The 141,708-nt window shown below is 40.7% G+C and overlaps 11 protein-coding genes and 1 long non-coding RNA gene across 14 annotated transcripts; 9 read left to right on the forward strand and 3 right to left on the reverse strand.

Moving 5' to 3' along the window:
- The first annotated feature begins 827 nt into the window (after window positions 1-827).
- Window positions 828-13,319, forward strand: rorca (RAR-related orphan receptor C a). Its single transcript, XM_063466053.1, has 10 exons — window positions 828-1,102; window positions 6,364-6,449; window positions 6,574-6,715; window positions 6,833-7,273; window positions 7,401-7,522; window positions 8,191-8,323; window positions 8,896-9,003; window positions 9,174-9,284; window positions 10,018-10,130; window positions 10,253-13,319. Exons 1-10 carry the CDS (start codon window positions 1,096-1,098, stop codon window positions 10,412-10,414), a joined length of 1,425 nt encoding a protein of 474 aa, XP_063322123.1. The 5' UTR covers window positions 828-1,095; the 3' UTR covers window positions 10,415-13,319.
- A 2,048-nt stretch (window positions 13,320-15,367) lies between these two features.
- sh3gl1b (SH3-domain GRB2-like 1b) lies at window positions 15,368-29,051 on the forward strand. The gene is made up of 9 exons (XM_063466851.1): window positions 15,368-15,716; window positions 20,840-20,908; window positions 22,565-22,637; window positions 22,722-22,865; window positions 23,110-23,243; window positions 23,475-23,633; window positions 24,237-24,340; window positions 24,436-24,569; window positions 26,652-29,051. The coding sequence occupies exons 1-9, from the start codon at window positions 15,672-15,674 to the stop codon at window positions 26,843-26,845; spliced, it is 1,056 nt and encodes a 351-aa protein (XP_063322921.1). The 5' UTR covers window positions 15,368-15,671; the 3' UTR covers window positions 26,846-29,051.
- A 1,095-nt stretch (window positions 29,052-30,146) lies between these two features.
- mpnd (MPN domain containing) lies at window positions 30,147-39,646 on the reverse strand. 2 transcript variants are annotated; one of them, XM_063465757.1, is made up of 13 exons: window positions 39,464-39,646; window positions 38,897-39,099; window positions 38,576-38,797; window positions 35,748-35,847; window positions 35,565-35,643; window positions 35,387-35,483; window positions 35,230-35,302; window positions 35,061-35,137; window positions 32,720-32,888; window positions 31,815-31,885; window positions 31,339-31,428; window positions 31,152-31,244; window positions 30,147-31,081 (listed from the first exon to the last, which is right to left on the reverse strand). In XM_063465757.1, the coding sequence occupies exons 1-13, from the start codon at window positions 39,465-39,467 to the stop codon at window positions 30,995-30,997; spliced, it is 1,365 nt and encodes a 454-aa protein (XP_063321827.1). In that variant the 5' UTR covers window positions 39,468-39,646; the 3' UTR covers window positions 30,147-30,994. The 2 variants fall into 2 exon arrangements, with proteins under 2 accessions (XP_063321827.1, XP_063321826.1); XM_063465756.1 differs by lacking the exon at window positions 39,464-39,646 and adding an exon at window positions 39,219-39,360.
- On the forward strand, window positions 39,466-53,958 carry LOC134621256 (trypsin-3-like). Its single transcript, XM_063467685.1, has 6 exons — window positions 39,466-39,499; window positions 39,547-39,801; window positions 52,247-52,397; window positions 52,495-52,627; window positions 53,437-53,694; window positions 53,791-53,958. Exons 1-6 carry the CDS (start codon window positions 39,466-39,468, stop codon window positions 53,956-53,958), a joined length of 999 nt encoding a protein of 332 aa, XP_063323755.1.
- Window positions 40,515-49,436, reverse strand: LOC134619950 (galectin-3-binding protein B-like). Of its 2 annotated transcripts, XM_063465755.1 has the most exons (7): window positions 48,568-48,601; window positions 48,200-48,272; window positions 46,297-46,387; window positions 44,039-44,230; window positions 43,822-43,953; window positions 42,953-43,223; window positions 40,516-42,880 (listed from the first exon to the last, which is right to left on the reverse strand). In XM_063465755.1, the coding sequence occupies exons 5-7, from the start codon at window positions 43,934-43,936 to the stop codon at window positions 41,857-41,859; spliced, it is 1,410 nt and encodes a 469-aa protein (XP_063321825.1). In that variant the 5' UTR covers window positions 43,937-43,953; window positions 44,039-44,230; window positions 46,297-46,387; window positions 48,200-48,272; window positions 48,568-48,601; the 3' UTR covers window positions 40,516-41,856. The 2 variants fall into 2 exon arrangements, with proteins under 2 accessions (XP_063321824.1, XP_063321825.1); XM_063465754.1 differs by lacking the exon at window positions 46,297-46,387 and having other exon boundaries at window positions 40,515-42,880; window positions 48,568-49,436.
- LOC134619953 (uncharacterized) lies at window positions 44,140-46,620 on the forward strand. The gene is made up of 3 exons (XR_010092060.1): window positions 44,140-44,640; window positions 45,475-45,755; window positions 46,155-46,620. It is a non-coding gene; the product is annotated as an uncharacterized LOC134619953 (long non-coding RNA).
- A 16,416-nt stretch (window positions 53,959-70,374) lies between the features above and the next one.
- Window positions 70,375-71,861, forward strand: LOC134620698 (duodenase-1-like). The gene is made up of 5 exons (XM_063466962.1): window positions 70,375-70,650; window positions 70,735-70,885; window positions 70,983-71,115; window positions 71,244-71,501; window positions 71,599-71,861. The coding sequence occupies exons 1-5, from the start codon at window positions 70,593-70,595 to the stop codon at window positions 71,764-71,766; spliced, it is 768 nt and encodes a 255-aa protein (XP_063323032.1). The 5' UTR covers window positions 70,375-70,592; the 3' UTR covers window positions 71,767-71,861.
- A 19,209-nt stretch (window positions 71,862-91,070) lies between these two features.
- LOC134620701 (granzyme K-like) lies at window positions 91,071-93,622 on the reverse strand. The gene is made up of 5 exons (XM_063466967.1): window positions 93,534-93,622; window positions 93,257-93,398; window positions 92,355-92,493; window positions 91,808-92,077; window positions 91,071-91,695 (listed from the first exon to the last, which is right to left on the reverse strand). Exons 1-5 carry the CDS (start codon window positions 93,595-93,597, stop codon window positions 91,546-91,548), a joined length of 765 nt encoding a protein of 254 aa, XP_063323037.1. The 5' UTR covers window positions 93,598-93,622; the 3' UTR covers window positions 91,071-91,545.
- Window positions 93,623-96,171: 2,549 nt separating this feature from the next.
- LOC134621258 (granzyme-like protein 1) lies at window positions 96,172-97,353 on the forward strand. Its single transcript, XM_063467686.1, has 5 exons — window positions 96,172-96,237; window positions 96,327-96,477; window positions 96,577-96,709; window positions 96,834-97,088; window positions 97,195-97,353. The coding sequence occupies exons 1-5, from the start codon at window positions 96,180-96,182 to the stop codon at window positions 97,351-97,353; spliced, it is 756 nt and encodes a 251-aa protein (XP_063323756.1). The 5' UTR covers window positions 96,172-96,179.
- Window positions 97,354-111,091: 13,738 nt separating this feature from the next.
- Window positions 111,092-112,240, forward strand: LOC134621259 (mast cell protease 4-like). The gene is made up of 5 exons (XM_063467687.1): window positions 111,092-111,149; window positions 111,227-111,374; window positions 111,467-111,596; window positions 111,713-111,967; window positions 112,064-112,240. The coding sequence occupies exons 1-5, from the start codon at window positions 111,092-111,094 to the stop codon at window positions 112,238-112,240; spliced, it is 768 nt and encodes a 255-aa protein (XP_063323757.1).
- Window positions 112,241-124,944: 12,704 nt separating this feature from the next.
- Window positions 124,945-126,433, forward strand: LOC134621260 (granzyme B(G,H)-like). The gene is made up of 5 exons (XM_063467688.1): window positions 124,945-125,049; window positions 125,138-125,288; window positions 125,378-125,510; window positions 125,914-126,168; window positions 126,275-126,433. The coding sequence occupies exons 1-5, from the start codon at window positions 124,992-124,994 to the stop codon at window positions 126,431-126,433; spliced, it is 756 nt and encodes a 251-aa protein (XP_063323758.1). The 5' UTR covers window positions 124,945-124,991.
- A 9,483-nt stretch (window positions 126,434-135,916) lies between these two features.
- LOC134621261 (chymotrypsin-like elastase family member 2A) lies at window positions 135,917-137,063 on the forward strand. Its single transcript, XM_063467690.1, has 5 exons — window positions 135,917-135,974; window positions 136,063-136,213; window positions 136,311-136,443; window positions 136,544-136,798; window positions 136,905-137,063. Exons 1-5 carry the CDS (start codon window positions 135,917-135,919, stop codon window positions 137,061-137,063), a joined length of 756 nt encoding a protein of 251 aa, XP_063323760.1.
- The last annotated feature ends 4,645 nt before the right edge of the window (window positions 137,064-141,708 follow it).

Consider the following 141,708-nt stretch of genomic DNA (forward strand, 5'->3'; position numbering starts at 1 on the left):
CTGCTACTCCTCCCCATCCAAATGAGCCAGCTGAGGTCATATGGGAATCTAAATGGAAAGGGACTGGTTCTTATCTAGTGCTTTCCTCAGAGCTTTATGCAACATGCCTCCTTCATAAAGGCACTTGGACTGGAACAAACGACCAACCTTCCAATTAGTGGATGACTGACTCTGCCTCCTGGGTTACAGCCATCTGACCAGGATCACCCCTGGACACCTCCCAGGAGAAGTGTTTGGGTCATGTCCTTCCAGGAAGAGGCCCCAGGACAGACCCAGGATTACATCGCTCCAGCATATCCTGCATGGATGGCTGGTTATGCTGCTTTACTTTAAATTACGACTGAAAACTATATTAAAAAATAAAATCCACAGTCAAAGGATGGCAAATAAGCTGACAAATAATGATGTGAATGACACAAAAAATTGTATTAAAGATTTTCATTTAGCAATATATATATATATATGTGTGTGTGTGTGTGTGTGTGTGTGTGTGTGTGTGTGTGTGTGTGTGTGTGTGTCATTATTTATATACCTAATAAAGCTGTGATAATAAAGTTTTTATATTTGCTGTTCTCTGAGTGTTCTCACACTCAATGATGGGGGGTCTGGGGGGTCTCGGGGCCTCCCTGGCAGTCTGCGCGTGCCGCAGGTCTGCAGGAGGAGAGTAAACAGTTCCCACGCTGGTCTGCTGCCGGTCTGAAGTGACACACTGCCACACTTTCCCACGCACGCGAGAGCCTCCTTAAAGCGCGAGGGGGAGGGGGAGCGCGCGTCAGCTCTCTGGGCACGAGGCGGGCGGGCCGCGGGATGAGGATCATGTGTAGTCCACGCGCCGAAACTAGGTTAGAGCGAACCGCGCAGCAGAGAGGAGCAGAGCGCAGAGCAGGCCTGGAGTTTCCCGCAAACAGAACGCACATAGCGGAGGCGTGCTGTCACACACTTGCCGGTTACGGATCCATATGAGGAGTCGTTGTTGTGACGGTTTCCAGCGGCTCCGGTGTGGAGCGAGTAAGTGCGCGTTGCTGTCACAGTTCCTTGGCTTCATTTCCACACGGACATTTATGACCCCAACAGTCGGTTAGACCCACGGCAGACATGAGAGGTGAGGTTTCTTTTCTTACTGTAAAAAAACGTGACTTTTGGGTGTATTTGCGTGTTTGTTCGTGCGCCGGCGGCCGCAGAAAGTTTCCGACTACGCGCAGCTGATCGGATGTGAAGTTACCAGCTGTCACTTCAAAGACTTCCAGGCTCGTTTGTACACTTTTGACACAAAGAGTGAAGAATATAATTTTAAAAAGAGGGTCGTGTTAAACATAGATTATGGCCGTGAGCGCGGATCCGAGCAGGGATTCGTGCCCGTGATTAGAGGAAATCTAATCGGCGAGCGGCTTCGGTTATGTAAGAGGCAGGGAGGAGGAGGAGAGCGGAGTGATTCGTGGCTGCACGAAAACCTGCAGCCAGGATTGTTTACGTTATTTCCAGCGTCAGCTCTCAGTGATTATTAACCTTCCTACTGTTTATACTTACAGACACGCTTTAGAAGTAGTTTTACTGTTGACAGCTTAGAGCTGCCTGCTGTGTGATACATCTCTGGTTTACTAAAAATAATAATAATAATGATAATAATATGGAGGTTGTTTGAGTTTCTCTTTTGTCCCGGTGTTTCTTGTAATTCATAAATCAGAGAGTTTTGTGTTTTCAGACTCGGTTTTTCTGTGAAAGAGAGAGAGGAGGTGCTCCATTGACCTAGTTCTGTCATTGAGGATTACGGCGCGTGCGTGAGTGCGCGTGCGTGTACACCGATACCGTTGTCAGACTGATAAAACAGTCGATCATTTCCTTCAGGGATGTTTTCATCGGGTGGGAGCTGAGCTGGGACAGCCTACTGTCTTTAAAGCTTCAGTTTTCTTCAAAGTTGTGCTGCAGATAAAATAATGGGACACAAACGTGTCTCCTCCTCTCATGTGCATGTTGTGTTTGGAGTTGACTTTGCCAGTTTTAAATGGCTTTTGTGATGCTGGACCATCATGCACACCGCTGTGACAGGCAGGATATGGGCACAGCAGGGTTACAAGACACAGCCACTCACAACACAAATGTAAGCTAGATCTTAAAGTGCACTTGAATTTGGCCTTTTCCAGAGTCATGAGTGTAACTGAGTTTGAGGCGGGTGGGTGCAGAGAGTTGCATACTCGGTGCCACTGCATTTGAGCTCAGTTACCCACCCCCCGCCCCCCAATCAAAGGCACGGTGGCAGTAAAGAGGGACGCCGTCTCTGCTGTCCAAGGACACTGCTGTGCTGAGCTCAGCATCAAAGCCACTATCTGTGGGCTGTGCAGCCTTGGGGAAGTTCACAGCAAGTTACTGTATGTGTCAAGGTGCCCTTTGTGTCTGACAACTGCATGCTAAGATTCCAGTCCTCTTATCTAAAGCTTTAACTCTTCGTGTAACCTGCAGGCTGCTGTGTGAGCACAGTGTGACAGCTCTGTGTGTGTTATGACTGCACTTCATTCTGCAGTCATTGTGTTAAAAATATCATTTTGTTCTCTTTAACATTTGTTTAGAGTAAGAAGTATCATAATCCATTGTCATTTGATAGGTGTGCTAACACACGATAAGCATTTCTGTGAAAGCAGATAGCAGACATGCGAACAGACGTAAAGAGATTTTAATTCAAGGTGACTGTGATTGTTTCTGCACAGTCCTGAATTTGTTCCTGCTGTTTGCAGCAGCACGCACGATTACATGCTGGGAAGTGAATTCCTCAGTCCGTCTTTGCTTGTGTTGCAGAGGCCCACTTGGGTTTGAGCTTGGAGTAGCGCACACACACACACACACACAGCCAGCTGAATGCACTTTATCTTTTCTGATCAATGGTGCGGGATTACAGAGGCCCGCTTTCTCGGCAGACGCAGCACTGTGCTCAGCATATAATTATTTAATACAAGGCAAACAAAAAAGTAGAATGAAGGCGTGCAAATATTTATACTAAGGCAATCACTTTAAATTTTTAATTGTTAGCAGTGTAATACAGCCAGTGTAAAAACGTGAAGAGAAACACCCTTTTAATCTGGCGAGGCTGACGTGTGCAGACAGGCTTGTGTACGGCACATTGTGTATATGCACTGACGTGGCTGGCTTCCAGTTATAGGCTGGTTATACTTCAAGCCAGATGTGTCTCATTGTATTTGTCTGAAAATCTGAGATAATTAGAAGAAAAAGTGTACTGTGGGAGTGTGATATCCTCTGTGTGCAATAACATGTTTCATTTCACCACAGATCAATCTATTACGCTTGCAGCACATTTTTAAAATGTTCGGGGTTAGTGTCAGGCCACGCTGGGCTGTCTGTGCTCTGTAGGTAGGTCAGTGGGAGGAGAAGAAGAGAAAAGGCAATCATTACTCCTCACCTACCGAAGCTGTACAGAAAACAGGTGGCCACTGGGGCCCTCAATGGGAAACCTGTAGAAAGTGGGTAATTGAATAACCTGGCTGCAGCAAGCTCTTCAATGGCAACCAGTCCTCATGCTATGTTCCACCATACCATATGCCGTGCTATACCACGCATGCCCCGGATACCCGTTCGATTATGGGTTAAGTATACAATATGTCAGGTAAATGTAAAGTCTAGGGCAAATAGGACCTTGGACAGTATTTGATTAGCTGGGATAAGAGGGCAAAGTCTGCCTCGCTCACTGTTTACAGCGCTGACAAAGAAAGAAGTGTTAAGTAACTGGCACAGAAGGGACGTTTACATGAAAACCTCTTTGAATCTGAAGGTTTCAAAGGCCGTAAACCTGATGGAAGAATAATTTTTTGAATTGGAGGTTCCAACAGGTAGCACAGCCACAGGTAGCACAGCCTGTGAGGTAGAAGTTTACATATTTGAGCTCGATCAAGCTTCAGTTATACAGCTGGTGTCAGCTAGTACTGAAGCCACTGATCACTGAGCTAATATTAGGTTCTAATTTGATTGTGTCTAAAAACACACAGATTTCTGGGCTTAAACATACAATCTGGCATTGAAACAAAGAGGAGTTTCTTTGTTTGGTCCTGGAACAAAAATGAATGCTCACAAATAAACAGGGCGAGAATAAAGACGCTCTTGTTCAGACCCGTCCTGCACAGCAACATGTTTACGAATCACAGCAGAGTGTGTTAGCCTTTAGGGCCCAACATGATTAATCTACAGGCTGGTATTTACACAAAATCAAGTGTACTTATGTGCAGCATTTTAGTTTATGCAACATTTATTGGTTTATTTGGCAAAGAGCCCATGAGAGCAGGGGAAATCTCTGCACAGCCACTCTGCACCAGGGTAAAAATAGATTTATGGCCAAGCTCAAAGTCAGATACGATTTCACTCAAACACCTGACATGCTGTAACAAGTTAAGACCTACTATTTGCTGCGTCTGCCTGCGTTTTACTGTACGACATGCTGCTGGTAATAAGTTGGATATTTGTGTCTTCAGTCTAGTCTCCTTCTATAATCAAATGTTACACCCTTGTCTTTCTAAACCAGAAGCAGGAATCCACCCCGCCTGTACTTAAAGACAGAGTCAGATCTGATTCCACCTTAAAACCTGCCAGAAGCAGGATTGTGTTCCTTGCAGGCTGCCAGCGCAGGCGCCTCCCCTCCACTGAATGGGAAACTGTGTCAGTGGAGCAGCTCCTGTTTGCTGAGCTTGGCTGTGCCGCTCAGCTGACTGGCAGGTGAGGCTGCGAGTCACAGGCGAGGCTTCTCCCTCAAAAGCCAATAGGAGCGCAGGAGGGTGTGGGACTTTCGTCACACTGTTGCCGGGACAACCACCTTTGAATGAGTTAGTTCGTGGAATGCGGCCAGATGCAGTTATATAACAGGCTGAAGGGCGGGGTAAGGCTCTGAGGGGGGAGCGATAAAGGGAGCAGTGGAGAATGGGACTTTTTTTTTTTCCATTGCCTTTTATTTATTTATATCCCACACTTACGTTTCAGTGTCTAGCTCGTTCTAGATCACCGAGATCCTTAAAGATATGTCACCTGTGCTGCACACAAAACTTCTCTATAAGGCGAAAATAAGGGGAAATTAATGAGGCCATAAGTCAAGATTTGCAGGATGTCAGTCACCGATCCGTCTAATTTAGCCTCAGTGTGTGACGCAGGTCTCTCCCCACGCAGAGTGACTCATGAAATTTATTGGTTGTGAGTGGTTTAAATCAGCCCCTTCAGAAAACAGCAATTTTCTCAAAAGCTCTGAAGACCAGTTAAATCCTTTTGTGTGATTTACTGGTTACCTAATGCCCCGTGTGACCCAGCAAAAGTGGTTTAGTGGATTGTTTGGTGCGGCTGAGAGCCCTAGAAAAATGAGATTTTGCACACAGCATACACGGCGACAGTCAGCGTGGCAGTAATAGCTGCTGTTAACCCGCTAACATTGTGTTCAACCTGGAGGAAAAGCTACAGAGCAAGAAAGAGCTGTGAAACTTTATAACCCAGGGCCTCAGCTAATGCAATTGACCTGCTATTCTGGGCTCGAAGGAGGCCCGGCTACTTAGATAAACAACATAATGAAAAGAACAGCCTGTTCCTCGGTAAGAAGGCTCAGGCTTTCAGTGAACTCCACGGGTGTACTGTGTACGTTTCTTTTGTGTTCTTTCTTCTCCTCCTAACATAATCACAAACGTGTCTCATCTTCATTCGCTGCATTTCAAATATCGTGCCGCAAAGATGATGTGATGCCAGTTTCTGTGAGGAAAAGTGCACCAAAAAGTCTCCTATGCACAGCCGCCACTCGATCTCAAAAAGCTGAGCGTTATGTCAGCCTGGAGTAAAGACCTGAGAATACCTGCATTCAGCATGACTGCCCTAAAAAGCAGACGCTGATGTTCCTGTAAGTGGAGCAGTGATACTGCAGAGTAACCGACTCTATAACTCCCTTATACAAACCTCTGTTCTGGGTTTTCTGCAGAGGATTTAATCCACTTTCAGTTTCACTGAAACTTACTGATATTTTTATTATAAATGTGACCAATTTGATTTTGCCAGTAAAATCATAAAGAAAAAAAATGCTTCTGACAGTTAAAAGCAGATATAAATAACTGATCAACTCTTGTTTTAATAAAAGGTCCAAAAAATATTGGGAGACGCCACGAGCAGAGCGACAGGTTTGCTGAAAACAAGTTAATGTTTCAGGCATCGCCCACGCTGAGAGATTTTAACGATGAACGAGTGATGGATTACGTCCTTTTAACGTTTTGTCTTTTATGTGTACTCTGTATAAATTGTATCATCTGTCTGTTATTGTCATATTTGTTCTGATGAATCTGTACCTGTGAATGTGGCTTTCATAGTTTCTCGTTTTTCTGCTCTCGTCTCTCTCTGCAGCTCAAATAGAAGTGATTCCCTGTAAAATCTGTGGGGACAAATCATCAGGGATTCACTATGGTGTCATCACCTGTGAAGGCTGCAAGGTGAGCAGCATTCATCAGCAGTTGGTTTAAAAACAGGAAGAGCTGATCTTTAGAAAGTGTCGATGCTCCTCGGCGTGAATAGTGTTTTGTCAGATGCGCTCATCACGTCTGCTTTTGCTTGCAGGGTTTCTTTCGGCGCAGCCAGCAGAACAATGCCATGTACTCGTGCTCGCGACAGAGGAACTGCCTAATCGACCGGACCAACCGTAACCGCTGTCAGCACTGCAGGCTGCAGAAGTGTCTCGCTCTCGGCATGAGCCGCGATGGTGAGTTCGCTTACAAGATCTGTATTTAATTAACTCCAGTTTTCGCCCATCACAGTGGTGAGACACTAACACTTGTTTTACCGAGACCTTTAAATGTTTTGTTTTTCCCCGCCCCAGCTGTAAAGTTTGGTCGAATGTCCAAAAAGCAGCGTGACAGCCTGTACGCAGAGGTCCAGAAGCACCAGCAGTCCCAGGAGTGCGGAGGGATCGGTGCCCGCGAGGAGAAGAGCGACACGGCTGACCATGGCCGTACCTACAGGAGAGGCTCCAGCGCCACGCTCAGCGATCTGGACGACATCACGACGCTGCCGGACGGGCTGCTTTTTGACCTGCCGCTGACCCCGGAGGATGGCGGAGGAGACTACTGTAACCTGGATATGATGGGAGGAAGTGCAGGCAGCGGCTCCTCCTCGCAGAGCTCCCCAGAGCAGACCAGCTTGGACTTTGGTGACGGAAACCACAGCATCAAGCATGAGTACCAGCTGCTGCATGACTCTGGACTCTTCTCACACGCCATCTTCAACCCGCTGCCTGACGGCTGCTCCCTGCTCGAGATAGGTCAGCATCAAACCCTCTAATAAGACGTTGTAATTGCTGATGATGTGCTTCATGAATATTAAAAACCTCTCGAATGCTCTTGCAAATCTAAAAACAGAAACTAAAGTAAGACTTTCTTTTGGTTCAGAGCGCGTTGGCCAGAATGTGGTCAAGTCCCACATCGAGACAAACCAGTACACCTCGGAGGAGCTCAAGAGAATGGCATGGACCTTGTACAGCCCAGAAGAGACCCGCTCATACCAGACCAAGGTAAACTTTAGACAGATTATTGCTGACAAATTTGCTTCTGACCTAAACGAGTGCAGAGTTGTTTTTGAGGGGTTTTTTTGTTGCTGCTGCGAGTCCAACTGTAAACTTGCAGAAGCAGAAGTTGGTGAAACTGTGAAACAGAGTAACACAACACAGCCAGTATCGTGCGCACCACTTCAGCTGCCGTTGTGCGTTTACATTGTTTTCCCTGGAAATCAGTCACACGTCCTCCATGCAAATTGTGAAAGTCAGCGAGCAACTGTTTGTTGAGAAACAGTGAGACTTCATGACTTTATAATTAGGTAATCAGATAAAGTGGGACAAAAATGTTGTGCAGTGTGATTCCAGCTTGTTAATCCTACTCTGTAAACTCACACTGTCCTTTACAAGGTTATCAAAGGAATGCTTTCAGTTTTTACAAAGCGCAGAAATCAGAGGTACGACTTGTTGGAATGTTCCTTTCTTCGTTGTCGCTTTAATCTGAACATTCGTACAGGAAGGCCACAGATGGAAGCCGCAGATTCACACGAGATGCGTGAAATACTTTTAAACACACTGTAGGACCGAAAAAAAAAAACCAAAAACTGGAACCATGCCAAACAACTTGTTTAATGTCTCATGTGTTGCGGTAATCTGATGGCCTTCCTGTGTTTGTCTTTCTCTTGCAGTCAGCTGAGGCGATGTGGCAACAGTGCGCCGTTCACATCACCAATGCAATCCAGTATGTGGTGGAGTTTGCTAAGCGCATCTCTGGCTTCATGGACCTCTGTCAGAATGATCAGATTATCCTCCTCAAAGCAGGTCAGTACATGACACACACACACACACACCCATTTCAAACTTATTTGTTTTCTATTCTTGATTTTATTTTTATTTTAGCTGTCTCAGATTAGAACATCGCAGCTCAAAGTGGTTTCATTGCATTATAAATCAATATAATTTATGTGTAGTTTTGTGTAAATCTAAATCTTCACCTTTGTGTGGTGTTGTTGTTGTTGTGTGGCAGCTGAAACAATAACTCACAGGTTTTGAGTTGCAGCCAAATGTACTTTGTGTCTTCATTTAAAGAGGTGTTGATAAAATGTTCACACCCCGCATAAAAGTTAGGAACGCTTTGCAGGCCCATAAAGGAGCTGTTAGTGCAGCGGAGGAGGCAAGACTGCATGTTTGAGAAATTAGTAGAGCATCTTTACTGGAATTGTTGTTGTTGTTGTTGTTGTTATTAATGTGTCAGTCACATGTGGGATTATTTGAAAAATGAAATAAACCAAACATGTAACCATGGTAACTGGTTTTATTGTCTTTGATCTCTGCTTCGATAACAGCTCAGTATGAATGTGTTTATCCTGAATGGCTTTTTTTTGTGTCAACAGGCTGCATGGACATCCTGCTCATCCGCATGTGTCGGGCCTACAACCCCATCAATAATACAATGCTCTTTGATGGAAAATTCTCCACTCCTCAGCTTTTCAAAGCTCTTGGTGAGTCCACACGTTTACGGTCCCTTCCTGGCTTGCTAGTTTTCTCTCCAAACAACTTTTATGAAGGGAAGAGCTGAGGATTTTAGGTCATTTTTAAATGGTTTACCATTCTCATCACAGCCACTAGATTTTTGTTCTGATGCCATTTTTTTCCCTCTCTGTCCCCGAAGGCTGTGACGACCTTGTGAATGCGGTGTTTGACTTGGCTAAAAGCCTGAGCCGTATACAGATGTCTGACGAGGAGATTGCTCTTTTCAGTGCTGCTGTGCTGCTCTCGCCAGGTGAGATGACAGGAAATCACCCACTCACACATGCTAAACTGGCGTAACTGATATTCTGTGCGTCCGAGTACCACCTTGATGCTCTGGTTTTGTTTTTCTAATGCACGTAGAAGGGTCATTACCGGTTTTCTGCCTGGGATCTGTAAACTTGTAAACCTTTTTATTGGGGATTGATTGCTTGATTGATTTGAAGCTTCCCTTTTTTTTACCTTAAAAATGAATGAACCTGTTCAGATGTCCTACAAGTGTAGCATAAGAAATGTCTGCATGCTGGTTTTGAACAGGTTTCAATGCAGTTCAAATTTACCTCACAGTACTAGCGCTCACAAGATATTTATAAACCCTATAATTTGCTAAATGTTCTGGCACAAGCTGAAAACTACTGTTGGCCTCTTACCAAAGCATACTATTGATGAAAGAATGATTCATCTTCACCCCTATCTTGCAGCCCGCCTACATCATCATTGCATCATAGTATAAAAGTGAAACTGAAACCATGGCGACTGTAGTTAAATTGTGGATGTTTAACAGTCAGTAAAAGCTCACATGTTTTGGAAAAAGGTGTGCAGTCCTGTAAAACACAAACAGTTATATATATACTTTTTTTTTTATAGCAAAACAATATAAAACTACTTATAAAAAACATCATGTTTTGTTTATATGTAGTTACACATTTAAAACTTACTGGGTTCAGATTCAAACAATGACCCGATGTGACTGCCTTCTCTTTCAGACCGACCCTGGCTGACGGATGTTCAGAAGATCCAGAAGTTGCAGGAGAAGGTTTACGTGGCTCTACAGCGCTGCTTACAGCGACAGGGAGCATCAGAGGAGAAACTGGCTAAGGTACAAAGCCTGCTGCAGCTCCTGTATCACCATTATTTTGGTTAAAAAACCCTAATATTTTAACATTTACTGGAAGTTGTGTCCACTTTAAATCTTTAATCTTTTCTACATTTCTCTTCTAGATGGTGTCTAAGCTTCCCACGATGAGGTCCATTTGCAACCTTCACATTGACAAACTGGAGTTTTTCCGTCTGGTTCACCCAGAGACGGCGTATACGTTCCCTCCTCTGTATAGGGAGGTTTTTGGCAGTGAAATCACCTTCCCAGACTCCACAGAGGGCTAGGGCTATTTAGCTAAGTGCTGTGAGTCAAATAGTGACACTGAGGTGCAGGGAGAGGAAGATTCAAATGTGGCAACCAGCTGAAGGAACACCAGCCAGCAGCTCAATGACAATCCTGCATGCTACGCTTTAGCGCACACTCCTCTCACCTCTGGCTCTCACTGCTCTGCGAGCCAGTCCTTTAAACCTAACACGACAGGAAGTGCTGCTGGGTAATCCGTGCACTTTACCTCCTTTTAGGGAGTTAAAGGAACTATTCAAAAGTAGCCTACGCTCTTTGTATTCTCAAAATTATTTTTCTATAAGACCTTAAACCTCTTGTTAGGTTGAGTTCTTTTCTAATAAATTGGACTCTCGCCGCTCTCACAGTTCCTGTAAGCTATTGTTGAATGTACCCCCCGTTCCCTGAACCATTCAGCACAGCCCTGCGCTTGATATAGAATGTACATACCTAAAATCCTCACCTACTTTGTGGAGATTTGCAGTAACGATGCCTGTTTCCGTTGTCAGTCTAGTAACTGTCAATTGTTTCTTTAAGTATTTTTGGTAGCACCCATATTTTTTCAGTTTTCTAACATATGAACAAACTGTTTAAAGGGACCATGATCAAACTCTCGAGCAGACAGAGTTTTTAAACTGTGTGGGTCATGGGCGGACATTTAGCGTTTCTGTTGCCAAGCACTTGGAAAGTCTTGCGCACAGAGCACAAAACTTAGCATTTACGCTGAAAATGTCGTAGGTATTTTTATGAGCACACCCTCAGACACTGACGTAAGTGATCTCTCTATTTTTTTAATCTAATCAGTGACCTCAGTCCTATTACCTTTTCCCTTTGCGAATGCCACTTAGAGAGACGCACACAGAGCTATTGTGGGTCTTTCAGAGAGAGACAGGCTGTTGCTGAGATGTAAAAATGTAAACTAGCACTTACGAGTCCTCCTTAGAATCAAAAAATGACCTCTGGGCACGAGATGTTATGGGTTCGCGCTCATGCTAAACCAGTGAGAAACACTAAATAAACCCTCCCGCTGTAGATGAGCTGTATCGCAAAGGTGCTCAGAGTCCAGCCCCCGAGAGGTTATCGTGCCCCCCGGAGGATTCCCTCCTTACTGTCGCCACCCACAGGTTCAAAAGACATGGGATTAAAGAAAGCTCTTGAATGTGACAATTAGTGCATCACCACCAGTATGGTTGGAGGAGGAGATAGGTGGATGGTGGTGTTAGAAGATTTCCTTTCTGCTCAGGTCCTCGCCGCTGAGGGGTCGGGCAGGTGTTCTGATCAGAGAATTCACCCTTTTGTTTCTTGTTCTCCACTCCTTTACTACCTCACCCTTTTCAAACACTACATGGCACAGCAAAGGGTTGACAGAGCCATCAGCTACCCCCCTGAGTTATTATTTCTGCTTCGTATTAGAAATCAGCAATTAGTGCTAAAATCTGAACACCAGTGCTAACTGTTTCAAAATGTACTGTGTTTTTGCTTAAAACTGGACAGGAAATGAGTGCAAATGACCTGCTGGATGTGCTTGCCCTGAGGACATCCTCTCCGATTGTCAGAGCAACTCATGCCTTTAGGTCGAGGAAGCCCGAGATAGATACAGATCTATCTTAAATCCTGGAGACGCACTCTGCAGACAGAGGGCGTGTCTTCATAGCTGGGGAATGTATTGGACTTGTGTAGAAACAAAGGAGTATCCATTCTGCCAATATCCTAAAAAGGCTGTGAAGAAATTGTAATTCTAAGTTCTATCTCGAGCATTTTTTAAGACAATCACACGACAGATGTTGGATGTCTGCTTTTGTGTAAAAATGTAACCCAGGTTTGCTCTGCACTGCTGGGACAGTGCTCTTCGCCATACACTATATTTTGTCAGATATTAGGAAGGGGGTGTTACTGTTGTCTTGGTACTTAAGACAGAGGCATTGTGGGATTGTGCAATGTTGTCTTTCCCATCGTTCTCAGTACATTGAGCTGTTTTTTGCCGTGTACTATAGCTAATATTTTCATAAGCACTTTGACTAAGTTGACCTTGCGGCACAACAAGTAACGCTATTTATAATGTAATGTACCAAATACACAGCCACCTTCTTTTCAGATCGGCTGAAAATGGCCGAATGGCATTTAGAGATTGTAACAAAGTGCAATACTTTGTGCGTCGAGCCTGAAAACGCTAGACGCGCTAACTTCATAAGATTGAGTATATTTTGTGAGCTTGCAGGCCTAAAGTCTGTCCGGGGGGGCAGTAGTTACGCTCTGCACTCGCTTTTCTGTTTAGAGTCACTCAGGGAGATAGCTGGGCTCTCTGTCCTACAGTGTCTGCAGTCAGTCTAGCTAGCAAGACACCTTGCACCAACATAGAAGACCTTTAAACCTTGATCACTGTGTACAGTACATGTTCTTGTGAATGTTTGATTACAGAAGTATCAAAGATTTTTACCCCTGTCTAATATCATTATTGCAAAACGTTTTTTTGAGTTTGTAGATTAAATAGGATATATATAAATATATATATATATATCTACATATAAATATAAAAGATGGATTATAATCTCGGATTCTTGTGTTGGTTTTGTTGTGATCTTTCATTTCTCAATTTTTATCCTTTTATGTACTTGTTTCTCATCGGTTTAGTGTCCTTTTGTCTTGGAGAGATGTAATTCTATTTTTTTTAAAGAGCGTTTTTAAACATGTCGCCCTAAACTTTCTCTTTTGTCATGATCCTTCTGTTTATTATATTTTCACTCTATTTTAAGATTATAACTATGAAATCAATATAGATTTTAATATGGAATAATTTATGACATGTCATGAATATAAAGCCCATTAGGGTTTAACACAGTGAAGTGTTATTGCACAATGGTGATACTATATGTGGATTTAAGAATGTAATAAAAGTGTTTTTGCAATTAAAAAGAAAGTTTGTTGTGGCTTTGTGTTTTGGTGACAAGTTGCTGGTAAGAAAATTGCTTCTTTGTTAGGTTTTTGGTTGGGTTGGTTGTTGGGTGGCTTAACAAACTAAACATTCTTCTGAAAATGCTCAGGTCCAAGGACTGGACTCAAAGTAGCCGATGTGGAAAGAGAAGCTTTGAAAGCCGTGCAGAGGGCTGGAGAACTACAGCTGAAGACCAGTTTAAAAACTTTTAAAAAAGAAAGTCAACCTCCTTGGAAGCAAAATATAAAGCAAAGTGCAATAATGTTTAAGAGGCATCTCCTCAGCTGTGTTTCATGAGCTGGAAGACACTGGAAAATACACTGTTCTGTATTTTGTAGAGTAGGTGATGGAAAATGATGAAAACGTGCACCACCAACAACTGATATAATGCAGAGCTTTAAATAATTGCCCAGGGTCTAATGTAGGCTGTAGCTCAGAGGGCACGACCAACACACCAAACGTGCAGCAGAGAAATCATTAACAATTCCAACTTTCCAGTTATCTGTGCTTATATTTTTGTCACATCTTAATTCATGTTACTCTCTGTCAGTCAAGCCTGTCCCGCCTGCAACTTGTCCGAAAGCTACAAGGCTCCTGACGGGTACCAGAGAGAGTATTACTCGGATACTTCCATCTTTACATTGGCTGCCAGTTAAGTACAGAGTCGATTTCAAGGTTCTGTTATTTGTTTTTAAAGCTCTCCAACGCTTGGCTCCGGGTTACATTTCAGATCTCTTAGCCCGCATTAACCACTCGAACTCTGCGGCCTTCCGGTCAGATGATTTTACTGGTCCCACGCTCCCAAATAAAATCTAAAGGTGACAGTTTCTTCGCCGCTGCTCCTCCGAGACTCTGGAACAGACTTACCTCTTTTACAAAGTCCTCCTCCTATTTGTAAATCTTTAAATCAAACCTCATTATTTTCACAGGGTTTCAGATCACTTTTGAAATCGGCTGCTGGTCTATTCTGTCCTAGATGGATTATGTATGCATGTGTATATGTATATATGTATTCATGTCTATGTGTGGTCCTGTGTGTGTGTGTGTGTGTGTGTGTGTGTGTGTGTGTGTGTGTGTGTGTGTGTGTGTGTGTGTGTGTGTGTGTGTACGGGTTCGTACTATCTTGGTGGGGACCAAAATCTGACTTTTACTATCCTGGTGGGGACTTTCTGCACCGTGGGGACCAAAATTCAGGTCCCCTCGGGGTTGAAAGCAATTTTCACACTCAAAATGCGGTTTTACTGTCAGGGTTACAATTAGGTTATGGTTAGGTTTAGGGTAAGGGTTAGGGTTAGGCATTCATTTTTAATGGTTAGGGTTAGGGTAAGGGGCTAGGGAAAGCATTATGTCAATGGGATGTCCCCACGATGATAGCAAACCAGACATGTGTGTGTGTGTGTGTGTGTGTGTGCACATATATGCATGAATAGATGTTGTAAAAAAAATTTTTTATCTCATTTATTTTAATTCTTTCTTTTATTTTGACTACATTGTCCCTCTGTTCAGCACTTTGGACAGCACTTAATGTCTTTTAAATGTGCTATACAAGTAAAGCTGACTTGAATAGAATGCATCCCGGTACAATCATGGAAATGTATAGCAAATCAGAAGTACTTGTGTTTGAATCATAAACAAATTTAAATGTTTTTGAGATTTGGTAGTAGCTTTGTAAACTTACTGCATGTTTTTTTAAACAGACACATTATTTTTCCTCATTTGGTTTTATAAATATTTTATATCCCACTGAATGTAAAATCCTTCAGAGCGTCTTTAGTACATTTTGAAACTCCTGGTTTATTTCCTAATCTCAGGTTCTACCTCGAGGAAATTGTAGTTTTTAGACATAAATATACAGAATTTACTTAAAATTGTGTGTAATGTATGTGATCAAATTACACCCGACCAGAGCACTAGCAGCCTGCGTTTTCCTGCTCCATCCAGCAGGGGGCAGTGTTCGCCAACAAAACATCCGCACTCTCGGAAACTGATTATTTCTTAGAAAAGGGGCTGTGCGGCTTTGGCGTTATGTGTAAGGCGGGCTGGTAGTATTGAGTCGTAACGTTTGTGGGTTTTCTCAGCTCGGAGAGTGCTGATCCCGCTGTCTGTGGCTCCGTGGGCCCCGTTATCTGCCGTGACAGCGCGAAGAGTCTCGACGTGGACGTGGTCAGTTGGCGTGTCCCGACTTGGAGTGACGGCTGAGCGGTCCTATGATTTTCCCGACACGCTCTTCGCATTGGCCCATTTTCTGAAAAACTATATCGCCAACTTCACGTATACCGCAACCTTTTTCACCTCGGTTGGAAGCTGAAGACAGGACGGGCTTCAAGATGTCTGTAGCGGGCTTGAAGAAGCAGTTTTACAAAGCCAGCCAGGTTTGCGAAACTTTTCTTGCCGTTAGCGGCTAGCCTCGTTAGCATGTGCTAACGGTGTGCGGTGAGCTAATGTTTGTAAGAGTTTGTTGTGTTAGTTTGTGGTGACAGCAGCAGACTGTCCGTGTCAGCGTGAACTGTTTCTGTGGGTTTAACACTTAGCTTGTGTCTGTCTACTTTTATTAAACCATCCTAACTAACTAACTAACTTTGGCCGATGTGAGGTTAATTGTAAGACCGCTTGCATGGTCCGCAGGTATCAGAGAGTCTCAGGGAGTCTGTCCTCTGTAGCTTCTGACTCGGTATCCTGTGGTAAACATTAGCTGTGCCGCAGGGACTCTCCGGGTGAGTCAGAGCTCTCACTTAAAACAAAAGTGTTGGAACTCAGTCCGAGTTTGCAGAATGCACTGAAACCACTTCATCTCCATCGGTGTAACCTGCAGGATGTCTGCTTTCAGCACAGCTGTCTCTTTTCCAGCGGTGATTTTTAGGCTGGGCTCGGATCGGTATTTAGGGCAGCTGAGGGGAGTAAAAAAACACACCACTACATACCACTGTGATAAAAAATGCCACTACTCGCACTAGAAATGTAAAAGTCATGATTCTGGCGTCTGAGCCTCGGTGTGAATGTTTTTAATTTAGGCCAGCTCTCAGTGATGGGAGGGGACGGTTTGAGAGGGTTTTTGGAGGCGCTTTTCTTCCTACCCTGCTGATCTAAGCAGGAAAGACATTTGGGTTCTGCCCCAGCTTCCTGTCAGGAACAGACTCAGATCCCTGTTGGTTTGCGTTTAACGGGGAAAATAAGATGATTTAGAAGCTTCGTGTCGAGGTTAGCAGCTCTTACTCTACTGAAAATCATCAGGAGAAGAGATTAAGTGGATTGGTGCATTAGCAAGTGACCCCAGAAATGAGGTGGAAAGAGGAAAGAGTGCGCTTTCCCTTTATTTGACTGCATTGCAGCTGCTCCTGTTGCCAAAACTCCATGAGAGTCAATAACAGTCACATAGCTCAGATTTTCTACACTGGAGGCATGCAGGAAGTTGGCTGTGGAAATGATATCTGTGCCTCGCTCCTCTCATCTGCTTGTTTTTCCTCTTTTAACGTCTCTCTTTCACTTGTACTCATTTTACGAGATAAAATCTTCAAGCCTGGGATGTTCTCGTACAAATTCTGGGCGGGACGAGTTTTTAGTACTGAATGAATACTTAGATACTTAGAAAGCAAAGTACTTTCATGTGAGAGTAACTCTGAATACATCATCACGTGATTTAATGGTTGACAAGAGGCAAATATCAGACACCTTTTGCATCGTTTATTTTGTTAGTTTAATAAAACAAAACTTGGCTGATTCTAGTGTGCAGTTAGGAGGTATTAATGAGTGAGTAGTCATAGGAGAAAGTCTTGATATGCAGTGCTTATTATTATCTGTCATCTTAAAAATGTTTCTATAAAAACATTTTGTTGGACCACAGCGCAGGCTTAGAAACATCAGCCAACGTTATTCGTTTTAGCTCATGATACTGGGTATTAAGACGCTGCATTCAGAAAAGGATTAGATTACTGGTGAAAGGAGATTACATTTTGATGCAGACTTCATCTGGGATTAAAACCATTTATAGGAGCGATATTTCATCTGCCGTATAATCCCAGAGCTGCTTTTTATCACTCAAAGTAAATTTTTGGTAAAGTGTGCCGGTAAAAGGATGCTGGCATTGGTGTTTAAATAAATAGACAGCGTCCTTTATTTTTGCCTGCATGTGCATGATGTTCTTACAGCTGAAAGGCACAGAAAAGACTCCCTTTTACAGCTAGTCCATCTGTGTATTATTATCATTAGATAAACCATAGTTTTAACAGCGAATGTCTTTGATGTGAAGTAACAGAAACAAACATTCGTATCCTTTGTATTCACTGGAGAAAACTTGAAAATGTGCATTTTTAAGGGTCATAATGGCATGTGGCATCTGGTGACTACTCGGGACATGTCATAGTGTATGACAAGGCCTCCCTTATACCTTCACTTTAATAGCAGGCTCATCTCTTAGCCATCATTTCATTCTGTGCCAAAATAAATTTCAAGTATAGTCGTACTTTAAACAAATTTAAGTCGTACGATTATCCAGGATAAGACAAAGATCCATGAGTATGTGAAACTTCAGGAAGATGGCCTCAAACAATCATGTGCTCTGCAGCCACATAAAGCTGTTTCAGACAGCCTGATGACTTCAGGGCAGCTGCTGCAGAGTCTGGCTGCTACTGTCTCACATAAGCGACTTCTAAGTCAGAAGACGTTTGTTGGATGATTGAAGGCGGTCACTGCTCAAATAAGGCCTCAGTAAGATCGGTAACCTGGCCATGTAGAGCTTCATATACAGCTGATGCATAAGAAAGCGGCTCCCTCTTTCACAGCAAGTAGATCTGTTTGTTTTTGATTTGGCAGTTTTACGCCGGATGCCCTTCCTGACGCAGGCCTCGAGAGATTTGTCTCCTTCTGAACTTGAACCTGGATTCTTTCTGCTTGCAGTTAGCCCATATGCAGCTGATTGTGATAACGTTTTAAAATCTGAAATTCTCTGGAAGCTAATTTAAGGAAGGAAGAGTGCCGTGCAGCTGCCAGCTAGCTTCTGTTAGAGAACGTAAGGGCTTCTGACCAAGCCTGTTACCATGAGTATTATATCCGTGTTACCCACCAGCAGAGCCAGCAGGCTGTTGTATGCATAAGGTGTGAAATTATTAACCAGGTATAACCTGGAGGGAACTGGAGTTTGAATTTTAAATAGAGGAGGATGTAAAAATAATTAAAAGCACAAACCTTAGAAGCTTTTTACTTAGAGTAAAAATGACGTAAGACTTCATCCGACTTCTAACTTTTAACTCCATAACAGTTCGTTGTGTCTGAGTTCCAACTTCCTGAGAATCATAGCTTTTTTTCCCACCAACTGTCTCTTTAACTGCAAACCAGACTTTTGGGATTTGCCATCTTGATGTAATCTGAAGCCAAACAAGAGCTTGAACCTTGTGATAATGTGCAGGTATTTAACTAACACCGAGTCATTGTGAAGAACACGATACGTGTCACAGGCTGATCCCTCAGTGTAGCACTGTGAGCTGTTTATACCAAAACTTAGCTGTGATAGGGTTTTTCTGTGGATGCTTTTTAGCTTCTTCTCTTTATGTTTGTGTGCATGTAAATAATAATGTTACACTCACAGGAAAGACGACGCTTAGATCAGGAGAAGAGCTGAGGTGTTATTTAATGGCCAATCAATGTCGCCAACAGAGCTGCAAAGGAATAAGATTTGGCGACGTAATAAAAATAGCCGAATTGGATTTAATTCTTTACCAAAGTGTGTAAAGCAGACAGAAGTACCCAGCATAAAGGAGGGCCGTGCAGTGCTGTGTAGGTCCTGAGTTGAGGCTGTATCTATACTTGTGACCTCAGAGTCCCCGGTCATGTGATCTCTGCATACAGAAGTAAAGCCTGAGGATACCAGACTGCTGTTAGAGCCACAGCTGAGATGCGGACGTGTTGCAGTGGTTATTCTGTTTGTGTTGAAACCTGATAACCTCAGTGAAACAGATGAAAGGCAAAGTTTGTCATAGACACGAGGAAGTTTCTGTGATTCCAGTTATCACATAAAGATCACAAACAGCAGTTTTGAGTCATGTAGGAAATGACTTCAAACAGCTGCTGATGGTTTCATGACCAGCTTAGGGAAGAGCAGGTTGCTGTGTGCAGGATTTCCAGCTAATGAGTGTTTTTCATCTATCCCCGCTAAAACCAGCCAGAGTGTTTCCAGCTGAGGCAGACTGTCTCCCGCTGGGTGCTACATGTGGGAGGGTCACTGTGGACAGTGTCCCGACCAGAGTTCATGTGCCAAAGAGGCTTAAGGTCAGGAACACTGTATGTCTCTGAGTAGATCACCGTGGGAAAAGGTTGACTGATCAGCCTTTAATGGATTGAGGGCTGTTTTAATAATATACATGGATAAATAGCATAGACTGGATCCACTGTGTGCATATGGGTCTTTAGCGTTATCATCTACTGTACCTCATCAAAAAGGTTTAAAAGATATTTCTGAAATGTCAGCAGACTGCACGGACGCCGGCTATGAAGGCCTCATGACTCATTAACTCATTACCTTAATTATGCTGCTGACCTTTTGTACTTAAGCCACTCCCTAAAAGGGTGCTCTGAGTTGGGGGGGGGGGCCTGAAAATGAGATCCAGGTCATACATGTGTAGCTAAAATCACGTATTCTTTGCTTCTGACGTTTCCTGTGTTTCATTAACTGTGCAGATGGTATAAATGTCTCCCTCTGTTATTACTGCATGGTGAAATATTTAACAATTAACAGAGAGCTTGTTGCAACTTTCCTCAGAACTTCAGCACACAAGAGCAAAGCAGATTCTTCACATCCAGGTTTTATTGCTCTCACAGTTTTATTGCTGTAGACTGGAATCATAGCAGAACCACAAACAGAGCACAAATTAGTCATTGTGACTGGCTTTCGTCTTTGCACAACAGGGCTTCCTGGTGATATTAGGCCTCGTTTTGCTCCCTGTTCTGCTTTGAAAAGCTTCAATATGGTATCATGTAGCCTGTGGGTTATTATCTTGAAGTCGCTCCAGCGCAGACTCATTAAAGAGACAGAATTAGCACTTTCATTGAATTCAGCCTCCTCAGAAATGTAGATTATTAGAAAACAGAATGTACAGCAGTACTTGCACAGTAACGTAGTTCCTTCATTTCTTAGCATGATCAGAGGCCACAGACAAAAATCCAAGTGAGCTCACTAAGATAGTTGTATGCTGTCAACATCAACAAGATCTACTTTGAAATAGCATAACATTGCATTTTTCATGCATTTTTGAGATTTCTGTGGTATTACTGCAAGCTTCTCTGTTGTTCTGAGTCACCTGAGGTTAAGGTTAGGACTGGGCATATAGCACACCATGCTAGCGGGCACCGACCCGTCTTCTTGGGTGTATGATCACAGAGCAGGCAGTGGTAAATTAAAGATGTGCTTCAGCTTGTTTATCTGCTCAAATCAAAACCTTATGAGCAACATTAATGAATTTGCGCTCTTGTTTTCTCAATCCCCTCCCTCCCTCCCTCCCTTTAGATGGTAAGTGAGAAAGTTGGAGGTGCAGAAGGAACCAAACTAGATGATGACTTCAGAGACTTGGAACGGGTAAGAGAGCCATCCTTGTGTAGTCTAACAGAGAAACATGCTGAAGCTGAAGGCCTGTGTGGTTTCACCGAGTACACAGGCATCATTATTGTGTTATTTTTGTTTGACTTGTATTTACATGCCATGGAAAGCGTTATGCGATCCTATCATACAGGATCAACAGTTTATCTGCTATATGTTGCACACGTCTCAGAAAAATGAAAAAGTAAATCTTTATAAACCGATCCTGATTGAGATCCGGTGCTGAAAAATGCCATTTGGACCCACTTTTGACACAAATGGCAAAGAAATGTCACTGGTGGAAGCTTCCCAGGTTTCCTGATGTCCTTGGGTTTCGAGCTGTTGTGCAGACAAAACAAGTGGAGGACGTCTCTTTGGGAATGTTTTTTAACCGTTATCTGAAATGTTTCAGGGCAAAACTTTCATCATGAATAAATCCAGTGGAAAGTGCATAGAGCAGCATGTGTAGATGCATCTCAGTACAATATAATATACCAATCAAACTTTTTCCAGTTCTGAGATACCTTTACTTGCAGTATCTGACAAACCCATCTCATACCAGTGCTAAATTAATAAAGTGTAACTGTGTGGAAGAGCCTGGGAGTCATTCTTTTATGCATGACCTTTAAACACAGTTTTCCTGTGAGTGTTTTAAACTAGCGTGACATGAACACACAGTAAAAGTTGTTGCTGTAGCTGGAGTGAATTTTTTTTTTTTTTTTTTTGCATATTTATCCCACTGACATGTTTCAGATCATCAAACAAATTTTAATATTAGACAAAAATAACTTGAGTAAATACAAAGTGCAGTTTTTAGATGATTATTTCCCTTTCTCATACAGGCCACCTGGACTTATTCAGTAATTTTGGCTGTAAAATTACAAAATAATTCAATTTTTTCTGAAACTGTTTGAATTTTGTCTGTAGCACAAACTGTAACTGAGTTATGTTATTTAAGGTTATCTAAAGAGGGCTTCTAAAATGGGCCTGTTGCAGGGCTAGTAATGTTTTTAAATGGTTAAGGGGAAAAAAACATCCAAAACACGTGGGAATAAAAATCATAAATTAACTTTGTTAACCACATTTCTCAATGCTAAATTTAATTTCACTGCCACACCCAGGCCTGATCACTGTCGGACCTGCTGAGTCACTTAAATAGAAGCTGTCTGACAAAGTGAAGTAGGCTAAAGGATCTAAAGAAACAGCCGAGAAACAAAGTCACTGACATCCATCAGTCTGGAAAAGTTTACAGAGACATTTCTGAGGCTCTGGGACTCCAGTGAACCACAGAGAGATCCATTATTCACACATGGAGAAACTGGGAAAGGTGCTGAACCTTTACAGGAGTGACCGGCCTACCAAAATTCACCCAGAAGGTCACAGAAGAACCAGAACAACTCGGGCAGCAGGACCATGACAAGTCCACCTCTGATTGGCTCAGAAAGGCTAAATAAATGTTTCAGAACAAAGTCTGGACTTAAATTCATTGGCTGTATATTGGATTTATGCGAACTTATAATATTTATCTTGTTACTGTGACCAAAGTCTGTTTAAACAGGAACAAATTAGCATACCTCCTTTTTCTCTCTGTGCTGTTTAAGTTCTCTGACCTGGGGCTCTGATGCAAATGTATGACGAGTGTGTGTGTTTCTGCAGAAAGTGGATGTGACCAGTAAAGCAGTGGTAGAGGTGATCTCCAAAACATCAGAGTACCTCCAGCCTAACCCAGGTGAGGAGAAGACCGGTTTCCCTGCAGCTGCTTAGAGTATTTAAACTCCGGTTAGTTTCACCTCCATTTCCTTTATTTTCACAGCATCACGAGCCAAACTGTCCATGCTGAACACCATGTCCAAGATTCGCGGTCAGGTGAACAACCCGGGCTATCCTCAGGCTGAAGGGCTGCTGGGAGAGTGCATGGCCAAGTACGGGCGGGAGCTTGGAGAGGACACTAACTTTGGTAAGATGTGTGTCTGTATTCTGGTTTAGTGTCATATTTTCATGTCAGAATAGCACTTCTGTGAGTCATTAGTGGCTTTGATGTGCGTGGTTGTGGTCCTTTTGGGTGTGATAAATTTAAGCGGACCCAAAGCTTACCCAGAGTGTGCTGAAACACTTTGATTTGTGTGCTTGGATCCAGCACGTCTCTGCAGTTCGGCTCTAAAATCACATCTCCGCTTTCAATGTCTCTGTGTGTGGTTAAGGTGGCGCTCTGGTCGATGTAGGAGAGGCCATGAAGAGGCTGGCCGAAGTCAAAGACTCTCTAGACATTGATGTCAAACAGAATTTTATTGATCCACTGCAAGGGCTTTGTGACAAGGACCTGAGAGAGATCCAGGTATCATACACTGGAAATAAACTGTAATGTATAATTACGCTGGTTAAGCTTCAATGTCTTTTATTAAATATCTCCTTCAAGTTTGAAGAAGCAGCACGATTGCTGTTTCTGTAAAATATTCAATGAAATACCTAAAGCGTCCATCTGAAACTCCTGACTGCTAACGTTAGCATTTTAAATGACAAAAGTCAGTGGGGCTAGTTTCATAACTAAACAGTACATTTTCTGCAGCACTATCTGAAGAAGCTGGAAGGTCGCCGCCTGGACTACGATTACAAGAAAAAGCGTCAGGGAAAGATCCCGGACGAAGAGGTTCGACAGGCTCTGGAGAAGTTTCACGAGTCAAAGGAAGTGGCTGAGATGAGCATGTACAACCTGCTGGAGACCGACGTAAGGATTCATTAAACGTGTTTGGCACGTGAGCTTAAGCCTGATCCTGAATCCTGATCCTGAATCCACTTTTTCCTATCTCTAATATAGACATATTTCAAAAACATAACTGCAGACATTTTCAGCCTGGTGGTTCTTTAGATCTGATGCTGATATTACTGTATCATACAAAACTGTAGTGCTCTGTCTGGCCTGGTCAAATACAACCCACCCACAGAACAAACACTCGTTCCATTAGCTGGACCTGTACAAACTGATAAAGCACAGCCATTCAGCGCAACACTGAAGACAGTCTGCTAACGCCTGCAGTTTAACAGTCGCAACCTTTGATCCCTTTATGGTTCAGTGCTTCTTATTCATAATAATCAAACTAATAAATCATCACTTCAGTTGAAGAATTCATTTTAGTAATGAAGGCTCGTCGACGGGGATGAGTAGGCTAATTGGGATGAAGTCTGTCAGTTTCATATTTCCTGTTATTTCTCTGGTGTCCTCCAATCTGTGGCGTGCGTCTTTAATTTTGGACGTTGGAAACTAGCAGTTGGTGGTCAGTTCATAATAAACAAAAGAGGTGAAACTCACAGACGAACTCTGTGTGTGTAGATCGAGCAGGTGAGCCAGCTGTCGTCTCTGGTGGAGTCTCAGCTGCAGTACCACAGACAGGCCGTGCAGGTGTTGGAGGAGCTTTCAGGCAAACTTGGAGACAGGTGCAGTAATGAAACGATTTAGCGCAGCTGTGCAGGTTTCTGCATATGTCTTTCAACGTGCTGTGGAAGATGCATTTCTTCATGTTTTTGAACAGGATGAATGAAGCTCAGTCTCGAACAAGACGTGAATACACACCCAAACCCAAACCCGTGTTTGACTTTGGAGACAACAACCATTCAAATGGAGGCTACTCGACCCCCATGGCTCCTCCCCCGTCACGCATCTCGGGTAAGAAACCTTTTAAGAGGACTTAAAAAAAGGTTCAGTGTGAACAAGTTGCCATGTTACAGTGAACAAAGTAACAAAAGATGGCATCTTGGCAAAAGAAAAAGCAGTACTGTCTATTGTTTTGTGTTCATGCTTCCAGTTACAAAGCTGCATTAAAGCACCAAAAATGAGCTGCCCCGCCAGAATTTTAACAGCTAACCCTCCATCTGTTTGTGCCAACACAGCAGATGGGCTAAACCGAAGCAGTGTGCCCGAATAAACTTCAGTCCTTACAAATCTGACACAAAGTCAACTGAAAGTTCTTGGCATTGCCAACAGGATTGCTCAACAAACAAGCGCCACTGAGTCCAGTGAGCATCTCCGTTTGTCTGCTGTGTGAGCGAGGCTTTTTAAAAATTATGGAAATGTCACTGAGTTGGTGATCATGACAGCAGTGTGTGTGTGTGTGTGTGTGTGTGTGTGTGTGTGTGTGTGTGTGTGTGTGTGTGTGTGTGTGTGTGTGTGTGTGTGTGTGTGTGTGTGTGTGTGTGTGATCTTTCCGGCCTTTCTCCAACCGACCTTGTTCCTCTTCCTTGTGACATCATCAGAGACGACTTTTCACTTGACCAGGCCACAATCCTTGGAAACAAGGATTGTGTGAGTCACCGGTTATGTGTGTGGTGCTGTTTCTCAGTTGTTTTAAACTGGTGTGTGTGCGTTTGCGCTCACTTCAAGGGTGAAATGTAGGAAGTGGACCAAAAGCTGCTTTTCATTGGTTGAACAGATAGTGGTTTATGGTTTATGCATAAAACAGCAGCGAGTGTGTGGTTTTGTTTGAAATGACTGACTTCTTGAATCTGCAAATGTTTTTTTTTGCTGTATCTGTATTTTAATGACCTTTCAGTTAGGTTTTAGAGGTGAACACAGAAGCATGAGTACACGTAAACCTTCAAACATGTAACCCAGATACAGACACTTTGGTCTCTGCATGGAAAAACTACATCATAACTGGTTTGTAAAACTTTTATTATAGTTATGTTGGCCCTCGTTTGTTGTATGTGATATTTAATTTGTGCACAGCGAAGCGTCCTGTTTCCATGCCTTAATTTGCATGTCGTGGAAGCGTAAAACACAAATAACTGACAGGGTTTGTTGTGGCTCTGAAAAGGCCTGTGGGTGTGGCTTTGACTGTTTATGTGTGACCTTTTAAGTAAATAAAAATGTCTGACCCCATGTAACTAAACTAGTTAACATTACAGGACAACACATCTGATTGAATGAAGGATTGTTTTAATTTGTGAATCGGTACTAAATCAGCCGTGTTCAGCACAGTTTTAGAATCTCAGCAGTGTGTTCAGTGTTAGATATTTATGTTGCAACTTTTTTTGACACTTGTCTTCATTTAATCTAATTCTGTTCCTGTTTTTTTTTTTTTTTTTTTTTTTTTTTTTTCTTCTTTTCATCATTATTTTGCACAGTGCAGCGAGCATCATTTCTCATCTGTGTGTGTCCGTGTGTGAACGCTTTACTGTAAACACGTGCGCTCAGATAGTTGTGAAAGAATTTCATGCTTGAATCACAAAAAGAAAAAAGTGTGACGGTGAAGGAGAGTTCATCTGATCTGATACTCTAGATATCAGCACCTGTGTTTTGGGTTGTAAATATAAGAAGCAGTTGGTCCTTTTCCATTTAGAGTTTGTGTTGTGTTGCTGCTCTTGTAAACAGATGAAGACCAGAGAATGGCTGACCAAATCTTTTCCCATCTCTAGCCGTCCCAGCAGTCTGCGGGTTGAGCCAGATACAATGAGAAAATTGTGTGGCAGAGAAAAAGCCCAGTTTGTCTGTGCATGGAGCCTCCTCGCTGCTGCTGATCTGAGTGAGGTCACAGAGAGCGAGAGGGAGGATCTGGTCTTGGAAAGCTGCTGTCAGAGGAAGTTCTTTATGCTTTAGTCTGTTCAGAACGTCTCGTGAGCACCGTTTACTAATGTTATACTGATGTTTGATGTGACTTGCTTTTCCTGGAACTGACAGTCTGTGACCTTTAACCTTTTCAAATATCCTGCCGTCTTCCTCATCTCTGCTCTGTTTGCTGGTCGTTTTCAGCCCCGGAACAGCCGAGCTGCAAGGCGCTGTATGACTTTGAGCCCGAGAACGACGGAGAGCTGGGCTTCCGCGAGGGCGACATCATCACCCTGACCAATCAGATCGACGAGAACTGGTACGAGGGCACGCTGAACGGCCAGTCGGGATTCTTCCCCCTCAACTACGTCGAGGTCCTCGTGCCGTTGCCACACTAATGCAAAGAGAGGGCGCTAGGAGGAGACTGATGTAAAGGAGGAGGGGAGAGGAGGTAGAATGAGAAGAGAGCGAAGCGAAGTGGAGGGATGGTCCGCAGAGGTTTCATTTTTCACCTTCGGCTCCAATGTCATCATCACAGAGCACTTTTTGGTCACCTGGAGTCCCGAAGAACTACCCGACCAGAATATCAGCGTTTCACATGGAGATCTGTTGTCCAACAGCAAGAAGTGTATCGAGGACTAACTGATGAAGCAATTTGTAAGGATTTCTAACAACAAATTAATAATGTAGAAAAAATTAATGTGGGTAATTGGAGCGGTCGGGGTGACTCTTTCATATCGTTTTCTTGTATTTGCAGTCTGTTTAAAACTCAGGTTGGTCACCAGATTAAGAGGGGTGGGGTGGGGGTCATGCATAACTTGGCTGAACATTTTCCTCATTTCAAAGTGAAAACTGCTGGTTTTCACTTCAGCTGTGGACTGGTTTGTGCCTGGTGATGCCACCTGCTGGCATGACTGAGAATTAGTAAACTGAGATGGAACCACACACAACTAGCTGTGTTAAAAAAAAAAAAAAATACTGCTTTGATATTTTAATGATAAACTTGAGCCAAATTCTTCTCAGATTTTGAACATTTTCAGGTTTCCCCTGTTGCGTAACGACCTGTTTGTTTTATCCCTGTCAGGCTGTGCAGCCGCACTCACGGTTACTCCGTTCTAGTCTTTGATCGGTGTCCGCTCAGCTGACTATGGTATCTTAGTAAAGTTCAGCTGGTAACGTGTGAGAGGATGTTGTAACTGCACCTTTGTCCTCAAATGAGATTGATGTGTGTGACGGACATCTCCGGCGTCACACAGACGCGAAGGTTGCGCGTGTCCGACATGTGGAAGAGCAGAGCGGTGTGTTCAGCTGAGGAGATGATGCAGGAAACTTTATAAAATGCAATAGAAACATATCGCTCGGCGTGCCTGTTTGTTTAATGATTCTGTACAACAGCCATACTTTATAATATTTCTGGCCTGTTTGTTAAGTATGTTAACCTTTTTTTTCAGCCTTTCGGCCCACTTTAGACACCTGTCGGCTACACGCAGAGACAACGCTGCTGGCAGCGTCCATCTCTGTCCCGCCAACGTCGTCTTAGCTCAGAAACGTCCTCGTGCCCCGTCTTTCTGACGGCTCACGGGCTCTGATTCACGTGATTGGTTAGTGTGTTTAGGGCTGATGGAGGCAGACTGTGTAGACAAGGCTGGCTTCTTGTTCTGGATTTGGCCTCGGTGCACACCTGTGGGTGGAGTCTAATCCAATACACCCTGTACACTGAGGGAACAACGCGGAAGTAAAAGGGAACCATTGAGGGAAATGTGCATGTAAGCGGTTGTCCGTTTGGATTATTTTGGAGAACCTTTGTTAGCAAACCTTTCTCTTCAGTGCGTCTGATTTCAGATGCTGAATGTTGAATACACTGTGCAGTTTCTTCTTTTTGGTCCATCACTCCATGCTGCCAAACACCAACTCCTGTCTAACCTGTTTACATCTTTGACCCTTCTGCACTTGGACGCTCACATGAGGTTCGGGGTGAATGTGAGCAGAGGTGTGCTGTCTGGGTCTCACTGTTATCAGAGCCAAGTCTTTGTTTTAGTGCCTTTGGAAAAAAGAGGAGGGGGAGTATCCCAGCTTACACAATAACCAAAACCTAACGATGGTCACAATGTCTTTTACTGCGTTTTCTCGTCGTCGTCACCTTCCCGTGCAAAGGGGACATGCACTTGTGCATATTTCTGCACATTTTGATGACACTACATGCAGTTTCCTGGATATCTTGATGTGACGTTTGTCAGCAGGCCACCAAAGGAAACTGTCTCTCTTTCTCACAGAGATTTTAATCCCGTTTCAACATTTCTCACGATCACTCATCGTAAAGGGTCGCATCTTTGTTTCATCAGTCTTAAATGCTCTTTTCAACGTTAAATCATTCTGACTCTCTATAGTATTATTTTTTTTATATATACAAGACCTAAAAACCTTTAAATTAATCTCTGCATGTAGTCCTATATTACACCTAGTACGTGTATATCTTAGATTTAAGTTGCTTTTTACTTTTGGTATGAATACAGAATTTAACGACATTATTGTGTCTTGTATTATCACAGTATTTGTACATGCTTCTGTCCTGTCCCCTCATTTCCCCGTTCTTAAAATAAATAAATACAGTTTTAAATGAAGCCGTTGTTTGTAGTGAGGTGTCAAATTATGGCTTTAATGTTGGATTTTATATGGAAAACGCACACAAAAGGGTACATCACTCTAGGTGTGTGTGTGTGTGTGTGTGTGTGTGTGTGTGTGTGTGTGTTTTCACACTGCTCAAAAAGAATTATGGGAACTTTGAATCATCAGAGTGAAACAAGCATAAAGCACTGAACCTACTCTGGTGCAGGTGGGTCCACAGACCTTGTTTATCCCTCCTGACTCATTTTTCTATAGTTTCACTTTTCCTTAGTGACCTCGTCTCCTCTGGTAGGAGCAGCACCCTACAGTACCTGCGCAACCATCGCAGGTACACCACCACCTGGATGAAGCATTCATGGTTGGAGATATCAGCTCCACCAGGATGAAGCATTCATGGTTGGAGATATCAGGAGATGAGCAGTCTAAGGAGCTCAGAAAGAAAAGCGACTGAACTTCTTTAAGTTTCCTTGAAAACGTTTCATCCGAGAAGCTTCTTCACTTCTAAGAGCAACTGGTGGAGAGTCCCAGATTTTAAGCCCTATGGGAGTGTCCCCAGGATGGTCATGGACCCCCTATTGATCTTCTACCTAATCACATGAGCCAAGGTGTGAAAACAGGTGTGGGTCACAATCAGCCAAAGTTTCGGGTGAGCCCATTGTGAGACCTAGCCCCACCCTATCATCTTTCCTTGGCCAATTGTGACCCACACCCGCTTTTCCTGCCGAGCTCCTTAGACTACAATGAGCCAGATGACTGAGAACCTGAGGACAGCTGAACAGGACTATAAAGGGTTATAAAAGAGGTTATAAAAGCCCATGTGACGAGCGTGAAAGAACCTGGAGATGCCGCGGCGAGCGTCACCCTGTCGTGACAGACCTGCTTGGTCAATTGTTGGGACGGCACAGAGGAGCTGGACTACCAGGGCAGCCTGAATAGGCTGCAGGTGCCATCTCCTGTTACCAACAACAAGGACACTAACAAAAGCAGGTCAGAATCCGTTGTTGGTGTTGGCCCTGCTGTTCTCCGGTCCCTTCATTTCTTTGGAGCAGTGTGTTTTAGACTGAAGGGGAAAAAATAACCAACACTTGTGTTTAAATAGTTCCAGTGTGTATATTTTAATGCTTCGTGGATCATCAATCAGCAGGCTTAAGGCATTGCTCTGTCCTCAAAGATGTACCTCTACAATCCACAGGCAGTAATAAATACAGTACAGGTAGAGAGGAAGCAAATGTGTGTTCCTAACGAACAGGACTCAAGTTTCACACAACCTGACAGGAAGACAGTAGACGGGCACGTTCACAACACGCTGGCACAAACACAGACACACACCTGTTCACTTCACTAGTGGAACTGAAAAATTAACTTGTGTGGCACAGCGGACTTGATGCACTCACAAACCCGGCTGCAGAGCACACTTCAGGTCGCTATCGTAGATTCTGCACTGCTTTTCACTTTTCCCCAAACGCCGATCCATTGGCTTTTGTCAATAAAAGGCAATTATAAGACATAAATTTTCATGTATATATCTGTCATATTTGCTCATTGCCACAGTTTACTGGCACAGACAGGCACATACTGTAGGTCCATGTGTAGAAGGTAAAAGGCCGATTTGTCTTCTGCAACGTGGTTCTGAGTAGCGTCCTGAGGCAGAAGAGCATGGTCTCATGTTTTCTAACATGCTGCTTTTTGGGTCTCCTCTAATGAAAACAACCTTCTGGGGCAGCTCATATCACAGCCACTGTAATGTATTTGTCTGATAATGCGTTCTGATAATGCTGTATAACAGGTAAATATCACTCTAACGTACAAGCAATCGAGGCATCTATATGTTTGTAAAGCAGGGTTTACATTGTATTTCACACCAATCCTGCAAGCTCTGCAAAAAAAAAAAAAGGCGTTTGAAGTGAACAACGGTGATCCGCTCAGTTCATGCTCCCCAGCTGACTGTAGACGTGCTCCAGGATCTGAGAGTAGGCCTGGTCTTTGGGAGCGTGGCAACTCAGAGAGCCCTGAGGAGGAGGACGAGCTCAGTCAGCCTGCCTGCAATCTGATCAGGTAAACAGTGAGACTTTAACTCACCTTAATTTTGTCCATCATGGTCGTATCAGGACACCAGTACTGGTTGAACTGGACGAGGTCAGGAGCTGCCCTGTAGTAGTCGACCAGCAGCATCTATGCAGAGGTTTTTTTTTTTTTTTTTAATGAGTTACAGCATCACAGAAGCTTTTTCCAGTCTTTTCATACGATGCATCTTGCAGTATCATACCATCTCATTAAGAACATCACTGGTGAGGAAGTTGTCCTGTACGTAGGTGACCTCGACAGCCACTGGGATGCCGTAGTCATTAGGTCTTTGCTGCAGAAAGAGACCACATGTGTCAGAAAAACTCAAACCCGTTTCATCTGACACTGCAACCTAACCTGCTGACCTCTTAAAACTTTTCCATTCCCTCTTAAGAAGCTTGAGTTTATCCTGAAAACGGTCACACTTTAATACAAACTGATGATAAGCAGCCTCATGAGAAGGTCGACGACAGTGCGTCTGAAATTTCCACATTACAAAGAAACGCTGCTGTACAGAGCCTCTGTGCACTGAGCCAACGATGGCCACGACTAACGTCTCTGTGAGCAGGGAGGCTTCGAAACTGAACAACTCATTATGAGACCCTTTGATGGGCCAGTTCTGGCTCCAGGCTGTACGTTTAGGTGAAGGGGACCAGTTCAAACACTTGCAGCACTCACCTCAGGTGGCGGCACGACCCAAAATGGAGTTATTGTTGATGCCACGCCTTGATTTCCGTGATAATACGGACCTGAAAGAGAAAAGAGATGAAAGCTCAGCCACCAATGCGATGACACAGAGCCAGTTTCAAAGAGTTCTTATATTTTTCTGTTTGCAAACACAAACCTATATCAACATGTAGATTTGACCATTAACAGGCTTCACTGTGAGCTGTGGTATAAATAGATGTCAGGATCTGATCACGGCTTTGTGAGTCTGACAGAAGCCATGTTGAGCTTTGTGCTCCCACACACTGAGGTTTTAGTATCACGTTCCAACAACCGAGCCAAGCTTCATGACAGCGAGCGTGTTTCATAGAAAATACTGACCATAAAAGTGGAAACCACATCTCTGAGTTTGGATCTTTTACTGACCTTTGACCCTTTGAGTTTGTGTCTCCACGCACTTACAGAACCCTACCTATCTGATGCTTGATTCAAATGTATTATACTGCAAACATGAATAATTATACTCTGTAATATTAATAATAATTAAAATGCATTAGGTACACCTTGCAAGTCCTGGGTTGGACCCAGTTTGCCTTCATCATTTGTTCCTGCTACAGTGAAGCTCCGGCTATTTACGGCTTGTTTTTCATTTATTTTCTCGACAAATTCCCACATTACCCTTGAATGCAACACTGCTTGCAAGGCTGATACTGACACCTGTTATCTTGCAACATCTGCTGAAACCTGAAATCTATAAAGCTGTTATCCTGTAGAACTCTGAAATGTGCGTATAATCCTGCGATCTGCTAACATCTTTCTTAAAATAGTTTAAATACATCATTCCCTCTGAAATGCAGTGCACCGATTAATACTCAGTGAACCTGATCGTTTCTGCAGCACCGTTATGAAGGACGTACCACAGATGATGCCCAGGCAGGGCTGGAAGCCGTTGTTTGAGCCCTGCAGCCTCAGCTGATGGTCCATCTGTGAGTCGATGTCCTGCAGCGACGGCAGGGCCGGACCTCGCGGGTGACTGTGGTACCAGCCCACCAACGACAGCCCACGCATGAACAGGTTCTGACAAATCTGAGACGGCAAGCACGACAAAGAAACAATGATGGACGGCTCATTTAATTTTCATTTTTATCAGATCAAATCAAAGAAATCACAGAAAAACTACTGCTCTGATTTTTTTGGCTGTATTTTGTAAGCCTGAAGGCTTTTACACTCCGGACACGTAAAAGTCATGAAAATGCTCCGAGTGTTAAAACTATGTTTCAGACTCATCTGTTCTTTATGCAGCCGTTCACACTAACTGTGTGATTTCACAGGACGAATTTGCAGATTTATTTTTTGGATCAAGCTACATTTTTTTCCCCATTTTTTCACACGTGAATAAACAGACCTGACCAATCGGATCACTGCATGTGGTGACAAGTGTGGTCAGGGCTAAAACGCGCATCAGTACTGAATATCCAATGATATTCAAACAGTCAAATAATCCCATGCGACCTCAGACTCGCAGCTAGCTGAAACGATTCCTCCCAACTCTGCCAACAAGAGTGCAAACCAATCAAACCAGGGAATCGTCCTTGCTGCTGCCTGCTCCTCAGAGTCGGACGAATCTCCGTTTCTTCCTTCTCTTGTTCGAAAAAAAAAAAAAAAAAAGGACCATCGCTTCATGTACGCTTTTTTTTTTTTTTTTTTTTTTTTTTAAACCACAGTGCGTTTTTTGGAGGATGAATTCTCTTTATATACACGTTTTAAAATTCAGATACACTCAGTGTGTAAAGGCCTTTAGATTGTAATTTTCATGCACAGCCATGATTAGAATTTGGATATTTGGTCAAGCCAAAGTTTATTTCTACAGCACATTTTAAAGAACCTCCGGTGACCACAGTGCTGTACAAGCTATACAAAATACACACTACATACAACAGTCAGTAAATCAACACTAATAAAGTGGAATGGCACGGGATCAGGGGGTTGTACTGCACTGTGGGGAAAAATTACTTATATGACAGGAAACAATTCGTGAAGCTGGGTGAATATTCCTCATCATGCTTGGACATTGTGTGTGGTGTTCCACAAGGCTCTGTACTAGGTCCAAAATGATTTATTATTTATATAGATTATATTTGCAAGGTCTCTGATATAAAATTAGTATAATTTGCAGACGGCACAAATATTTTTTGTTCTGGGGGAATCTAAAGGAGCTGCTGGGTACGACAGGAACAAACCATCACTAAATCCAAGTAAAATTAAAATCATCTTATTTGGGAAGTGCAGATTCATATAGATGGTGTGGCAATTCAAAGAGTTCTTGAACATAAGTTTCTTTGTGTGATAATAGAATAGCTGTAAGTCTCATATAAAATCATACACATAACAACATTTCAAGAAGTATTTCAATTTTGAGTAAAGTCAAACACATTCTGGACCACAAATCACTCCACATTCTCTACTATGGTTGCTACTGGTTTTTGTAAAGTACAGGGAGAAGGTAAGGCTCTGATCGGGTGTATCACCCACTATTATCACAATAGGGATGTATATATATATGTATATATGTGTGTGTGGGTGCACAAGTATGTTCATATACGTAGATTTGCATATTTGACGTGTTATTGGGGTTATAAAAAATAAATAAATACATGAAGCAAATTATAATGAAGAATTTCTGAAAAAGTTTAGACTGAGTTAATAAACAGTGGAAAGGGGGTGGGATTAAATAAGCTCATGCTTCTTCCTGCTCCTTTTTGAACATATAAGTTATTTATTGTTATTATTGCTTTGTTTTCCTTTGTTTGTCTCTTTTTTCCTCTTTCGTTGTTCTTATACTATTTAAACATGTTTAAAATAAAGACTCAATCCAATCCAAAAATACAATAACTCAAAGTAAATATGACAGTTTTTGCATTATAATAAAATGTGTATTTGCAAAATAAAAGCTAAGATAGTCTCAGCTAGACTTTAAAGCCAAAAACAACTTGGTTGCAGAGTCTTTGGATTCCTGTAGCTTCTGCTCGACTTCAGATTCGAAGACTCGCATCTCAGATGCAGGAAACTACTAAACACTTGCGTTGTTATACATCATTTTAAAGGCAGACACATCAACAGCAACAACCTTCAGCTCGCAGGCGAAGATTCAAGTGCAATTCTTTGGTTGGTGTGGAAATGCGTGCTGCCAGGCTGCAAACTGCAGCTTGTAAGTGTTTGAAGTGGGTTTTTCCACCTCTGTGTTTCTGCGTGCGTTACCTCCTCCTCAACAGCAGAAGCCGAGTCTCTGTCTGCCAGCCTGGTCCGACATGGGAAAGCCCTCAAGACCGTCAGCACTGAAATACAGAGCGAGAGGAGGAAAGCTTTAGCCCGGCGTTCTGTGGATTTGATCACTATGCTCTCTTTTGTTGGATAAACTCGCACTCACACTGCGTGTTGGTATCCCATCGTCCCCCGAGGTATCCCACCACCTCACTGGTGGTCAGGTGACAATGGAAGTCCTACAGCGGGAGAAGTGGGCAAGTTAGTCTCTTTACCTGTGATCAGTGTGAAGCTGGTCTGCTTGAAAGCGTGTTAATGCTTACCATTAGCAGCAGCACATTACTGGACACGGCTACATTGAAAGGCTGGAACCTGTTGATGGCTGAGAAGGCTGACAGCTCCACTAGTGTGTGTGGATCTCTGAGGACACAAGCACACCTTTCATCGTACTCTGATTCGCTTCATGCACAGAGCTGTGAAAGAAGTCAGGTAAGGTGGTACCTGGCAGCATCTCGGGTGCCCAAAGTGCAATATCTGACGGGAATTCTCTCTCTGTCAGTCCTCCGTGAAACCATCACATCTGTAACATCGAACAGATGAGGATGAGAGGAGGAGAGGGGGGAGGAGATGAGGAGGGAAAGGCAGAGGGAGGAGGAGGGAGAGGAGGAGAGGAGGAAATGATACCATGTAGTCCAGGTTTGGTGTTTTTGTTCTTGTCGTCTGCCTGCACAGCTGCCTTTCCTTCCTCTTCATCCTCGTCATCATCTTCCTCACTCACCAAGCTCTGACATCACAGGAAGTAAAACAAATGTCAAAGTAAAGTTCTGGTTACACTGGATTTACCTTACTGTAATGAATGTTTCATCGTTTCCTGTTTGCAGAGACTCCAAATCGATTTCACCATCACATTTTTCTTCTTCTTTGCGTTTCCTTTTTTCCCGTCACATGTGAGTCAGCACTAACTAATTGTCGTGTCAAACCACAACCTTTATTCTATTTTCACGACCTGGCCTGTTTTAATACGTTTAAAGGCTCGATCGCCCTTTGACAAAACCTTGGAACCACTCCTTATTTTTAACACCACATCTGCTTAAAAGGGTCTTTCCGAGTACTTATACCATCACTCCACATTTCTGCAAACCGGGGATTTTAAACTATGAGAAAAATATATACTGGTCCAGCTCACGATGTGACACGGGTCAAGTGTTCCTCCTGTTACAGGAAGTTAATAAATGTTTTGAATGTGGGCTCGCTTTCACATTTACATTTTCTAAGAGACAAAATGTCCCCGATGTCACCCTGCAGACGTGGTTAAGAGGCTGTTAATAAATAAGTGTCTGAAAAAAGGACACGATGTATTTCAAAGTGTGATTAAAAAGATTTTCCATCCATCCATCCTCTGCTGCTTATCCTTGTCAGGGTCACGGGTGGGCTGGAGCCTATCACAGCTGTCTTTAGGGCAAGAGGCGGGGTTCACCCTGGACAGGTCGCCAGTCTGTCACAGGGCTAACACACACACACAGACAATCATTCAAACTTCCAATCCACTCCCAGTGTCACAGTGGACCAGGTCAGGAGACAACTGAGGAAGCTTCAAGGCAGCAGGCCCAGACAAGGTGTGTCCTAGGACGCTAAAGGCGTGTGCTGCTGAACTTGGGGAGCCGCTACAAAGAATCTTCAACCTCAGTCTGCTACTGAGGAGAGTGCCCGCCCTCTGGAAGACATCCTGCATCGTCCCGGTCCCCAAAAAGAACCGGCCCAATGAGCTGAATAACTTCCAACCGGTGGCACTGACGTCACATCTTATGAAGACTCTAGAGCAGCTCTTTCTCAACCTCCTCCGACCACAGGTACAACATGCCCAGGATCCACTACAGTTCGCATACAAGGTGGATGTCGGAGTGGAGGACACCATCCTGTACCTCCTACACAGAGCCCACTCAAACCTGGACAAGGGAAAAGGCACGGTTAGGATCCTTTCTTGACTTGTCAAGTGCCTTGAATAAAATCCGGCACTGTCTGCTCCAGGAGAAACTGGACAGGATGCAGGTGGACCCCTGCCTGGTCACGTGGATCTCCAACTACCTCACTGACTGACAACAATACGCCACTGAAGGACATCACGTCTGACACTGTGGTCAGCAGCACAGGAGCACCACAGGGAACTGTGCTGTCCCCTCTTCTCTTCACCCTGTACACCTCTGAGTTCTGCTATAACTCTGAATCATGCCATATTCAGAAGTTTGCGGACGACACAGCCATCATGGGGTGTATCTGGGATGACCAGGAAGAGGAGTACAGGAGTCTGGTGAGGAACTTTGTTATAAACTACCTGCAACTCAACACCTCGAAGACCAAGGAACTGGTTGTGGACTTTGGGAGGTCCAGACCAGGTCCACTGCCAGTTCAGATAGAGGGAGAGGAGGTCAACACGTACAAGTACCTCGGGCTTTGGTTGAACAACAAACTGGACTGGTCATGCAACACGCAGCACCTGTATAAAAAAGGCCAAGGGAGACTGTACTTCCTCTGGAGGCTGAGGTCTTTTAACATCTGCAGGAAGCTCCTGAGGATGTTTTACCAGTCGGTGGTTGCCGGAGTGCTGTTCTATGCTGTGGTGTGCTGGGGGAGCAACACAGCAAAGAAGGACATGCCCAGCCTGGAAAAACTAATCAGGAAGGCTGGCTCTGTGGTTGGCATGAAGCTGGACACTCTGGTTTATATATATATATATTTTTTTTCTTTCTCTTTTTTAATATCCAACAGTGCAATAGACTCACAACTGAAATCGTTTCAGTGTCTTATTTCATTTGCAGGCGACAGGCTGGACAGGACATAAAATGGTTATGTCACAATGGATGCTGGCTCTGTGTTACACCACGACAACATGCAGTTTTTACATGGTTTCACTGCCAGAGCTGAAGTTTCATGTATTAGATAAGAAAAGAAAAACTAACCTCTTCACACGGTTAAGAAATTATAATCCTGTAAAGGTTTAAATGTTTATAACGTCTACTAAGTAATCATTTTAGAAATGTCTAAACCTTCACGCTTTAAGTAATACTGTTCATTTCTTATACCTGTTCTGAGTTGTACTTTGACATCTGTGTTTACAATAAATTTTTCTTGTATTCATCACAGTTACTAAAAATATGAGTTGTTTATACTGTAAACAAGCGTCACAAGGTGGATGTGTTGTCATTTACCTCATCAGTGAAACATGGAAAAAGAGCTTTGTGAAAGAGTGATACTCTCACAGATATTACTTCCTGCAAATCATGTGACCAGAGGAGCAGTGAGGAGACGTGTTCATGAGTAACACAGGTGAGAGGAAACTCAAGGTCATGACTTAATTATTAGACTTTGAACATTAAAAACTCAGTTTAAAGTCTAAAAGCAAGGATAATAAAATAGGCTTAGAAATCTGTACTAACCCATTTTTACACAAAATACATTTTGTAATGGAAGCACCAAATATTAGGAATGCTCCCCTTCAGTCATGCTCCTCTCACCATGTCGGCACTGGGCTGGTACTTGTGCAGCCAGGTGGTTTTGTACTGAACCAGCTTCTGTCCCCGGTACCGCACCGACGCCCAGCCGCAGCCAGACTTTTTGGCCGGGTTCACCAGGCGCTTGCAGTGAGTTGCCCAGGCGCTGGGGGAGTTGAAGATCTGGCCCGTCTCCACCCATCGGATTTTCCCATCAGTCAGCAGGTCTCCCACAAAGTTCTTACCCTGCAGGAGGAGAGAAAGCAAGAGTTTATGACCTCCTGTCAAGTCATGCATACTGTGGTGAGTCAGAATCATGTTCACATAACTGCTACGTGTTATTACCAGATAGTGTATGGCTAGCACGCCGTCCCCGGGCTCCACCAGGCCATCCTTGAGGAGCACTCTGAGGGTGATACCCCTGCGGGTGAGCAGGGAGCCCCGGCCTGAGCTGGACCGCAAGTCTGCCTCCTCCCCTCCACTCAGCTCCTCCTCATCCTCCTCTCCTCCATCCTCCACCACCTGTGGAGAGCTGGGAGGCTCTGACCCTGAGGAAGCACAAAGAAAACTGGGATGTTGGCTTGGTACAATGCATGAACGGTATTCTCATGCAGCAGGCTGTGAATGTCACATTGCTGCGTTTACGTGTGTGTATTTGTAGACTGACTGTGTTTCAGAGGCAGATCAGGAACAAACAAACGCGCATTACTGACAGCGTCATGGCAGCCTGCATCCTTCATAACCGCAGGAGCTCAATGATAATAAGCGCGTGCACACGTGATGAAGAGGAAACCGAAACTGGCCCTTCGTGGATTCACGAGCTCGGCGGGCCTTTGTTTCCTGCTACTTGACAACAGGCCTGCCGCTCACCCCCTCACCCCCCACCCTCACCCAGAGCTCCGTTATCCTCACCCATGTCTCAGGGAGCGAGCCTGTGCGCGGCCCGGTGTGAGCGGCTCGTTCCCGGTCCGTGTCCGGTGGTTGTTGAGAACGAGCTGAAGGCGTCCGCGGCTGCGCGGCTGGTTTCCTCGTTGTGCTGCTTTACCGTCCCCCCCACCGCCCTCTGCCTTCCCCCTTTCTCTCTCCCTCTTTATGTTCCACAGCGTGCCGTGTCGTTATCCGCGCTTTGTGTCACCGTGGAGCAGGAACCCTGTCAGACCAGCTCACAGAAACACGAACCGTGACGCTTTTCTCCGCCAACACCACGAAGCGCTGCCGCGTGCGCGTGCACGTGCAGCGGGCGCCGTTCGGTGAGTTGTGCGGGATCGTGCAGAAACCGCGGAGCTCTCAGTCACCGGAAGCGACCGAACGGTTCCTCCTTTATCTCCGACACCGAGCACATTTACCGGGAAGTTGCCGGCGGAGGGCAGCAAACCTCCGGCAGCCTGTCCTCCTCACCGGGCCCACCGTATGCCGCCCCCTGCTGGCAGCTCCGAGCGCAGCTGGCCGTTCTCTGGTGCTCTGTGGAGAGGGGCTCTGATCTCAAGCATTTAGACCAGGGGTTTTAAACTTGCGGCACACGTCACCCCTATTTGCACATTGACGTGAGAAATGTAACACAATTTAGCCCTTGAAGTGACTTTTTTTGTTAGGGAGTATTTGTTTGTTGCTGAGTGCAATGTTGAAATAAGTTCTTTAAAAAGGCAAAGATAATTTCATATGAAGGAACTATGAGCAGAGAGTACAAACATGCGGCGGGATTGGCTGTGTTAGTTAGGTGAGAGAACAAAAACTAATGTGTACACTTATATCTGCATTTTTATTTTGTTAAATACAAACAAAATTAAAGCAGAAGTGCTGCCGCATGTCTGACCAGAACGAGAGAACCAATGTGGTTCTTAAGGTAGTTCAGTGAAAGGTTTCAGTTAGTTAAGAGTGAGAAAAAATAAACTCATGTTTGCAGTTTTGAATTGTTATACAATATCTGAAATTTTAAAAAAAAAAGAAAAAGAAAAGAAAAGTGTTTTCTTGTTTGTTTGGCTGGGTTTTTTTTTTGTACTACTTGAACACTAAAGTGGCCCTCCAACGAGACGACAGTGCCACCCGTGGCCCACAGCTCATTTGAGTTTGAGACCGCTGATTTAGACCCTTTACTTTAGTCACAGTATTCAAAGCATTAAAGTGAGGAAATGAGAAGCGTTGTTTATCAGAAAGGTTTCTGCCTGTTTTTGTTGAATTAAGCTCGGCATTGAATTAAGCTAAAAACCAGCTCCATAAAATAAAAGTGTTTATGATTTTGACACCGGTCCCATTTAAAGAAGTGCAAGAAGCATTTATTTCGTACCTTAGTGGAGGAAACTCTTTAAAACACTTAAAAAACCAACAGAAACTAACAGCAGCAGAGTTGATGTGAATGCTCCCGGCCTCCATACCGTGTTAAAATTAGCTGAAATAATTTGATGACATAAAACTGCTGTGCTCCTAAATGATTTAGCAATCATACATTTGTACTTACATAACTTAACTTTACTTGTAACTTCATTGCAAAAGAGTTTTTTTTTTCTTAAATCTTTATTTTCAATCCATCAGCCTTTGGTATCATCATCACCCCACCGTGGGGCAGGTGGGCCGCAGGTGTATCTACACAAAATCTTGGATGAATTCAAATCTCAGTGACGTTGACCTCAAGAAAGTCTTGTGAATGCAATAACTTGAGACATGGGTGATGAAGGATTTTCAAACTGACACCATAGGAGGAGGCAGCCTGCAGTATGTTTAAATGGTCTGTTACATACAGCGGAATTTAACAGGTATTATTAATAACTGTCTTAACTGTCTCTCTTGTATCATTCTACTGTGTTTGTATTAGGACAGACAGATTGTGCTAAGACTGCTCGACTGTTGTCATGACAGTGACAGTAAATGTTTTCAGTGAATCAAATACATTACAGAAGTGTATACACTGTAATCTGATTACACATACATTGCATAATAAAAGAAATGCACGACCTTCTGCAGACCACAGAGTGATTATAACAGTAGACCAGAGCTTTTTTTTTTTATTATTTTTTCACTTATCATCAGATAGAAATGCGGTGATACTGCTCTCTGCCCAGGTTTACACTAGCACCATGTGCCCAAACAAGCCACAGCGGTGCATTCCACAGCAACTACAGGACAAGCTGGCTCATGTTTAGAAAACTTGCATGAAGCCAATTCTACCTGCTCCAGGATCCACCTTAATTTTCACTGTGAGGTTTCCACTTGCAGCCGCTGCATGTAAGGAGGAGAGAGCAGAAAGCATTATGTGTGTGCAGTTCTTGCGCTGACGCACACCCTCCTTCTCTTAAGTTCTCTAGTCAGATCTAATCTGTTGAGTACTGAGGACGTACCACCACCTGGTAGGAGAACAGGTTTGAGTGGCACGGGTAGACTTGTTCTGAGATGCTGGGAACAGCTATGGGGCTGTCGCTGTCAACAGCATTAAATTCGTTCACGTGGAACACGTGCCTTCCTGCGCACATGAGAACGAGCCTGTTGCTGTAACGGATGCGGCCCTCCATCTCACTGGGTAAATTCTTTTCTTCAATCTTCAAGCTGATCGCTGGTAAAGAAGCACATGTGACACTTTGTTTCGTGCAGTCTTCCTCTTTGACGTAGGCCGTGGCTTTCCAGCGCATGGTGTGAAAAGCGAAATAGGCGCTGTTATGAACCGGTGTTTGGAAATCAGACGTCAGGCTGCTGACTCGCTGGCCTCGAAGGATGTAGACCCCGGAGTGCTGGTAAGCTCGGATCTCCTGACTGCTGAAGGTGAAGCTCCACGGTCTGCCAGTGTAAATCCTGGGTGTGTAGATGGTTCCTGTCAGGTCGCTGAGGAGCATTTTTACAGGAAGAGCATTAAACTGAAACCCCTCCAGCTTGCTAGTGTGGTACTCTGAGCTGTCAAGACTGTATAAGTCCTCAGCTGGTATCATCGGGAAGCGGACGAGCTTTAGAAGTATCTCACGCATGGTTGCGTTTCCTCGAGATTCTGCCCATCTCTCCAGTCCGCTCAGGACGACTGTTTCGTTACGCACCACGAGGTCTGAGCGAGAAAGGAGTGCTTTGACCAGATTAAAAGGAAGGCTTGTCCAGGCCGGGGAGTTGATCAGTGCCTCGCAGTTCCACGCCAGGTAGCGAAGACATAGTTGCTGCAGCGTGTCGTCACTTCTGCGAACTGCGTACTCATAAAGAGAGTTCTGACTTTGGAAGGTGGGGTCCTCGGGGAGAAACAGTCTGAAGAGATTTGCAGCCTCATTATGATATTCAGTCAGGCCCCAGTCAGAAGCCATTTTCAGGATGCAGTGGGAGGAGGCTAATGTGACCGTAATCTTCCTCGTGTAGAAGTATCTGAAATTCAAAGATTTGATTGACAGATCACAGGTTTACATAGAAATATGTGCAAGTGTGAACTTTTTATACCTGACAAATATATCGGCATGTTGGCTGCAATCAGAAGACACATTAATGAGCAGGCTGCTGAGGTCTGGATGCAAAGCCTTGAGGTTTGAATTGAGAGAAAGGATGACCCTGTGAGCACAGATGGTCTCCACTATGTTGTTATCCACCGCCACTGCAATGTCCACGTCACAGTCCTGTCTGCTGTCAAACAGCTCGCCCAGCTGCTGAGAAAGGCTCGCATTGTGGTCCAACGTGTACTCGTGGTTAAGGTCCCTGTTCTGAGGCTCCGCCCCTGATAGAGATCAACATAGACATGGTGAATACACCTGTTTCTACAACCCGTTCTCACTCCCAAATCGTAACATTTTACGCTAGGTGACAAATCGTCAACATATTACGTTTTCGGGCACCCAAGGCGTTCCTACGTCAGGACATCGGAAAACTGCGGACACATGAGAACCGTTTGGACTCAATCTACACATCTTCGCTTTTTCCCTTAAAATCGCTTTAGAAAACACTATTTCACCTCATTAAACTGCTGGTTAAGGTTAGGAATAAGGTTATGGTTAGGTTTAGTGATAAGGTTAGGTTTAGGCTTAGGTATACGGTTATGGTTAAGGTTAGGAATAAGGTTATGGTTAGGCATAAGGTTATGGTTAAGGTTAGGCATAAGGTTATGGTTAGGCTTAGTGATAAGGTTAAGTTTAGGGCTGCAGTACAGGGCTGGAAACCGCCGCGTACCATAACAACGTGGAAGGTCACCTTTCGCGTTCCTCAGGAACGCCGCAGGACGTGACAAAACGTCGGGATGTTACGCCTCGGGAGTGTCTTTCTGACCTTTATTTCTCAGAGGAGGTTGGAGACTTCTGTCCTTATGCTAACATCCTCACCTTTCTCACATCTAACTCCGGCATCTTCGCCGTGACCACAGTTATGGACCCCCCAGCCAGGAAACGTACACTGGAGTAGGTTAATCTCCGACCCACCGCAGGTTAAATCGTCCATCCAGATGTTACCGGCCCCTAAAACCAAAACAGCCACACAATTACAGTCTAGCCATTAACCACTGAAATGCAGCGTGTAAGAGGAGCGTTGTGGTTTTGTTACCGGCGCCAAATGCAGCTGATCCAGGAGCCTCGGCTGCACCAGGGAAACGCAGCTGTCGACACACTACCTGAGCGTCATTTATGTCCCAGCCATCGTCGCAAATCGTCCCCCAAACTCCATCGTGAAAGATCTCAACACGGCCCTCGGAGTATTCCTGGCCACCAGCCAGCCTGATATAACCTTCTTCATAGGCTAAAGGAACAAAAATTTAGTGTAATCGTTTCGTTTGGGATTTATGGTGAAAGATCATGTACACTGTAAAATGTAATATTGTGTTTAATTAAAAATATTAAATAGGCTGAACTCAATTTTTATCAATTTGTTATTAGAACTCAATTTAAATAAGTTACCAGTACTTTTTATGCAAAAATGCTGATAAACTCGATTAATTTGAGTTGTCCTAACTTAGAAAAACTAAGTAAGCTGGAAGTTTTGCTTCTCAGGGCGGAAGGATGAAAGATGTTTTGAAAATGCCACGTGACTGCCGTTCTCCTCCCTCCCGGATCAGTCCGCATGTTCATGGCACCAGCATTTGTTATGGAATATATTGAGCAAACCTGGAGATATTATTGTTGTCATTGCTGTGGATCTTTACTGACTTGGTGAGTAAATGTTTACTCTTATTCAAACTGATTTTGTGGCTTCTCTTAGTTTAGCACCAGGTTTCTAATCTTGCTAGCTAGTTAGTGTTAGCCTAGCGTTGCTGCTGCCGCTGGGCTCATGTTACTTAAAAATTAACACCACAGCCTTAAAAACCTTACATAAAACTACGTCGGTGAATTTTTTTGTTGATTGTTTGAAATAAATAAGTGAGATAAGAGCCCAGACAAAATTCTTTGGGAGGTGCAGCCGTTAGGGGTGGGGTGGGTGTGGTGTGGGGGGTGGATAACGGAGCTCTCCGAAAACGTGGAAGCACTTTTGCAAATATGTGATATTTTGATAAATTAAGTAGATATTTGAGCATTACTCAGCTACATTCTCGCCTGAAAATATCTTAAAAGGTTATTTTGTGACCCAGAAAGGGTAGTCTGGGGAAAAAGAGGATCGCATTTGTCGGCCACGGTTGTCGGAGCCTGTGCGCACTTGTAAGCGCGGCAATGGCGGAGGAGCACTGCTGAAAAACGTATTACTTTTTCTGGGTCACAAAATAAACTTTTAAGATATTTTCAGGCGAGAATGTAGCTGTGTAAATTTCAAATATCTGCTCGATTTATCAAGACATCACATATTTGCAAAAATGCTCCGACGTTTTCGGAGACGTCTATTTTTTCATGCTTTGTGGCAGCTTTAGAACATCTGTGGCATCTATTAATGTCAAATCTAGCCTTTATTTAACAACATAAGCGAACTCTATGTTACAATGATTGCACAGCCATTAAGGATCAAATCAATGTTCTGTTTTTTTCTCCCTCTGCTTGCTTCTTACTGTCTTTGAGGCTCGGGACCAGCACTCCTGTTGTTGGACAGAAAGACATCAACTCAGTGGTAAGTATTTTTGGTTTTCCAATATATTAGCAACTGTCAGTGACATTTATATTAATCAGGCTGAACTTTAATCATACTTTAGATCAGCCTGTCTTACTTATTGTTTTATTTGTGCTTTGGTTTGGGGAAGTTGTTTCTTTACTGATCTTTTCCTGTCTTCTGTTATTAGACTTGAGATATGACTGCACTATGCTGTTGCTGTGACTCCAGTTAATTCTACAAGACATGCTGTGTAAGTAAACAAACAACAACAGTTTGGTCTGCATTTCTTGAAAGATCACATCCCCCAAACTTAGTTTAGAGGGTCTACACTGTATATAGTGAAGTCTGCAAGTTTTCTAACAGCAAAATTTGTTTTGTGCCCAAAATCATTTTGCACATCATTAGAATGAAAGTTATTGCCCATGTTTGCATAGCCCTTTTTAAAATTATTCTTTCATGACAATATTGTGTGTTGCGTGGTGGTCACGGCTATCCAGACTGACAATTTGGGACATTGAATGTCACCTCTCCGGCGGGGAGGGAGCCTGAGATTGTCTAAATTGGAGTCTGTTTTATACCAAATGCAGAAAAAATGTTTTAAGAAAGCAATTAAGTTCATGTTCCAAAAAATATGATTGTTTGCTTGCAGGACACCAGGAGAGATGAGTCCTCCGTCACAGATGGTGTGGTCAGTGAAGATGGTCGCCTGCAGGTTCAAGCTCATTGCATCTCCAACCCACATCCACTGCGACTGTACTTAAGGGAAGTTAAAGACTTTCTTCTGCACTTACATTTGGATCACCTCGATCCATGATAGTCATTCAGGCAGTAATGCCTGGACTGGAAACAAGCCATCCTTAAAATATTACAACATTCCAGCTCCTGTGTTGGAATGAAAAACGAATGTGTTGTTTAAATTAGAGACTGCACTTGTGACAGAACAATAAATATTTTATGTTGATTATATAAATAATGTAAGTACAAAACAAACTTGTGGTAGGCCTAAACTTATTTTCAGAATAATTACATCTAAGACTTTGTTTCATTGTAAGATTATAACAGTGATGGCAATATCATTTTTATTCAGCAGAACAGTGTCCAGTATGTTGGCTGTTGTACTTTGTTGTGTTTGAAAATAAAAGTTGTGCTCATTTTAACATCATTACAAAAGTGTTGTTAATTATTTTTAATGATATTCATGGTACCACAAATTGTTTTTTTCATTTAGTTGAACTTGAAATGTTTGTCAGTAGGTAAACAATTAGTATTGTCAGAAAGTCAGAAATATCAAGTTATTCTTAATACTGCAGACTTGCAATGTATAAGTTGTCCTAACAGTCATCCTAAGTAAGCTTTACTTAGTTTTTTTGAGGCAACGAGTTTCCATAATTTTTTTGAGTTCTGGGAACTAACACGGCTGTGTACATTTTGAGTAGGGTGTACTCAAAATGAGTAAGTTGCCCTAACTTGGTCATCTTACGTAAACTTGATCCAATTTTTTTGAGTTCTGGGAACAAATGAGCTTGTACAGAATACTCAAAATAAATACGTTGTCCTAACTTAGTCATTTTTAGCTAAGCTTTACTCAATTTTTTTGAGGCAACGAGTTTCCATAATTTTTTTGAGTTCTGGGAACTAATTAGATTTTACAGTGTAGATTTCACAGCACAACAGATACTTTTCCCACTTTTATTTAAAAATAATGATATCAGATCAGCAGTGGTTCGTTCTATAGCCTGCAACAGGCTGCAGAAATTCACACCAATATGAGCAAACGTCTCGACAGCGTTAGTACTGTACACAGTGTTACAACATCAGCTGTTCTTTACAGTGACCAGGGTTAAGACCATGCAGTTCTTTAAAAAAACAAGCATGTTTTTAAAAAATGAATTTACTTTATTTACTCTTGTTTTTGACTGACTGGTCATGTTTGACTTGAGCAGAGAAATGCATAAAAAAAGCTTATAAAACTAACTTAGCAGCACTTTTAATTCAATTCAGTTTTATTTATACAGGGCCAAATCACAACAACAGTTGCCTCAAGGTACTTTATATTGTAAGGTAGACCCTACAGTAAATGTCTGGATGTAACTTCCTCTCGGTACAGGAAAAGTCATAGGTTCAGTGAGCTGTGACTATGATACCATAAATGTTTTAATTATAAATTCAGGACAAAAAAGAAGGGTTTTTATTTTTGATTCATTATTGCACATATATAAAGCATTAAATAAAACTAAACTGCATCATTATTAGCACTTGCATTACTACTATCGCGGCTATGTTCGGTGCAAACACCTGAAACTTTTCTTTGTATCTGCACACCTCATACTGTGATAGCCAGTCGGTGTTGGGTTGTAAAGCTGACTTATATGCGTTTGTGATTGGCTGCCATGTTAGTAAACTAACTCATAACAACATAATGAGAATGCTCATAATCCTCTGTGCTGGTAATATTTATTTATTTATTTGTTGTGACATGATAACTTTATAAAATAACCCTTAAACTGTCGACTGACGGTTTCTTGCGGTTATGAAACCTTGGAAACAAGCGACAACCTCATCAAGAACATGCATGCACATGCACATGTGTTTTAGGTGTGTTCTGACACTAAACAAACAACACTACACTTGTGTTCAGCTTAGATTGTAACATTAATAGAAAATTGAGTTTAATGGGAAATCAGTTTTACTCACCACTGGATAAGGTGACGCTCAGCAGAAGAATACAGAATAAAAAAGTATTTCCATTCATTTTAATGGCGCTAAACTGGAGACGAAAGGCAAAAGTGCAACACGTTTCTGTATTAAAAATGCATTCTTCTCTTTTCGTCAACAATCATTCTGCTTCTTTCACACTTGAGCATAATAATGACGTTTCTGCTTTAAAAAAATACATCAGAGTTTTAAGAGTTGGAGAAGTTTTGTGTGCACATCATCACATTCAAATGCAGCTTTGCAGAGCAGCGACTGAAATGATAAAAGAATACCAAAATGTCCTTTTCTTTGTTGCCAGCAAATCATCAATCATACGCATTCCTGACCAAAGCGAGGAAAGGACTTACCAGAGCTCCAGGCTAAGAAAAGCTGTTCTGTGATGAGGTCCGTCAGTCCGTGAACTGAAGAAGCCACTTTACTTTAGATAAGTACTTTACTTTATTTGTAGGCGGCGGTTTTCCAGGAATTACCACACCCAGCGTGCTTTTCAAACAACTTGGGATGATGCCACATTTGGTTCCAAAACATATGACTTTGTCATAAAAGATTAATAACGAGCCTTTATATTTTAATGACCAATAATATTTTCATGAGATTATAGATAGATCATACAATGAGAAGGGAAAATAGTAAAAACAGAAAGCAGGACGAAATGTAGACTTTAAACTTAAATATTGCATTTACTAAGCTATGTTGGATCATGTATAGCAGCTGGGCATGCATACTGTTGGGGTCCCCAGACTGCCCCACCCCATGCTGCCCGTACATGAGCCAGAGATAAAGTTATTTCAAAGCCACAAGTTGATGTTTGTTTAGAGGCCAGTTTGAGTCCATCACCAGCAGATGGCGACATCATGAAGGCCAAAGAGCGCGCTCAGGCAGACGATGACTTCAGTCCGGTTCTTCAGCAATGCTCAAGCATCCAGGCTCACTGTCACATTGTTAGCATGAGCTGTGCTCGCCCTGCTGTGACTAAAAGCTTTTAAACTATCACCAGATTCTATGAACGCAGCTGCTGAAATAAAAACAGCTGTGCTTCCATCATCTCACCTCTTCATCCTTCCTGCTTCACCTTCAAGTGATCGAGCAGCCGTGTATTTCTGGAATGTTTTCAATCATTAACATGTCTCCCAGCATGAATTTCTCGATGTGTGTTTCCAACTAAACACAGTTTTTAGTCTGTATCCAGTGTGAACGCATCACTCCCATAACTGTGAGATTCAACTGCAGTTTATCACAGGGATCAAATGTTTTTCAGTATCCTTGATCTACACCAAAGAGTAATTAATAATTAATAATAATTGTTTAACAATGTTAAAATGTTATGTGATGACAGAAACCAATAGCAGCTTGTGCTGATTTAACTTAGGGGAAAATCAGGTCAAGCCCAAGGTCACACCAAATATAAAAATCAGCAAACAGAGCAAACCTCCGCAGCTTCTTCAAAACCAGCTGTGGGCAACCAGCCATCACAGAGTGATACAGCTACTAAAGATTTAAAGGAAGAATATTTAAAACTTTCTGATTAACGCTGCAGACACTAAATAAGCAGTATTTATTTACCTGTGTAGGCACACTTGTAGGTAAATTTGCGTATAGAGCAGTGTGGTAAAGTAGCAGAAGCAGAAGCAGAAGCTTCAGATTTTATGACATGTGGCTCTCATGCTTTCCATCTTCAGCAGCTAATTTTTCACTGTTTCAGCTCTGAAACAGAACTTCTTATTATAAGAGCTGCTTCTTTACTGAATTAAAAGAAATGTTTGAATCAGCCGTTTCACCAAAATCCCCAAATAAGCAGTAAATGGAAATCATAGAGGTCAGGATATTAGTTTTCAGATTTACCTGATTTATCATCACAGTGAAGCGGAGCAGGTCCTCATAACGAGACTGAATAATGCATAACAAAAGAGCAAAGAAGAAAATCAGAAATGAACGTGAGCTACAAAAACAGCCACACGATCAAACTGACCAAGTGTGATTTCCGCAGAGAAGAATCTCAGTGTTACAGACGAGGTTTCACCCATTAAAAGTGATTTATAACCACAGATGATCAGGAGGCCCAAAGACTCTTAAATACATGAATAAAAGTGAGCAGCAAATGGAGTTAAAATAATGATGACTAAACATGATGAGTGTGTTTCACACCGATAAACTGATGATAACACCAGTTTCAGTATTACACTGAGTAAAGGATGCAGCTGAAAGCCACATTTACCACATATGATAATCGTACTTTCCACTGAAGCAAACTGCTCAATAAAAGTTCACCTCGACACTCCTACAAACAAAAGGTAACCATTTTGCTGGCATCATGCTCGGTCTGCAGAAATTTCTACTCGTCTGTGTTCTGGCATGCTTTGTACAACTCGGTAAGAACTGCAACTGCAAGACGATTGGATCATATCACTCATCAGACCTCACTGTTAAATATAAGCTCTCGTCTTTCTCTCCTGTCCGTCTTTCTCCATATTTATTTTAAATCCCTCTTTAATAGTCTGGCACCTGTTTACTTGTCCAATCTGCTGAAGCCCTATGTCCCCCCTCTTTCACTCCAGTCAGCTGAGCAGCTGTTGCTCTCAGTCCCTAAATCACGGCTGAAACTTAGAGAAGACTGAGTGTGACTGTTGTGGCCCCGAAGCTTTGGGCTGATCTTCCTCTTCACATTAGGCAATCTACTTCAGTGGTGGTCTTTAAATTCAGGCACACCTTCTTCAGTCGTCTCAGGAAGTGCAGTTTCTGCTGGGCTTTTTTCACTGATTTGGTGTTGCTGGTCCAGGACAGGTCCTCTGTGATGTGAACACCGAGGACTTTGGTGCTCTTCACTCTACTTGTGATGAGCACCGACGATGACACACCAGCAGGAGAGTCTTCTATGGGTCGTTGTTTGATGTTCGGCGGCGCGCAGTGACGTGAAATAATGTCTCACCTCAATTATGTTCAAACTGTTCTAGAAATGTAAGAAAGTCCAGATATTTGTATTAAAAGTAGAGAGTACGAGTTTAAAGTTGTCATAAATATAAATACACAAGTATAGTACTTCCCACCTCTGGAGATTACTGCATTACTTTATTTTCAATAAACACATTACTGACTGAGTCATGATGCTCCTTTAAAATGTGCTAGGGTCATGTTGTGTAGCTCTGCCAGCTCAGCTTGAGACACTTTACTGTGTTCTGGCTCAATCAGAGAGTGTTTGTGTTTCACAGTCGGAGACTCACTGTGTTTATCTGTCAGCTCAGTCTGAATATCTGAATCCAGAATCAGCGATTCTAGAACCAGCGGTGTCTGTGGTTCAGATACAGTTTTCTGAGAATTTAAACAGACCGTGGGAGTAAGCATGTTGGTGTTTCATATCTATCTATATATGTGTGTGTTTAACATAAGCTTTTCTCTACATAAACAGACACTTCTTTTTAATGATTATGTGTGTGTGTGCGTGTGTGTGTGTGTGTGTGTGTGTGTGTGTGTGTGTGTGTTGTGTGTGTGTGTGTGTGTGTGTGACCTTGTTTACATATCTTTGTGGGGACCAAAACTGGAAAGTTTACTTTTCCATCCACATTTGCTCTTTAGCTGAACATAAATGAAAATAAAAGCCAGTTTCATTTATTGGGGTTCCTTTTTGTCCTGTAACGCTTTCATTGTGAGACACAAAATGATATTTACAAAAGTTCTCAAAGTGATTAAACTTTATATTTTCTGTGTGACTTTTGCAGATCTTTTTGATTTAATGATCGTATATACGATGAGGAATCATGCAGACTCATTTTGAGTAAAGGATGTGGTTAGAAAACTGATAATCTGATGACTATCAAATCAAACTGCTGTATAAAAGGTTCACCTTGACACTTCTACAAACACAACGTAACCTTTTTGCTGGCATCATGCTCGGTCTGCAGAAATTTCTGCTCCTCCATCTTCTGGCATGCCTCGGAAAGCTCTGTAAGAATTTGAAGTCTTTGTTATTGTCCTCCAATCATTTAATAGAACATTAACTTCATTTTTGTTGATTTGATTTGACCTTTTCAGCACATGGTAGTGACATCATACATGGTGAAAAAGCCCCACAGAACTCGATGAAGTACATGGCCTCTGTGCAGGACTACAAGGGTCACCATGTTTGTGGAGGATTTCTTATCACTGAGGACTTTGTAGTCTCGGCTGCACACTGTGATGACTTGTGAGTAATGAAACATCTTCTGCTGTAATCTGTGACTCATGTCATTAAAACACATTTAGAAAATGTATTGATTTCCCCTCACTGATTACTCCTTCAGCAACCCCATACTCGTTGTTCTCGGCAACCACAATCTGAAGAACGGCAATCATCAAAAAATAAAGATTGAAAACAAAATCATCCATGAAAATTATAAAGATGCTGGACAGGGTGATGACATCATGCTGATTAAAGTAAGGAGATGGACACTCTGGTGACAGTAGCAGAGAAAAGGACACTAAAAAAAACTGCTGGACATTATGGACAATGCTGGGCATCCTCTGCACACGGCCATAAACAACCAGAGGAGTCTGTTCAGTGACCGGTTGCTTCTCCCAAAGACAAGAACCAACAGACTTAAAAACTCCTTTGTCCCACACACCATCAGACTGTTTAACTACTCTCTGGAGGGGAGAGGGAGGGGAAACAGGAGGACAAAGGAGGGGGGAACAACTAAGCTGTACTAAGCTGTAGTGCCTTTTCACTGTGCAATACTTTTTGTTAATAACCAATGGTGCAATAGACTTCAATACTTGAAATGTGCAATTCCCTTGTATTCTTATTCCTATTTATTCTATTTATCCCTTTTGTATACTCTTTATTTATATATGTCTCTGTATTTATATATGTGTATATATAGTATTCTGCTCACATTCTGTAACTTCTGTTGGTGCTGTGCTATTTGGAAACCGAATTTCCCAGAGGAACCCACCCGAGGGATTAATAAAGTTCTATCTTATCTTATCTTATCTTATCTTATCTTATCTTATCTTATCTTATCTTATCTTATCTTATCTTATCTTATCTTATCTCTAGATATTCACATTTTAACAAGATACATATTTGTGGTCTTATTATTCTAATTGTATTTTTTGTATTATTTTAGGGTCTTTACCTCACTATTTAAAGCGCGTTGAGAGAACTGTTGTTGTGATTGGGCGCTGTATAAATAAAATTGATTTGGACTGAAATAGACATTTCTATTTTTACTTTGTGTCTTCAGCTGTCTGAGAAAGTTAAACTGGGCAATGGCGTAGAAACAATTCAGCTTCCACCTGCTGAAATAAACCTAAAAGAAAACCAAGTGTGTCAGTTGGGTGGATGGGGAAAAACTAAAACTGATGATAATAAACCTGCTGATGAGCTGATGGTGGCGAACGTGTCTGTCATTCAACGAAAGGTCTGTGAGCCCCAGTGGCCTGGTCTTCCTGCCAATGTTATCTGTGCAGGTGGATACAAAACAACCAAAGGATTCTGTCAGGTATGTTTTCTGTCCTTTCAGTGTAAACTGGCTCCTTGATCACAAATATATAAAACTGAATAAAAGCTGGTAAATTAACATTCTTCCTCCTCACAGGGAGATTCTGGTGGTCCTCTGGTGTGCGACGGGTCAGCTTATGGCGTCGTTTCTTTCAACTATAAAGGAAACTGCAGTTACCCCGATAAACCCAACGTCTATACAGACATCTCAAAATACCTTCAGTGGATTGACGGGATTGTGAAATCCAGAAAATATGATGAGTAAAAACTTCACTGAGAGTTTGGCATGTATATTAATGAAACGTCAGCATTTCTGATTCTCTGTCAGTGTAACCAAAAATAAAAAGTATTAAATATGTGATTTCCTTTTTTTTAAATGATTGTTTTATTTTGAACATTATAAATAATAAAATAACAATAAAACACAGTAAACAGTAAAAAATGTGGTAAAACCAATCAACATTTCCCCATCTTACATCATAAATATGCCGTACTTCTTAGGGCAGGGTTCGTATTATGGGTTATTCTTTCTTTTTTGCATCTTTATTTGGTCTTCATCATATCGATGTACATCATGGATGTTCTGTTTTTCAGTCGTTCTTTTAATTTACCTATATAAATGTGATAAAGACTGTTCTCATTTACCAACTTACATGAAAAAATAAATACTATCCAAAATTTGTAGAATGTGCCTTTCCTGTTAAATACCTGGAAGTTCGCTGAGGTTAATCCACTTGATCATATGATCCATGTCCTGAAAATACATTGTACTTATGATATAAGATTTCTACAAGTAATAAATTACATAGGAATTAAAATGACCTATACAGTACTAGCAATTACTTACAGTATTTGTGTGTTTCCTTTCAAATACTCAAAATTTAGGCACAACCTAAAATTACTTACACACTACTTAAATGCAATTAGTATTTTTTTTTTAATGTAAAGTAACTGACATTGCAATACTTTAAAAAATCATGTTGCAATGAATAATTATATACCACACAATCTACACACTTGAAAATGAGCAGTTATTTAATCATATCCTCATTAATGCTGTTTAATCATTTACAAATCACTGTTTTTCCCCTTCAGCCAGTGGAACAATTACCCACTCAGTGTAAATACACTCTACTCTGTTTTATTGTTCTTCAGATAACAACAGATGATTATCACCAACCACAGTCTTCTCAAAGTTTGCAGTGTCATCTACGCTTAAATATAAATGAAACACATATAAATGTACATCTGTAGTGTTCTGTGTGCAGCATATGTATATTCCAACACATGCACAGTATTTTAAAGTGAGTGGGGAGTGTATTGTGCAAATGATGCTCCTCATTTCTGTTAAACACTGTTGGTGGTGTTTCTTTCAACTACAAAAACAGCTGCAAACACCCCCATAAGCCCAACGTCTATATGACATCTCAAAATACCTTCAGTCTACTGACGAGCTAATTAAGTTTTACTTTTGCATTATTGAAATGTAATTTCTGATTGCACTGTAAGTGTGACCAGAAATAAAAAAAAATAAAAATATCATTAGACATTTCATATCCTTTTGTAACAATTGTGATCTTTTTTATTATCAGCTCGATTTCAACAAGAGTGAAACATTTGTTGATTCAGTCATTTCAATTAAACTGTTTAATAAAGGGTCATTGTGACAAAAGGAAGATTAAAAGAGTACATACAGATGAGGAAATAAAGTCACCAGAGATCACCGGTCTATTGCAAGACTATCACATAGAGAAAGACAACCTTTCACACTCCTGTGTGAATTTAGAATCACCAGCTAACCTCACTGCATGGGGATAGAACCCATGCGGGCCTGAGCATCACTTATCACTGTGGTCACATCAGGCCTCACACGTGCAGGGCAAGACTTAGGCACTGTTATCTTGCTGGCCTTGTTGAGAGCAGCCACCCAGTCTCTCATGTCGGTCACATCATTGGCTTGCAGGAAGTACCGTCACGAAAGTGCATTGATGACAAAGCAGAACTCTGTCTTGGGCTTTTGCTTCGTTGTAGCTTCACTCACCTTAGAGATGTAGGTTAATTTCAGGCTGCCAGGCTCTACTGGGCAGGTTCTGAGGGTTATCCAGTTCAAATAGGCTGCACAAACAATTCAGCTTCCACGTGCTTAAATACACCTGCAACAAAAGGATGTGCATGGGCAGGTGGGGGAATGACTGAAATGAGAGTGGTGTATGTGTCTGTCATTAACCCACAAGTCTGAGGAACAATGCCAGTGTTATCCGTGCAGGTGAATATAGTGCAACACAGTTAAACCCCACTGTTCAATAGGGCAATGGCACCACCTACTGTCTCAAAGGCCCCTCTGCACGGACTAGTAATGCCAAAGGATTATGGGTAATCCTCAGAGTAGGAGGATTCACGATCAGGTAATGGTATATCTCAGCCTTTCCCAAAGCTGAGACTGCTCAGACCCTCTTCAAAAGCAGAAAATCGCACGAGGCCTACCCAATCTTAAATCTTTTTCTAATCAAAAAATAAGAGAAAGTGATGTATTTCCTTGAATATGTTTTTTTAAAAACAGCATTACCAACACAGACTGTTAGTAATAAATCGTTAATACTACGCAGTCATATGCAAGGTGGCTACCACTGCAGAGGGAATATTAGCAGCTAATGTGCAGTAAGTTTAGGTCAGAGTAATGAATAACAATTAAAATTCACCACCTCCCATAACCAATTTTGATTCACTTTTTATATAAATAAATAAATGTATATAAATATGTAACTCTACACACTTCTAAAAATCTCAGACTGAATTTGGTTATTACTGCGGTTCGCCTGCAGTACCTTTGTGACCCACCAGGGGGCCCCAGCCCACAACTACTGGTATAGCTGATATCCCCGTGTTGGTGTTGTTCCTGCATCATCATAACAATGTCGATCCATGATCAATAATACCACTGACAAATCATTTCCACCTGACACCACGGTGTTGGGCATTTCAGCAGGTTGCTGAGATTTTTGCTCCACACTGTCGACGATACTCGTATTTGAGCAAATTAAGTAAACAAATTGAATTACATATAAGTTTGATCACTGATATCGAAATAGTTATTTTTAAACAGTTGTTGGCTTGGGACATCTTAGTTAGTTTTATATATATATATATATATATATATATATATATATATATATATATATATATATATATATATATATATACATATATATATATATATACAGTGTTGGGGAGTAACGGAATACATATACCGCCATTACGTATTTAAAATACAAAATATGAGTAACTGTATTTCATTGTTCTGGGAATCCATCCTACCTGACAAACCATCCTACCCGTTGTTTCTGCGCATGCGCACAACACGAAATTAAGTGGCGAACCGTTCTACCTTTGTGAATATTATCTAGAAAAATACTCTGACGGGTAAAATTAAGTGCCAAACCATCCTACCTTTGTGAATGTGACCTACAAGCATACTTTAACAGCTAAAATTTAGTGGCAAATTGTCCTACCTTTGTGAATATGAGCTAGAAGCATACTTTAACGGCTAAAATTAAGTGGAAAATCATCCTACCTTTGTTAATAAGAGCTAGAAACATACTCTGACGGGTGAAATTAAGTGCCAACCCATGCTACCTTTGTGAATGTTACCTATAAGCATACTTTAACGGGTAAAATGAAGTGGCAAACCATCCTGGCTTTAAGAATATAAGCTACAAGCATACTCTGATGGGCAACGTTAAGTGGCAAACCGTCATACCTACTTAAATTTGTGCTGGCATTACTCTGTGACAGCAGAAATGTGCATAAACTACCTATGGTAGGACGTTTTGCCAAAGTAGGATGGTTTGTCAGAACACCGTTACAGTTACCGTTTAAAAAGGTGGTATTTAGAATACAGTTACTTTGTTGAAATAAATGGATTACACGGCGGTACTTTCCTGTTTCATATTGTGGCGGGTCAGGCCTGTTTGGGTTTTGTTTGACAGCTATGTTCTGTTGTTCCAGGCGGCAGCGTTACGGTTGCCATGGTGACTAGTGATGGTAAATTCGATTCTTTTTACTGAATCGAGTTTTAATGAGTCACTCACCAAAGTGAATCGGATTTCTTGAGTCATTTGAGTCACTGAGTCAGTTGACCAGAGAGTGTAAAAATGTATATTTTCACTCAAACTTAATTTGTTTCTCTTTTAATGTAAATCCTACTGCTAAGATGAATGATTGTAAAAGAAAACAACTATTTTCTTTAGAGCAAAAAAGAGCAAAAAAATTCTAAAGGGAACATTTATTTATTTTTATTTTATTTTATTGGTATTTTCCTTAAATGTGTCAAATATATATTTTCTCATCTAAATGTCCACTGAGCTGTGAGCCAGGGGGCGGTAAAGTGCCTTAACATTGGTTGCCAACCAAGAAGAAGAAGAAGAAGAAGCTGTGAGCCAGGAGGGAGGGGGTTAGTGAGTGAGTGATTCGCCTTATGCTATGGCTGTGTCCCAATTCAGGGTATGCACGCTTGAAGTACGCACACTACGCGTACTACGGACGGTGCGTACTATAAGTACGGGAAGTGCGGAAGTGAGAGGCTTGTGAAATGGGACGGTCTAGCCTTCGTCGCGCTGTTCAGGTTGCCTAGCAACCATGATACTAACCGCGAGAAACGTGTCATACAGCAGTGTGTGACAGAAATGAAGGAGAAAAATGTTTTGTTGGTCCTTCATTTTTGTCATGACATCACTTTGATTAGTTGAGTATCTGAGGCTGAGGCCACGGGACTGTAAAACATGATAGTTGGGCTTCATTTCTGTACTGAACAGTCATTTCAAGATTAGTTAGTAAATAACAATCAGCTAATGTTGTTCATGAGACTAAAATCATCTCACTGTGGTAATGTAAATATAATATGGCCAATATTATATGTATTGTCAGATTATTATGGTATATATATATATATATACATATATATATATTTTACAGGATATATTACAGCAGTGAGCTTGAACTCTGGGTCAAAGATTTAAGTTGCAGTTATTTATATGTCCTATCACCTTAAATCTTCACTCAAAGACAAGTACCTTTGACAGTGTATATATAGATGTATTATACATAAGAGACAAATATTGTTCATCTAATATGTTGGCATTATTACTAGAGATGGACCGATCCGATATTAAGTATCGGTATCGGTCCGATACTGACCTAAATTACTGGATCGGATATCGGCGAGAAATTAAAAAATGTAATCCGATCCATTAAATATCAAAAAAGCACCTCACAAAACTTGCGACACGACGTAACTCGGCTTGTAACCGTAGCACGTCGAAGCAGTGTGCTCACGTGATAGAGCGGCTGTGTTTATTTGTAGCCTCGCTAGCAATCCAGCATTTCATCTCCGAGGACGTTATCCCAGAGAGAAGTAAAGCAAGTGTGTAAGTTCATCTCTGAATGTTTGTAAAGCGTACCTACGTTAAGCTTAACAACCGATATATGGAGCCTCTTCTCTCTCCCTCTCTTGCTGCTACTTCAATCGTGAAACTGCTTAATGATCAGCTGATCGGCTTTTCTGTCGCGAGTCCGTCTCTCTTCTTTGTTTTTGGCCCACTTTGCACCAGAAAGAGGAAACCAGCGGCTGAACAACAGCAGCACGTTTAAGCTTGATAAGCTGTTGTTAGAATTTATTTAATATTACTTTCTAGACCAGGATCCTTTTCTACGTAGCTGACGGCTGGTAACTGTGCAGGGGCGGATCTAGCAAAGTTTAGCCAGGGGGGCCGATAGGGCATTAACAGGGAAAAGGGGGCACAAAGACATACTTATCTTTCTTATTCTCATTTAAAATGTCTAGCTTTTAATAAATAATTATCTGAATCTTACACCCAAAGTTTTAATCTGATGTAAAATGTATAGAAGTCCATTACTGTATATAGTAACTGTTAAGTCTAATATACCCTAGAAAGCTATAGTACTTTTTCCTTTGGGAAAGTACCATCTGTGCAGTCTGCAATTCTGTAGAAGAAAGATGTTGAATATATTTAATTATTCTTGAAAAATAATTTATTTCTGTGCATTTTTTTCACACTGCATCAAATTAAAGTTGATTACGTCGATTAAGCATCATGAGGTGGAGGGTGGGGGTGGTTCCCTTTTTTTTTTTTTTGCTGGGAGTTTGCAACCCTATTAGTTAGGTTGCTTAATATTTCTGCTAAGTACTTTTTAAAATACCAGAATAGGAAGGATGGAGTAGGTTTAAGTTTATTAGATTGATCAGTATTGCTGAACTATGAAATATTTTGGGTGCAGTGTATTTTTTACATACAGGTATAACAGAATAGCTTTAGTTTTGTTGTTTATTTAAACTTGAGTATGAACTTATACAAAATGCAGCAAGATATTAAAAAAAAAACAGTTTTATTGATTAAAAAACACTATATCGGATTAATATCGGTATCGGCAGATATCCAAATTTATGATATCGGTATCGGTATCGGACATAAAAAAGTGGTATCGTGCCATCTCTAATTATTACATTTGGCTCAGTGCTTACATATATGTGTAAAAGGAAAATGTAGGAGCTGTGAAAACTGTTTCTGATAGAATGAAGAGTAGACTGATATATTAAATATTCCTTTATTGGGTGAGAAAATCAGACCATGTCATAACTGCTTTAAGTCATACAGAATAGATATCAGAGCCTTAAACAGGCTGACTTCTGCTAAATGGGTCAAACTGGGCAGAAAGTATACAAACACATAACATCCTTATAGAATACGATGTAACACTATAGATCAACTTACCTCTGAGTATATAAAGCATATAAACAATTACAGCAATGTGATGCAACAAACACAGCAGTAATACTAATCCAAAATACTCAAAGCTTCATAGAACTGAAACAAACATTTATTTTTAGGTCCATTCTGCTGCTGATACATACTTTAGGTTTCTGAATATTAAACTTGTTTCTGCCTTTCATAGTGTGTAACTTGAAGGCCCTGAGTACTTTCTCCCACACTGAAAACACTGGAATGATAAAATTATTTGAACATTACCTAATAAGACTGATTCAGGACAGACAATTAGTTATGTTAAACTTTCCTAGCAGTCCTTCACAAACAGGGAACAGTCTGTGTAGTCTCTCCATCTGTCAGCTGCTGCTGGCTCTTCCTCCTCCTCTTCCTCACACACTGCTGAGTTTGTCCTGGTGGATCATCAGGGGTGCAAAGCCTCACAGATGATGTGCAGCAGTGGGTCCCTCAGTCTGTCCTCACTCTGGACACTTGCAGTCGTCACACATGGAAATCAAATGTGTGATAAGCTGCAGGATTCAAACACAAGTGTAACTTATAAATACATGTTCATACTTTTATTCCACAATCAGAGAGAAAGAAAAAGAGAGAGAGTGCAGGACAGACAGACAGGTGACAGTCTCAGGTGTATACACTGCTACAAAACAGCACAAGAGAAGGAGGATTTAGTGTTTGTGTTATTACGAGTGCTAAACAAGAAGAGTTCCAGATGGTCCAGTGGACACATGTGTGACTCCTGTGATTAAAGCATCTTTCTTTCAGCTTAACGAGTGAACCGTCAGCTCGTTCAAACAGACGTTAAAGTCCGTTTGGCTCGACACCACCAAACAGGCAGCAATATAACATAGCTAACATTAACAGTGCAGTGAATCCTGCTTGTGCCGTGATATTCAGGACTGCAAACCGAGCAGCATCACTGACTTTCAGCTTGTTGTGTTTGTGGATGACTGACTTTAATTATCCATAAAATCATCATATTCTCTGTAAGATTAAGGTCGACTATATATATATGTTTAGAAGTAAAGGCTTTAAAACCAAGTTAACGCTGAAAGTGCAAACATCACTAATGTCACATAACTTTGCTGACATGTGGCCAACAGTAATGTTTTAATGTTCTTCATTATTAAACATTCGCACATAAATAAGTGACATCATATTCAGTACTTACTTTTGCCAGTTCATTCTTCGGCCGCTCCCTTCTGCCGTATTTTGCGGCAAAATTATCCACACCCACCGCCGCGCTATGAACTGTGGGATATACGGGACCACGAAGCGTGCACCGGACCACGCTTGATATTTGGGGAAATCGACGGCGCATTTGGAGTATGCATTTGAAGTACACTTTGAATTGGGACAGCAGTCGTCGCGTGGCGGTGACGTATTCGCACTTGAAATGCGTACTTTAAGCGTGCAGACCCTGAATTGGGACACAGCCTACGATTCAGCACAGCAAGGGAGGGGGTGAGTGATTCATTGATTCGTTCAACTCGTTTGAGCTGTGAGCCAGGAGGAAGGGGGTTAGTGAGTCCTGAGTGATTCGCTTATGCTATGATTCAGCACAGCAAGGGAGGGGGTGAGTACCTCAAATGTGCTGTTAGCATGCTAGCTGTGCGATGCTACTGTGAACCGAGGAGCTATTGTCTTGATGTGAGCTTCTACTCAGGGTTTTTTCTTCCAGTTCAGAGCAGGAATGTTTTTGTTAATAAACTGGCTGTTGTTTTTTCCCCCACAATTTTAATTATAAGCTAGATATATTTCTACTAATGGAATTAGTTTGCTAACAGCAACAGGGATGAGTCAGTGAGTCAGTTGCGCTTGTGAATCATGATTCACGAGTCAGTAAAGTGATTCTCGAGTATTGAACGATTCGTTCACGAATCGAACATCACTAATGGTGACGCTCTCTCTCTGCGACTGTGTGTTTCCTGGGTGAGAGAGCGCCTTTTTGTTGTTGTTGCTGTGCTAAGCTAATAGGCAGAATGCTACAGGCATCGCCCTAAAGAAATTAGCCTTATGGGCAGTGTAGTCCGTGCTGCAGGGAGAATGGACTGCCATACCCGTTATGTGTCTGTGAGCGCGAGGAGGGAGAAAAAGGAGAGTGGAAAAGTACGAGCTGTCACCGAGCAGAAATGGGAGCTGGAAGCATGTAAATATAATAATAACCACTGCAGCCAAGAAGAGTGCCTGACGAGCCCAGTTGTAAGTAAGCTATTAAGACTCGACTGTACACTGTATTCGTGTTTTCCTCCGAAACAATAAGTTCCGTTGCAGCAGCCTTTCAACGCCTCTCTCTGTCTCTCGCTAGCAAAGTTGACCCAGACAACAAAGTAAAGCTATTTTTCGGCTATGAGCCCGACATGGAACCCGACGTATTAGCCAGAGGTCCCTTTACTACGGTTCGGAGCCGCGGACCTTCAGTAATAGTAATAAATCACACAGCAATAGTACATTCATGTAGTTGTAAAAAGTAATCCAAAGTATTCAGAATATGTTACTCTCGTTGAGTAACGTAACGGAATACGTTACAAAATACATTTGGGGCATGTATTCTGTAATCTGTAGTGGAATACATTTTAAAAGTAACCTTCCCAACACTGTATATATAGCACTAAATCACAACAGCAGTCACCCTAAGGGGTTTAATATTGTATAATAAATAATAGTAACCACTTGTTTCCTGATGATGTTCCTCCATCTGTTTTCTTACCCTGTTAATTACACCTTCATCCCTCTCTTCCTCACACTGTTGTTGGACTGCAGTCCCTCCTCCTGCACATGTCCACAGCTAGAGCTAAAAGCAGCCTCCAGTGACTGTGAGGGTTTACGTTGTTGCTGTTCTGTGGACGGTTCTGCCCAGTAACTGTGGGTAATTGACACACCTTTTCATTTTTGTTTGTCCATCTATAGACATCTATAAAGACAAAGATAAAGAATATTATACTGACACATTGGCCCACAACTGTGTTGCCTGGTATGCCAATTTACCAGTGCAGCCCTGTTCATCGGCATATGTCTCTGTAGCACACAAAGGACCTGATGCATGCAGCGTTGCAGGAGCAAATTATGTTTATCTGCAATATTTCCAAATACTTTTGCTTTGCACAGCTTTTCAGCTGCCTCCTTCAGATCCACACACCACACAGCTCTCTCTCATCAGGTCCCGGCATCCAACTGTAGTAGCAAAGGCATGACCAGGTGATTGAGAACAGCTGTGGGAGTCAGTTTCCTCCTACACCACACCCTGAAACCCACTGCTCCACCCCTCCCCTGCAGCTGAGCCACAAACCACTCCCACTGCACCATCTCCTTCACTGACAATGTCAACCTCTGCTGAGAACACACCTAGTCATTCAGATACGATGGTATACATCCACATAGACTTGGAGCAAAACTTCTTTCCCCAAACATCTCATACTCTATTATCCACTTAGGTACCATCACAGCAGGTGAAGTCAATTCATCAGAGTCATCACTCACTCAGTCTGACCAGCCCAGGTACTACTGACATCATTTGGGTCCTAAATGGTGGAGATAGGACCCCAAGTAAACATTATGAATCCCATATTGAGAGCACTTCCTTTATAATAAGGAACCACATATTTTTTGATCCCTTGAACTTCTCACCGTCTACACAAACATCACTATATAACTTTCCCAAATCATAATAATTAACAACATCATTATAAATAACAACAGACCAACAACAGAGAGTGATCAAAATCTGCTGATGCTACCATCACTCCCAGCACTTCTTAATGTCAGACCATTAGCAAATAACAACAGGGCTCATAACACAGGGCTTGTTAAATATCACCTGCTAACCATAGTTTTGGATATTACACAAAAACAGGAGGGACGGTGGGATCGCTCTGATACATAAAAACGTTTTTAGAGAGTTATTCAAATTTGGAATATTAAAGTTTATTAATTATTATCTCTCTTAGAAACACAGTGAGCAAGTTAGATTCCCCAGCACGATCTCATATCAAGCATTCATGTCAAGGAGGTTTAATTGTTATAAAGCTCTATTTGTGGGAGCCTGAGTCCTTTCATGTCATTGCACCTGCCTAACTCTCTCTCTCTAACTAAAATAAAGTTCCAATTTTAAGATCACTAAGACTCATGATAAGCTCTCTGATGAGTAGATTTTAACAGCTTCTACAAGGTACTGAATCATGGGGTGTACTCAGTTTTTCACAGGCTCCTTCTTATTTTTTGGTTGTTTCTGTTAAATGAATAAATAATCTGTCTGATGTGCTGCGTTGTCGTTAGTGTGAGGTTTTTCTAATTTTAAGGCCTGCTAGGAAGCAGATATTTTTTCATGGCCTGATATGTAAAATCTTTTTGACTTTGTTAATGACTCAGTGATTATATACTGCACGTGCTCCAACTCCAACTATAATATCACAGTTATGACTGCAGAGAGTTTGAGCTTATATCTAAATCTGAAGATGTTATTTCCTTGTTACTTCTCTGACATTTCAGGTGGTGCCTCTGCTTTCTTCACTTGTTAGACAAACTTTTTTTTTGCATAAAACAAAAAGAAAAATAAATATGTAATGTCACAAATTATAGATTTGTATATAGATGATATTTATATAGAGTGTTCTTCCTGATAAGGAAGAGCTAAGAGAGACATATGTGGAACAAAAGTGATAATAGTGATATATAAGAAGAGTTATTTATGAAAAGCACAGAAAGACTGCTCAGTAATGAATAAAGTTCGTGATTCCCAGCTAAACAATTGTAATTTCATTGACTTCCCAGGAGTAGCACATGCTGTTCCAAGCTCTGATTTGTGTTTTACAAAATATTACAAATGTACAGAAAATTACACAAGAGGCTGAAGGTCTTGAGGGAAATCAGCGGTGTTATTGGCAGTATTGTTAGAAAACAGTGAAGAAACAATAGTTTCTCATTCATTATTCTTCCAGGAATATTTATCCAGTGTTATTTGGGGTGTCTGAGATTTTAAGAAGGCTGATGATCACACAGAGTGCAAGTATTTGCAAACATACTTATTATAATTTAATCTCTGGCTCTCTTCCACAGCGTGTCTTTGGCTGTCTTTCCCTCAGCCTTGTTCTGTTGGAGGTTTCTTCCTGTTAAAATGGAGTTTTTCCTTCCCACTGTTGCCAAAGCGCTTGCTCATCATAGGGGGTCATCTGATTTGGAGGGTTTTCTCTGTATTACTGTAGAGTCTTTACCTTACAATAAAAGCACAGTGTAATTTACCCCCAGGGTTAAATATTAATTACACTTTAATACTACCTAAAATACTTAGTTGCATCTTGTGAACATCTGCTCTGCTAGCTGATTGAGTGGCTTGTTTTGTACACCTGACCAAGGAACTAGGGATGGGAATCGAGAACCAGTGTTCCAGTTCCTTGTCATTGTTAGTCTGCTTGTCTATTCATCCCATTTATTGGTTCTTGTACTTAAACTGCAATCAGCTGGTTTCAGTTTGTGTCTTGAAATGTGAGCGTATGCAGACTCCAGACCAGCAGCCAGAGCCTGAACTTCAATTTCAGCAGGTAACAAACTGATGAGCAGTCAGGCTGCAGCCTCCATTTCTACCTGTTCATGTTTCTAAAGCAGAATCACGGTGATGATCGCTTTAAAACAGGGGTGTCCAAATCCAGGCCTCAAGGGCTGGTGTCCTGCAGGTTTTAGATGTGTCCTTGATCCAACACAGGCGATTTAAATGGCTAAATTACCTCCTCAACATGTCTTGAAGTTCTCCAGAGGCCGGGTAATGAACTAACTATTTGATTCAGGTGTGTTGAACCAGGATTATATCTAAAACCTGCAGGAGACCGGCCCTTGAGGTCTGGAGTTTTACACCCCTGCTTTAAAGTCTCTTTGTGCTGGCTTTCATCTTCTCTTTGTGATGTGGGCTTGCATGAATGTAATATGATGTTTGGCGATAGTGGTGACTTTCAAAGAGGAGCCATTGAGAATCGATAATGAAATCAGAATTGCTAAATTCTTATCAGTTCCCATCCCTACAAGGAACATGACTCAAACACTGTCTCCTCCACACAGTCCTCATTCATAAAATGCATTCTTAAAATGCCTGGCCATTACGGCCAACAGGTGGATTCATTTGAGCTAACAACCAGTGAAGAACCAACCAACCAACCCAGTGACTTCACATTCTGTACTGCCACAAGATGGTGCTACACTCTAAAAACTGCAACTTCAAACTCTTATTTTGAAAATCCAGCTTAACAGACAGAGTTCATGCATGACAGTTTTTTGTTTGTTTTTTTAAAGTAGGGCTCCATGGTGTAAATTAGACTTAATACTTGTAGTGGTTTATGTCCACTTTAAGCATCTTGGTACCAAAAATACCAAAAATAATTCTGTAAAAATACAAATAAAACAGCATCATCTAGCTTATTATAATATATTATAGCTGGTTTGGCTTAGCATAATAGCTTCATAACTTGATTTAAGTTATGAACGAATTTGGGATGAGTCGTAAGAGTAAAAAATGAGTTATCATGCAAAATACCAACTGATATTTCTGTAATAAAGTTACATCTGTGTTCTAAACATTCGACAGAAATCACCTGATTTAAAAATATGGAGGAACATGAGGAGCAAAGTGTAAACATTACAAAAGTAAAATGACATTAAGAGCAGAAAACTGAAGAACGAGTTTGTTTAAGATATTGTGTGAAAATCACCACATAATAAAGGTTTCGGACTCACACTGTAATACAGCATTTATAAAGATATTTATGAGGCCGTCTACAGGTTCAGATCAGAAATGAAGTCAGATTAATAGTGCAAACACACAGTCACTGAGACATCAGCATAAGTGAAAGTGTTCTGAATGTGAACACAGATGTGAAAGATGAGTATGTGCGCAAATGTTTTTCAAGTAACTATAATGACAGCTCATCTGAATGCTGTGGTTTCTGTGTTTTATCTAGTTGGCTGCACTGAGGTGCACTTTGATAATGTCACTTAATTGTGTTAAGTCTTCAGTTTGCCTTCTTTACTTTGCTGTGTGAAAGATCAGAGAAAACAAGCCTGGAATGAACAAATCCCAAACTGAGTGAACAAAAATAGAAATGACGGGGAGAAGGATATTTTAGGCTACAATCTGTTGCTTATTGATTATATGCTGTGTACTGATTTTACTGTCTGTTGTCATATTGGATGTTGCTTAAGAATGCATGCAACACAGTGTAAAAATAAAGCACATTAGGTCATCTTTTTATATGGAAACCTCAAAACCTCCAAACCTCCAAAAGTCAATCCACCAGCTATATTAGTATGAAACTCTCGGGTGCACTGGGCCTGATTACATATAAGGAAGCTTGCAGTAATATGAAATAAGTCCCAATTATCAACTTGGGGTCATCTGCTGGAAGAAAGTGAGAAGTAAAATTATATATATTGCATTACTGGCTGAAAACCATATTCTGGTATTAGCAGTGATTAGCAGAAAGCAAACCAGACTTAATTTTTGTGAAGACAGAAGTTTGACATGACTGTTCAATGAGCAACAACTGGAGAGGAAACACTGACACAACAAAACTGTAATCTGCTAATGATCTTACTTCTGGTTTCATAGGGCTGGATAACATTTGCTGAAGTACTTACTAAATAATTTATCGTTAATTAGTAAGCAGTTAACTGATATTACACAAATATGTGTCAGAAATGCAAATTTAGCAACTGGTTGATTCACACGAGAGAAAACCAACTAATATATGTAGGTATATATGTCTTTCTATGCTGGCACTAGCTTTACACGGATGTCATCTAGCTTTGAAAATGCTGTCAGCAGGTTTTTCTGGTTTGTTAGATCCAACAAAAATCACTTAATTTATAAATGTGGAAGAAAACAGTATGTCCAAAAAGAGAGTGTTAAATTATAAAAAAAAGTCAAAGCAAGCAGCAAATGGTGGTAATATGATGATGACTGAGCCACACAAATGTGTTTCAGACCATTGGCAGAGCGAGGGGGTGGCTTACTGGCTTTAAGCCCGGGTTGTTTTTTCAGAAGCCCGGGGTCTTTTGGAGTGTAATTTTTTTCATAGTTAGATGCCTGACTGACAACTGTATAAAACAAAAACTACACACAATATTCGAAGCACATAGTGCACACTGTGGGAATTTCCGACTGTGCGTAAATTCCCCCCTAATTTTGGTATGATCCGAGTTGAGGCACTGGGCGACTGAGCACCGCACTTAAGCATGTGAGCGAGGGGGGAGAAGCTGCCTGCGAGTTTCCTGTAGGAGAAGTGCAGACAGGCAGACGGAGGAGAGCTTAAGTTTGACCAGGTACCAAAGCAAATCATTCGTACTGTACAAATAATGTAAATATGACGGTGTATCACAAAAGATTGATATCAAACTGATCACTTGACCCATATTACATTACTTGCTCTTGGAGTGAATCAACAAATGGCGAAATGAAAAGCCGAACAACAATGCTGTTTTTTTGTTTTTTTTTTAGAGAGTCGTAGCTTACATGTGTGTTTATTTCATATTTTCAGTTGTTACCCTCCACGGCTAAACAAAGCACTGTTATGTATTGATGAACACAACAATGGACATAAGGGGCTTCTTTCTTAATTATGCTTTGTATGTTGTTCAATTTATTTCTATGCAAAACAAGAGAATTTTCAATACACAGCAGTATATTCACAGTTGAAACCAGATATTTACATACACTTTTTTTTTTTTACTGTTACTGTTAAACATCAATTTAGAGTAAACTTTTTTGTTATAGATAAATAAATATTGAAATATCTTTTGAATTAGTTAAATGTCAGAATAAAGAGAGAGAGAGAGCTGTCTATTTTTTATCACTTTCATCAAATTTAGGAGTACATATACACTAAGTTTATTGTTAATTAATAAGAAAACTCCAGACGATTCCATTCTGAGCTTAAGAAGCATCTGATAGGTTAGTAGAGTCCATGTGAGTAAATTGGTGGCACACCTGTGGATGCATATAAGGCAAAACACAGAGCCTGTTTCTTTGACATGGGAAAATCAAGAGATATCAACCAAAACACCAGGAAAAGAATTGTGGACCTCCGTAAGTGTGGCTCAATTTTGAATACATTTTGGTGCCATTTTTAATTAAGAAATACAGATAGTTTCTCTCTTTACTCTTAAATTTAACAAATATGTTTTTTATATTTATCAATCTAAAAAAAATGAACATTTAGTCTGATTTGATGTTACAATTAAAAAAGTGTTTGTGCTTTTATCTGAAGAGTATGTAAATACCTGGTTTCAACTGTATATTTGATGATGTTGGTGTTTGGCTTGATTGTCAGCACAAAGAGAGAGAGAGAGGAACAGAGAGGGAGAGAGAGAGGAGAATGAGGACAGAACAGAGATGGAACAAGAGCAGGTGAGACAGACCTGTTAGTCAAATGGTTGTTTGCCAAAACTCATCAGAACATGTATCTAGTACCTAGTGTTTCTTTTTAGGTTTGTTATTTTTCAAATTCTATGTTTTTTAAGTTATGCAGGCTTGTTTGCACAACAAGGCTAAATAATTATATAAACCTTTCTGAATCTAAATAGTGTACTTTGGTAGAATTAAAAAAATAAGTGTAGTGCAGGTCTATGATGATTTTTAGTGTTTTGATTCTGGTTCTGTCTCGGTTAAGTCCTAAAGTAGTCCTGTTTTAATTCCCGATCAGTTCTGGGTCTGGTTGAATTGGGGTTTAGTCCCTGTGTCCTGATACAGCCCTGATTTTTTCTGCATTGCTGCTTAGTTAACCCCGCCCCCCCAATCCCACATGCATACTACCCTTTAGGGCTAAGCCCCGGGTGTATAAAATGTCTGGCTCCGCCTCTGTTTCAGACTCACGAGGCACTTTAATCATGATAAAAAAGATCATGTAAATTGCCAAACATGAAAACTTGCGTCGCATAAATAATGTGGTTAGAAGGTGTTACTTCCTTTTTTAACTCTTATGCTACGTTCCTGTACCCCTAGACTGGGGCGTAACAGAAGGTAAATTAAGATTCATTGTAATCATACTTGTCAGTGAGACAAACTGCTGTATAAAAGGTTCACCTCGACACTCAAACACATGGTAACCATTTCGCTGGCATCATGCTCGGTCTGCAGAAAAGCCTGCTCCTTCATCTTCTGGCATGCCTTGGAAAGCTCGGTAAGAAAGCTTTGTTATTATTCTCTGATCATTTAATATGGCATTACCTACATTTTCTTTAGTTTGTTCTTTTACTTTTTTCAGCACATGGAAGTCACATCATACATGGTGAAAAAGCCCCCCAAAAATTGATGCATTACATGGCCTCTGTGCAGAACAACAAGGGTGAACATGTTTGCGGAGGATTTCTCATCAAGGAGGACTTTGTAGTCTCGGCTGCACACTGTGATGGCTCGTGAGTAATCAAACATCTTTTGCTGTAATCTCTGACTCATGTCACTGAAACGCATTTAGAAAATGTATTGATTTCCTTTCATTGATTACTCCTTCAGCAACCCCACACACGTTGTTCTCGGCAACCACAATCTCAAGAATGGCAATCATCAAAAAATAAGGATTGAAAAAAAAATCATCCATGAAAATTATAAAGATGTTGGACTTGGTGATGACATCATGCTGATTAAAGTAAGTACATGTTCATGTTCACAACAGTTTTACATGACATATTTGCGGTCTTATTATTCTAATTACATTGCAACAAAAGAGCAATCATAAGAAAACTGGCATTTTTACTTTATGTTGTTTGTCTCCAGTTGTCTAAGAAAGCTCATCTAGGCCACATGGTACGAACAATTCAGCTTCCACCTGAAGAAATACACCTTCGAGAAAACCAAGTGTGTCAGGTGGCTGGATGGGGAAAAACTAAAACTGATGATGATAAAACTGCTAACGAGCTGATGGTGGTGGACGTGTCTGTCATTAACAAACAAGTCTGTAAGGACCAGTGGGGTAGGCTTCCTGCCAACGTTGTCTGTGCAGGTGGATATGGCACAGACAAAGGATTCTGTCAGGTATGTGTTCTGTTTTCACTGAAAGTTAAACTTGTGTTCCATTAACAAAAGAATCATTTTTTTTAAATAGAAAAATTGAAATCTTTGCTCCTCACAGGGTGATTCTGGGGGACCTCTGGTGTGTCAAGGGTTAGCTGTTGGCATTGTTTCTTATAACCACAATGGTATCTGCAATTACCCAGAAGAGCCCAACGTCTACACCGACATCACAAAATACCTTCAATGGATCAACAAAACTGTGACCGGCAGAAACAGTTTGGTGTAAAAGTTTGGCTTTTGCATACTGAAACTTAAACATTTTGAAGTGGTTTTCTCTGCTTGCTTTGTCATCGTGACCAAAAAATGGAAATAAAAATGCATCTGACAAGCCGCAGTCTCATTTCCTTTATTTCAGTGTCATTGCCAACATATGAGTTAACAAAACAAACAAGAAACTCAGATACTATGTGAAATGACTTTTTGTCAAGTGAATGTTAGATAAGCTAATATCAAGGCTATCACAATTATCCCTTCAACTTCCTGTTTTCACAAAACTACAGTGATGCTGTTAGTGCCAGCTGACCAGAGTAGCTGTCAAAGCGGCTCTTCAGGTTGTTTTGTTGCTTTAATTAATTTATTATCAACAACAATATAAAATTATGCACAAAATGAACTACTAATGTAAAAAATGTGTTTTTATTTATATATGTTTATTATATAAATATTCTTTTATTTATTCACTCCACATAAAATGTAAAAAAAATAATTATAAAATACAAAAAACAACTATTTACAATTCAACTTTTAACTATTTACATTTTCAGATTTTTCCTTTTAAACAAATTTAAAAGGAAACAACAGAAGACACTGCAAACCATAACACAATAAAATATTGATTAAAATATGCAAAACAAAAAGAAAAAAAAATGAACGCCCAGTTCTTTAATTAAGGGAAAGGTTGGCATTTATAAATATTAATATCACACTCAACTGACTGTGTTTTATCTTCCCATTGCACTGATGGGTGGACAGTTCTCAGGTGCCTGTGCAGGTTGTTTGTGGAGCAGGCTCTATATGATAGTCTTTTCTTGCAGACTCTACACTCTGCCTTTGCATTGTTAATAAAATTGAAATGGTCCCAGATTTTGCTTCTTTTCTTGGTGTTCTCATTTTCTTTACCATACCTTTCTAATGTGATGATGTTGTCTCTTGTTGTTGCTCCGGTCTCGCTTTCTCTCTCTCTCCCTCCTGCTCTTTTCGTGTGCTACTGCTGTTGCGAGTGTAACAAGAGGGCAAGAGAAAGAAAGAAAAACCCGCGGTTTAAATTACTGGACGTCAATAACTTCAGATTATTATATAATATTGATGTGAAAAGCAAAAGTGAGGTCAGAGGTCAAATGTGATAGTCCATACACCAGCATCTTCTCCGAAACGTTTCCAGTACAAACAAAGGGAGCAGAATTATAAGCAGAGTTTTAAAGATAAAAGTCATTTTATAAAAGTTTGACCTTTTTTGACCTTAAAGAAGAGGCCAGCATTCCCAGGAATTTCTATATATCATTCCGTATATGCCTATATGTTCTCAATACAAACAATGACAGTAATGAACATATATAACATTATTGTCACTTCAACCTTCAGAGAGTTTCTATTTAACTTGAAGGAGAGGTCAGAAGTCACCAAGATGACGGCTGAGATGCAGGTTTCATTACTGAGATGATTCACAAGTGTTTCACTGAGTGTGTATGTGAAAGCTGCTTCATCTGCTTTGTTAAGAAACTCATTTTAGTTCATTACACATTATCCAAAAGTGTCAGTACAAGTTAGCATTTTTCTGTTTTTTGGGGTTTTTTCTTTTTCTTTGCCTGTCCCGTTCGGCACTGTAGCAATCAGAATTATTGTGTGAAGGCCAAGAGAAATGCCCAACAGATTTATTTTTCCAAGTGGATCATTATGGCTTATCCATACCGGTTCACTTGATTGATCTTTATTATTATTATTTATGTATTTATTTATATTTATTTAATTGTTTATTTTAAGTTTTAAGTTATTACAAATGGAAAAGACATGACTGGGGGACTGGAAAGGGAAAAACGTAGAGAAGAGAATTTCAAGAAAAGGAGGAGAAAGAAAAATAGAGGGCAAGAGGGACAGTGAGAAAGGAGACTAAAAATCCACTGGATCACCTGCTGGAAGAAAAAGAAGAAACCAAGAAAAAAGAGAACAACACAGTAGGGAGACCACAGCATCAACCTGGATAAGTTGATGCTCACGCACCTGTGCACGTGAACGTGCTTGTATTCAAAAGGTTCCTGTGAGAGTGATAACTTAAGATTATCATTTGTACTTAGAAACATATAATCATTTATGCTTAGAGATATATAATCGTTTGTATGTTGATAAAATATCTCATCCTTATTTAGGTCTGCTAAGGTACTGTGTGCACTGTGTGCACCATGAGAGGGGAGGACGTTCCCCTCCTTTCTGCTGTTTCGGCATACCTCATACACATGTTAAGTTCATGGGAAGGTCGCATCTTGTTTGGTGATATATGGTATGGCAGAACACACACTCTATATCGTTTCAGTTACAACAGTCTTTTGTCTTAGCTGGGCTGCTGCAAGGAGGACTCCCACTATTCTCCCGGGAGGCTCCTGGCACCGGTCATCTTGGGAGTTTCATCTCTTTGCAGATAACATAGTAAAACATTGTTAGGCCTGGCTGAGCAGTTTTCACAGGCTCATATTTTGACACACACACACACACACACACACTATGCATATTCATGTAATCACTGTTGTCAGTAAAAGTAGCTGTACGGGGAGTCCGTCCAAGGTTGACGGGGTTCAAGTGGAAGGAACAGCGCTTGACCTTGGTCGGCTTCCCTCGCGAGTGAACACACAAAGAGCTCTGTCTTGTTTTGCTGCTGCGGTTGGTTGTCTTACGTTCCAGCAGGGTTTGTGCTTAGATAAACCCAACAGTTCCTCCGTCTAACTATCTGATAGTGGGTGTGGGGAGCCATAGCCCTGCCCCCCAAGACATGAAGCAGGCATGGATGAGATCCAGCCCCCAGACATCTAAAGGCCCCCCAGAGCACGAGAGCCCTGGGAGGACCACTGGAGGGGCAGCTGTGCCACCCACCTAGAAAAGAGCTGAGGAGAGCCCCCACCGTTCCCGCAGGCTCTGCCGGCAGCCAGCTGTGCTAGAGTGGACTGAGCTGCGAGCCTAATTTTCAAATATTAATATTCATGTAAACTCTGAAGTGATATTAAGGTGTTTTACGATCACAGTTTAAGGTATATTTGGTGTTTGAACTATTTAAATAGGCAGCTATAAGCGTTTGTAGAGGGAGTATTATGGTTCCTAACCACCGTGAACAAGTTTAACAGATGGTTTCTCCTAAAAGCTTGGGTATTAATTCATGAATTAACTAATAGGCACAGACGTTTATTCTGCTGTGTGAAAATAATAACATTTTTAAGTTATCTAAGTGGCTTATATATCACGTTTAACCTGAGTAGCGAAAGACCACAGGGGGTTTGAAAACGATGTGCCAGGAGTTCGCTGTTCTCGCCAGCTCTAGTGAGCCTTGACCTCCCGGTCACCGAGCTGGTGGGTAACAGACGTCTCCGAAAACGTCGCAGCACTTTTGCAAATATGTAATGTTTTGATAAATTGAGCAGACATTTGAAGTTTACACAGCTACATCCTCGCCTGAGAAAATCTTAAAAGTTTATTTTGTGACACAGAAAGAGTTATAGGAGTCATATATAACTCCAGTTTCCATTGTTGAAAACTGGAATTGGCTGCATCGCGCTATGAATTCTGGGATAGGTTGGGCCACGAAGAATACACCCGACCCATCCTTCAAATCTGGGGAAAAGGAGGACACATTTGTCGGCCGCATTTGTCAGAGTCTTCAAATTTGGACGGTCTTCGTTGCGTCACTGTAACGTAATCGGCCTACAAATGCGGCCTCCGAAGGATGCAGCCCCTGAATTTGGACACAGCTACGATACCGGAGACTGCTTCTTCTTCTTCTGCGTTTAACGGCAGCTGGCATCCTTGTAGATGCATTGCTGCCATATTCTGTTTCAATCCATTGTTACTCTCTTAAATTCTACTACTTATCCCTGCGTCTTTCAGGATTTTACAAAGCTCCAAACGACACGTCGACTATTAAATAAGTCGTCGACAATTTTGATAGTCAACGTAATCGTGACTAGTCGACTAATCGTGGCAGCCCTACTCATTAGGAGGCATCCTAATGCCCTAACTCCCTCATGTGGCTCTATTAGTCTTTGTGATTATTTCTCTTCAAATATATATATTTTTTTTGGGTGGGGGGATCTAGGAGCAGACACAGCCTCTTTGGGGATGGGTTTGGAGAGATGATGAAAGAAGAGAAGAGAAGCTGCAGAGAGACTTACAAGGTTCCGACTCAGTATGGTCACATTACATTTGGCCAAAACTTCAAATTGATGTGAAATACTACTCACTGTCATTCTGTTACCCCCCGCCCCCCGCGGCTTACCAAGATGGAGCCTATCCCAGCTGTCTTAGGGTGAGAAGCAGGGTACACCGTGGACAAGTCACCAGTCTGTCGCAGGTCTCTCTCTATTCTCTATTTCTGCTATCCATTGATGGCAATCAGCGAGGCTGTACTGAAGACCAGTGTTGTCATCTATTCTCCTCCAGTTGATCAGCTACCTGATGGTGGTAACCAGGCCTCACTGTTTCATGTTTCCATGTCTATGCTTCGTACTTACCTTTTCCTCTTTGTTTCTTTGTGCCTTCAGTAACCTTGTCAAGTCACTGCTCAACTCACCTGCAGCTCAGTAATCTGGACGCCGGCCTCCACGGCAAGATTCACTTTATTCACTTTGTGTCTCAATTGTGGAAACCTAAACAACCCACTGTTCTCACCTGCCTGTCCTCTTGCCCGCCGTCTCCTCAGGATCATTCACTCATTCATTCCCTCACCAAAAGTTGATCATATAAAACCCAGATTTAATTTCATTTTTTATAAAATGTAAAATGATGAAATGAAGGAGGAAACGTAGATTAATGTGACAGACTGTGTTGCAATGCAGTCAGTGAAAAGGTTCCAGAGCAACCAAAGATAGCGTGATTGACTAAGATATCACAAGCTGCATCTTTGCTCCAATTAAGGATGTGGTAAAAGAAGTCAAGATAAGTGTTGACATGTTTAGCATTTAGTGATAAGATTGCCCACTGTTGTTATTATCTTCCTTTAACGTTAACTAGTAATGACTTCTGAACCTCTTCACAAATAAAATTTTAACCATTGGAGAAAAAATTACTTATAACCATCTCACAGACAAAACATTATGCACAGCTACTTTCAGTACCATTGATATTCATTTAGAGTATTTTTCTCGAATTGATCTTTCTGAGTTAACTTTAGTAATTACTTCCTCCAAACCATCAGCGTGCCTTTTAGACTCCATTCCTACAAGGCTGCTCAAAGAAGTCCTACCATTAATTAATGCTTCAGTCTTTTTTAATAAAAAAAAAAAAAGATGTTACGGATAAGTCTAAAAATTTAAAAAACAAAACAAACAAACAAAAAACCCCACAATGGTGGTCTAGTACTACCAAGTATTTATCACTCTACTTCACCCGCTGCCAACTCTGCTGAGATATATATATATATTTATCAGTACATATCCATATTTTTATATCGTTGTATAAAAACAAAGCTGACACTTGGAAGACTTCGTCAGAGGTGTGAGCATCACAGCAGATGCCTTTGTGTTAAGGACATTTTTCTAGTCTGGCTTTTTAAAGTAGATAACCACCTTAAAAATATTCTGCAGTAGATGAAAAACTGAAGAAAACCACAAATCAACATATGAACATTACCTGATGCTGCTAAAGTGAAGCAGAGCAAAGTTACATAGGTTTTATTAGAGACACAGCAAAGCAATCATTTGTAAAAGTTTCAATTTTTTCAGTATTGAATAGCAGAAATGAGGATTTCTTGTCGGAGGCCGACAGCACTGAACACAACAGTAGACTGGTGCGTAATAAGCAGTGAATAATGCAGAAAACAGAGATTTCTGATGGTAAACTGGTCTCTGAGTACACTGAGAGAGACAGCTGTGTAGGAAGTGTGATTTTATTGTGGTGGAAGCAAAACAGCCAAAGAGGGAATTCATGACGTTGTTTATCAGACGTGAAGCGTAGTTTGGATCTTCTTTTGCTGCTGGTTCAGTAAATTTTGGTCTCCATGACGAAACCTGCAGCTTCAGAATCTGTGAAAATGTCCCTGTAACTGCCATCGGGTGAACGATCTGTGCTTTGCGTTTACATCTTTTTCCGTTTACCTTTAATCGTTTGCTGTTTTAGCTGTTTGGTGGTTCTTGAAATAGTTTTGTGAGCTTTAACCTGAGATTCTGGTGTTTCTGGCAAAATACATTTATATTTAAAAACTGATTCAAGAGTTAATGAATTGATATTGGATTACTCAAGCTAAAATCAATTTGAATCGGGGAAAATCGATTTTTTAAACCTACCCCTACTCTGCAGGTCTGTTCAGAGGTTCTGGCAGAGGAAATGTGAAGACCTGTCCACGTGGTTTTGTTACTGTATCCCACCATCACCCAACCTGTGCATCTTAAGTGACATAAGTTAACTAGATATGGAAGGAAATACATCCTATATACTCCTTGCTTCCTTATGCATCACTAAGATAACTGTCCTCATGAACTGGAAATAAAAAAAAAAACCCGATATGTATCAATCAATATAGAAATGTACTTCTAGATCACACTAGTCTGGAAAGAACATCTGCCTCTTAAAAAACAAGTGAATGAATTTGTTTGTCTCTGGTTCCCACTGGTCCATGACTTAGTGGGGGTGGTCAGCTGTAGTCTTGTGGATGAGGATGGTTTCTGGGACTACTGGTGTCTGGCAGCCTCTTGTAGGCTGGAGAGCTGCGGGTGGTGTTTTGGAGTGCCTGTGTGCTTGTTTTTCATTGCAGGTGCAGTAGCTGGTGATAGATTGTGCATTTCTATTTGTACTTGATCCTTTTATTACCTCCCCCCTCCCCCCTTTTCTCATCCTGCCTGTCCTGCCTTAGACATTGTCATACATGTAATGTAATTACTGAAATAACACAAATAGAAATGAATAAATAAACAGATTTAAAAAAAAAATAGATAAAACAGTTTCAGATAAAACTGAGATTATTGTACTCAACCCTCAAAATCTTAGAAATGCAAAATCTAAGCAGATTCTTACTCTGGATGGCATTACCTTGGCCTCCAGTAACACCGTGAGGAACCTTGGAGTCATTTTTGACCAGGATATTAAATATATTAAACACATACGTAGGACTGCTTTCTTCCATTTGTACAATATCTCTAAAATTAGAAATAGCCTGTCTCAGAGTGACGCTGAAAAACTAGTTCATGCATTTATTACTTCTAGGCTGGACTACTGTACTGTAATTCATTATTATCAGGATGTCCTAAAAACTCCCTGAAAAGCCTTCAGTTAATCCAGAAGTTTTGGAAGTTTTTCCTTCCCACTGTTGCCAAAGCGCTTGCTCATAAGGAGTTATATTTTTATACATATATTTTCTTTACCTTACATTATAAAGCGCCTTGACACAACTGCTGTTCTGATTTGGTGCTATATAAATAAAACTGAAGCTAACTCAGTTACATAAAGCTGGTGGTCACTGATTGGTCTGTCTAGCACAAACCCGCCGCTGGAACTGAGAGAATTCAACTACACAGCAAAGCAAGACACAAGCAGGCAAAGTTCTTTGTGTTACTCATGCATGAGGGAGACCTGACTTCCGTCAGACTCTCAGCCAGGTTCCCTGGAGCACTCCTTTTATTGTGGTTACATGAATATGCATAGGTTCATTAATATATGACGTCTTACATAGGTATACATGTGAACAAAGAGTACCTTGTCTGTGTGTGTGTGTGTGTGTGTGTGTGTGTGTGTGTGTGTGTGTGTGTGTGTGTGTGTGCGTGTGTGTGTGTGTGTGGGGGGGGGGGGGGGGGGGGGGGGGGTCAGAATGTGACCCCATAAATGACTTCCCTAAACCTGCTGGTCTGGAAGTCCAGCAGTCCATCTAAACAAAAGGCACTTATACTAAAACAGATATAGATGTGTTTGCTATACCATATATCAATGAGAGAAGATATAACCTCTCTCATGACCTTAAGCTGTGTGTGCATGCCAGAACACGGTGGAAGGCACACAGATTCTTTACAGACTGCTAAGGATCAAACCTCTATCATTATGCAATCTTTTATAAAACTCTAAGCATATATGAGTAGATATTTCTAAGCATAAATGACAATCCAATAATATAAACCTGACAGTCACCAAACACTGACTTTATTTAACTGTTAAAAAATCTTAATGCTCATTAAAAAAAATATTAGAACTTTTTTTTACCACAATGTAATAAGGCTGTACATGTATAAGCCTCTATGTGTCAAGGCATCTTATCAGTTATATGAAAACACCAAGATTAAAGAGTAAAAGGTTCCCACGATGGCAGGAAAGTCCCACCCATTCATGTTATCTGAGTGTATCGGGTTGCATTGCAGCTGATTTAAACAAAAGTTTAAATAACAAACTATTTTTAATTTTCTATTAAACCCCAGTTTCATTTTGTTGCTTCAAGGTACGAGCTAAACAAGCTGTCATTTTTGTCCACCCAGAGAAAACAGAAATAAGGACTCTCAGTAAGCAGAAGAGTAGAAGTAGCTCACTTGTCTTCTAAATTCAAGTCTTTTGGTAAGAAAGGGGCGTATATAATATTCTGTGTTTATTCTAAAACTTGAAGTCTGTGTTTTGGAAAGTTGCAAAACCACATTCATCAAAGGATGTTACTGCAAGCTGTGATAAAATCATGTTCTTGTGAGGCGCATACTCTGCATTAGTTTGTACTTATTTGTGTTCTGATATGCCTCAGATGATAATAAGTAGCAGCACATCAGCACTTTCTTTCTGGCCCACCAATGTGTAAATATGAACGTTTTAACTTGAGCTTTTCTCTAATTACATTTGCACTTGGAACACCGCTGTATATGACCCAAGTGCAGAACTGAAGCTACATTTGTATTAAGTAGTCAGATATAAAAATCACTTTTCCCTGCTCCACACTGAAAATAATTTGAGTTATATATTTCTCCTTTTTTCACTTTTTAAAACTTTCAAATTACATGCATAATTATTATTTTAGTTTTATTGTTGATACCACATCATATAATCTACTGATGATCTTGGGTTTTAACGTATTCAGCTATCCTACACGAGCAGGTCTTGGCACCCATAACATAAAGAAGTTTGAGCTGCGAAGAAGAAATGCAGAGAGAGAGAGAGAGCAAGAGCAAGAGATGCAGCATGGCTGACGCAAAGTGCTGTACATGTTCCAATGTACAGCACTTTGCGTCAGCTGTGGTTGTTTTAAAGTGCTTTATAAATAAAGATGATGATGATGGCCCGCCGTGGTAGATTTGAACCCAGGCCTCTGCGGCTGTCAGGGTTCCTGACTCAGCATTTTCAGTTTGCACTCTCTCACAGTTTAGTTTTCCATGTGTTTCCGGTTTTATCGTGCCATCTGTCTCTGTGCATTATGTTTAGTTCTACTTCCTGTGCTATTAGTCAGACTTAGTTCAGCTGTGTACTTACCTGTTTCTAATCATCATCATCATCCTGTGCATTTAAGTCCTTAGTTTCCTCCAGTTTGTTGTCTTGTCATCGTCAGTCCCACATGTGATTCCAGTTCAGCCAGTCCATTCAGTAGTCTCATGTTTAGGGATGGGTATCGAAAACCGGTTCTTGTTGAGAACCGGTTCCCACTGTTTCAATTCCTTGGAATTGTTTGCCATTTTTGCAAACGATTCCCTTATCGATTCCAGTCGCCCCGAATGACGTCACCGCATTGCGGAGCATCATTTACCTGGCAGGAAACATGGCGGCTCAAACGCTAAAAAGTTTGGTCATACTTTACGAGAACGGATGACAACAGGGCAACTTGCAATACTTGCAAAGTAGATATTTCATTTAAGGGAGGAAACACTACGAATCTGCAAAAGCATTTGCTCACAAAACACGCGATGACCTTAAATGAATGTCGTGTTTTTAATTCCGCTCCGGACTCGTGAATCTCAACCCAGCAGCAGCGGTAACGTTTGCACGTCCTCTCCCGTTAATACGGCAGGTAAATACTCAACTAACAGTGCATATTATGTTAGCGCGATCTGCCTTATTACAAAACCTGCCATTACTGTGCATTTAGGTGACCGTGATGAGAGAGACAGACAGAGTCTGGCTGGCTCAGATGCTGGCAGTTCTCGCTGCAGTCTACCGGTAGCATTTGCCAGACCAGATGCCCCCGATTTTCGGTAAGTGAATGTGTTTAATTGTAGGCAGGGAGATTACTGGATATTCTTGTGTAATTGCTACAGAATAATTTATGTTATACTTTGTTATTGCTACAGAAGAATATTTATTTTATTTTACATTTACACCCTGTGACACCCCATTGAAGAGCCATAGGCTGGATCTCTTAAGATCTCACTGTTGGGTTTGTAAGGCCATGTTACTCCTAAATTTCTATCTTGTTCAAAGAGAAGATATAAAACAAAGTTCTAAGCTAATCGACCTTAGTGTTCTCCTTTTTTTTAAAAAAAGGAATCGATAAGAGAATCGATAAAGAATCGAATCGTTATACAGAATCGAAAATGGAATCGGAATCGTGAAAATCTTATCAATACCCATCCCTACTCATGTTCTGTTCATCCTGTCATCACAATAAACACCATCCAAGTGCTTCACCAGTCTGCGGGTCCTGCGTTTGGGTCCTCTCTGCTCCACATCCACACACCGACGTGACACCTGCTGAACTCAGTGAGCTACACTACCTCATGTTGTCTACTTTTTGTGCTATTTGCATTTACACTTAGCTAAATAACAGTAGTTTAGGCCATTTAAAACAACAAAGTGTTATTTCTGGTAGTCGTATACAGTATACTATTTACTTAACACTTAACACCAAGTCAAGAAACTATACACACAGGATTTCATTTAAATGATGTCTGGAGAGATTTCATTGGTTAGTTTTGTTTTTTCTTTGTTCATTTGAGCTCTGTCTGTCTACAAATCTCTTAAGGAAGTCCAGCCAAACAAAATCATACAAATGCTTCATGTTTTCTGAAAAAAATATTAAAATCAAGTGTCATGTGGCTTAGTGGCTGAAGACTAGAACTGATGACAGAAGTGTTGACCAACTGAGGGCGGCTGAAATGTCTGTAAGGAGAAATTGCCTGGTCTCCTATTATAAGTATTATTTGTACTTTTGGATAAACAAATAAAGGAAACCTTTAAATATATATATTTTTAGTTATCAGTTAACTTGTTTGTACTTGAAAGATTGTAGTAACAGCTTGTTTTTTTTTCACAAAATAAATTATTGGCCTACAGCCTTTGAGTGTTCCTAATTTTTTGCTGCCTGGTTCCATACAACATTTAGAAATGTGATTTTTGTCTGATGACCTTTGAAAGCACCTTGAGGCAACTGTTGTTGTGATTTGGTGCTGTATAAATGAAATTGAATGAAATTGAATTGAAATAACAATAATAAAAAATAATAATAATGGTTTGTGTTACCTTGACCTATGTTCATATCCATAATGGGATGATTCTTTTCCTGGATTAAAACAAGACACCTGTACAGTAAGAAGACTCAATAAGCAGCTCTCCTCAGACCGATGCACACCTGGCTCCCTCTGATGGTCAAAGAACAGAACAAATATTTCTGTGACAAGAGATAAAAAAAAGAAAAATGCATGATAGTGTAAATGACTGAAAGCAACAAAAACTCAAAAATCTAACAGAAACAAAAATATGAATACTGGAAAAAATGGAAACATATGAAGCTCATGCGTAAGTATTTGTACTTTGTTACGTCCCACCTCTGTTGTCAGCACATAGAAATTAGCGTAGGGAGCGGCAGAGAGAAGGCGACACAGTCTTTAATCTTTAAATAAAGATTTAAAATATCAACTCATATTTGACCTCTGACCTCTCCTTCAAGGTAAATAGACAGATTTAAATGTTGAAGTGATAATAATGCTGTACAGAGCCATTTAAAACTATGTTTATCACTGCTATTGTTTGTATTAAGAACATATAGGCATGTAAGATTGATATATAAGAATTCTAAATATCACATTACATTAGAACGTTGACCTCGTCTTTAAGGTCAAATAAGGTCAAACTTTTATATCTTTAAAACTGCTTATAATTCTGCTCCCTTCTTCTGTGCTAGAAACATTTAGGCAATGATGCTGGTATATGGGAATTCTAAATGTCACATTATAGTTTGCATCCAAATGTCACATTTGACCTCTGACCTCACTTTTACTTTTCATGTTTGCCTTTCTTTCAAGTCGACCCTAAAATGTGTTAGATAGTTAAAGAAAATATTGTAAGGACAACGAGCTAGGTAGAAATATACTGCTTATATAATATTCTCAAATTATTGAGGTCCAGTTTTCTATAGATCAGGTAACAGGTACTGACCTGTTATCCATCATCTGCTCCTACATAATGTCTGTGTAATCACATTGAACATCTGTCATGCTACATGACACATCAATAAATAACAATAATAATAAAATAAACAGTAATAATACCAACACCACCTCTACTGTTGTACTACTATGGATAGTAATAATAATACTGAGAACAAAAACGAATAAATCAGTGAAGATAAATAATGATATTAATGAAAATATGAATGGAAATATGTTTCAAGAAGGCTGCTAAAAGATTTGTGAAAAAGAATGACCCTGGTAAATGGACTGGTTCTTATATGGTGCTTTACACAGTTAGCCTCACCCATTCACACATTTTTAATATGCTTTTTCTATGTAAGTGTCTATCCAACATTTACACACATTCATACTCTATGCTCTTCATCGGAGAGCAACTTGGAGTTAGTATTTTGCCCAAGGATATTTGGCATGTGGACTGGAGCACCCAGGGATCGAACCACCAACCTTCGCAGATGACTTGCTCTAACCCCTGAGCTTCAGCCACCAAGGAGGCGTCATTATTGGGCAGGTCAACAGTGTTTTTGTTCTTTATTATGCCTCAGCTGTCAAAGACTGGTCATACACAGACAGAGAGCTGGAAGAAATGTGTATGGAGGTGTGGATATATTATCTCCAGTTTCATCTTGTATATGAATTTTTATATGGTGTGAAATTATCTAGACCATTCAGAACCCCTTTAGAACCCCACAGTATATTCATAGTATATATAATATGTGCATAGAAATATGTGCCCTGGATTAAGCCACAGTGATGGGAAACATCAGTGATAATTGTAACTGCACCAGCTGTTTTATAATTGCTTTGTTTGAGAACCAATTTGGACTGAATTGCTGATGTTCACTTACTGTAACTGAACTGCTATTTGCCTATCGAGGTTTTGCATCTGATGTCATGCACACAACACTCGGCTGCCCGCTATATTGGACGCGATAACCGGTAGCATTCACGTCCAATAACTAGTTATTACTTCCTTCTTGTTAGTTATCTTTTGCTGTGTTGGCTGCAGCAATCATCAAGGACAGAAAGTAAATCCTTTTTTTGTTTTAATCGCTTTCCTGCTGATGTAGATAAACAAAGATGAACAAAAAAAAACTATTTGATATACTGGCATCAGATAAGTAGTTATCAGTTATTTGAATTTTTAAAATCATCAAAATCAATTTCAAACAATTTTTGAACATTTACATTTTTTACATTTTAATTTTCTCTCTCTAATTTTTTTCTTTCTCATCTTCTTCATCCGCCTCCTCAACCACTATTCTCCTCCTCATCGCCATCTCAGTCCTAAACTGAAATTAGGGTTCTGACATAAGAAAACCAAGAGGAAGAGGTTTATTTATTTTTTATTAGTTATTGTCAGCAGATCAGACATATGCCCCCCCCCCCCCCGCCCCCTCTCCAGAAGGCTAACAAGAAATAGGTAAACAACAGCACAATGTTGTAAGTGAACATTATGCTGGCTAGCATTAGACTCTAGCATCCTAACACTTTTAATAACACTTTTGAATTACTTTCCTTCTGATCAACAGAGCACATGGCACTACTGACTCTTTGCTTGTGCCATTTAATGTAGAAAATATGGACGACTTATTAGCACCCCAAAAATGAAGCCAAAACATCTCTATCGCCCCCTGGTGTCTGGTTGCAGTATAGGTCATAAACCCTGCCTCCTTTTTTTTTTTTTTTAAACCTGTCCCGTTTGGTTCTTTTGCCATCAGAATTATTGTCTAAAGGCGAAGAAAGATGCCCAACGGATTTACTTTACCAAATGGACCATCCCAGCCTTGCCGTAATGGTCCATTTGATTTACCTTTTATTGTTTATTTTATTATTATTATTATTATTTTACTTGCTAGATACGGGACAGGGGAAAAGAAAAGGGAGAAAGAAAGAGGGGGGGGGAAAAAAACAGCGGAGAAGAGGGACGGGGATAAAGGGCAAAAAACAAAAACCAGCAAAATAAGCAGACAAAAAATACATATATCGATCACCTGGATCACCTGTTGAGAAAGAAAAAAGAAAACAAGCAGAAGAAAACGAGAGTAATAGAATAAACAACATCACAATGATATATGGGAATATAACACTAAATACTTAATATTAAACATTATTGTGCAGCCTTGCCTCCTCTATGTTAGCAGCTGGGACTCTTTTTAAAGTCATTGGTGTCATTAAGCACATGTTACACAGGTGTCAAAGGAGCATGCTAAAAATTGCCTACTTCTACTAATATAGATAGAAGAGAGAGGCTTGTGGTGGTGCCAGTCTCACAGTGTAACAGCAGAACAAAGTGTCAGAAAACAAGTAGAAATGAACCAGAGTGAAAAGGAGTTCTTTGACTATAAGGGCTGGCGATGTGTGACAAAGTTGTGATATTTTTAGGATGTCATGTGTGCATAAAAAAATGCCATGCTGATGGAGTTATCGAACAGCTTAATGACTGAAACAGGAGATACAGCATCTTGTAATGGCTGTAAACCAGAGACACTATGAAACTTCACCTCTGGTTTTCTTGGCAGAGTAATTAGACCCCATCTACACAGCAACAGATTGCATTTCATTAAATTAGAAATTGAAAAAAGGCAAAAATTTATTTTCTTTTAAATATTAAAGTTTCACAACTGTGAGTTCAGAGAAGTGCACTGAAGTTTGATTCTTATCTGGAAATTGTGGTTTCTGCCGTTCATCCAGTTTGCTGTTGAAAGACAGCAAACTGCTGTTGAAATGACCATGTCGAGCAGTTCCAAGGAACTTTATCACGTACTTGCATCTGCCTTCTTCAGTTTTAGATGAACAAATTTAACAAAAACACTATTTATGTGTTTGAAATGTGAGACAAGATGGTGTCTCACCAGCCAAATGAAAATGGTCCAAAAATAATTAAATAAGGGAGAGAAGTGAACAGCTTTTGTTTTTATACAGTACACATGCTGTACCACTAGATCTACAAGATTTTTGAACATATTATTTATTAGAGTAAAGTTTTCTAAATAAAGTTATTTATTTAGAAAAGTTTAAATGTGCAAACTTCAATCTGCTGACAACGTTTCTAGCTAAGGTCTGGAAATGAAAAAAGCTGGAATTACAACTGCCAATTAAAGATTAATTTTCTATTTTCTCAAGATTCAGTCACCAATTTTCATATCGACCATCAACCACTGCCTATAAAGTAAAGACCAGGTGATGGCCAGCGGTACACCAGGAGCAAGCAAGACATCGAGTCACTGATCCACCTCACCAGGATCTACAGTGAGGATATCAGGATGTAATTCAAGTGTGGCCAAATGATAGCAATGAGAGGGGAGGTGATCCAGACTGTAGGAGTGGACCAGAATGCAGATCAGCAGATATACAGGACAGGTGCAAATACCTGGATACTTATATCTGGTTCCTGTTGGCCTGTGGGAACCATGAGAAAGATACTCAAAGGTCCATCACAGCCAAACACAGTAGGTAAAGCAGGTGCTTTGATGCCAGTTAAACAGTAGAAATAAGATCCAAGCCACTAATGCATACATCATCACAGTTGTCAGATACCCAACTGGAATAATAATCCACAGTAGGAGATAGATGATCATGATTTCAAGACATGAAAACCATGATCCAAAGTCCAGCACCTACAACTCTATTAACAAAAGAAAGAGACATGGCGAAGATTAGCGAGTTTCAAAGCCCAGTCCAAGATGAATCAGAAAGCTTCTGCAAATGCATCAGGAAGACATGCACCTGAGATGAGCTGCTCCAAGAATTCCTCAGGTAGTTAACGAGGAACAGGAACTGTCATGAACAATAAAGCCTCTGCATGTGGAGTCTACAATAGCCGACAGATTCCAAGTTACACACTGTGCAAAGGTGCACCAGAGACTATCCAACATACAGTAGCAGGATGTCAGAGCAACCTGGGACAGCGTCCCTGATAAGGATGGATGAACGGATATGTAATAATTATTTACAATCACAAAGTAAATAAGTTATCTTCAGTAATAAATAACTGATTAGTAAATAATGTATTACGCCACCAAGATGGCGGCACGTGAACAACGCGAGGCTCAGTGTCTCTCCAGAATCTGCTATTTTTATCTACTTTGTATCCTCATACCTATAACTTATTTCTGTAATATATCTATATTATGGCTAAAGCGCTTTCTTGATGGATACAAACTGCATTTCGTTGCCTTGTACTTGTGACATGTGCAATGACAATAAAGTTGAATTCTATTCTATTCTAATCTGTACTTGCTAAAGCCTCAATATTAGCAGTGACTTAAAGCCTAAAAAATGTAAAAACTCTACATGATCACATTTTATTCATGCTCACCTACAGACACAAGTGAGAACAGTGTTTATTCATTGCTTTAATAATTAAATAGAAACTGTAATACATTTTAATTAATTGATTTGGTCAAGCTGCTGTCACAGTGTAGTGCTCTGACAGGCAGGATGCAGGACTCAAAAGCAGGACTCAAACACGAAGAGGGAATAAACTCAAAATGGTAGCTTTTACAGCTGGGAATACTCTTACACTAATACAGAAAATAAAACCAAAAACAAGAAACTAAAACAAAAAAACTAAGAAACTAGGGAACTAAACTGGGAACAGTGAACTAGGAAATACAGGGAGCACGCAGAAAATACACAGAACATTGGGGTGGAGATGGTACAATGCAGATATTTCAAAACAACACAATTCTCAGGAAAAAAGACTTGTTAAATCTTACTTAAAGATTTGCTTTGACACCCTGTGATTGTACTTGTACTGTTAAATCGCTGTCAATAATTTTTTTTTTTAATATATTGCTTTCTTTAGTTAAACACAAGTGGAGTTCTATAATGACTGAAATATACTTATGACTGAAGGGACAATGTTTTTACACACATAATCAGAACCTAGCAAAAACCTTTTAACTATTCCATCTATTAGCATCGTACTTCACCATTATGCTATCAAACTGAGAATATGAAGTCAATATTAGGCAGTGTGTTAATTATTGGACTAGTGGGGCAATAAAAAAAAATATCAGGCAAAGTTTTACAATTCAGATCTATTCAGTTTCCATCTTGTCTACAGTTTCATGAGCCTTATTAATATGGATGACATTTCATTTTTAATCAGGTTTAATCAATAAACCTCTGAGGATGGTGAAATGGGGTAACTGTCTAAATACAGCTAAGTTTCATAACCGTGAGTCTGGAGAAGTGCTCTGAAGTTTAAATCTTATCTGGAAATTGTGGTTTCTGTGGTTCATTCAGTTTGCTATCGGATCTGAAGATAGTGACAACTGACCATGTCAAACAGTTCCTAGGAACAGTGTCATGGACTTGAATCTGACTTCTTCAATTTTAGATAATAATTAAAAACTCTAATTTCTAATTTCTGAAATGTGTTTATTAAGTGTGAGACAAGACAAATGGTTAAAATAAATAAATGAGGGAGAGAAGGAAATAGATTTAGTGCACGTACTGTAGCACCAGATCTAAAATCAATATTTTTTTACATTGCTTACTGATAAAAAAGTGTAAACCAGCCAGATCCAATCTACCAACTTCTCACCAACAAGTGAGAAGTCAAATGAGCATTTATTAGATTAAAAAAAACAAAAACTGGATAATTGGTTGGTTGCTACTAATAGACTTAAATTAGTTTATGTATTATTTTATGCAATGACAACGCACATACGTCCGAGCTCCATGTATCGGTTGTTAAGCTTAACGTAGGGATGCTTTACAAACATTCAGAGATCAACTTACACACTTGCTTTACTTCTCTGGGACTGCTTGCTCGGAGATGAAATGCTGGTTTGGCAGCACGTTGCGAAAACTACGTCCAGATGAACAACTTTTGGGGTTTTACAGTAATCTAGTTACTGTAATTCTCTGGTTAAAATGAGGAGACAATAGTTCACAATTTAGAAATGTTCCTTAAATGAAGAGAGGAGTCAGATTTTACACTGAGATAATGAACAGTGGATGGGCAAAACAAAGTAATCACTTGACTGATTCTTGAATGTATATCGGGAGCAGCTATTATCATGGCCTTGGTGTTACTGGAGTTTAAAGCAAAGCAATTATTGGAGAGCCAGTCACAAATCTCGAATAAACAATCAGCTAAGGTCTATCCAGCTGACAAGGCTTAAAAGACATAAACAGCGGAATATCATCGGCATAGAAATAAGAAACACCAGAAAAGAATGGAATGATGCTGAAGGTAGCATGTAAAAGAAAAATAACAATAGACCAAGGACTGAACTTTGTGGAACCCCACAGGTTAGAGAAGCAGTGCTAGAGAACGTGTTCACCCTAACAGAGAATCTTCTTTCAGAAAAATAGGAGGAAAACCAGGCTAGCGCTTAACCAGTGATGCCAGACAAAACCTTGAGGCTATAAAGCAAAATATTTTGGTGTAACGGTATTGATGGTAACATTATATCATTGATGCACCTGTTAATTTTATTAACACCAAAGCAGCAATTAACAACACCCTCTGCTACTTAACTGACCAAATCAGTATCCCAGAATGACTGACTGATGCAATACTTGTTTATAAATAAGTATCTGTGAAATGTTCAATAACATTAATTGTGTGGGGTTTTTTTATGATCACAATTTAAAAACACACACAATCACACAATGTATTACCCATGAGACAGTGTGATAAAAAAAAAAAAAAAACACTGCTATATTTTATTTGAAAAGCAAAAAGATTTTTAAATCGTCAAATATGTAAATAAATAAGCCACAAAGGGCTCATTTGACAAAGAACAAATCAAGAATGTGGCCTGACTGCCTTTTTAGGCAGGTTTCTCAGGCTTGAAAGACATTTAATTTGGTTAAAAATGAAGGACTAAATTACAAATTTTTGATCAAGATTTCTTAAATTAAGATTAAGATTTAGTGATGTGAGATTTAGAAGTTACTGTAAAAACATGACACTTTGAGAAAATTGCAGTACAAACAATGAGACACAGAAAGAAGGAAATAAATCTTTACTTCAGCTTTATTAGAAAGTAGGAAAAGTAGAAAGTAAAAGTACAGCAAAAATATTGTTTTGTATCAATTTTGCTTTTTGTGGGGTCTTCGGTGGTGTCAAGTAAAAGTACTGAACAAAACTAAACAAGAAAACATATTTAAAAATTTATCTTTATCAAAAACTCTGTTCAAAATCCTCATATTAATTTACAGCACATAGTGAATGTGTCTGGGCGACAGACTGAACAGTCTCACTGTTGTTTTACTTTTGTGTGTGCATAAACAGACTAACCACAGGCTGCTATGTGCACAGTCTGTAACAATTAGAGCAAGCCAGCAGTGACAAAGATTCCATAAAATATAATATAATCAATGAGATAATAAAAAGATGCTGGTCAAGTGAAAGGTATGAAGTGATAGCTCAGCATAAAAGCACAAAACATTGTCATCTAGCTTAGCTTATGTGGACTGATGCCTGATGACTTTTAAGACTTCATAGTTTCTTTGATCCACTTGAGTTGCCTCTTTGAGAGAAACGAGTAGACTCCAGGCTTGTAAATGTTCCCACAACCGGCTCCAAAAGAAGTAACTCCAACCAGATGAAAGCCGCACAGCAGTGGGCCTCCGGAATCCCCCTGCAGCAAGTACATATGCACTGTAGACCCTTTTTCTCACTTACAGGTGTCAAAACATCAAAATGGTGCTGAGCTCAATGATTACGTGCTCATACATATTCTTCATACTTACTTGACAGGTATCCGCTGCTTTTTTGCCATTTGAACCAGCGCATACCATGTCGCTGGTGATTAAAGGTGCATAGTTGTAATATTCACAAGAGTTACACTTATGTCTGCCGATCACAGTCACGCGGACAGACTTGAGAACGTCCGAGAGGTGGTTCTCTTCAGTTATTCCCCATCCAGCAACCAGACACTTGGTGCCATCTGGAGGGTCTTTGACAATTTTGCCCAATTGGAGCCATTTTACTGACTTGGTTGTATTTACTGGTTCCTTAAGCTAAGAAAGAGTTGAAAAGAAATGTTACACTTTGTCAGTGACTATCTATATGTTACAGACTTGGCTTTAAATTAAGTATATCTGTGACACTGTGATAAAGTCTGGGTCACTACTTAATAATTCATATATTTTGTTTGGAAAATGGGAAATAGGTGGAGCGAATTATTGAAACATGTCTAAACATACCCAGAAATGCACTTTATCAGGTAGAAACAAACTTATTTTCATTGTTGCATCTTTGCTTGACCGGCTACTGGACACTGAATTGTCAGCTTACCTTGAGCAGCATGAGGTCATTGCCCACAATATGATTGAAATAGTTAGGATGAGCAAAATGTTTCTCAACCTCTCGGACCTGCCTCGACTCTTCTACCTCTTTGGTGATGGAGTGCGCTCCCAGGATCGCCTTGCTCATTCTGCAAAAGAAAAACTCAGTGTAGTGATGACACTTCACTTACATGAAAAGGTCAGGAGTGTGTAAAACTGTTCAAATCATAGTTGTGTATTATTACATACGCCTGGGCTATGGCTGTTACTGAGCCTCAGATGGATCTGCATGACACTTTCCTCCAACTGAGTAACAAACTTCAACATTATTAAATGTTATAGATGAAAAATGTATTTTTTGAAGGAGGGCAGGATGTAATCGGTTCTTTGTGTTTGTTTGTCTGTTTGCTAGTTTTCAAGCGTTGTGTGATGTCAGATACCAATAACAACTCAAGCTGATTTCATGTTGGTGAAAATCAGGTCAAAGCCACATCAAACTTTAAATTGCCCACAACTGTTTATGGATCATCTTCAAACGTCTTAGGGGACATGAGTACCTAGTTTGGCTATGCATTTGACCTTGACCTTCACTGTTAGCACCCAAGGTCAAAGCATGGAGAGAGAGCTGTACAACACACTTACTATTTTTTCACTACAAGACCCTATGACATCACAATGAGTAAAGACAATAAAATACACAATTTTAGTATGTAATTTTCAAGGTGAAAGGTTTAAAGGTCGTTTTCTTATAAAAGCATGAAACATTTTAGTGCAGCCCCTGCCTGTGGGGAGGAGTTACGCTGTGAGTAAGAAAAAATATCAGTTAGCATTACACTTCACATCTTCTGTTAAAAATGAATACTGCAATATTTTGATTTGGAAATTTAGGAAAAGTGAACCTCAGGTTCTTACCCAGTGCAGTGAGCAGCTGTCAGGACCCATTGTGGGTGGATTAATGTCCCCCCACACATAGATTTCTTACTTGTCAAAAAAGCCATGAAGGGCAGCGAGTGTGGCTTAACTTCCTTCCCTCCAATAATCTCAGAACCATGACCTAAAACAATAAAAAATATCCAGTCACATAAGAAAATCAGCAGATTTTTAAGTCAAGAACAGATGAGTGAGCACAAATCCTACACCAACTGCTTTACTTAGAGTAATGTAAACTAAAGTACAAAACATCATTCACCTGACTGGATGATGGAAAGAAGCATGAACAAGATAAAAACACTGAAATTCCTCAGGCACAACATGTTGTCTCAACTCTCGCTGAGCAGATGTTGAATTCACTGAAGTCCACTGTGATGCACAGCTTTATATGCTGAGCAGACACCACACACACACACACACACACACACACACACACACACACACACACACACACACACACACACACACACACACACACACAGCCAGAAGTGTTCTTAATGTGTTATAACAATCATCAGTAGTTTTGAAAATAAAAAATATAATTTGCCAATTTGCTCACATGTTAATCATATGTGCTTTTTAATAATCATCATTAATTTTGTAGTTTTACCAGTATTACTGTGAACTAGGTTGGAGCCACACAGTGCCCACAAAATATATCAAAGATCACCACCTAGTGGTTTAATATGAATGTTGAGTGTCACTGACACAATGAGGCTAGGATCATAAAAGCAAAGATATTTGATTGATTATTAGCTCTAAAATATCTGTGACGGCTGTGTCTGATTTACAGTGATTTTGAGATGTTGAGATTTTGAGACTTAAAAGATTTTGAGACATTAAAAACCTGTTGGATCCACTGAAAAGGCTGAAGAGTCGGTGACTGAAAGCTGCGAGCAGAAGTATTTATAAGAGTTTTACTTTCATGTGGAGAATATTTAAATGATTTAGGCAAATGTGAATTGAAAAGTCTATGACACAAAATCTCTTGCAAGCTGCACAAAATATAACATGAAAAAAAAATCCTGTATTCAGCCTGCGGTGGCTGTGATAGCTGCTAATAGAAGAGTTTATTTTTAGGAGGCGAGATGTTAGAGAGTGAGAACTCTCTGTATTGAAACTCTTCACTCAGACTTCACCCTGAGTGTTTCGGTGAGCCCACTCTTTGCTCCTCACTAACCATGTTTTCATGAAACACAGCAGAAATGAACCGAGCTCAGCTTCTTTTTCTCAGCAGTGCGCACACAGTGAGCGGCTTCTCTCTGCTGAATCTGTAATTAATACTGTTACTGTGTTAGATTAATGCCTGAATGTTGCCACACGCATGTGGCATGGTAACATTATATCAAAACATACTGATTTTCCTTCAGCCTCCTCTCACTTATCAGAACTGCCTCCCTATTTTCAGAGATTACCACTGGACTGAAACCTGAGTTTACACTGGATTATTTTGGTTAGAAGGCCTGAATTTTGCAGCACTTTATTCCTACCTCTGTGCTTACGTTGAGTGTTTGAAACGAGCAAAAGCATCTGGTCTGCTGACCTGAGAGAATGAGGCAGGACACAAGGGTGTAGCAGGTCCGAGAGATAACATGGGGCACAACCATTAATAGGAGATAGGAGGAGATTTTGGAACACGGCCATTGTCTCAGTCTCCTTTGTCACGTTCTTCCTCTGTCCTCCCCTGTGTGGTTTCCAGAAAAATCCTTAAATCTTTATGTGTTCCTTTCAATATGTCGACAATACACACCACACTTGTTGACCTTGAAGACGGTCAACGGTGGATGTGAGCCAAATTTTAATGGCTTGTTAAAATGACCCCGCTCTACACCCCTACAACATTTTAACAGAATTCATTCGACACTTTTTGAGTTATATGTTTGCAGAGAGTATGGCATGCATACGCTACCACAATTTCTTGGTAAAACTATACGTGGCAAAAAAGCCCAAGAGAATTCAATGCAGCACAGGGCCTCTGTGCAGAACACCAGAGGTGATGTATATCAATGATTTCTAATCACCGAATACTCTGCGGTCTATGATGCATGTCGTATAGCCTCATTAGTAATCAGACATCTTCCGTGGTGATGCACACCACCTCTCAGTGATTAATTCTTCAGTTAATGAGAAAAACCACTTTGCTCTCAGTAACCATAAAGTTCCATGTGAGTTTATCATTCTTAACATGTTTGCTGTGTAGGTGCTCACCACTACTGTTAGCATCAGTAGCTCCTATAGATAAAGTGGCCGTTCGTTGTGTTTAAACCCTCCTAACGACGCTCTTTTCCCTCGTTGTTTATCTTCTCTCTGTATCGTATCATGCTTGTTGGTGTCCATCTATGTTTTGGTATTGCATGGACAACAACATGGTAGCGACTACCCAGAATGTATTGCTATTACAGAATTCCATGTCATATCATTCATGTCTTCCTAACACTTCCTGATTCATTCCCAAGGAGGCACTAAATGAAAAGGCATCTCCTTCCTGTTTTTACATTGCTGGTGGACAAATTATGAGCCAAGTACCATAATGTTATTGCTCTTGGTTCAAGTATGAAATCAGTAACTCAGTGGGATATTGTTGTTTTGAGCTTTGACAGTATTACAAAAATGTTTCAACAACCCAGCTTTTTGAAGGTTTAGACACGGAACACGTTGCCTGATTGTGTACAAAAGTTGTGGTGTGAGAGACTGTGAGAAACTCGCAACCATTAAACAGCCCGTGTGTTTCAGGATGATGGGGTAGTGTGATAAAGATGAACAAGATAATGTAAAGATAATACAAGTGCCCAAAAAAACAGGATGCAGAAGTCAAAATGTGATAATCAGATTTGACAGAGCAACAGCTGTATAAAAGGTCAATTTCACACTTGTGCCAACACAGATTCACCTTTTTGCTGGCATCATGCTCGGTCTGCAAAAAATCCTGCTCCTCCATGTTCTGGCATGTCTCGGACGACTCGGTAAGATCTGCAAAACTTTGTTATTGTCCTCTGATCGTTTAATGAAATGTTAACTTCATTTTGATTTCCTTTATTTTACTTTTTTTCAGCACATGGAAGTGACATCATACATGGTGAAAAAGCCCCAGAGAACTCCATGCTGTACATGGCCTCTGTGCAGGACAACAAGGGTCACCATGTTTGTGGAGGATTTCTCATCACTGAAGACTTTGTAGTCTCGGCTGCACACTGTGATAAAGAGTGAGTAATCAAACATCTTCTGCTTCTGCTTCTCTGACTCATGTCATTAAAACACATTTAGAAAATGTATTGATTTGCTCTCATTGATTACTCTTTTAGGAGGCCCACACACGTTGTTCTCGGCAACCACAATCTGAAGAACAGCAATCATCAAAAAATAAAGATTGAAAACAAAATCATCCATGAAAATTATCAACACGTTGGACTGGGTAATGACATCATGCTACTTAAAGTAAGTACATGTTCATGTTCACAACAGTTTCACATGATGTATTTGTGGTTTTATTATTCAGATTATATCTAAAGAACTATCGTATGAACATAGATATATTTTTTACTTCATGTTGTGTCTCCAGCTGTCTGAGAAGGTTAAACTGGGCCACAGAGTAAAAACAAGTCAAATTCCACATGCTGAAATAAACCTAAAAGAAAACGAAGTGTGTCAGGTGGCTGGATGGGGAAAAACTAAAGCTGATGGTGAATCTGTTGATGAGCTGATGGTGACGAGCGTGTCTGTCATTGACAAACAAGTTTGTAAAGAACTATGGCATGGTCTTCCTGCCAATGTTATCTGTGCAGGTGGATACAAAACAACCAAAGGATTCTGTCAGGTATGTTTTCTGTCCTTTCAGTTTAAAATGGTTTCATGCTCACAAATGTTAAGAACATAAACGTAATGAGTATAAACTGATAAATTAAAATTCTTCCTCCTCACAGGGAGATTCTGGTGGTCCTCTGGTGTGCCATGGGTTTGCTGTTGGTGTTGTTTCTTTCAACTACTATAACAACTGCACGTACCCCGATAAACCCAACGTCTATACAGACATCTCAAAATACCGTAAATGGATCGACGAGGTTCTGAAAACATTTTTTTGAGTAAAACACTTAAAGTTAAAGTTTACTTCAGGTTTTTCTTTTCACTATTGAAATGTGAGAATTTCTGATTCTTTCATCAGTTTAACCAAAAACACAAATACAAATGTATCCCACACTCGATCTGTCATTTCTTTCTGTAACAGCCAAAAGGCTAAATTTTTAATATTATTTCTGCCTTTGTAGTGGACCACGCTTCAGTTTGCCTGTGATGAAAGAGATATTTGCATCCTTGTATGTTTTATTTGCTTCTCAAAATTTTAATTCAGTTTTTTCCAATTAAACTGAAGTTCAGTGTCAAAAGAAGCAATCAAATTCAGACTTGACAGACTTTTAATTGGTAAATTATATTCATAATATAACTTTAGGTCTGCAGGCGTTACCATGGATACAGGTCAGTGACTGTAGAGCCATGTTCTTCTAGCCAAAAATGAGAAAATACGTTTCATAACATTTCATTTTTTTATATTACTTGTTTATTGCTCTATGAATGATGAACAGAAGCGTACTACAGTAAAGCTCAAAAACATGCTGGTTTCAGGGAATGACTACTTTTTGGTATTTAAGTAATATTAGGATTTTGTCGGCTTAATGTCGGCTCCAACATGTGCTCGGTGGAGATTCTGTTTGTTTTTTGTGTGAAATGCATTACAATACTTGTCCTCGCTCTCACAAGGCACCACCTGATGTTTTTGGAGAGGGGTGATTATTGGCAAAAAAACATAAGATATGAGGGGTGTAGTAGAATGACCTGGTTTGCAGTGGCTTGGATTTTTTTTTATACTGCACACACCTGTGCTGGCAGATTTTATCAAACATAACAACTTCATCTACTGAAACAGCATGCTCTAGTGGTTCAACAGAGACCCATACAAATCTTCCTCTGAGCTTCAGTGCAGGGCAATGAGGCTCAAACAACAAAACAAAAGATTTCATTTATGTGCACTATATCTTACTACAGCTGGAGTACAGATTTATGATGATGAGGATAATGAATAATTCTTGGTGGCGCTGTCACTTGGTGTTCGCTCGCTCTGCAGTGTTGCCAACTTAGCGATTTTGTCGCTATATTTAGCGAGTTTTCAGACCCCCTTAGTGACTTTTTTTCTAAAAAGCGACTAGCGACAAATCTGGCGACTTTTGCTGGTGTTATTGGAGACTTATGACGACTTTTTGACATGAAACCACGTATCACTCTTACTGTCAACAAGCAGCCGGTGCTTCCGTAGGCACATCGCCCAAGTCAAAGCGCTCACAGGCGGTGGATAGTCTTCACGCAGCAGTCACCCCCAGCAGCTGTCAGAGCAGATGTTGTTCACCCTTACGCGTACAAACTGCAAATGAATCGCGCATGAGCGAAGCGGGAGCAGCGGTAAATGTTCATTTTTCTTTGTCTAAAATAAATCAGTGCACTAACATCATTCCAACATAGTCACTTGCTCATTTTCTCCATCGTGTGTGTGCCTCTCTGTGACATAAGCTAAACATCTAGCTAGCTAGCTCATCATGTCTCAGTCTAAACTGTACACTCAAAAATACAGGAAAGAGTGGGAATCAAACCCTGAATTTAAGGGCTGGTTGAAGCAGTTTATTGGAGATGATACACGTGCATACTGCCTGTATTGCAAGGCGGATTTCTATGCCAAACTGAGTGATGTGAAAAAACACATGCTAACACAAAAACATACTCAAAAGGCAAAGCATTATAACAGTTCCACCCAAATGAAACTGCCGTTTCTTACTAAAAAAAACAGACTCTTCAAAAAAGGCCGAAGCCACCATGGCATTAGCTATCGCTGAACACTGTTCCATGCTGGCATGTGATCATATTGGAGAGGCATGTAGAGCTGCTTTCTCAGACTCCACTGCTGCCACCCATTTCAAAATGCACAGGACAAGTGCACAGAAATGATTAATGGTGTTCTGGCACCATACTTTCTGAAAAAGTTGGTTGCAGATGTGGGTGATCAGCGTTTCAGCCTCCTCCTCGATGAGTCCACAGATATAAGTGTTTCTAAGTATCTGGGGGTTGTCATAAGGTACTTTAGTGACACCAAGCAGACAATTGTGTCCACTTTTCTAGGGCTTGTTGAGTTGGAGGGAGGAGATGCCAGATCTATAGCTCGTGTTGTTGTGGGTTTCCTTGAGAAGTGTTGTCTTAAAAAAGACAATCTCTTGGGGATAGGAACCGACAATGCATCTGTGATGACAGGGATTAACAATGGGGTCCATAAAGTGCTGAAGGAGGAGTATGGCCTCAAAGATCTTGTTCTTATTCGCTGTGTATGCCACTCTCTGCAGCTTGCTGTAAGTCATGCTTCCAATGACACCATACCCCGTAGTGTGGAGTACTTGGTACGAGAGACTTATAACTGGTTTTCAGTGTCTCCAAAGCGCAGGGAGGCCTACAAGGCCATTTATGAGACTATCAACTGTGGGGAGAAACCTTTACAGATAACCAAGGTGTGTGCCACACGTTGGCTCTCCATTGAACATGTGGTTTCACGCATTTTGGACCAGTGAGATGAGCTTAGGCTGCATTTTGCAGTCACCAAGTCCAGTGAACACTGCTACATGGCTGAAGTTTTATACTCCATCTACAATGAAAAATATCTTGTACATGACTTTTCTGAAGTCAGTGCTGGGAGAGGTACAGACCGCCATCAAGGCTTTTGAAGGAGAACAGGTAGATCCTCTTAAACTACTTTACAGCTTGGTTAGCCTGATCAAGTCTGTGAGCAGCAGGGTGCTGAATCCACTGGCAAATGTTGATGTACTCAAAGAGCCAATAGAGGGATACATCAGTTCCAAACCATACCTTGGTTACCTTTTTTGAGTCGAAAGCAGCTGAGTTGCACCTTGCACCTGAGGATGAAAAAAATGTCAGAAAGCAGTGTGTAGCCTTTATCATATCCCTTACTAATGAGTTGAGGTGAGACTGCCGGACAATATTGAAGCATTGCAGTACATGTCAGTTTTCAATGTGGAGGAAAGTCTAAAGCACAACAAGAGCCCTGGAGAAATAGAAAAATTTGCTAAACTCCTTGGCTTCTCCCCTGAAGCGATAGATAAGATTGTCCACCAATGGCATACCATCCATCTTAGTAAATGGAATGAGACAAAAAACACAATGGACTTCTGGAGTGAGATTTGGAAGTACAGGGATGCAGCTGATATCAACCCATTTCAAGAACTTGCCATGGCTGCTGTGTCTGTGTTGTCCTTGCCACACTCAAATGCTGAAGTTGAGAGAGTATTCAGCCAGATGAGTGTGGTAAAAAGCAAACTTAGAAATTGGATGTCCTTGCAGAGCCTTAACTCCATTCTGTACATCCGATATGGACTGAAGCTGTCTGGTGAGGCTTGCTATGAGGACCAGCTGCCTGACAATGTTTTGCAGCTTTTTGGCACATCAGCTGCGTACTCATTTAAGTCAAGTGCTACAGTTGCTGAACCTACAGTAGAGAATCTTGACAAACATGAGGATGACCCACTCTTTCTGTGAGCCTGCACAGCCTGGATATCTGAAAAAAACAAAAAAAAAACAAAACCCAATCAGCCTGAATTAGGACCAGACTAGTCCCCAGCATTTTTTCGCATTGCCACTGTTTATTTCTACTGTCTGTTTTTGGTCCATTTAGATTGCTAATGTAGTTTGTTAACAACATTACGGTTAAAAATGTTCTTCTTTTACCCTTTTTCTTGTGTGGTTTAAAACTACTTAAAAATGAAAATGAAAAAAAAAAAAGCCAAAAAAAAAGTAACTCCACCAGAGTGCCTATTTTGGGTCACTTTTGCCGGTCCCAAGCCCGGATAAAGGAGGAGGGTGGGAATTATGATATTAAAACAATAATTGCTAAAAGAAATGTAACTTGTAGTTGTAAATATAAATGTCTAAATGCATTTAGGATGTTTTTTACTCACTTTATGTCTCGTCCATGGTGCTATTTCTCTCTCCTACAGCGTAGTTTACAAGCATGACCAATTATGTTGATGACATCATTTAGCGACTTTTAGGACAGCCAATAGCGATTTTCCTTACTGAGGAGTTGGCAACACTGTCGCTCTGCGGTAGAGTATCACTTCCTGTTCCTGCTCAAACACAGTGGTGTTTCTGAGTAGCTTATCTGCTTAGTAATTTAATTAAAAACTTTTAAATACATTATTTTTTCATAGTATAATCTAAACGTGCTTCCTCCGAAGCACACTTTCTGTGTACTCACTACCTAATTTATAGCCAAAGTATTCACTCACTGTCTCTGTACTCTTTAGCTTAGCTTAGCTTAGCTCGTAGCCGACTCGTTAGCAGCATGGCCTCTTCACCTGTCCCTCCTGCACTTTCCTGCTCATTGTGTCAGATGTTTAGCTACTCCTCGGCCTACAGGTATCATTACCTAGCAGTAATGATACCTGTAAAAATGTAGCATATTTGCAGCTCTGGAGGCCAGGATTACTGAATTGGAGACTCGGCTTCGCACCCTTCATTCACCCGTAGCTAGCCAGGCCCCTGTAGCTGGTGCAGCCGAAGATAGCGTAGGCCCCGCTAGCAGACCCCAAGCAGCTGGGGAAAGAGGGCGGCTGGGTGACGGTGAGGAGGAAGCATAGTCTTAAACAGAAGTCCCAGGTACACCACCAACCTGTTCATGTGTCTAACCGTTTTTCCCCACTCGGCGACACACCCGCCGAGGGTCAAACTCTGGTAATTGGTGATTCTGTTCTCAGACATGTGAAGCTAGAGGCACCGGCAACCATAGTCAATTGTCTTCCAGGGGCCAGAGCAGGCGACGTTGAAGGAAATTTAAAACTGCTGGCTAAGGGTAAACGTAAATACAGTAAAATCATAATTCACGTCGGCAGTAATGACACCCGGTTACGCCAATCGGAGGTCACTAAAATCAATATTGAATCGGTGTGTAACTTTGCCAAAACAATGTCGGACTCTGTAGTTTTCTCTGGTCCCCTCCCCAATCAGATGTTTAGCCGTATGTTCTCCTTAAATTGCTGGCTGTCTGAGTGGTGTCCCAGAAACAATGTGGGCTTCATAGATAATTGGCAAATCTTCTGGAGGAAACCTGGTCTTGTTAGGAGAGACGGCATCCATCCCACTTTGGATGGAGCAGCTCTCATTTCTAGAAATATGGGCAAATTTATTAAACCCCCCAAAATATGACTATCCAGAGTTGGGACCAGGAAGCAGAGTTGCAGTCTTACACGCCTCTCTGCAGCTTCTCTCCTCCTGTTACCCCCCCCCCCCCCAAAACCCATCTCCTTTGAGACTGTGTCAGCTCCCAAGCAGACAAAAAACAAACTAAAAACCAGCAATAAACTTAAAGATAAAAAATCACAAAGAAAGAACAATACAGAATCCACATCTGAACCAAAGAGTAAAACAGTGAAATGTGGATTATTAAATATTAGGTCTCTCTCCTCCAAGTCTCTGTTAGTACATGACTTAATAATTGATCAACAAATTGATTTACTCTGCCTTACAGAAACCTGGTTGCAGCAGGATGAGTATGTTAGTTTAAATGAATCAACACCCCCGAGTCATTCTAACTACCAGAAATCTCGAAGCACAGGCTGAGGGGGCGGTGTGGCAGCAATTTTTCACACCAGCCTATTAATTAACGAAAGACCAAGACAGACTTTTAATTCATTTGAAAGCCTGATGCTTAGCCTTGTCCGCCCAGCTGTAAAACTCAGAAACCAGTCTTACTTGTTATCATATATCGTCCACCTGGGCCTTACACAGAGTTTCTCTCTGATTTCTCAGACTTTTTATCTGATTTAGTGCTCAGCTCAGATAAAATAATTATTGTGGGTGATTTTAACATCCATGTAGATGCTAAAAATGACAGCCTCAACATGGCATTTAATCTGTTATTAGATTCAATTGGCTTCTCTCAAAATGTAAAAGAACCCACCCACCACTTTAATCACACTCTAGATCTTGTTTTAACATATGGCATAGAAACTGAACATTTAACAGTGTTTCCTGAAAACCCTCTGCTGTCTGATCATTTCCTGATAACATTTACATTTGCAATAATTGATTACACAGCAGTGCAGAGTAGACTTCATCACAGTAGATGTCTTTCTGAAAGTGCTGTAACTAAGTTTAAGAATATAATCCACCCACTGTTATCATCTTCAATGCTCTGAGCAGAGCAGCTATCTGAACGCTACCCCAATAGAGGTTGATTATCTTGTTAATAATTTTACCTCCTCACTACGTTTGACTCTGGATACTGTAGCTCCTGTGAAAACTAAGGTCTCAAATCAGAAGTACCTGACTCTGTGGTATAATTCTCAAACACGTAGCCTAAAGCAGATAACTCATAAGCTGGAGAGGAAATGGCGTGTCACAAATTTAGAGGATCATCATTTAGCCTGGAGAAATAGTTTGCTGCTTTATAAGAAACTATTAGTCACTGATTAAAGAAAATAAGAACAACCCCAGGTTTCTCTTCAGCACTGTAGCCAGGCTGACAAAAAGTCAGAGCTCTATTGAGCCAACCATCCCTTTAATGTTAACTAGTAATGACTTCATGAAATTCTTCACAAATAAAATTCTTATCATTAGAGAAAAAATTACCAATAATCATCCCACAGATGTAATATTATCTACAGCTACTTTTAGTACCATTGATGTTAAGTTAGACTCTTTTTCTCCAATCGATCTTTCTGAGTTAACTTCAATAATTACTTCCTCCAAACCATCAACGTGTCTTTTAGACCCCATTCCTACAAAACTGCTCAAAGAAGTCCTGCCATTAATTAATTCTTCAATCTTAAATATAATCAACCTATCTCTAATAATCGGCTATGTACCACAGGCCTTCAAGGTGGCTGTAGTTAAACCTTTACTCAAAAAGCAATCTCTAGACCCAGCAGTCTTAGCTAATTATAGGCCAATCTCCAACCTTCCTTTCATATCAAAAATCCTTGAAAGAGTAGTTGTCTTTTTTTTTTTCTTTTTTTTTTCCCTTTTGCCTGTCACATTTGGTTCTTTAGCCGACAGAATTGTTGTCTGAAGACCAACAAGGATACCCAATGGATTTATTTTGCCAAATGGATCATCATGGCATTGCCGTATTGGTCCATTTGATCAACCTTTGTTGTTATTATTTATTTTATTTTCAGTTGTTACAGACGGGACAGACATGACTGGGGGATAGGAAAGAGAGAAAGCAAGAGAGGAAGGAAAAGAAAAACAGAAGGGAAGAGGGACAGTGAGAAAGGGCACTTACAAAGACAAAGAAAAAAAACACTCCTGGATCACCTGTTGAGAGAAAAAGAAGAGAAAACAAGCAAAAAAAAAACAAAGCAAAAAAAAAGCAAAAAAAAAAGAAAGAGTAGTTGTCAAACAGCTAACAGATCATCTGCAGAGGAATGGCTTATTTGAAGAGTTTCAGTCAGGTTTCAGAGCTCATCACAGCACAGAAACAGCTTTAGTGAAGGTTACAAATAGAGCTGGGCGATATAAGATTTTTTCATATCACGATATGTTTTTTTCATTTCTGGCGATAACGATATATATCACGATATAAGCCAAATAACTATATTTGTAAGATTTAAATGTGCTGTTGCTTACAAGTAAAATGTGAAATAATTAGCAGCTTGTTTTAATTTAAATATTTATTTCCCATAATAAGTTCAACAGGGTAGATGTACTTAAGGAACATGAAACTTCAGTTTCAGATAAATAAAGGCAAATATTGCAAACTACACAAAACGCAGCTGCTAAAGCGTTTAAGTTTCAAAATAGAACAAACAAAACAGACTACTAAATTGTCAATTCCACTTAGAAACAAAATTTTAATTCTAAAAATAAATCTTAGTTCGTTTTACAGAAGAACAGACAAAATTGACTAACTTTTGTCAATATCAAATAAACTGAGAACTAAAAGGAAATTGTCAATCTCTCCTTGTTGTATAGCTTAGCTTTTCAAACAGTTTTAACAGTGACTTTAGTCTGACAAAAGCCGAATGACGAATTAGCGCTTTCAGTCAGAGATTGAGCATGCACCGGTTTATTGTATATCCAGACTTGCTTTCGGCACAATTTACAGTGCGCGCTACTCTGTTTTTTGTCAGACTTGAAATAGCCGAAATACCTTCACACTACGGAACTTCTATGGCCCTTCCGTTCGACAATCTCTCTGGTATTGGAACCATCATCGTTTTTTTCTTCGGTAACCTTCGCTCACGCTCTCGGTTGATTTTTCTCTAGTCGGCACACTCATTTCCTCCATTACCCGGGCGGCCCGGCTGCATAAACAAATACACATGTGCGCCTTGGCACTTGTGCTGTACGTAACAAGTCACGTGACGTGACGCTGCGGCTGTGATTGGTTAGGCTCTGCGCTACTTAATTTGGATTGGCTGTTCTTTTTTTCTTTTTTTAAGAGGACAAGAGAGATGAGACCTATTGCAATAGTTAAATTTTTCTATCGAGAAAAAGTTATTTCGCAATACATATCGTTATCGTTCTATCGCCCAGCTCTAGTTACAAATGATCTTCTTATGGCCTCTGACAGTGGACTCATCTCTGTGCTTGTCCTTCTAGACCTAAGTGCAGCGTTCGATACTGTTGACCATAATATCCTATTAGAGCGATTAGAACATGCTGTTGGTATTACAGGTACTGCGCTTTGTATCATATCTATCTAATAGACTCCAATTTGTACATGTAAATGGAGAGTCCTCTTTACACACTAAGGTCAATTATGGTGTTCCACAGGGTTCAGAGCTAGGACCAATTCTGTTTACATTATACATGCTTCCCTTAGGCAGCATCATTAGAAGACATAGCATAAATTTTCACTGCTATGCAGATGACACCCAGCTCTATCTATCCATGAAGCCAGATAACACACACCAATTAGTTAAACTGCAGCAATGTCTTAAAGACATAAAGACCTGGATGGCCACTAACTTTCTTCTTCTTCATTCATATAAAACTGAGGTTATTGTACTCGGCCCTGGAAATCTTAGAAATATGGTATCTAACCAGATTCTTACTCTGGATGGCATTACCTTGGCCTCCAGTAATGCTGTGAGGAACCTTGGAGTCATTTTTGACCAGGACATGTCCTTCAATGCACATATTAAACAAATATGTAAGACTGCTTTCTTCCATTTGCGCAACATCTCTAAAGTTAGAAATATCCTGTCTCAGAGTGATGCTGAAAAACTAGTTCATGCATTTATTACCTCTAGGCTGGACTACTGTAATTCATTATTATCAGGATATCCTAAAAACTCGCTGAAAAGCCTTCGGTTAATCCAAAATGCTGCAGCAAGAGTACTGACAGGGACTAGAAAGGGAGAGCATATTTCTCCTGTTTTGGCTTCCCTTCATTGGCTTCCTGTTAAATCCAGAATTAAATTCAAAATCCTGCTCCTCACATACAAGGTCTTAAATAATCAGGCCCCATCTTATCTTAATGACCTTGTAGTACCATATCAACCTATTAGAGCACTTCGCTCTCGCTCTGCAGGCCTACTTGTTGTTCTTAGAGTATTTAAAAGTAGAATGGGAGGCAGAACCTTCAGTTTCCAGGCCCCTCTTCTGTGGAACCAGCTTCCAGTTTGGATTCGGGAGACAGACACTATCTCTACTTTCAAGATTAGGCTTAAAACTTTCCTTTTTGCTAAAGCATATAGTTAGGGCTGGATCAGGTGACCCTGAATCCTCCCTTAGTTATGCTGCAATAGACGTAGGCTGCCGGGGATTCCCATGATGCATTGAGTTTTTCCTTTCCAGTCACCTTTCTCACTCACTATGTGTTAATAGACCTCTCTGCATTGAATCATACTTGTTATTAATCTCTGTCTCTCTTCCACAGCATGTCTTTATCCTGTTTTTCTTCTCTCACCCCAACCGGTCGCAGCAGATGGCCGCCCCTCCCTGCCGGAGGTTTCTTCCTGTTAAAAGGGAGTTTTTCCTTCCCACTGTCGCCAAAGTGCTTGCTCATAGGGGGTCATATGATTGTTGGGTTTTTCTCTGTACCTATGAAGCACCTTGAGGCGACTTTTGTTGTGATTTGGCGCTATATAAATAAAATTGAATTGAATTGAAATTGAATTAATAAATTCACATTTATGCTGCAGACGCTGAATGAATGATAATTCAACAGATGAAAAGCTCTGTGAGTGCACGTGCAGTTTTACTAACCACAGTAATAGTTTCTTAACTGCGAGTGTAGAGCATCGACTCTTAATCTAAAACACAAAGGCGAAGAAGTATATAATATAACACAGTATATGTATACAAAAGAGTCGAAACCTCCAAATTCTACCAACTACATTAGAATGAAATTGGAGGGTGCACTGTGCCTGATGGTATCTGAATAAGTCAACCCTGAGTTGATATGTTTTTCTAGTTTAAGCATTTGATGTGTTTTTTAATACAACAACAAAGACAGAAATTATAAGAATGAAAATAACAGAAAAATAGTTTGGATTCAGGAGACAGACACCATCTCTACTGTTAAGATTAGGCTTCAAACTTTTCTTTTTGATAAAGCATATAGTCAGGGCTGGATCAGGTGACACTGAATCCTCCCTTAGTTATGCTGCAGCAGGTGTAGGCTGCTGAGGGATTCCCTTTCTTCTTCACTATTTGTTAATACACCTCACTGCATTTAATCATTAGTTATTCTTAACCTCTGGATCTCTTCCACAGCATGTCTTTTTGTATAGTAAAAAAAATGCATTTGTGTAGATGTGTGTTGTATCTATAATAACATTTTGTATATCTATGTAATAACAATCATATAGATATGAGAAGCTCTATTCAATCCAAAAAGTGTCATGAACTGGCTGTGAAGCTGGCAGGATTGGACCCAAATGCAGACTGACAGGCAGGACTTTAACTAAAAAAACACAGCTTTTATTGCTGGATATGAAATACTACAAACTATACCAGGAGAAACTTAGGAACAGAACACGTGGAGAAATGCACAGCTATGAGGGAGATCGCACTGCAGGTCAGAAGGAGACACAGACATAAATAGACACAAGGGCAAGACACAGACTAATTCACAGACCATGACACGGGAGCTGGGAGGAGAGAACACTCTGGGACATGAGATGGAGACAACGGGGCAGTCTGGGCAGGTCCTGACACTTGCCTGGGCCATGGCAGCCTATGTTAGTGAATACATGGACTTATTAAATGTATTCGACCTTTGACCTTTGAAAAGATCCTGGAAACCATGTGTAAAACCACATCGTAGATGTTTGGATATGGAAACAAGGTGTTTTTCTGTGATTCTCTGTCCAAAATATCATTATTTAGATGGTTATGATCCTGCATGCTGGTGAAAACCATTATGAATTCATGTTTGTGAATAAGGCAGGTTTGAAATTTTGAGGAGAAGTAAGTCAGAAATTCACTGTCCAGTGGACAACCGTCACAATATCTGTACAGCATGGGGCCAATATCAGCATCTGTGCTGCTGCATCAGAGCATGGTGTGCTGGGATCCTGTACTGCATCAGACAGTGCAGAGCTCCCTGTAGCATGACATCTTAATAAATATATGAAAAATTACTGAAATAGTTTTTAGGTATATGGTCATATAAATAACTGATTTCATATATTTCATTTATGTATTTGGCTTAATAATAAAACTAGTTTGTTCTTAGTGCAAAAGAAAACAGCGAAAGAAAGCGACAGAGAGAGAGCTGTCACATGGTAAGCTCAGTAAAGTGAAAGCAGATGTGGTCTGGATGCAGAACAGGTGCGATCGTGTTTGTGGAGGCCTGAGAGGTTGTGGTCTAAGCTGAAAACAACTGAGTGAGAGCCAGTCAAACATCATCGGGCAGTCTCTAACATATGTCTTTACAACAGTTTAGAAAATGCACTGATCATTTCGCAATTAGTAAACTTTCAGGAAACCTACACATGTTGATTCTGGCAATGAAAAATTATTAAAAACATATTCAAGCCCATATCTTAAAGATACACTGGGCTTGGTGCTTGTTTTATGCTCTTTACTATAAGTTTATATTCAGGCAAGGAACAGTCATGTGCAATAGTTTTAGTAAAATTATTACATTTATTAGAACTAGAATTTTTTTCTTTCTGATATGTGTTTCAGAACATGAAATGAAATGAAAATTGCCATGTTGTTAGACCTGTGTTATTATAAATCACATTTAGTTTATTCCAGATCCTCTCCGCTACACTTACCTTAATATCATTAGCTTAATGAGCAATCTGGGATTTCACAGTTTAGTTATGAGTGTATTTATTTAAAGGGCATGGCACTGAGAGCTTATGACCAATCCGAAACACAGACACACCTACTGGCAGCAGGTAACTGATTTAACAAAGGAAGATAAAATAATGTCAGAAGAACACTTTAATCATAAGTGTGATAATAAGTGATCCCCTTTAACTGATTTTTAGTTTTAGTTTTGAGTTATCACTCTGATAATTAAATTAAAAACAATCCTTATTTATTTATTTAAGTGATTTTGTTTGTTTGTACTAATTCGATCATGTTTCACCCCTGGTGGTAGTTAAACAGTGACATATTAAACAGATATGTTTAATATGTCACATATCTCCACAGACAGATATGTTTAATATGTCTGTGGAGCTGGACACTGTGGTTTTGGTGCTGGTGGAAAGTGCTGGTGAAAACCACAGACAGACACTTAAAGTGTTTGATTACTTGTTTCTCTTTTTCCATATCAGTCTCATCACTCCTCTTACATCAAAGAAAAAAGAAATGTCAGCTTATTTACTGTAACTGCATCAGTATCCGAAATTTAACAAACTTATTCTGAAAAAAAGTGTTGTTGTTTTTTTTCAATTAGTGTAGTTTCTCCTTATAGTCACTGTTAAAGATCCCAATTCTTTGATCTTTGGGCTGAAGGACAACACTTGGTGTATAAATGCTCAATCAACAATCTCTTTATTTCATACAATTCTCATTATTCCATACAACACTTTGAGCATAAACGTCCGGACGGGAGTTGTGGACAGGAGGGTGTCCGCCAGATCTCGAAGTGTCTGACCGTTTCTCACATTCTTATAGCTTCAGGCCCTCTCCAAAGTCATAAAACCTAAACATCCACATTCTTTCTCTTTCAGTGAGCCTAAGTTAGGACCTTGGCTTCCTGTGCAGTATGTTCTGTTCTTTCTAATCAGACAAATAAGGCCAAGATTCTCTGAAAACAGTATTTCTTATAAATCAGCAGCATCATAAAACAGTGTAATGATTTCACAATCTTTAATCCAAGGCATAATGTGACCTATAGCTGTATAATGATTCAACAATTCTTTGATTAGAAGTATAAGGTGGCATAAGATAGTATAATAATCTCACATCACAAACAAGGAAATGAAAACCCTAAAGAATGTTTTTAAATTGACTTAAAGATTTTTAAGTCAATTTATTTCTATTTCAGAAGAAAAGGAGGCCCAAAAATGTGCCCAATAAACCAAATCAGGAAGCTGAAAAGTCTTAAATCACAAAAGTTGATCTGAAATTGAGCCTCAAATGGTGATAAAGAAAGAAAATTAATGTGAATATATGTGTTGGACACTAAAATAAATATATACACACAATCGCAAAATTATAAATGTGTTTCATATTGATAATGAAAGATTATCCATGTATGTGTAGCTTACCTTGTAACCATACAGGATGTGGTTAGAAGTCATTGTAGCAAGCTGCACCATAAAAGGGTGGACGTGACACATGTGGTGTTTTGATGGCATCATGCACACTCTGCAGAAACTTCTGTTCTTCCATGTTTTCACATGTCTCGGACAAGCTGGTAAGAATTAATCATCGGTCATTATTCTCTGACTATCTGACGGGAGCATCAACTTGTTTTTTTTTTCCTCTTTGGAGGACATGGGAGTGACATCATAAAGGGTAAAAAGGCTCCAGAGAACTCATTGCTGTACATGGCCTCACTGCAGAGCGACACTCATCACGTATGTGGAGGATTTCTCATCACTGCAGACTTTGTGCTCACTGCTGCACACTGTGCCACAGAGTAAGTCATTATTCTTCTACAGCGGCAGAATCTGACTGACAGCATTAAAACTGGTTTAGAGAGTGTATTGATTTCAATGATTACTCTTCCAGCAATCCCACGCACGTTGTTCTCGGCACTCACAATCTTAAGTCCCATCAAGAAAAAATAACAATTGAAAAGAAATTCAAGCCCAAATTTTATCAAAGGGCTTGGTACGGTGATGACATCATGCTCCTTAAAGTAAGTATGAACTAAACTAATACTGAAACATTAAAGGTTTAAGGTGATATCATTTTGTGATCTAATTATTTACACTGCATAACAGTGCAAGCATTTCTAATGCTAACTGTCTCCAGCTTTCCAGAAAAGTTAAACTAAACGACAGAGTAAAAATAATTCCACTGCCATCTGCTAAAGTACACCTAAGAGAAAATGAAGTGTGTCAGGTGTCTGGATGGGGAAAAACTAGAACTGCTGGTAAAACTGTTAATGAGCTGAGAGTGGTGGATGTGCCTGTCGTCAACAAAACGGTCTGTAAGGAACTGTGGCCTGGTCTTCCTGCTAATGTAATCTGCGCAGGTGGTTATGGCACAGACAAAGGGTTCTGTCAGGTATGTTTAAGGTCCAATCACTGACGTTGTAATTTGGCCTCTTATCGAAAACTGAAACTTAAAAAGACAACTCAAAAGTTTTTCTCCTCCTCACAGGGTGATTCAGGCGGCCCGCTGGTGTGCAAAGGAATAGCTGTTGGTGTCGCTTCCTTCAACAACAACAAATGCTGTGACTATCCTGATGTACCCAATGTTTTTACAGACATCTCAAAATACCGCCTGTGGATCAACTCAATTCTAAAAAACCCAAATAGTGATAAACAAAACCCATAAAGTTTGGGTTTTGCATTATTAAAATGTAAACACGGTGCTGGCAATCGCTTCATCGGAGGAACCAAAAACAGAAATACAAATATCTCGCAGTCCAAATTTCGTCTGTAATATTTTAGTGAGAAAAAAATTTAGCCTAGAAAATAACAACTAAAATTTTAAAGAGAATAATTTTGTCACATGATCACTTCTACAGTTTGCTGTTCCCACAAGACTGAAGTAACACGCTCATTGTGAGTCGGTGAGAGCGGAAGTGACCACACTCAGTGTTACCCCAGGAGGGCATGCAGCAACAATCATGTGGGTCTATCAACAGTACCTCATAGTAGCTGACAGGCAAAATTGTCAAATTGTTTCACAGAATCAGGTTATATACCACTGTAGTCTATTTATTTACACAACATTATCTAAAATATTTTGTAATCTGGCATTTTAATCTTTAATCTCTTCACTGTGTTGTGTTTGTGAAGTGCACAGAAATAATTAGTTTACCAGCCAAGTACAGATAATTCAGCTTCAATACACTTATTTTTATTACAGTAATTTCTGCTTTGCACTGAAATAACACGAGTTGGTTTAGTGGTGATGGTCACAGTGGTCACAGCTCACAGTGGAGTCTCAGTGTGAGTGTGCATGTGCATCCTGTCCCTGCAGGTTCTCTCTGTTCTCTGTGGTCTGGTTCACTCCAACAGTCCAGACACATATATACATATGTGTCTGGACAGACACATAATACATATATATATATATATATATATATATATATATATATATATATATATATATATATATATATATATACATATATATATATATATATATATATATATATGGAAAAAAAAACTCACACACAAAAAACTACTCAAAACAAAACAAAAGGCTGGAAAAGCGAGTGGTGCTAAAAAAACAAAAAAACAAAACAGCTCTATGAATTCTCTGTAGGCTCTTCTTCGTGTGTTGCTTTCATTTTTTCCCGTTTCACTGTTAGACGCCTAAGTATAGCGACAATAAAGGAAACTTTATCTTTTGTCTCTTTGTCTGTTTATTTACTCATTTCTATTAGTGTTATTTCCTTTATTGCAGTATGTGTGCAATGTGTATAAGCTGACAGGCAGGAGGAAAAAGAGAAAGAAAAAGGAATGGGAAGAAAAAAAGAGAGAAAACATAATAAAGGGATAGAGCACAGATAGAAAAGTGCAAAGGATCTGCACCTGTAAGAAAAAAACAAAGACAGAACCTGGGACAGAAGGAAATGACAAAGTACAGATACACAAATCACCTCGTCATGAGCCAAGTGCCCAGCACTGCAGCTGTCTACTATCAGACAGTATTTTAGCTTCAGCAGCATGAAATGTTGAAATGGCGCCTTCTAGTGGCAGAAAAGCAGACAACCTCTAAAAATCTTGCTCTGGCCGTGTCTGCATGATAATGAGACTTATGCCAGATCTCTGGGTGCTCTGGTTTCCTCCCACAGTCCAAATTCAATTCAATTAGACTTTTTATAGCAACAAATCATAACAATAAACACCTCATGGTGAAGACTCTACAATAATAGAGACAATCAGATGACCCTCAATGGGCAAGCACTTAGTGCCAGTGAGAAGGAAAACTCCCTTTGAACAGGAAGAAACCTCCAACAGAACCAGGCTCAGGGAGGTGTGGGCTGTGAGGGGAGGAAGACAGGACAGAGACACACTGTAGAAGAGAGCCAGAGATTAATAATAAGTACTGATTAAATGCAGAGAGGTGTGTAAACACAAAGTGATAAGAAACAAACCAAGCCACCAAGGCCCTAGCTGGGCCTTGGGGGCTTGGGTCCTTGTTGGTGTGTTGCCGGGGTTGTGGGCAGGTGGGTGTCTGTGCCCTGGCGCAGGGTGCCGCCGGTGCATCGAGCCACCTGGGGGGCTTTTCAACTGGTGGGGGAGGCTGTTACATCTTGCAGGAGGTCTCCTCTCTTCAGGAACTCACTCTGCAGGAGGGGGAGATATAGGAGAGGTGGAGGAAGATCTCAGCCTGGGCGTCTATTGTCTTGTGTAGTCTGGAAGATGAGTGGATGACGGGGTGGGTGCAATTTTATCTGTGGTGGGGTCAGGTGGGCTGTCCCGGGCTCTGTGGGGCCAGGTGGCGCTGCTGAACTGGGCCCCGGTCCGGATGGGCCTGGGCCCCCTTTCCCTGGCGGGTTGCAGAGTATGGGGGTGCCTACTGGGGTCAGCGGGGGAGCTGGCCCCAGGGAGGGGTCACTTGCCCCTCCCTTCATTCCCTCCCCATCTCCAGCTGCCTCCCTCTTCCCGCTCCACCACAATCACCCACACATGCAGGGCCTTGGGGTAAACAGTGGCGGTCCTAGCCTGTTTGGCACCCCGGGCGAACACGCCCTCTGGCGCCCCCCCCCCCCCCCCCCCCCCCCCCACACACACACACACACACACACACACACGCACGCACACACACACACACACACGCACACACACATATATGACCCTATATATGAAGAGAGAGAGAGAGTATGCATAGTATGCAAACGGCTACCAAACAGACATCATAATTCGTCATACAATGGGAACAGGACAATTCAACAATTGACACTGACTAATTAATATTATATTATTGTATATATTGTTTGGAGTTTAGTCTGTTACTGTTACTATTTTTACCATTTCTTCTTGGAGGAACTGTAACCCACATAATTTCCTTAGGGATTAAGAAAGTATTCTGATTCTTAATGTTTTAGGATACATGACCTGCCATTATCCAATGACACATCTGCTTACCTGTATCTTTTGCTCGTTTCTCCTTGTAGGAGCCATAGTTAAATGTATTGAATTTTAATGATCACTGGGTTTTCATTTGTTTGGTTGCTATGGTGATGTGTAATGGGAGTCACGTGGGTGCTAGCGGTGACATTAAGAGGGCGTTGTCAGTCTGTCATTCACTGGTTTGATTTTGACAGAGAGGAGGGCTGGGTAGCCGTAGTTTTTGTTGACCGCAGCACAACGAGTTTCCCCTTGTTGCATTAGAGCCTGTGATGTTTTAAGAGTTTGAATCGCGAGCCGATCACATTGCTCTGTAAACTTTTCAAGCACTTTAATAAACAAGCAAGCAATTCAAAGGAGTTTGCGAAGAAAAGCGTCTGGACTTCTTAAAGTTGCTTGAAGACGTTTCACCTCTCATCCGAGAAGCTTCTTCAGTTCTAAGGTCAAATGGCCGAGAGTCCCAGATTTAAACCCAGTGGGAGTATCCCCCCAAAGAGGGACAAAAGGACCCCCTGGTGATCCTCTAATCACATGAGCCAAGGTGTGAAAGCGGGTGTGGGACCTAATCAGCCAGGGTTTCGGGTGAGCTCATTGTGAAACCTGGCCCCACCTTGTCATGTGAATTCCTGAGGTCAGATGGCCCAGGATGTGAGTGGGCATTAAGGCGTCTGGGGAGGGAACTCAAAACTGGATTATAGATGGCAGACAGTTGGTGTCGTAAACCACCGCCTCTGTTCAAAGATGGTCGCTCACAGTGGACATAGATGGCCTCTTTCACTCCTCTTTCACTCCATCTGTCCTCTTGAGGACAGATGGTCACCATCTGTCCTCTTGAGGACAGATGGAGTCCTCTTTCAAACAGTTTGTGTTGTGAAAGAGGAGTGAAAGAGGCCATCTATGTCCACTGTGAGCGACCATCTTTGGTGACCATCTGTCCTTTAAGAGGACAGATGGTCACCAAAGATGGTCGCTGTCCTTTAAGAGGACAGATGGTGACCATCTGTCCTTACAGATGGAGTGAAAGAGGAGTGAAAGAGGCCATCTATGTCCACTGTGAGCGACCATCTTTGAACAGAGGCGGTGGTTTACGACACCAACTGTCTGCCATCTATAATCCAGTTTTGAGTTCCCTCCCCAGACGCCTTAACGCCCACTCACATCCTGGCCCATCTGACCTCAGGAATTCACATGACAAGGTGGGGCCGGGTTTCACAATGAGCTCACCCGAAACCCTGGCTGATTAGGTCCCACACCCGCTTTCACACCTTGGCTCATGTGATTAGAGGATCACCAGGGGGTCCTTTGTCCCTCTTTGGGGGGACACTCCCACTGGGTTTAAATCTGGGACTCTCGGCCATTTGACCTTAGAACTGAAGAAGCTTCTCGGATGAGAGGTGAAACGTCTTCAAGCAACTTAAAGAAGTCCAGACGCCTTTCTTTGCAAACTCCTTTGACTACGACAACCTGGATGACTGAGAACCTTCACAGACAAGCAAGCAATTCCACCTCTCGCATTATTGCGTACAGGTGACAGCGCGTCAGGCAAATAGGCAGGCTCCATCCCCGGCCTCTAGCGACTGTGGAAGTCGCTACACTCCTCCTCTTCTTTTCTCCTTTTTTTAAACTTTAAAAACGGGTTGTGTGTGAGACTTTAAATCAACAAAATATAAAATATACATTTTAAATTGTTATTGATCCCTTTACCCCTGGTCCTAAAGTGTATATTTATTTTCTTACTCTTCTTATATTTATTGTTTGTTTACTTGCACTGCTGTAACTGGAGCCTCGTCGTCTCGTCTCTTTATATACTGGACTGTATGTAGCGGAGATAACAATAAAGTTTACTTTGACTTCAGCAGCGAGCAGGCGCACCGAGGGCTCTCGCGCTCACTTTTCGCGTATAGAATTTCGAAAAAACATCGGTGCAAATTATAAGTCTGTATAATAATGTCTGCTGTTTTCGTGTTGTTGGTTTGTTTTTATTTTGTTTTATTTTGCAAGTTGGTTATTAGACGCTGCTCCAGCCACCCAGAGAATCCCCCGCCGCCCCGCCCTCTCCTCCCTGTGCCGCAAGCAGCAGGCGCACCTCGCAAACGGAGGGCGCCCTTACTCCCAGCAAATGGGCGATAGAAAACCGATCGGTACCTATGCCATTCCCAATGTGCGCTGGCATGATGTCGGGGCAGCATGAGTACGAGCAATTTTTTTTTTTTGCCGATGCCCGTGATGCCGCCCCCCACCACAATGCCGCCCCGGGCAACCGCCCGTGTCGCCCGTATCTAAAACCGCTACTGGGGGTAAAGGTGTGTCACCAGGGTGCAGGGGAGGCATCCCCCCCCCCCTCTGTCCCCTTCTGGCTGCCTGTGCCTCAATTTTATCCCACAACTTAGACATTCACATTACTCACACTCTCATAACACATACATATAGGATCTTGAGGGTGGGCACGCTACACGGAATCCAAAAGACCATCAGGGTGTACAACCTCACCCCTGGCGTCGTTGCCCACCTCTCAATTTTAAATACACGTAGACATTGAGGGCTAGCAGGAGGGGCTATGCGCTTACCTGCTGCTCTCTGGCAGGTAGCTCCATGCCCTCCTGGGTTTTAAATGCACTTTAGAACACACATGCATCAACACTACATATGAGTGGGCGGAGGGAGGTTTGGAGTCTTCACACACCCCCATTCTCTGCGGCCTTTTGGAGCGGGGGGGCTAGGAGGAGGAGTTGGCAGTCCGATTGGGGTCTGGAATGTGGGGCCTCCCTGCTGCTGCGGAGCCGGGGCAGTCTTCTTCTCTCCGCCCCAGGGAAAAGGGTAACACTACCTGGGTCTGGGTGCAGTTTCCCCCTCCAGGGGCAAGGGTACCTAGACCTGGGGCTTAGAGTACGCTTGGGGAGTGTGATTGTGTGTACAGTGTCTCTTTATGTCTGTCTCCACGTTGGGTGAGTGTTGAGTAATTGCCTATGAGAGCATGAGGGTGGGAATGGATGTTTGTATTTGAGTGTTTTCCTGTATGTCTGTGTCTATATGTCAGGTTGGGTATCAGACGCCACCTCTTTAGGGACATCTCAGGCCCTCCAAGGTTTGGAGGCCTATCTCCCCCCACCACTTCCCCTGCCAGTGGCAGACACCCTCAAACATCGGTGCGTTGGTGGTTCTTTGTGTCCGGGGATGGGCGTCCAGGTACACACCGGCTCACTCCTTGGTGGCTGCTTATCGGGGCCTGGAACCTGGGGCTCGCTCGGGCCACTTCGGAGGTGGGGTGCCCTCGGCCTCTCGGCCTGGGGCTCGGTCACTCTGGCACAGCTGGCTGCCGGCGGAGCTCACGGGCACGTCACTGCAACCCCCCCTGGCTTCTGCTCCGCGGCTGCTGAGTGACCCCTCATCTGGGACTCTCCTCAGCTCTTTCTGGGACAGTGGCGCGGCTGCCCCTCTGTTGGTCTTCCTTGGTCTCTCGTGTTCTGGGGGCCTCTGGATGTCTGGAGTCTTGATCTCCTCCATACCTGCTTCATGCCCTGGAGGACGGGGCTGTGGCTCCCCACACCCTCTAGCAGATCATTACATGAAGGAACCTTTTAAATACAAGCGCGCTCATGCTCACAGGTGTACACACAGGTGATCACACACACAAACTACACCCTTTTTGGCTCCTACCTCAAAGCACACTGTGCGCTGTCGATCTTACGTGCTGCACAATAATGTTTAATATTTAGTATTTACTGTTATATTCCCATAGATCATCGTAATGATGTTTATTATGTTGCTCTTTTTTTTTTCTTCTGCTTGTTTTCTCTTTTTTCTTTCTCAACAGGTGATCCAGGTGATTGATAGATGTATTTTTTGTCTGCTTATTTTGTTGGTTTTTGTTTTTTGCCCTTTATCCCCGTCCCTCTTCCCCGCTGTTTTTCTTTCCCTCTTTCTTTCTTCCCTTTCTTTTCCCCAGTCATGTCTGTCCCGTATTTAGCAAGTGAAAATAAAATAAAATAAACAATAAAAGGTGAATCAAATAGACCATTACGGCAAGGCTGGGATGGTCTATTTGGTAAAATAAATCCGTTGGGCATCTTTCTTCACCTTTAGACAATAATTCTAATGGCAAAAGAGCCAAACGGGACAGGCAAAAAAAAAAAAAAAAGAAAGAAAAAAAAGAAACAAACCTAAAACTAACTGGGCGTGGCTCCTCAATGAGCAGCAGCTGTGCCTGTAAAGGAAAAACTGATGCAGACAAACTGTAATCTGCTGATCCTGTCACTAAATGAGTCAGTGTAGCTGCACAGATATTATTCAAACATCAGCACTGCGTCAAATTATAGCACTTCATGGCTACAAGGCCAACTAACATTGTGGAGTACATGTTAATAAGTTCCATTTTTTATGAGACAGTCACAGATATTTTTGATTACATATCTTTAGTTTCTACACTTCCCAGTGTTCCAATATTTTTCCACTGTGTCTGCTATAAGAGTTCCAGCAGGCGGTGCATCATTACAGCTCAAAAACGCTGTTACATCCTGTTAGTTGGGCTGTTAGTCCTTTTTAGTGCTCGTCTCTAACCACCTTGTAAACTCAGAGGGAAAGGGCATGTTAAAGATGTTAAGATTGCTACAAAATATCTTTCTTCTTTACTCAGAAGTTTTAGTCAGACAAAATGATTTTTTTTAAAAAAATTTTAGTATGAACTGTCTCTACTACATATTGGTATTTCTTGACATTTATGGTTGTGTTTGCTATTTTATTAGGGTTGCATTTGCTACCTGGGTTACATCAAAGCCTGCTAAATGTTGTGCTGCTATATTTGTTTATTGTTTACACTTTCTTATCTCCAGAGATGCTCTCAGAACATACATATGCATATGTAATATCACCAAAGAAAGCACAAAGTGTTGGAGACTTTGGATGGCTGTGCCTGAGACCTTTTGGGGTGTGCAGGACTTTACTGAGGACTTTTCATGGCGCAGTGATAGCCTCTGCAGTATTCTAAAATGTACATGCAATACCCACACAGGAAAAATATGATGATGAGAAGATGAGAATATGACATAACTTCAACAGCTGTAATGCCTCTGCGAAGGTTTGCTAACTGTGCTGCTCTTCTAGAGAATGAATGATCTTTACTCATGCAGTGTGCTGTTCTTCAGCCTGTTAGAAATCATCATACAGCTTCTACAAAATAGGGCTTTTAATATCCTCCTAATTACCAAGTAAACATGGATCTATCAGTTTAACTTTTTGTAATGTCCTGCCTGTTTGGAGGGAAAAGAGGCAACCCAAACACATAAGATATCATTGGAAAGGCCAGGATGTCCTCTTGAGCACAATAGGACTTAATGGGGTATCACAAATAAGTAATAAAAGATATAGCCCCAAAACAAATGTCCATTAAAGGACATAAATAAATAGGCTGGCTAACTGAACCTCACTCGTAGAGTGGATATAGATTCAGGAGTGGGATGACCATCAACCACCACAAGTGAGAAGTGGAAGAAGAGTGAGATTTAGAAGTTACTGTAAAAACATGACACTTTGAGAGAATTGCAGTACATACAATGAGACACAGACAGAAGGAAAGATATCTTTACTTCAGCTTTCTTAGACAGTATAAAAAGTAAAAGTAAAGTAAAAAATATTGTTTTGTAACAATTTTGTTTTGGGGGCGAAAATACTGAACAAAACATATTTTAAAAAATGATCTTTGTCAAAAAATCTGTTCAAAAATCTGTTCTTATGTTCCTTTTAAATTGGTAATACAGGACATACTGAATAGGTCTGGGCGACAGACTGAACAGTCTCACTGTTGTTTTACTTTTGTGCATAAACTGACTAACCACGGGCTGTGATGTGCAGAGTAACAATTCACTGTTAGCACCCAAGGTACAACACATTTATTATTTTTTTTGCTACAAAGCCCTATGACATCAGAATGAGTAAAGATAATAAAGTACACAATTTTAGTATGTAATGTTTCAAGGTCAAAGGTTTAAAAGTCGTGTTCTTATAAAAGCATGAAACATTTTAGTGCAGCCCTGCCTGTCAGGAGGAGTTATGCTCTGGGTAAGAAAACACATCAGTTACCTTTATAAAGCTTTATATTGATCATATTTATATTTGCACTGTATGAAAATCCAGCAATAACATTTATAATGTACTCACTCTAAATCGAGATATTATTATAGCAGTTTGTGGGCATGTTAATTATCTCCATCTGCATTACCCTTCACATCTTCTGTTAAAAATAAATATTGCAATGTTTTGACAGCTGTCAGGACCCATTGTGGGTGGATTAATGTCCCCCCACACATAGATTTCTTACTTGTCAAAAAAGCCATGAAGGGCAGCGAGTGTGGCTTAACTTTTTTCCCTCCAATAATCTCAGAACCATGACCTAAAACAACAAAAAATATCCAGTCACATAACAAAATCAGCAGATTTTTAAGTCAGTAATGTAAACTAAAGTACAAAACATCATTCACCTGACTGGATGATGGAAAGAAGGATGCACGAGATGAAAACACTGAAATTCCTCAGGCACAACATGTCGTCTCACTTCTCACTGAGCGGATGTTGAATTCACTGAAGTCCACTGTGATGCACAGCTTTATACGCTGAGCAGACACCACACACACACACAGCCAGAAGTGTTCTTAATGTGTTATAACAATCATCCGTAGTTTTGAAAATAAAAAATATAATTTGCCATTTTGTTCACACGTTAATCATATGCGCTTTTTAATAATCATCATTAATTTTCTAGTTTTACCAGTATTACTGTGAACTGGGTTGAAGCCACACAGTGCCCACAAAATATATCAGAGATCACCACCTAGTGGTTTAATGTGAATATTGAGTGTCACTGACACAATGAGGCTAGGATCATAAAAGCAAAGATATTTGATTGATTATTAGCTCTAAAATATCTGTGACGGCTGTGCATGATTTACAATGATTTTGAGATGTTAAGATTTTGAGATGCTTATTGTGCTTCTCTGGGCAATAATTTCTTTAATGTTGTAACACATTTTGTGGTCAACTTGAAAGAGAACTGCTGAAGACTTAGGAAAAGAAAGGAGCCGTGCGCTGAGAATTGTAATGACATTACACTCATCTATCCTTAATAAAATGACGCTGAATGTCTACTGTGCAGGAACTACAATGTGGAGTCTGCAGCAGCACAAAGTCTTCTTTTGACATTAAAAAGCCTGTTAGATCCACTGAAAAGGCTGAAGAGTCGGCACAAGGTTGACACAAAGTTTCTTGCAAGCTGCACAAATTTAACATGGAAAAAACAATCCTGTATTCAGCCTGCGGTGGCTGTGATAGCTGCTACTAGCAGAGTTTCGGAGGCGAGATGTCATCAGAACGAGTGAGAACTCTCTGTATTGAAACTCTTCACTCAGACTTCACCCTGAGTGTTTCGGCGAGCCCACTCTTTGCTCCTCACTAACCATGTTTTCATGAAACAGAGCAGAAATGAACCGAGCTCAGCTTCTTTTTCTCAGCAGTGCACACACAGCGAGCGGCTTCTCTCTGCTGAATCTGTTATTAATACTGTTACTGTGTTAGATGAATGCCTGAATGTTGCCACACGCATGTGGCATGGTAACATAGTAAGTGGGAAAGCTACATCAGAGTTCGTTCTTATATCAAAACAAACTGATTTTCCTTCAGCCTCCTCTCACTTATCGGAACTGCCTCCCTATTTTCAGAGATTACCACTGGACTGAAACCTGAGCTTACACTGGATTATTTTGGTTAGAAGGCCTGCATTTTGCAGCACTTTTGGAACGAGCAAAAGCATCTGGTCTACTGACCTGAGAGAATGAGGCAGGACACAAAGGTGCAGCAGCTAAGACAGATAACATGGGGCACAACCATTAATAGGAGATTTTTCTGTCCTCCCTTGTGTGGTTTCCAGAAAAATCCTTAAATCTTTATGCGGTCCTTTCAATATGTTGACAATACACACCACACTTTTAAGCACTTTTAATCTTAAAAGGCTTTGTTTCAGTTTTCCACCAATAAATCTTGAAGTTGACCTTGAAGACAATCAACGGTGGATGTGAGCCAATTTTTAATGGCTTGTTAACATGACCCCGCTCTACACCCCTACAACGTTTTAACAGAATTAATTCAACACTTATTGAGCTATCATGTTTACAGAGTTTATGGCATGTTTCCCTTACCACTTCAGCTATGCGGTCGTTAAGTGATGACGTGACGAATCCTACTTCCGGGCCTAAAGTAGTCTGCGTTTAATATGGCTTTTGTGTTGTTAACATGTTTAATGTTTTGTATTTTCTTCTATTAAATCTCAAAAAGCTCCTAAAACAGTCAGTGATCACTGTTGACCTCCCTCGGCCTTTATTACTGCTAATCATTTATTTAAGCTCAGTTTTTAAAACCTTACGATGTAACTACAGCACAGCCCATGCAGCAGTATATGAATGACTAACCTCGCATTGTGGATGGATTATCTCAGTTGTTCTCCTGGCTGAAGTTTGGTCCGTTTACAGCATCCTGCCATTTGTTCCTGATCACTGAGAACCCTCACGTTAACTTTTATCAAGTGGAAAAAAAGTTAGCTTGTTTATATTATGCTAACATAGCTGTGTCGCTAGCGATCACGTAGCACATCATTATATACCAGCTAGCCAAACTTCAGTAACCCTACAAACGTCACTGCTGTTTAGTTTTCTGTCTTCATTTATGTTGGAAGTGATAGCAGAGCTGTACGTTTTAATTTGTTTCCAAAACCCCGCAGTCAGGACATGCTATATTGTATTTAGATGGAAGCTTGCGAGCTAATTTCCTGCTAACTTCTAACTCCGTTAAATGTCATAAATTCCGTTTTCATGGATGCCTGGATGTTAAACTCAATTGTTACACCTGGTAGAGCAGAACGCTGATCATTTTATTAAAGATGAAAGACTTTAGACGGTGTTTTAACTCTCAGTAATGCCACAGTGATCATTTGATATATGGACCTGCAGCAGAGTTTAGGCCCAGACACGGCTAGTGACGTCAGACTGAATGACCGGATACTTTTCCAGTCATCTGTTAACTCTGCCCTGGCACAAGGAGCCTGTCTCAGTAATCTACTATCTCTTGTTTCTTCTGCAAAGATGTACTCCACATGTTTACACTTTGCTCCACTCTTATACATTACACGTCTCTCCTTCTTCATGAGGTTCACCATACATTCATTTCCATCCTTTTGGCAAAATCCAACACCATTAGCATTTCTCTCCTTAACGCCATACCTAATCAACACCTAATCAACACTTCCTCATTGCCTCTGCTCCCTTCACCTGCACTGATGTCTACTGCTTCATCCAACTGACTTCAGCATCACGTCTTCAATTTCCAGCTTTAAACTCATGATTCTTTCCGACACTCTCTTTACCGCCACAACACTATTCACATATTCTTCCTTCAAGAGACCAAGCTCCATAATAATGCCTCCTACAGAAGAGTCATAGTGCCCTCCTACAAGACAAATCCTGCAACCCTCGCTCCATAAACAGTTCACACAGTGGAAGAAATGGCCCCAAGGAGGCGCTAAATGAAAAGGCTTCCTGTTTTTACATTGCTGGTGGACAGATTATGAGCCAAGTACCATAATGTTATTAGTCTTGGTTCAAATATGAAATCAGTAACCCGGTGGGATATTGTTGTTTTAACTTTGACTTTTTACAGTGGTGCAAAATGTTTCAACAACCCAGCTTTTTGAAGGTTTAGACACAAAACACGTTGCCTGATTGTGTACAAAAGTTGTGGTGTGAGAGACTGTGAGAAACTCGCAACCATTAAACAGCCCGTGTGTTTCAGGATGATGGGGTAGTGTAATAATGATGAACAAGATAATGTAAAGACGACAAGTGCCAAAAAAACAGGATGCGGTTAGAAGTCAAACTGAGATAATCAGACTTGACAGAGCAACAGCTGTATAAAAGATCCATTTCACAGTCCTGCCAACACAACTTCACCTTTTTGCTGGCATCATGCTCGGTCTGCAAAAAATCCTGCTCCTCCATGTTCTGGCATGTCTCGGACGACTCGGTAAGATCTGCAAAACTTTGTTATTGTCCTCTGATCGTTTAATGGAACGTTATCTTCATTTTGGTTTCCTTTATTTTACTTTTTTCAGCACATGGAAGTGACATCATACATGGTGAAAAAGCCCCAGAGAACTCCATGCTGTACATGGCCTCTGTGCAGGACAACAAGGGTCACCATGTTTGTGGAGGATTTCTCATCACTGAAGACTTTGTAGTCTCGGCTGCACACTGTGATGACTCGTGAGTAATCAAACATCTTCTGCTGTAATCTCTGACTCATGTCATTAAAACACATTGTATTGATTACCTCTCATTGATTACTCTTTCAGGAGCCTCACATACGTTGTTCTCGGCAACCACAATCTCAAGAACGGCAATCATCAAAAAATAAAGATTGAAAACAAAATCATCCATGAAAATTTCCAACACGTTGGACTGGGTAATGACATCATGCTGATTAAAGTAAGTACATGTTCATGTTCACAACAGTTTCACATGATGTATTTGTGGTTTTATTATTCAAATTATAACTAAAGAATTATGGTATGAACACATACATTTATATTTTTTTGGTGCTGTCAGCATTAATCCTTTTAAAATGACGATAACACCATAACTACACTGACGCGGAAAATCTCCGTTAGCGAGTTAACGCGGATTGCCCCGTGCATGGGGCTGGACTGCGCTAACGCATTAATGAGCTAACCGCGTTGACGCATTGACGCCGTGCAGCCCCACGCACTGGGCGATCCTTTTCAACTCGCTAACGGAGATTTGCTGTGTTAATGTGGTTATGGTGTTATCGTCATTTTAACGAGATTAATGCTGACAGCACTACATTTTTTAATTCATGTTGTGTCTCCAGCTGTCTGAGAAAGTTAAACTGGGCCACGGAGTACGAATAATTCAGCTTCCACCTGCTGAAATAAACCTGAAAGAAAACCAAGTGTGTCAGGTGGCTGGATGGGGAAAAACTAAAACTGAAGGTGAACTTGTTGATGAGCTGATGGTGGCGAACGTGTTTGTCATTACATCAAAGAACTGTGAGGACCAATGGAGGATTCTTCCTTCCAATGTTATCTGTGCAGGTGGATACAAAACAACCAAAGGATTCTGTCAGGTATGTTTTCTGTCCTTTCAGTTTAAAATGGTTTCATGTTCACAAATCTTAAAAACATAAACATAATGAGTATAAACTGATCAATTAAAATTCTTCCTCCTCACAGGGAGATTCTGGTGGTCCTCTGGTGTGCCATGGGTTTGCTGTTGGTGTCGTTTCTTTCAACTACTATAACAACTGCAATTACCCCAGTAAACCCAACGTCTATACAGACATCTCAAAATACCGTAAATGGATCGACGAGGTTCTGAAAACATTTCTTTGAGTAAAAAACTTAAAGTTAAAGTTTATTTCAGGTTTTTCTTTTCACTATTGAAATGTGAGAATTTCTGATTCTTTCATCAGTTTAACCAAAAACACAAATACAAACGTATCCCACACTCGATCTGTCATTTCTTTCTGTAACAGCCAAAAGGCTGAATTTTTAATATTATTTCTGCCTTTGTAGTGGACCACGCTTCAGTTTGCCTGTGATGAAAGAGATATTTGCATCCTTGTATGTTTTATTTGCTTCTCAAAATTTTTATTCAGCTTTTTTCCAATTAAACTGAAGTTCAGTGTCAAATGAAGCAATCAAATTCAGACATGAACAGCTCTTCTGGTACAGCTTTATCATTTTTACTTTTTTTTTTTAATTGGTAAATTATATTCATAATATAATTTTAAGTCTCCAGGTGTTACCATGGATACAGGTCACTGACTGTAGAGCCATGTTCTTCTACCAGAAAATATGTTTCATAACATTTCATTTTTTATATTACTTGTTTATTGCTCTATGAATGATGAACAGAAGCGTACTACAGTAAAAAAACATGCTGGTTTCAGGGAATGACTACTTTTTGGTATTTAAGTAATATGAGGATTTTGTCGGCTTACTGTCGGCTCCAACATGTGCTCGGTGGAGATTCTGTTTGTTTTTACGTGAAATGCATTACACAACACTTGTCCTCGCTCTCACAAGTCACCACCTGATGTTTGTGGAGAGGGGTGATTATTGGCAAAAAGACATAAGATTTGAGGGGTGTAGTAGAATGACCTGGTTTGCAGTGGCTTGGATGTTTTTTTATACTGCACACACCTGTGCTGGAAGATTTGATCAAACATTATAATAACTTCATCTACTGAAACAGCATGCTCTAGTGGTTCAACAGAGACCCATACAAATCTTCCTCTGAGCTTCAGTGCAGGGCAATGAGGCTCAAACAACAACACAAAAGATTTCATTTATGTGCACTATATCTTACTACAGCTGGAGTAGAGATTTATGATGATGTGGATAATGAATAATAAATTCACATTAATGCTGCAGACGCTGAATGAATGATAATTCAACAGATGAACAGCTCTGTGAGTGCACGCGCAGTTTTACTAACAGCAGTAATAGTTTCATAACTGTGAGTGTAGAGCATCGACTCTTAATCTCAACACAAAGTATAACAAGTATATAATATTACACAGTATACGTATACAAAAGAGTCCAAACCTCCAAATTCTAACAACTACATTATAATTAAATTGAGTTGATATAATTATATAGATATGAGAAGCTCTATTCAACCCCAAAGAGTCATAAACTGGCTGTGAAGCCGGCAGGATTCAACCCAAATGCAGACTTACAGGCAGGACTTTAACTCAAAAAACACAGCTCTTATTGCTGGATATGAACAGAGGTTGAAAGAGTACTAAAATATTCTACTGAAGTAAAAGTAATATTACTTTGATGAAATTTTACTCAAGTACAAGTAAAATTACCTGTCTAAAAATTTACTCAAGTACAAGTAAAAAGTAGCTAATTTAAAACGTACTCAGAGCAAAAGCTAAATAGTTTAAATTAAAGTGCAATAGCAGTTAAACTGGGTAATGGTCACAAGTGCTGTGACTTTCCCTGAATGACCCAAATAAAACCAAACTCTTAGGTATCACAATGTTTTCAAGACAAAACTATGTAATTCTTTCATATGAGATTGTGTTCTAACCTGTCAAATAATAGAACAAGTCAAATGAACTTAAAACTTTTCAAATGAACCGTACAGCAGCTGTTATAAAATTTATTTATTTATTTTTTTAATTGACCTGCCCTACTGTACCTTTAGATTAGAGTTCTTTTTTTTTCATCCTGCACTGTTATTCTTTGGATTTCTTGTTAATTTTGAGGAGCAGTTGATTTTCAGAGTTAGTAGTTTATCCTTGCTCGCTTTGCAGTGAACAGTAGTCCAGTACAGCTAAAGAGACGCTCACAGGCAGCTGAGGCAGGCAGGCCAGTGTTGTGATGTGGTTTGTTTGATGTGGAGGGAGGCTACTCAAGACCGCCATCTTGCCCCAGGATGGTGAATGTGTCCAGGTAGCCAGGTTTGGTCTCTTCAGAAGAGCCTTGATCTGACTCTGACTCCCCTTCCTTCTCCCTCGGTTCAAAGACGTGTTTGTTTAGTTACCAGTTAGAAAATGTGGTATATATTTGTGGTTGAAGTATTTACAGTACAACACAAGAGTGATGATGTGAGAGCTGACATTTCTGTGCGTCTCCAGCTGTTTGAGAAGGTTCAGTCAGGCTAAATGACTCACCTTCAATGTGCTGAAGTAAACCTACGAGACAATGAAATGTGTCCGCTGGCTCTCACTTACACTTACTTAAGTCTTTTAATAAACTGTGCTGAAGTTCTACAATGTCCTTTGATTTGACAAAGCCAAGCTCTGTTAACTTCTCCTTCATGATCACGATAATGACAGCGCTCACTGGATTGAGCAATACTCAGATACTCAGATGGGAACATTGTGCGGTCCTCACCCTGAGTTTCACAGTTTTCACCAGCTAGACAGTGAGATAATGATGCTTCAGTTAACAAAATTATTTTCGTTTTGTGCTGATTTATTAATGAATGGCTTCTGACAACTGACTTCCCTTTGACCCTCGTAAAACTGAAAACATACAAAATACTGCATTAGCTAACTAACATCCCAAACTAGCTTGTTACACGCTTACTGAAAGTTAACAAGATAAAACGTTCATACTCACTTAAACGTACAAATTATCAAATCATTTTTAAATAAAGCAATTATTATTTTATCATCACTAGTACTTACAGACAAATCTCGTCCAAAGCAACAACATATTACTTTGATGAAATTTTACTCAAGTACAAGTAAAATTACCTGTCTAAAAATTTACTCAAGTACAAGTAAAAAGTAGCTAGTTCCATATCAGCTAATAATACTTATTACGTTCAGCCATCTTGGATTTTCCACTTCCTCATTTTTTCTTTTTCCTAAGTAATCAAAGCAATGTTTCAAAGCAGCCACTAGAGGGAGCTCTAGGGCAGTTTACATAACTATATAATCCAGTGTAATTTATAAAAGTCTGAACCAGGGGCAAATCTAAAGGGTTGGTGTGGGCCAGCCTAAAATGATCTCTTGCCCAAGCGATGCTTTTTTTCTAAATACTATCGTCACGTTTACTGCAGAAGAAACAGTTGGGGAAAAAAAGCATTTTCTAAGGACAGGGCGAAAACAGTAAAGAAAGGGAAAAGAAGCCACCTCTTTCCTATTGGTGGAAAAATGTACCATGTCAACAAATTTTTTAAAAAAAAAGGCAACACGTGGGATTTGGTTGTTTAGGAAGAGGGGAAAGTTTTGGGAGTGACAGCAAGACAGTGCTAGCAAGTGAGAGAGAGAGCGCGAGTTTTGAGATGTGAGAGATTTGTGACGTGGAGTGTATAGTTGGTGTGTTGTGTTGTCTTGTTGTCTTGTGTAGTTATTATGTTGTGTAGTCATTGTTTTGTGTGTCACTGAGGGCACTAATGAATGTCACAAAGGCAAATTGCAATGTAAACACTCTCTGTAGTATTTTTAAATGGTTGTACAACCCCCCCCCCCCCCCAAAAAAAAAACTCCAGATGCATTGGCTGCATTTTTAAATAAATAGTTCTATATAACTTTATTGTTCACAAAATTTGTGCATAAGTTGTCAAAATTTACAATTTATATTTGTTATAAAAAATTATTTATTAAATATGTCTGTGGTTTTTACAGTAAAAAAACTACTACTAGAATTTTATGTTTTTTGTGTGATTTCAGATCATTTTGTGGTATGTCAATGAAAAAATAACTGTAAATTCAGACACGTGAGGTTGAGCTGAAAATAATGATATCAAACAAGGCAAGGCAAAAAAAAAGTCAAATAAAACAATTCGAAGGTAAATTACAAATACAATCAAAAGTCGTCAAAAATGGCCAATTATTTTGGACCTCACAGGGTTAACCAAGAAATCATGAAAAATTAGGTTGAAATTTTTGTCCATGACCGTGCAGATTTCTGACATTTTGTGGAGATTTAAGTAACAATTTGATCAAACAAAAAAAGTGTGAAACTTAAGTTAGACTTGTGTTTGTAAATGAACCGTCCTGTTTTGTGTAGCTTTCTGGTTTTTATACTTATTGGGCAACATACAGAAAATAAACACGTTATAGACTATATTTATACGAAGCATGTATACTTACTGCATTTGAATCATTTTAAGTATATGTAACGCCGGCATATGTGTGTGTGTGTGTGTGTGTGTGTGTGTTGGGGGGTATAAAAAAAAGATTTGATTTCCATGCAACCCTAAGATCCACTGAGGACGCCATCACCCACGTCCTGCACACCACCCTCAGCCACGTGGACAAGAAACAGGGTAACTATGTGAGAATGCTGTTTGTTGATTACAGTTCAGCGTTTAACACAATAGTGCCCAGCAGACTGTTCACAAAGCTCAGGGATCTGGGACTCAACAGCCGTCTGTGTGCATGGGTGTTGGACTTCCTCACTGGCAGAACTCAGGTGGTGAGGGTGGGTAGATGCGTCTCTAACAGCATCACCATCAACACAGGAGCAGTGGTCGCCACTGCTCTACTCCCTCTACACTTCAGACTGTGTGGCCACCCACGGCTTCAACACCATTGTGAAGTTTGCTGATGACACAGTGGTGTTGGGCGCCATCTCCAACAATGATGAGGCGGCCTACATGGGCGAAGTGAAGAATCTGGCATCATGGTGCCAGGACAACCACCTCCAGCTGAACGTTGGCAAGACCAAGGAGCTGGTGGTGGACTTCAGAAGGAGTCAGCACAGAGACTACAAGCCCATTATCATCAATGGAGCTCCAGTGGAGAGGGTGCAGTCCTTCAAGTATCTTGGTGTCCACATCTCCTCAGACCTGACATGGTCTGCCCACATTCAGGTCCAGACCAAAAAGGCTAGGCAGCACCTGTACCACCTACGACAACTGAGGAAGTTCAGGGTCTCTCCAAAGATCCTCAGGATTTTCTATACAGGCGCTGTGGAGAGCATCCTCACATAGAACATCACATCGTGGTTTGGGAACAGCTGTGTTAAGGACCAAAAAGCTCTCCAGAGAGTGATCCGTACAGCAGAACGCTGCTGCAGGATTGCTCTCCCCCCGCTTCAGGACACCTACACCAGGAGATGCCAGACTAGAGCAGCGCAGATACTGAAGGACCCGTCCCATCCTGGCAACAAACTGTTCCAACTTCTACAATCCGGTAGAAGGTTCCGCATCATCCGGGCAAGGACAGAGAGACTCAAGAGGAGCTTCTATCCCCAAGCCATCCGGGCCCTAAACCACCCCCCCCCCCCCCCCCCCCCCACACACACACACACACACACACACACACACACACACCTGCCCTCTCACATAATCTATAATTGACTGAGACAGGACTCTCTTCCAGACACTCTAAACCCACCGGCACAATGTACATTTCAAATTCCTTTAATTTTAAATATGTTTATATTGTCTATTCTGTAAAATAGTCAGATTGTCTATTCTTATTTAATTCACTTAATGTACAGAATTCACCTGCTTGCTGCTACTACTGCACATTCACCTAATGTATATACTATATATAGAATGTTCTTCCTCTACCCCCCCCCCCCCCCCATTTTTGCACATGTCGAGGAGCGTGTCAGGCTACATTTCACTGTGTGTTATACTTGTATAACTATGCATGTGACAAATAAAGAACCTTGAACCTTGAACCTTGAAAATTTCTCTGTCTGAAAGTCTGAAAAATAAAATTCATGCCCATTTATTCTCACCGGGTAAAAACACAAACACAAGTAACTTTAACTACTTTTCTTTTTTGCTTTAATGTTCAGGAAGATAAACTGGATAAAAATAGTGTAGCTCTGAGTAATGTATAACTGATCTTTAAGTACCTCCTTCTGGGAGATCTGCAGAGATACAGAGTGACACAAACAAACTATGAACAAGCAAACTGTTACATGCTGATCAGGCTGAACCTGAAACACACAGGCTGATTGTCTGAGACGCACTTTTGAATCTCAGTGCTGCCGCAAATACTGCTGAATTACATAGTGCATGTATTGTAAAACTTGATTTGTGATCACAATATCTAAAATTAGAAAACTGTTCAAAAACAGCTGGTTGCTCTTTTTCACCTGGCTTACAAAAATAAAAAAGCAAAAATAAAGAAGCTTTTTTGTGCAGTCTGAATGTAAACATTCCTGAGCATTAGTGTGTTCATAAAATCTGACATTGTGAATAATTCTCATGGCTCTCTTTTGCAGTAAACACAGGGATTGTAATGAGCTTTTATAAGTACGTCTCCATACCTCTACTAAGGAATTTAAATTTGGTAACACCAAAAACCACCAACCGACAATCATCATTGTTTTTACATTTAGCTCAAAAAATTTCCACAAATGGTAAATGGACTTATTCTTATATAGCACTTATATAGCGAGTACTCAAAGTGCTCTATACAACATGCTGAGACTGAAACAGCATGGTTGTCAGCATCATTCGATCTGGAAAATGTGGTTTCTGTGGTTCAGCTTGTGTCATTTTGGCCGTGTCGAGTATTTCCACAGTGAAGAATCTTTCCTTGTAAACACTTTAGAAGGTACTGCCTTTCTATATCTGATACATACACTACTGTGCAAAAGTCTTGAGCGACCCACTAATTGAAATATTTGAAGAAGAGGAGTGGCTCAACACTTCTGCACAGTACTGTGGTCTGTCCAGCAACTACAGTAGAATGAAGCGGGATGGTTGAATAAAGTTTTCTGTAGCGTAATCAGGCTCAAACTACATGGCACAGAATGCATTTATGCATGCTATATCTCTAAAGCACATCTGCTGAAGATCAGTGTGTGTACGTGATCTTCTGTTAACCACGGCAACAGTTACATAACTGAAATACAACAGGTTTCATCTCCAATGACTCCTTTCAATGTGGAGGAGTGTAGCAGTGCTCTGAGCCCCTCTTGTGCAGTATCTTAGCTGTTCCATCTCTAAGTCACTGGAGGAGTTAGTCGGAGGCTGCAGGAACATGATCTGCAGGATACGGAGAAAAAACGGGAGGGCTGTGAATATTGTCTGTGTGCTCAGGTATCCACAAAACCAGCCATGCTGGTGAGTATCACAGCTGAGTAGCAGTAAAGATGAGGATCTGGCTGCAAACCGGAGGCACGGCCGAGCATAAGTACTCAGTGATGAATAGGTAGCTCTCAGGTGTACAAGGCAGGCCTGGTAGACACGACCTGCCCACACATCCACCTCGGAGACAGCATCAAAAAACCTTTTATTCGTCACATACACAATCATACAGCATACATCATGTAGTGAAATGCTTTTGTGTCTGAACTGCGGACAGGCTGCAGATGTAGCCGCGCCATTTCAGGGCTTGGTTTTAGTACGGGGGGTCTAGCCAGGACCCCTCCTGGATACCGGGTGGGAATCAAACTTGCAACTCCTGCTCCAAAGGTGTGTAAGGAGGAAGAAAAAAAACAAAAGCCCCAGCCAGCCCACACCCCGACACACCAATCCCAGTTCTGGCCTCTTTAATGAACTCAATAAACTTTTTTCATGGCTCTAAAGTCTAAAAAATACAAATAATTTTTTTACTTATCACAAAAGTTTAGAAAGTCCTGTGTTACAGCAGCCGAGGCATTAACCACTCCCTCCAACAGAATATCTTCTATAAAGTAGAGCTCAATTAAATAAAAACTAGCTAAATCAAAGAGTTCATCAGGCCGAAAATCACCCTAAAGAGCTCAATAGGATAAAAAACTGAGTTCATCACAGGAGCTCAAAGTATATAAAAGTCTTTATCCAAATAAAACTAAAGTGGGGGTGTGACCCGGCATGACTGATGGATGGTTCAGAAATATAAATAATAATGTACACTTTTATTGATCCCCGTGGGGAAATTCTTCTCTGCATTTAACCCATTCACTCAGTGAAGCAGTGGGCAGCCACCAGTGCAGGGCCCAGGGGGATGGTACCTTGCTCAGGGGTACCTCAGGGTAGCCGTTCAGGGGATTCAAACCCCTCACCTTCCGATCATGGGGCAACCGCTTTTACCTACTTCCTGTGTGTTGGGTCTGCTTCCTGGTCCGTATGCTCCGGCTGACACATCACTGACACACACAGCTCATCCTGGCCTGTTTATCTGGAACGTTTTTGTCCACACGTGGAGGTTACATTATCATATAATATATCATAATAGAACATTTTTATCAGAATCTTTTTTTGTTATTCACATTGTGGGAGCTGTCAGGACTTTCTAAATATCTGCACAAAACATGAACAGAAATTCTGGTTTTATTTATGTGGTTTCATTTCTTTATTTTTTACTGTTTTTTATTATATTTTAATGTTTGAGTGTTTGATCAACAATGAAATCTTTAAGGTCTTTCATATGGGTGTTGTCTGTTGAAGTTTGAGGTGAACGAGGACGGAGTCTGAGCCTGATGACTGTCAGACTGTCTGCACACGTTTCATGCCTCAATCTGGGCGTCAGCGGAGCTGTGTGGAATTTTTTTGGTCCACGTGTTTGATTATGCAAATATTTTATGCTGCATGTCCTTCCTGATGTAACCTTCCTCATTCTTCTGAGCCCCCGTAACCTGTGGGCCCAGCAGGCCACCTTTAACACCTTTAACATGGACAAGCAGGGAGGGGAACAGCTGGGTCTACCTATACCCACGTTTCCTGATTTTTTTTTTCTTATTTTTCAAATGTTTTGAGTATGATATTTAAAAATAAAATTGAATCGAACCTCAGCAGCATCTTGAAAACCGGGTGAGGGTGAAAGGTGAAGTGGATGATGGGCAGGCCGGCAGTCTGTGACAGTGTTAGTAATACAGCCGACTTGATTACAAAAAGAAAAAATGTGTTCATTTGTTGAAATGATCAGGAGTGAAGAGAGTGAAGATGAGTGAACTGACTACAAGGGGAAGGTTTTCGTTTTCAGATTTACCTGATTTATTGTCACAGTGAGGAGAACCAGGTCCTCATAACGAGACTGAAAATGAGCAAAGAAGAAAATCAGAAATGAGTGTGAGCTACAAAAACAGCCACTCGTTCAATCTGACCAAGTGTGATTTCCACAGAGAAGAATCTCAGTGTTACAGACGAGGTTTCACCCATTAAAAGTGATTTACAACCACAGACGATCAGGAGGCCCAAAGGCTCTTAAATTACATGAATAAAAGTGAGCAACAAAGGGAGTTAAAATAATGACGACTAAACATGATGAGTGTGTTTCACACCGATAAGCTGATGAACAAGATGATAACACTAGTTTCAATCTTACACTGAGTAAAGGATGTGGCTGAAAGCCAAATTTGATGGATTATAATCGTATTTGGCAGTGAAGCAAACTGATGTATAAAAGGTTCACCTCAACACTCCTACAAACACAACTTAACCTTTGTGCTGGCATCATGCTCGGTCTGCAGAAATTTCTGTTTGTCCATGTTCTGGCATGCCTCGGACGACTTGGTAAGAACTGCAAGTCTTTGTTATTATACTCCAATTGTTTAATGGAACATTAACTTAATTTTGGTTTCCTTTATTCTACTTTTTTCAGCACATGGAAGTGACATCATAGATGGTGAAAAAGCCCCAGAGAGCTCGATGCAGTACATGGCCTCTGTGCAGAACAACGAGGGTCAACATATTTGTGGAGGATTTCTCATCAAGGAGTACTTTGTAGTCTCGGCTGCACACTGTGATAACTAGTAAGTAATCAAACATCTTCTGCTGTAATCTCTGACTCATGTCATTGAAACACATTTAGAAAATGTATTGATTTCCTTTCATTGATCACTCCTTCAGCAACCCCACACACGTTGTTCTCGGCAACCACAATCTCAAGAACGGCAATCATCAAAAAATAATGATTGAAAAAAGAATCATTCATGAAAATTATCAACACGTTGGACAGGGTAATGACATCATGCTGCTTAAAGTAAGTACATGTTCTTGTGGTTTTATTATTCAAATTATAACTACAGAACTATCGTATGAACATATATATTTATATTTTTTACTTCATGTCTTGTCTCTAGCTGGCTGAGAAAGTTCCGCTAAATGACAGGGTACAAACAATTCAGCTTCCACCTGCTGAAATAAACCTAAAAGAAAACCAAGTGTGTCAGGTGGCTGGATGGGGAAAAACTAAAACTTATGGTGAACTTGTTGATGAGCTGAGGGTGGTGGACGTGTCTGTCATTAACCCAAGGGTCTGTGAGGAACTATGGCATGGTCTTCCTGCTAATGTTATCTGTGCAGGTGGATACAAAACAACCAAAGGATTCTGTCAGGTATTTTTTCTGTCCTTTCAGTTTAAAATGGTTTCATGTTCACAAATCTTAAAAACATAAACATAATGAGTATAAACTGATCAATTAAAATTCTTCCTCCTCACAGGGAGATTCTGGTGGTCCTCTGGTGTGCCATGGGTTTGCTGTTGGTGTCGTTTCTTTCAACTATAATATGAACTGCAATTACCCCAGTAAACCCAACATCTATACGGACATCTCAAAATACCGTAAATGGATCGATGAGGTTCTGAAAACATTTCTTTGAGTAAAACACTTAAAGTTAAAGTTTACTTCAGGTTTTTCTTTTCACTATTGAAATGTGAGAATTTCTGATTCTTTCATCAGTTTAACCAAAAACACAAATACAAACCTATCCCACACTCGATCTGTCATTTCTTTTGGGTATGTTTTCTGTCCTTTCAGTGTAAACTGGCTCCTTGATCACAAATATATAAAAACTGAATAAAAGCTGGTAAATTAAAATTCTTCCTCCTCACAGGGAGATTCTGGTGGTCCTCTGGTGTGCGACAGGTTAGCTGTTGGTGTTGTTTCTTTCAACTATAATGGAAACTGCAGTTGCCCCAATAAACCAAATGTCTATACGGATATCTCAAAATACCGTCAGTGGATCTACGGGGTTGTGAAATCCAGAAAATATGATGAATAAACCGTCACTGAAAGTTTTGCTTGTATATTATTGAAATCTCAGCATTTCTGATTCTCGGTCAGTGTAACCAAAAATAAAAATATACCCAGCATTAAACATGTGATTTCCTCATTTATTTTGACATGGTTTTTTTTGATAAAAATTGCACACTCTGCTCTATTTTATTGTCATCTTCAGAAAACAACAGATGATTATCACCAGACACAGTCTTCTCAAAGTTTGCAGAGTAGTGTACACTTAAATAATATAAATTAAACATGCATAAATATACATCTGTAATGTTCTGTGTGCCGCATGTGTATATTCCAGCATATGCACAGTTACGCACGCTATTTTAAAGTGAGTGGGGAGTGTATCTTGTAAATGGTGCAAACAGATATCAAGAGAATTTGTGTGGCAGTAGATTGATAAGGGAGGCGACGTGATGCTAGAGGTGAAGCAGGAAACTGCTTCGTGTGATTCATCACTGAATTCAAGGAAATGTTCGTTGATAGGCGATTCACCAAAACCCAGATAGAAACATGCTGATGGCTGCAAATCGTTACACATCTGTAAAAGTGTTTTCACTGCATAAACCATAGCACACATAAGTGATATCACATATGATTGAATAACCCCAGCAGGCAGAAAGGACCCACATGCACCAACAGACAGCCTGATATATACAAAAAAACCACACTTTCAATTTGATTCAAGGCAAAGTCCTGAAATTGAGAAACTAATTTCTTTAACTATCAGAGAGCACAGAGGGAGAGCAAGAGAAAACAAGACAAGGGAAACAATAGATCCAAGAGACCAAACACAGAGGTTTCCAGAATAAAATAGGAAAATCAGTTAAAATTACCTGAAACTGAAGAGCAAACATGCAGTAAACAATGTTTTTCATCCAACAGTATACCGAAAATCACTCAGGAAAAAATTAGAAGAAATACTCGACATCATCACTCCACCTATTCCAATTCAGTTTACATATCAATACAGAGTGGGAAGTGGTGCACATGTATTTAATCCCACCTCTTCGCCATAAGTTATCAGTTTTTATTCATCCTTATTGTTATAAACCTCAAGAACAACAATAAACATACCGCTAATTATACATTAGCAAACATACATAAAATAAAAAATATTGTCACATTGTCTTGTTTTTAGAGCTTCATGATTACATTCACACAACAAAGCAAGTGCCTCCAGTTTTGGAAATTTGTTAATTTAAAAATCTGAATAAGTACGATGCAGTAACAAACTGAAGACATCCATTCATCAGTTCATCCATCTTTCCATTTCCTTCCCCTTATCTGGAAGCCCAGACTTCCCTCTTTCCAGCCATCTCCTCCAACTCACATCGGTGTTCCCAGGCCGGTCAGGGGTTGTAAGCTCGCCATCATGTCCAGCGTCTGCACCAGGGACTCCTCCCAGTGGGACATGTCTAAGACACCTCACCTAAGAGAAGGCATCCTAGGAAGATGCCAGAACCACCTCATCTGGCTCTTTTTGCTGTGGAGGAGAAGCAGCTCTACTTTGAGCTCCTCTTGAATGACTAAACTCTGGACCCCCTCTCTGAGAGAGAGGCCAGCCCTGCCTGGGAGAAAACTCCATCTCTTGTATCCAAGATCTCATTCTTGCAGCCACTACTCAGGGCTTGTGACTGTAAGTGAGGCTGAGGATGCAGATCAGCTGGTACCAGTAGCGGTTTTTGATACGGGCGACACGGGCAGTTGCCCGGGGCGGCATCGTGGTGGGGGGCGGCATCACGGGCATCGGCAAAAAAAAAAAAAATTGCTCGTACTCATGCTGCCCCGACATCATGCCAGCGCATATTGGGAATGGTACAGGCACCGATCGGTTTTCTATCGCCCATTTGCTGATTTGCTGGGAGTAAGGGCGCCCTCCGTTTGCGAGGTGCGCCTGCTGCTTGCTGCACAGGGAGAGGGCGGGGCGGCGGGGGATTCTCTGGCTGGCTGGAGCGGCATCTAATAACCAACTCGCAAAATAAAACAAAATAAAAACAAAACAACAAACACGAAAACACCAGACATTATGATACAGACTTATAATTTGCACAGATGTTTTTTCGAAATTCTATACGCGAAAAGTGAGCGCGAGAGCCCTCGGTGCGCCTGCTTGCTGCCGAAGTCAAAGTAAACTTTATTGTCATCTTCACTACATACAGTCCAGTATATAGAGAGACAAGACGACGAGGCTCCAGTTACAGCAGTGGAAGTAAACAAACAATATATATAAGAAGAGTAAGAAAATAATTATACACTTTAGGACTAGGGGTAAAGAGATCAATAACAATTTAAAATTTATAATTTACAGTTTGATGATTTAAAGTCTCACACACAACCCGTCGAAAGGGGAAGGGGGCCGGCTGCTTCCAAATAGAGCACATTTCAATCATAATGTTGTAAATCCAAACCCATTATGTATTCATGTTTTGAATCCTGGGTTGTGTGAAATCCCAGAAATAAACCCTAGACAAAGTGAATCTGTGAACTAAGGTGTAGGTCTGTTAGGTTATGTTGTGGCGATCCTCGAGTTGGGGGATTTGTGTTCATACTGGAGTGCAAAATTAAAACCAATGGAAGATGGACAAGAAAAGTTGAAAGCCATCAGGTGCTCAGTTTAGAAAAAATAGAAAAGAAGAGGAGAAACGAGCAAAAGATACAGGTAAGCAGATGTGTCATTGGATAATGGCAGGTCATCCTGAAACAATCAGAATCAGAATACTTTATTAACCCCTAAGGAAGTTATGTGGGTTACAGTTGCTCCAAGAAGAAATGGTAAAAATAGTAACAGTAACAGACTAAACTCCAAACAATACATTATGTTGCAGATTTTAATATTAATTAGTCATTGTCAGTTGTTGATTTGTCCTGTTCTCATTGTATGACGAATTATGATGGCTGTTTGGTAGCCGTTTGCATACAATGCATACTCTCTCTCGCTTCATATGTATGTGTGTTTCTCAGGTGAAATTCAGTATGGTTCCGACAACAGTTTTATGTTAATGTACAATCCTTAATATGTTTTATGTGTGTGTGTGTGTGTGTGTGTGTGTGTGTGTGTGTGTGTGTGTGTGGTGGGGGGGGGGGGGGTTGCACCTATCTAGATAGATAGATAGATAGATAGATAGATAGATAGATAGATAGATAGATAGATAGATAGATAGATAGATATAGATATGAAAAAAAACACACACACAAAAAAACTTCTTAAAACAAAACAAAAGGCTGGAAAAGCGAGTGGTGCTTCAAAAAAACAGCTCTATGAATTCTCTGTAGGCTCTTCTTCTTTGTGTGTTGCTTTCATTTTTTCCCGTTTCACTGTTAGACGCCTAAGTATAGCGACAATAAAGGAAACTTTATCTTTTGTCTCTTTGTCTGTTTATTTACTCATTTCTATTAGTGTTATTTCCTTTATTGCAGTATGTGTGCAATGTGTATAAGCTGACAGGCAAGAGGAAAAAGAGAAAGAAAAAGAAATGGGAAGAAAAAAAAAGAGAAAACATAATAAAGGGATAGAGCACAGATAGAAAAGTGCAAAGGATCTGCACCTGTAAGAAAAACACAAAAACAGACAGAACCTGGGACAGAAGGAAATGACAAAGTACAGATACACAAATCACCTCGTCATGAGCCGAGTGCCCAGCACTGCAGCTGTCTACTATCAGACAGTATTTTAGCTTCAGCAGCATGAAATGTTGAAATGGCGCCTTCTAGTGGCAGAAAAGCAGACAACCTCTAAAAATCTGAATACTGTGCCATAAATAGTACAGGTGAACATGCTGACAAACTGCAAGTGGTGGATGCCCCCATCATTAACAAGGACACATGTCAGAGTGTGTGGAGTAATATGCTTCCTGTTAATGTTATTTGTGCAGGTGGATACTGTGTCAGGTAACGTTTTAATGATTTCATATAAAATATGGGATAAACTTCATAATTACTGAACAAAATCAAATATAATATTTCCCCCTCACAGAATTTATGAGTATCTGGATGTGCCCAACATCTATAGAGACATATCAAAACTCATTTCATGGATCAAACCCATTCTCAACAAAAAGAAATGCAAAGTTTAGCGAATATTATTGGACTGGATTGTGGTTTATGTTGTTAGACTTGATTGTTATCCTTAATATCTAAAACTAAAAGACTCTTAAAAACAGCTGGTTACTCTTTTTCCATGTCAATCTAAACACTTGGTTTACAACAACAACAACAAAATTGATGTATAGTTG

Source organism: Pelmatolapia mariae, linkage group LG23 (assembly GCF_036321145.2).
Source record: "Pelmatolapia mariae isolate MD_Pm_ZW linkage group LG23, Pm_UMD_F_2, whole genome shotgun sequence".
NCBI classification, from domain to species: Eukaryota; Metazoa; Chordata; class Actinopteri; order Cichliformes; family Cichlidae; genus Pelmatolapia; species Pelmatolapia mariae.

Bases quoted from the DNA above. Each gene is read 5' to 3' on its own strand.
- LOC134621256 (XM_063467685.1), top strand. From the start codon at position 39,466: ATGTCTCAGGGAGCGAGCCTGTGCGCGGCCCGGT. The intron at 52,628-53,436 runs GTAAGGAGATGG...TTGTGTCTTCAG, and splicing joins ATGACATCATGCTGATTAAA to CTGTCTGAGAAAGTTAAACT. The intron at 53,695-53,790 runs GTATGTTTTCTG...TCCTCCTCACAG, and splicing joins CAACCAAAGGATTCTGTCAG to GGAGATTCTGGTGGTCCTCT.
- mpnd (XM_063465756.1), bottom strand. From the start codon at position 39,291: ATGAAGGATGCAGGCTGCCATGACGCTGTCAGTAATGCGCGTTTGTTT. The intron at 35,138-35,229 runs GTGAGTGCGAGT...TCTGTATTTCAG, and splicing joins ATGGGATACCAACACGCAGT to TGCTGACGGTCTTGAGGGCT. The intron at 31,429-31,814 runs GTGAGTGCTGCA...CTCTTTCTGCAG, and splicing joins GGGTCGTGCCGCCACCTGAG to CAAAGACCTAATGACTACGG.
- rorca (XM_063466053.1), top strand. The intron at 6,716-6,832 runs GTGAGTTCGCTT...TCCCCGCCCCAG, and splicing joins TCTCGGCATGAGCCGCGATG to CTGTAAAGTTTGGTCGAATG. The intron at 10,131-10,252 runs GTACAAAGCCTG...TTTCTCTTCTAG, and splicing joins CAGAGGAGAAACTGGCTAAG to ATGGTGTCTAAGCTTCCCAC.
- LOC134619950 (XM_063465754.1), bottom strand. From the start codon at position 48,257: ATGAATGGAAATACTTTTTTATTCTGTATTCTTCTGCTGAGCGTCACC. The intron at 43,954-44,038 runs GTAACAAAACCA...TTTTGGTTTTAG, and splicing joins ATCAGCTGCATTTGGCGCCG to GGGCCGGTAACATCTGGATG. The intron at 43,224-43,821 runs GTGAGGATGTTA...GATCTCTATCAG, and splicing joins CGGAGTTAGATGTGAGAAAG to GGGCGGAGCCTCAGAACAGG.
- LOC134620698 (XM_063466962.1), top strand. From the start codon at position 70,593: ATGCTCGGTCTGCAGAAAAGCCTGCTCCTTCATCTTCTGGCATGCCTT. The intron at 70,651-70,734 runs GTAAGAAAGCTT...TACTTTTTTCAG, and splicing joins GGCATGCCTTGGAAAGCTCG to CACATGGAAGTCACATCATA. The intron at 71,116-71,243 runs GTAAGTACATGT...GTTTGTCTCCAG, and splicing joins ATGACATCATGCTGATTAAA to TTGTCTAAGAAAGCTCATCT.
- LOC134621260 (XM_063467688.1), top strand. From the start codon at position 124,992: ATGCTCGGTCTGCAAAAAATCCTGCTCCTCCATGTTCTGGCATGTCTC. The intron at 125,289-125,377 runs GTGAGTAATCAA...TTACTCTTTCAG, and splicing joins GCTGCACACTGTGATGACTC to GAGCCTCACATACGTTGTTC. The intron at 126,169-126,274 runs GTATGTTTTCTG...TCCTCCTCACAG, and splicing joins CAACCAAAGGATTCTGTCAG to GGAGATTCTGGTGGTCCTCT.
- LOC134621259 (XM_063467687.1), top strand. From the start codon at position 111,092: ATGCACACTCTGCAGAAACTTCTGTTCTTCCATGTTTTCACATGTCTC. The intron at 111,375-111,466 runs GTAAGTCATTAT...TTACTCTTCCAG, and splicing joins GCTGCACACTGTGCCACAGA to CAATCCCACGCACGTTGTTC. The intron at 111,968-112,063 runs GTATGTTTAAGG...TCCTCCTCACAG, and splicing joins CAGACAAAGGGTTCTGTCAG to GGTGATTCAGGCGGCCCGCT.
- LOC134621261 (XM_063467690.1), top strand. From the start codon at position 135,917: ATGCTCGGTCTGCAGAAATTTCTGTTTGTCCATGTTCTGGCATGCCTC. The intron at 135,975-136,062 runs GTAAGAACTGCA...TACTTTTTTCAG, and splicing joins GGCATGCCTCGGACGACTTG to CACATGGAAGTGACATCATA. The intron at 136,444-136,543 runs GTAAGTACATGT...TCTTGTCTCTAG, and splicing joins ATGACATCATGCTGCTTAAA to CTGGCTGAGAAAGTTCCGCT.
- LOC134620701 (XM_063466967.1), bottom strand. From the start codon at position 93,597: ATGTTGTGCCTGAGGAATTTCAGTGTTTTTATCTTGTTCATGCTTCTT. The intron at 92,078-92,354 runs GTAAGCTGACAA...ACTCTTTCTTAG, and splicing joins ATGACCTCATGCTGCTCAAG to CTTAAGGAACCAGTAAATAC. The intron at 91,696-91,807 runs GTAAGTATGAAG...TACTTGCTGCAG, and splicing joins AAGCAGCGGATACCTGTCAA to GGGGATTCCGGAGGCCCACT.
- sh3gl1b (XM_063466851.1), top strand. From the start codon at position 15,672: ATGTCTGTAGCGGGCTTGAAGAAGCAGTTTTACAAAGCCAGCCAG. The intron at 22,638-22,721 runs GTGAGGAGAAGA...TTATTTTCACAG, and splicing joins GTACCTCCAGCCTAACCCAG to CATCACGAGCCAAACTGTCC. The intron at 23,634-24,236 runs GTAAGGATTCAT...CTGTGTGTGTAG, and splicing joins ACAACCTGCTGGAGACCGAC to ATCGAGCAGGTGAGCCAGCT.
- LOC134621258 (XM_063467686.1), top strand. From the start codon at position 96,180: ATGCTCGGTCTGCAAAAAATCCTGCTCCTCCATGTTCTGGCATGTCTC. The intron at 96,238-96,326 runs GTAAGATCTGCA...ACTTTTTTTCAG, and splicing joins GGCATGTCTCGGACGACTCG to CACATGGAAGTGACATCATA. The intron at 96,710-96,833 runs GTAAGTACATGT...TTGTGTCTCCAG, and splicing joins ATGACATCATGCTACTTAAA to CTGTCTGAGAAGGTTAAACT.